Source organism: Girardinichthys multiradiatus, chromosome 15, assembly GCF_021462225.1.
Source record: "Girardinichthys multiradiatus isolate DD_20200921_A chromosome 15, DD_fGirMul_XY1, whole genome shotgun sequence".
In the NCBI taxonomy this organism is placed as follows: Eukaryota; Metazoa; Chordata; class Actinopteri; order Cyprinodontiformes; family Goodeidae; genus Girardinichthys; species Girardinichthys multiradiatus.
In genome coordinates this window covers 12985656-13127274 of record NC_061808.1, presented here as the reverse complement: position 1 = coordinate 13127274, position 141619 = coordinate 12985656, and the positions used below count along the sequence as shown (strand labels likewise).

At 39.3% G+C, this 141619-nt stretch overlaps 10 protein-coding genes across 21 annotated transcripts; 2 read left to right on the top strand and 8 right to left on the bottom strand.

Annotated features, from left to right (window-relative positions):
* Positions 1-25506: 25506 nt before the first annotated feature.
* On the bottom strand, positions 25507-29614 carry kcns3a (potassium voltage-gated channel, delayed-rectifier, subfamily S, member 3a). The gene is made up of 2 exons (XM_047388452.1): positions 29415-29614; positions 25507-27571 (listed from the first exon to the last, which is right to left on the bottom strand). The coding sequence occupies exon 2, from the start codon at positions 27565-27567 to the stop codon at positions 26071-26073; it is 1497 nt and encodes a 498-aa protein (XP_047244408.1). The 5' UTR covers positions 27568-27571; positions 29415-29614; the 3' UTR covers positions 25507-26070.
* Positions 29615-32924: 3310 nt separating this feature from the next.
* On the top strand, positions 32925-38219 carry LOC124881706. Its single transcript, XM_047387442.1, has 21 exons — positions 32925-33078; positions 33160-33218; positions 33303-33389; positions 33464-33585; positions 33666-33809; positions 33884-33967; positions 34057-34230; positions 34563-34665; positions 35086-35306; positions 35438-35594; positions 35666-35877; positions 35944-36058; positions 36141-36340; positions 36409-36523; positions 36594-36763; positions 36831-36925; positions 36997-37127; positions 37418-37607; positions 37683-37824; positions 37903-37999; positions 38118-38219. Exons 1-21 carry the CDS (start codon positions 33053-33055, stop codon positions 38189-38191), a joined length of 2718 nt encoding a protein of 905 aa, XP_047243398.1. The 5' UTR covers positions 32925-33052; the 3' UTR covers positions 38192-38219.
* An 8238-nt stretch (positions 38220-46457) lies between these two features.
* zpax1 (zona pellucida protein AX 1) lies at positions 46458-50820 on the bottom strand. Of its 5 annotated transcripts, none has more exons than XM_047387436.1 (21): positions 50666-50820; positions 50513-50589; positions 50344-50442; positions 50148-50272; positions 49921-50064; positions 49764-49841; positions 49526-49693; positions 49363-49459; positions 49076-49293; positions 48832-48988; positions 48531-48739; positions 48344-48461; positions 48074-48273; positions 47880-47994; positions 47632-47801; positions 47479-47573; positions 47280-47410; positions 47016-47205; positions 46802-46943; positions 46615-46729; positions 46458-46545 (listed from the first exon to the last, which is right to left on the bottom strand). In XM_047387436.1, the coding sequence occupies exons 1-21, from the start codon at positions 50683-50685 to the stop codon at positions 46472-46474; spliced, it is 2742 nt and encodes a 913-aa protein (XP_047243392.1). In that variant the 5' UTR covers positions 50686-50820; the 3' UTR covers positions 46458-46471. The 5 variants fall into 5 exon arrangements, with proteins under 5 accessions (XP_047243392.1, XP_047243396.1, XP_047243394.1 ...); XM_047387440.1 differs by having other exon boundaries at positions 46458-46538; XM_047387438.1 differs by having other exon boundaries at positions 49526-49690.
* Positions 50821-51712: 892 nt separating this feature from the next.
* Positions 51713-57905, bottom strand: ttc32 (tetratricopeptide repeat domain 32). The gene is given in 4 exon segments (XM_047388453.1): positions 51713-52230; positions 57386-57552; positions 57758-57887; positions 57890-57905. Coding segments are annotated over 4 exon segments (441 nt in total). The 3' UTR covers positions 51713-52102.
* Positions 57906-65087: 7182 nt separating this feature from the next.
* On the bottom strand, positions 65088-73907 carry matn3a (matrilin 3a). 3 transcript variants are annotated; one of them, XM_047388357.1, is made up of 7 exons: positions 73645-73907; positions 71527-72000; positions 69461-70036; positions 68537-68662; positions 65879-65977; positions 65664-65733; positions 65088-65573 (listed from the first exon to the last, which is right to left on the bottom strand). In XM_047388357.1, exons 1-6 carry the CDS (start codon positions 73811-73813, stop codon positions 65678-65680), a joined length of 1500 nt encoding a protein of 499 aa, XP_047244313.1. In that variant the 5' UTR covers positions 73814-73907; the 3' UTR covers positions 65088-65573; positions 65664-65677. The 3 variants fall into 3 exon arrangements, with proteins under 3 accessions (XP_047244313.1, XP_047244315.1, XP_047244314.1); XM_047388359.1 differs by lacking the exon at positions 69461-70036; XM_047388358.1 differs by lacking the exon at positions 71527-72000.
* An 883-nt stretch (positions 73908-74790) lies between these two features.
* Positions 74791-83888, bottom strand: laptm4a (lysosomal protein transmembrane 4 alpha). Its single transcript, XM_047388676.1, has 7 exons — positions 83648-83888; positions 80821-80941; positions 79714-79790; positions 78750-78872; positions 76973-77068; positions 76653-76751; positions 74791-75684 (listed from the first exon to the last, which is right to left on the bottom strand). The coding sequence occupies exons 1-7, from the start codon at positions 83816-83818 to the stop codon at positions 75610-75612; spliced, it is 762 nt and encodes a 253-aa protein (XP_047244632.1). The 5' UTR covers positions 83819-83888; the 3' UTR covers positions 74791-75609.
* A 1043-nt stretch (positions 83889-84931) lies between these two features.
* Positions 84932-90604, bottom strand: LOC124881778 (syndecan-2-like). Of its 2 annotated transcripts, none has more exons than XM_047387550.1 (5): positions 90202-90604; positions 87977-88055; positions 87774-87841; positions 87571-87679; positions 84932-87482 (listed from the first exon to the last, which is right to left on the bottom strand). In XM_047387550.1, the coding sequence occupies exons 1-5, from the start codon at positions 90265-90267 to the stop codon at positions 87319-87321; spliced, it is 486 nt and encodes a 161-aa protein (XP_047243506.1). In that variant the 5' UTR covers positions 90268-90604; the 3' UTR covers positions 84932-87318. The 2 variants fall into 2 exon arrangements, with proteins under 2 accessions (XP_047243506.1, XP_047243505.1); XM_047387549.1 differs by having other exon boundaries at positions 87774-87844; positions 90202-90583.
* Positions 90605-95623: 5019 nt separating this feature from the next.
* Positions 95624-118687, bottom strand: pum2 (pumilio RNA-binding family member 2). Of its 5 annotated transcripts, none has more exons than XM_047387543.1 (23): positions 118531-118687; positions 115990-116353; positions 113201-113269; positions 112437-112542; positions 111586-111773; positions 111326-111495; positions 109302-109596; positions 109119-109212; positions 108921-109028; positions 108626-108765; positions 105360-105480; positions 105059-105199; positions 104662-104961; positions 104288-104515; positions 102857-103124; positions 102626-102755; positions 102384-102518; positions 102130-102267; positions 101465-101590; positions 101169-101240; positions 100206-100327; positions 98971-99163; positions 95624-98080 (listed from the first exon to the last, which is right to left on the bottom strand). In XM_047387543.1, the coding sequence occupies exons 2-23, from the start codon at positions 116338-116340 to the stop codon at positions 97949-97951; spliced, it is 3627 nt and encodes a 1208-aa protein (XP_047243499.1). In that variant the 5' UTR covers positions 116341-116353; positions 118531-118687; the 3' UTR covers positions 95624-97948. The 5 variants fall into 5 exon arrangements, with proteins under 5 accessions (XP_047243499.1, XP_047243501.1, XP_047243500.1 ...); XM_047387545.1 differs by having other exon boundaries at positions 102390-102518; XM_047387544.1 differs by having other exon boundaries at positions 104662-104958.
* A 1038-nt stretch (positions 118688-119725) lies between these two features.
* Positions 119726-122669, top strand: LOC124881777 (rho-related GTP-binding protein RhoB-like). The gene has a single exon (XM_047387548.1). It carries the CDS (start codon positions 119742-119744, stop codon positions 120480-120482), a length of 741 nt encoding a protein of 246 aa, XP_047243504.1. The 5' UTR covers positions 119726-119741; the 3' UTR covers positions 120483-122669.
* Positions 122670-124952: 2283 nt separating this feature from the next.
* LOC124881774 (apolipoprotein B-100-like) lies at positions 124953-139714 on the bottom strand. The gene is made up of 26 exons (XM_047387542.1): positions 139610-139714; positions 139279-139323; positions 138236-138348; positions 137991-138136; positions 137701-137848; positions 137179-137331; positions 136911-137035; positions 136698-136783; positions 136161-136611; positions 135964-136078; positions 135733-135879; positions 135429-135640; positions 135116-135335; positions 134873-135046; positions 134591-134788; positions 134319-134486; positions 133821-134026; positions 133482-133652; positions 133261-133391; positions 132970-133171; positions 132700-132872; positions 132440-132615; positions 132221-132336; positions 131274-131647; positions 126468-131167; positions 124953-126348 (listed from the first exon to the last, which is right to left on the bottom strand). Exons 1-26 carry the CDS (start codon positions 139662-139664, stop codon positions 125230-125232), a joined length of 9924 nt encoding a protein of 3307 aa, XP_047243498.1. The 5' UTR covers positions 139665-139714; the 3' UTR covers positions 124953-125229.
* Between the last annotated feature and the right edge of the window lie 1905 nt (positions 139715-141619).

Sequence of the window (141619 nt, the reverse complement as noted above, 5' to 3'; positions counted from 1 at the left end):
CCTATGAAACGAACGATTCATGACACAAGGCAGCTGAATTGTTGGGATATTATCTTTTTAGGTTTGATGCAATGTAACTACAGATGAAACACAAAATATCAAAGCAAACACCTAAAGGTTGTTTTTCACTTAATGTTTCTGCATTTTTGTCCCTTTTCAACCACACACTTCACTCTATTATTAAGTCATAGACCAACAGAAAGTAGTACATAGCTGTAAAGTGGAATGAAAAGAAAAATAGTTATCTGAAAAGTTTTGAGGGAATTTGTTTGGAGCCTCCGCCCATTCTGCTGCCCCTAACAAACTCCAGTGCAATCGTTTACCTTGTTGACGTCAGCAAATGTTTATGTGTAAAAAAAAAATCTCTGTTTCTGTACAGATTTGATGGAATCTGGGAAAGGTTGGCCAAGTTCAGTCGGGTGATAACTGGCTATTTTTTGCTGAGACATATTTGTAAACAAACTGAGCTCAAACACAAAGCATTAAAATTGTAGCATCAGATTATAACTTTATTAACACAACAATCCAACAAGTAGGACTATTCTTGGCACTGCACTTGCCAATTCCTTTAAATCTTAAATTTTAAACTAATTAGAAACCATCAAATCAAACTTAATAGTTGTTTAATTCTCAATAAAAACCCTGTAGAAGAAGATGCTCTGGTCGGTTAAGATAAGCTTTCTGACAAGCCTACAAAATGATATTTGTAGTGAAAAACTAACACTGAACGTCAACCCAAAAAACACAATCCCACAGTGAAACGTGGTGGTGGCAGCATCATGCTGTTGGGATGATTTTGTTCAGAAGTTGCAAAGAAGCAGTTCTGAGTTGATGGAAGGTGGTTCTACAAGTACTGACTCAGGGAGGCTGAATACAAATGGATAACACACGTTTCTTATGTTTAAAACCAAACAGCCTTTTTCTTCTAATTCACAATACTTTGTGTTGGTCCATCTCAAAATAGCCCAGTAAAATACATACAATTTTGTGACAACATATGAAAAAGTACAAGAAATCCTGTACATCAGCAGTATCCTCTGCTAAGGTGTAACTGTGCAGATTTGAGTTGCATGAGTGAAACTCTATCTGTTAATATTGATATACTCAATTTGTTGCTGAAACTCAATCTCTAGCCAGGGATTAAAAACTTAAAAACAGAATTGAATCCTGAATAATTATGTGGCTGAGGTGACACAAATATGAAGCAAACCTATTTCTTCTATTTGGGGAGAGAAGGCTTCATTTTTTTCACCTTAACTATTGGTTTGATCCTAAAAATTTATGTAAATGTTTCTAGTGATTTTAAAGGGAAAGTAGGTTAATCTTAATATCCATGTTCTAAAAGAAGATGGCAATAAAAGGTAAAAGGGCTTCCTTTGTGTAGACTCCAGAGAAAATGCAAGTATTTCGAAAAGTGCCATTGCAACTGTCTCGTAAGTTCAGATATGAGCTGTTAGGATATTTATTATATATTCAAACAAAACCTTTGAGCTGCCACTGCAACAATATCAGAAACATCTACATCCAGCTGCTCTCCCCTGCACCATACATTGACATCTCATAAATTACCCGATTCTTTCCTCTGCTCTGACTCTGCAAAAGTAAAACGGCATGAAAGGTCATGTAGCAGAAATTTGAAATAAACCATGACTGAGAAAGGTTGTGACTGCGGCCCTGCCAAATGAACTTGCTCACTATAAGTGCTCTCAATTTCAGACTCATTTCCTGGCTCATGCCCATCTCTTCATGAAAGAACAAGAGCTTTTGGCCCGCCCTGAGTCTTACCAAAGACACGTTCATATACAAGGGCATATTTATTGCTTACACTGCAATGAATCGGGCTTTCCTCTAGAGAAATTATTACAAGGACTCTACAAAGCATGTTTTCATTGAGTAATAACCTTGCATAAAGTTATTCTAATTCTTTGTTGGGTTCCTCAGGCAGTTAGATAATCACATTAATCAGTGTTGTCATGATTTTTAGATCTGTAAAAAACACCCAGAACGACATTCAAAGTCATTTTAGCTTCGTTACTGTTATAGATTGTTAATAGATTGGCACTTGGAGCACATGAACAGCGAAAGTAAGTTCACCTCCCTAACCTTCAATGTGCATGATATCCGAAAGGAAGCATGGTTGTTATTCACACTCCTGGAGTCCACACTTTGTTGAACCACATTGTCTTTGGGGGTTTATTTCCAGCTTTGAACATCTATAAATTGACATTTTTCCTTTTCTTGACCCAAATTTTCAATTAAAATGAGGTCTGGACTTTGACTAAGCCATTTCAACCCATCCATTTTCTGTATCTAAACTATTCTTTCTTTTGATTTGGCTGTATATTGAAGGTTGTTATCCCACTGGAAGATGAACCTCTGCCCCAGTCTCAAGTCTCTTGCAGCTTCTAAACCCTACCACACATTACACCATTTAAAAAATTGTGCAGGACTTGATGTCACACTATGCGAGCTGGCTAGTATGAACAATGTTTGGACAGCAAGTTTGGGTTTTAACACAAATTATTGGAGTAGGACCATGAAAAGATGGAGAAGAGGATGAGGGAATGCAGACCGTGGTAAAAGTGATCATGGCTGGGCAGAAGAGGACAAAAATCAAACATCTGCTGGAGCAGCAGTCACAATACACAACTTTCTGACACTGTTTAATATTTACATATGTCATCTTTGGTCATGAGAGAGCTAAATCCCTGGTCGATGTAGAAGGTTGTTCTGTCAGAAGATCCTTTCATCTCAGCTGTGGATTTCTGCAGCTCCTCCATGTGCCTCTTTGCTTCTTCTTTTATTAACAATGTTCTGTCCAGCCTTTCATTTTCAAGTGATGGATTGAACTGTACTCCCTGTGAGACGCCCAAAGCTTAAAGTCATTACATGCCTCCACAACATTATCCCTGACCTGTCTGGTGTATTCCTTGGTCTTGATGTTGTTTGTTCTCTACAAACCTGTGAGGCCGTCAGCTGGTTGCCTTGTGATGACTGGCGACTGTCCAGGATGTACCCTGCCTGTTTTCCAATGACCACTGGAGATAGGCTCCAGCCCCACTAGCAGAATTAGCAGGACAACCGGATGTAGACAATAGATGGATAAATGGATTGATTGAAGTTTGTGCTTGGGACATGTCAAACTTTGAAAAACGTAAAGGGGTATGTATGTGCTGAATCTATGTCAAAGCTGGCTTTCAATTAAATAAATAAATGTGTAAATATTTAGGGAAGTATGTTTCCTCCTGTGACAGCACTTCTCACAAAACCCGTAGCTGACAGTTTTGGCTCAGTCAACATCCTCTTAAATCCCGCTGTGATCCATCACCAAATGTGACGGATATTGAATCAGTCATCCATCAAAAAGTCATCAACACACAGCCTTCCCCTCTCAGCCAGCAGGTGATGTATTAGTCAAGATGGTCAGATTTATCTCTTTCATTCACTGTTCACTCAGTGTTTCGGAGCTCTGTTGGTCACACCTCCACCTGCTCCAGCCCTCCGCCACCACCGTGATTAAGCATCTCTCCTGAATCCAGACGGATGACGGAATGCAAGTCTCAGCTAGTGTGTAATCTAGAGGATGGCTCCTGATTTGTTGAAATCAGAACTTCTTGTGCATTATGGCCAGACGATCGATCCGGGCGAGAAGCCAGAGGTCCATTAGTGAACATGCTGCACACTGAGAGCCTTGATGAAAAACCACTGCAGATCCTCAGAGGGGATTTCCCCTGATATCATGTGTTCATTTATGTTATTACCAACAAGAGTTTAGAATGAAGTCATGTATGCATTATTTAAGTAAAGTATGAGACTTTTTAAAGATGAATTGAAAAGGTGAAAGTTCAGAATGGATAGTATAGCTGTTTTATATCATTTGTTTTAGTGTAACGAGTGCAGATAAGGTATAACAAGCACAAAATCAGGTTAAAAATAATTCTCCTGGTGGAATCAAAGGTATGGTAGATTTGAAATCTCTTCAGACTATATATTTTTAATATACTTTTTTATTTATAAACAAGATATTCGTAAGGACTTGTACATGTCATATTCTTCCTATGTTGGGTTTTGGGTTTGAGTTCTGTTTACCTTTTTTTGACTGCCATGTTTTACACTTATTTCAGTTCATTCAGGTTTATTAAATTCATTCTGTTGTTTTGCTTTTGTTACTTCCCTGGATTCCTGTGTTAGATGTGTTTATATTTACTTATAAATCAGGTTTCTCCCAGTTTATGTTTAGTTAGTCTCATTGTTTGTTTACTTTTTGTTGTCCACTCAGATGTTTTCTGTTACCTCCCTGCACTCCATGCTCATCTGTGTTAATTGGTCACTCTCCCTCAGTTCTCCTGCAGTCCCTCTTCCTCAAGCTGCACCCGATTCCCTCCTTGACTAGATTCCTCAGTTCACTGGTTCCTTCTCCACCCTCCCTCTCCATTTACACTTTCTGGTTTTCTGTTGTCATGACTGGTTCCTCGTAGACACTTCCCTGGTTATTACCTGCTCTATGTCTCCATGTGGCTGCTACTCCATGCTAGTTACCTTGTTCGTGTTCCATGTCCTTGTAAGTTCAATTATTATTATTAAAATATTCGAATCATCGTGCAACTCCTCTTGCTTGCACTTTGGTCCTGCAAAACCCTCACCCAATATGACATTTCTCTTTGATTAAATCCTGATTCTGTTTAAACACATCACCTGATGAAATAATAACATCTTTACAGTTATTTTAGCTAAACTTACCAGCACCATAGTCTAGAAAAGGAAGTTGTAAATATCTGACTACAATGAGCTCCATCTTTAGCCCTCTGCTGCTCTATACTGTACCTTCTAACTCAGATAGTCTCACTGCCTGCCTGCAGCAGGCTCCAACATGACAACAACAGAAACCGGAGTGCAGAAACAAGTTAGACTGATCAGTTTGGATGGTTAGGGCATGAACCTAAAGTGAGTATATAGTCATGGGTCAGACAGAGATTTATGCATTCATAAACCATTTTATTAGATAGAATAAAATTACATGTTGACACAAATAATGAATCAGTCATGGCAGCAGCTCAATACATTTAGGCATCTAAACATGGTGAAGATGACTTGCTGAAGGTCAAACCAACCATCAGAATGGAGAAGTAAATGGATTTCAATAACTTTGGATGTGACATTAGTGCCAGATTGGCTTATCTTAGCATTTAAGAAACTGCTTTTCTACTGAGATTTTAATGCAAAACCTTCTCTATGGATTACAGAAAATGGAGAAAAAGAGGAAATATCCAGTAAGCATCAGTTGTATAGGCAAAAATGCCGTAGTCCGAGGTTAAAGGGGAATGGGCAGACTGGTTTGAGATGAGAGAAAGGCAACAGTTTCTCTAATAACTGCACTGCAGTGGCCTCCTCAGTCACCAGATCTCAATCAATAGAGCATCTTTTGTAAAGTGGTGAAACAGGTGGGAGATCTATGTGCAGTTGACAATTCTGGAGCAACTACCTGATTTTATCATGTCAATAAGGACTGAAATCTCTGAGGGGTGTTTCTGACGCCTTATTGAATCTATGCTATCAAGAACTGAGGCAGTTCTGAAGCCAAAATGCGGTCCAAACCCAGTACTAGCAAGGTGTGCCTAATAAAGAGTAAGGTTAGCCTGAATTGCACACGCCCACAGTTGTCACAGTTGTCTTCAAGGTGAATGCCACGACTCTTTTCTGCCTAAAGGGCTTGACGTTTGTTCAAGTTTTCGTTTCCAGTGTCCATTCACTCAGAATTAGAGCGCAGCTTAATGATGCCACGGGGAGCTCTACTCAGTTTGGGTTCGGACGTTTGAAGTTCTCCAAACTAGAAAATCCCTCCTTTGATGTTGTTTGTGCCTTGTGATGGACTGGCGACCTGTTCAGGGCACCATCCCAGACCACCCCCCTGTGACCCTGCCAGGATAAGCAGCTATTGATGATGGATGGATGATCTTGTTTGTGAGCAGGAACCACATCTAAGAAAGACAATGCTGAAATTGTTAAAAAAAAAAAAAACTTTAAGTATGTTCTTTAGCGTGTTAGCATATGTAAAAATTAAACAGCACCAGTTTCTGTTGCTTCTTCCCTTTTATATTGATCATAGTTTCACAGTTTGAACTCCAGCTTTTGTTACTCTATGAAGCTTAGAAAGAATACATGAGCCTCTTTTCTTTACTGCAGTTACATGATGGTTGACTATTTAGAGAAACAATAACTACCCATCAAGGATGCTTAATTCTCTTTAGAACAAGCATGTTTTATGGAAATACATCTACACTGTGTTTACTGACATCTGAAAATTAGCTTATTGATACCGTATATTGATTAACCTATTTTTCCTTGAGCTTTGCCAATATTCCTGCTCCGCAGTGACTGACCTCACACATTACTGAAGTAGTCTTATTACCCGATTCCAGTCTCTACTTTAATGTGACCCAACAATTAAAACTGAATCAAGACTGCTGCTTTTTTCAGCTTTAAAGCATAGTCAAGAGCAGAAAGATAGCTGTCTGGTAAAATTAAACGATCGAGTTATGCAAAAACATATAGTCGACTCTGAAAGGATACAGTCCAGATTTACACACTCTGTTTTTTCTGAAATAAATAGTCTTATTGGCTGTGACACACTTAAGATTTTTGAATAAACCTCAAGGCTTATTTTCTATTCAGAACATAGTTCTTATTAAAAAGACAATTTTATTGTGTTGACACCTTTATATGCAAAGTGAACCTCAAATAAATAGTGTTCGGGCAACACATTATTGTGCAATCGATCTGTTGGAACATCTTCTCTGGCGCCGAGGAACAATCTAAATCAGATCATTACCATGCAGCCTGCTGCCTTTTTAGTCCTTGTTTCGTGGCTTTAAAACTGTTGCTCTCTGTAATCATGCCTTCGGGCAAATGTAGGTCTGCAGGCCATTATATAAGAAGATTCTGCCATGTTAGGCTTTGTAGCCTTCATGCAGAAACACTGAGAAAGCAGATAAAGGTTTCATTTTGTAGTGAAAAAGATAATGGTTTGCAAGAGCTGAGATCTTGAGCGTCCGAGCTGTTGGAGATCTAAGGAGAGAGTTATAAATTAGTGAGGTTATTATCAAGATGAATTATGTTTGGTTAATGATTTCAGTGGCTTACAGGAGGTTTTAGCAATTACTGACTGGAGGAGGCACTGAGCTTGCAGAGAGCTCCGACACTGCTGCTGAGGCTGGCGGGAATCGGATGCTGATGAGGCTCTGGGGCGTCTGAAGGTGGGCAAGTGAGAAGGGAACTGCACCCTAAATGGTGATGCAGGAGAAGAAGCTTTCAAGGAAGGAGATGCTCCAGATGAGTCTTGGGGAGTCAACAATCCTCTCCAGGAAGAGCTGACACTCGAATCACTGGAACACAAGAAAACAAAAGGCTAGTTACTAATAAACAAAAAACACATGGGACAAGAGTGGAGATTTATCACATCTGGTGAACACCTGGCAGCAAGTGAGCATTCTTCCCAGATCCTTTATACTGGTTGCCTGATGAGGTGGTGAGCAACAGGTGTAAAATCAGATCCCATCAGTGGCCATGCCTAACAGCCACCTAAACACCACAAAGCTGAAAATGAAGTGGAATATAAAACAGCAACCAGCCATCCCAGAACCATGACATATTCTTGTTCACTTTACAGAGAAAACAGAAAATGAGAAGCTAAAAACTGAAGAGCTATTTTTTTAAATGTTCTTAGGAAAATAGAATATTTCACAACCATAAAACCTAAAGAATTTGAAAATAGAAAACACATAAATCACAAGGGTTCTTTCTAAATTTTTTTAAATCAGAAAATTAATTTTAAAACACAAATCGGACACAAAATGAGCCTTTGGAGCCTCTATGCCTGCCTTCATTATATGAACATTGATGCACATATGAAACAGTAGAACATGACTGTTTTTTGTAACAGTAAAACGTAAAATGAATGTGGCGAAACAGAAAACCGACAGTGAACATTCATACATTCCCCCAAAACCCTGCTTTTCAGAGAAGAGAACAGATTTTTTTCTCAACCGCAAGTATAGTTGGAAACAATTTTAGCCCAAATAAAACAATTTGAATCTTGTCTTCAAGAGAAGGAACGGCTCAAAGCTGAGAGAATAGGACACTTCATGCCATGGAGACAACACATAACTCTTTCACAATAACCAACCAGACCATCCAAGCAAGTGTTGATAATGAGTGTAAAGATTTTCTGCTAAGAAAATGTGTCTCTGTGGTTCTTATGTGCCCTGTGTACAAGCCATTTATGAGTGGATGGAGTTAATAATTAGATTAATAACTGCTCACTCCAAACACTCCTGCGTGTTTATTCTTGATAATTCATTGCAGCAGCTATTTTTTCACAGGTCTGGGGCAAATAAATGACAGACTGTATGTAAGCATTTTAACACCCTTCCAACAACCACATCTGTAGCTGTATCTTGACATGACAGCTTATTGGCCAATCGACATTTCATAGAAAAATAAACTATGCAAGGCCTTGTAGAGTTTGAGTGATGATGTGACAGACACTGTTCTCAAATAACATTTTGGAAGCCACATTTCTGTTGTGCTTTTAAATCCTCACGAGTAAAACACAGACTGAAATTCTTCCAGTTCCTATATTTGAACAAGACCACTGCACAGCAGGGTAATATTATGTACTCTGGACACATTGTTTTTGGGAGACAGGAACTGTTAATGTTGTTTTACATCAGAGTAATAATGCAAGTAAGAACAAAAGTAATAATTATGTCTAACTGAATGCAGCCAGAGTTTTAACTTCCTAAGGCAATTTTTGTCAAATCAGCTGACCACAGCACACTTTTATCCCTGGTTAGGATGCCAGTTTTTGGGTTTCCAAGTCAGTTCTCTCAAGCAACATTTCTCTTGACCTTCTGGACAAATCACCAGACAAATCTGTCTTGTGAACTCACAATGAAACTGGAGTCTGTTACAATTTTTGTATTGAATAGTGATTGTTTCTGCATTATGCAATGTCATCAATGTTTGGTAACTTCCAGCTGTATTCTTGGCTGCATTGAGCTTTCTTTCTTTCTTTCTTTCTTTCTTTCTTTCTTTTTTCTTTCTTTCTTTCTTTCTTTCACTCTTTTCTACAAAAATTACAAGAAAATGTAACTGTTAGAAGAAAACTGTAAAGAAATATAGGATTGTTTAAGACTGTTGCATATTAGCAGCATGTTTAATAGACCAATCATAACAGCTCAATTATTGTTATTTGTATTTTAGATTATAATTGTATTTATTTATTAAATGTTAAATCATCACCATTCATACAAACCAACACTACAGTTGTAATGTGAACCTGTTGGGTAATATTTATTATTTGTTTATTTATTTCACTCAGGCTTCTCTGAAATCTATGGTAAATGTTTTCAGAAGAACTGAGACAAATCGACTGTATTAATCAAAAAGGTAAGAGTTAGATTTAGGCAAAGGAAATGAAGACAAGGTCATTTTGAATAATCACTGACAAGATCTTCGTAAATAATTTTAGGGATCATCAGAGCAGAAAGTCTGGAGAAAATGACTCGTTTTTATTTTAAGTGGAAATGCTCTTTTCTGCTTTCCTATCCTTAAAGGGGGACGATAAAGTTTATCACAATAAAGTTAGAATTAGATTTTAAAAAGCACCAGTAAGAGCAGAAGTGCATTAAGAGGATGCAAACTGTACAAACATAATGATGCATACTCTGCATTTTTATGACATTAATCATCTTGTAAGAAATACAAATTCTCAATTCAATTACATTAGGTCATCTCGGGCTACACAAAGCAGTCACAGAGATACAATCGTGCTGAGCAATGTAGTTGCCAGATACTCACTGAATAATGTCATTAGAGCATTGTTAAGTGCTTTTGGACTCACACCGGGGCAGAGTCGATTTCCATTTTAATGTCAATCGACATCACTAAGTAACTGATGGTGACACACAGAAACCTGACCTGCCGTGTCACTACAATCGTTACATGAGAGAAAATAATAGTGAGAGATGATGAGGGGGACATGAAAACTACTCCTAAACTCGTTATAAAAGAAACTTTTCAGGAATGATGGAGTATTTCACCTCATTCACCGGCATAACTGTGTTTTATGGGGAGGTGCGACAGATGCATCCATGATTTGTCTTCATTTCTGCTGACATATTCAGTCACTCTCCAGTTGCTTCTGTGACTTGTTTGTTTATACTCGTAAACATTTGTTAAAAAAAACACATAAATCTCCATATTTTCCACTCTCGCCTCTGAGTAAGCAAATTCTGGGACTTTGCATTTGTTAGGTCGATCATTAAAGCACTGCTTTTAGACTTGAGGGCAGTTTTCGCAGTGTCAATCCAATCTATGTTAACTTTATTAGATGGATGTAAAAATCCATCTGTTTTATTGCCTCTGCATGGCTAACACATCAGCCAGAAAGTCTGTGCAGTCACTCAAGGTGGGGGCCGCAGTAATGAATAAATCAAAAAGCTTATTAAAGAAGTTAAATTGTTTTGCATAACTCAACTTTAGCTGAAATAACACTACAAAAGGTATGGATTCTCTTTGATTTTCAGTTTGGTGACTTATATTGAACGATATATTATACCATGAATGGCTGGTTATTATTGCATATCTGCAATTCACAGTGCCAGCTGTTAACTTTAACTGCAGGAAAAATCTGGATGCAGCAGCACAGTCCTGATGGATTTTATGACTTATTTAATGCATTGTATGATTCTGGGTTGAAAGTAATGTATTCACAGGTCTAAGTGGCTACAACCAGAGAGCTTTATGTGTATTTTTTCTTGCTTGTGTAATAGTTTCCGCAGATGGTGTGTTTTATAAACTGGAAAAAATAAGAGTTAAATGTTGGAATTTGGAGTGGAGAAATAATGCTGGAGGAATTTGGTTATTATTATTAATATGATCGTTAGCTACAGCGTCTAAGTGCTATTCCAGCCGTTCACGACACAAGCTTTGGTGGCCCTTTAACACTGGACAGGTAGTTTATTAGTGCTGGAAACAAAGACTAATGTAAGGTGCAAACAAGAAACAAAGCGTGGGGCCATTAAACTCAACCACTTGGCTAAAATGGGGTTGTCACAGTCAGTCAGTTCAAGAGATAATCTCTCTTTTTATGGCAAGATCAAAGGCAGATAATTGCAGTAGAAACCTCATCTAAAATGCATATTTTACACTCAGAACATGCCCTTAAGATTCACTTGGTATTTTGTTTTCTGTGTGCGATTTCAAAGGTTGCATTTTAGCCTAGTAATAGTCTGACTGTCTACAATAGGCATGGTTTCGGTATGAGACACTCATGGTATGGTAAACCTGACTAACAATGCCAGGGAACATTTAAACTGCTGCTAAAATAATCAAACATAAGAGTTTTAATACTGTCATCTATTTACTGATAGACCTACTGCTAGTAACTTGTTAAAACAAAGTTATTTTTGCAAGGCTCTATTAATTTGACTTTGACATTGATGGGTGGCAATATTTTAATTCTTAGATTATAACTGTATGAGTTTTTGGGGCCTTTTTTTTTGCACAACAGGAAGTTTTTCCAAACAGCTTTATTTCTCTGTCTTATAAGCAAGGGAAAGGTGCTAGAACTTACTTTCAGCAGCTGACTGGCAGTGGGCAGCAATACGTTGGGGGAGTACTGCCTTATCGTATGCTGCATTCAGTCTCATTAAAAGACTTTAAATTATAGAAATGCTAAGATAGAATTCTTTGTGTTTTGTTTAAGCTTTCTAAGACCTTGGTATACATTGATACTGGTGACTGGAACATGCCTAATGTACAGTTATCTGAACTGAACCAGAAATGAATATTTACCTTTTTTTATTTATTGCCACGAAGAAAACCCTTTTCTTATGTAGCTTACCAGGTGCTAGAGGTCCAAATAAGGATAGAGGTTGTAAAGAACTAGTTTTAGGAAACTGTGAACACAGATTTCCTAACACACATCATTTAGTTTCGGAGTTTGTTAAGCTGGAACGGACTAACTTTTACTTACAGTTTATTGCAAAACAGCATTACTTCATCTCAGCAGGAGAACCATAGATGGCAAACTACAACCCAGCAGTATTTAAAATAAATTAACAAATCATGGTGAGTTCTTAGGAAGTATCAATAAAGCAACATTAGGGTTAAACTCTAAGTTTATACAAACTGTTAATTTCAAATTAAATCATGAAACAAGTTGGATTTGGAAATCTTGGCTGGCTTTTGGGAATTTTAGAGTTAAAGCAAAGATGTTTAAGACATATTAACATATAAACTCCAGAATCAGTAGTTGCTTGTTTCAAAATAATAATATAGTCTATTGTAGAGTGGCTTGCTCTCTCATTCACACTGAAAGATATTACCTCTATTCGTAATAAATAATTAAAGACCGCACATGGCAGGAAAGCTTAAGAAAATCCTCTGTTTGATGCATTCTTGTATTACATTTCTTAAAGAGAAAGTGGAATCGACTATACAATAAAAGGATGCAGACACAGTAGAGGTCAGCACCTGTATTTAAGATGCTGTGTTTTTTGTTTCCATAGGTAAATCTGAACCCTTTGGATCTAGCAAAAAACAGAAAATCAATCACACCACCTGCTATGCATCGAGTTAACTGGATTTGTGCAAAACGGGTCGTCTAAAGAAAATCATGTCTGGCTTCATAACTTAATTACCCATACACTGATGTGAATCAACTGGATTTTAAGCTTCACTTATTGAACTGATGCAGATCTCGGACAGACCCTACATCTGCCATATTTCCCTTCATCCCAACATGTTCTGACCCGGAAAGTTAATTTAATAAGGGAGAGGCAGATAGTAAAAACCATTTAGACTGCTGTTGTTTACAACGAAATACAATACATTTGTGGAACATAGGCAGAAATTTAATTAGATATGCTCATTTTGTTAACACAAAACCCAATTAGAGCAGTATACTTGATACAATTTTTAGGGTTCATTTTCTTTCATGGTTGTTTGTGATGATCAGCTCAGTGTTGATATGCATTTATTACTACAGCTTAACGAAAGCCTCTGGTGCTTATCTAAATGTAGCTCACAGCTGTGCATATCTGCATAAACGTACACTTATCCTGTCCTCTGATTCATTAGCAGAACTCTGAGTCTGCTTTGCCCTTTACTGTCTCCGTTAAATCCTTGCTCTTTTTATTTCAGCTCTCCACGGATGGTGAGTACGTTAGTTCATCATCCAAGCTTAGAGCCACAGCAATATGGATGACATTTTTTCATACTAGCCCCTCATTTTTTAATCAGGCCCAGATCTGCCTAGCTTGCCTGTCTCTCTCTGAAATACATCAGTGAAATGTAAATTAATTTTATAAAAAAGCTAGTTAGACTGTGATAAACAGTTTGAGAGGGGGAAACTGTTATATCATGTGTGTTTTACTTGTACGTGTTGGAAAATGTATTTCTTCATAAAGATACATTTTTTATTAAAGTAAAGCATTGAAGCAATGCTACAGCTCTGTGTTGTTAGTGATTTAATTTTTAGCAGTTGACTAAGCCATCATGGAAAATCGCTGAAGTCATTGCAATATTAAACCAAGTTATTGTGTTTTGTGTGTTTTCCTAATATTATTCTCCCTTAAGAATACTTAAAAGCTGTTTGAAAAACACTGTTTTGGTATAATTGTATCTTGCATACATAATGGTTGTGAGTAAAATAAAATATGAGGATTTAATATAGGGTTTAATTATGGCCTAGATTTTTGGCATTTCTGAAAGTTTTAAACACAAGACTCATGATTCTTCTCATGTAAACTTTTCTGACTTAAAGGGACAGTTTATCCATAAATAAATAAGATTAGAGAATAAGTAAAATAAAATTAAAGACAGCAAATTTTTGTGCTGCTATATTTCTTACCATGCTGCTAAATAACAAAAGTCTTGAGTATTATATCACTGCAGCACTACAAGTTATCTAAGGTTGGAGAAACAGAAGTTCTGACTGCAGAGTCGAACTAATGGCTAGAAGACAGTGCTGCAAGTTGTCAGAGCTTGGAGAAACCGGATTAAGTTCTAACTAGTCTAAAATGGAGGAACTTGAGTAAATAAGGGATTTTGGCTACACAATTCAACACTGATCCAACATTAAAACATATTTTAAAATTAAACCTAATTTTCAGTAGCCGCCCCAAGTTTATTTACATTAAACACCAAACATTTGACTCACCTTCAATGGACAAGACTTTGGGTCAAAACCTGCCAAATGATAGTGGTTAAACTACCAAGAGGGGGAAAACACTTTACATGTTCTGTTCTCAGTATGTGTTTTAACACAGGAAGATTACTAGTGGCACATCGCTTCCTACCTCTATGTCCCGTATAATTAAGCACCAGCTTCTGTGTACAAAAAAGTCCATTGCAAACAGAATAACAGTTTAAAAGTTCAATGATCCGCCATTATGTTTTGGACGTTGGAGTTGTTTTAAAATTGTCTTGGTCTATCTCAGACAAACTGTTAGTTTCAGCCGCAGGAACCAACTGAACTATATTCATACTAAATAAAGATCCCAATACACTACAGGTAAGTATTCTTGTATTCTTTTAACAGAAGTTTAATCCAAAAGTCCTTTTAATTAGCTGACAGCTGTTTAGATGAAATTAGGGAAATTTGCCATGTGTAGAAGTTCTTCAAAGAGTCTGGTTACCCACTTGACTCTATGAAAATCTTTGACTTCAAATTGGAAAGCTTTTTCACTGAGATAAATTTCTAATTGGTGAAACCTGACATTTTCTTCAAAATTTTTAATCTATTTAGAACGTTTTTCAGAAATATTCTGATACATGCCAAGAACAAGTAGTGAAGTACTAAATCCAGCGCTGATGACTGCTGCCACCTTCCATCCAGCTTTCTCAACGTTTGATCGATGTATGCGATTTGGGCCCCATACATGTTTTGCATAGAATGTTACTAAAGATGAACTGAAACAGCCTCATTGTAAATAATAAATGACTTATATGTTAAAAAAAAGAAAAGGAAAAGAAAACAACGAACACAATATTTTTAATAACTGTTATAAAATGTTCACAATTATTTAACTTAACTATAAACTGGGAAGTCAACAAAGCATATATTGTAATATTCCCAAACAGTGTAAAGAAGAGAGTTTTAACAAGCTTGAAACTATAGGGTAGAATCTGTATGTAAAACATTTACTTATCCCAAAAACAATCAGTCGTTGGATGCTGGAAGCCTGAATCAACCTTGTGTGTTTTACCTTCCTGGCATGCAAACTGTCCAAACATGGCAGAAATGAATTGGTTAGCAAAGGCAAATAGCAGAGGTCACAGTGGAGCTGACGCTGCTTTGTGCCGTAAGCTGGAGCTCAGGCTCCTCTGAGGCAGATGCCAGGCCACACATGGGACCCTGGATTATCTGACTATCTCTCCCTCCATAATAATTCCAGTTTTAAATTGGATAAGTCACACAGCAGTGTCCAAGGTGAGGTAAAGGTGATTTTTGGCCTTATCCATGTTTTATTGTGAGTAATCCTTATGTTTAAATTTAAGATTAAATATCTTCTCTGTTTCCTGTATTTTGAATCCTTTAGAAGTTTCCTTGTGTTTATATGGGCTTTAATTATTTACTTTGAATCTTGGCTCGTCTGTTTTTAAAATATACACTTCACTAATAATATAGCTTTTAAGCTTATACTTTACCAGCATGAACTATAAGGACAAATCTATAGCAGCTAACAAGACATTCTGTGTTTTTAGCAGTCATTTGGTTACAAAGGCAGAGTTTGTCATATTAAACAGTACATGGAGATTCTCCAGGACCTTCTGTGACTGATCATGGGCAGCAAGCACACTGAAAACAGTACGCGTGTACTTATAAAAACTGCCATTCTTTTGTGCTGAAGACACAATGTAAAACAAAATAAAAATGTTTGGTTGGTTATTTCTATTTTTGTAAAATGCATTTTGACAATAAATCACACACTATTGGAAAGTCTGTTTGTTTCCCTTTGAATGTTGCCTTATTGTAAGAAAATGTATTTATGTGCTGGGCATGGCAGCATAGTTGGGCATGTGGGTACTGGATAATTGAAGTTTGCAGAAACAAGTAATATAATTTAACAATTTATCTGTTTGACAAAAGGACCTCAGTAGTACATGGGAGAACCATACACTCCATGGCGCCTCCTCCTCTCCTTGGTGACCAGTTGGTCGCACACATCCCATTCCTTAACCAGTGTATTTCTACCAATGTGGTTGCTTTAGTCACTATAGCACAAAATGCACACCCACGCTGATCCTACAAGAGTTCATTGGGGTAGAGGTCAGGACTGCAGGCAGGCCATCCCGTCCTTTCCAAGTCTAATCCAATACTTCATGAAAATGAATGCCATATTAATCCTTGAGAAAAACTCAGTAAATGCTATATAATGACAAACTACATGGTCTACATTCGTATTCTCATGGTGTCACATTTATCTCAGTGACATCCTGGATGCTCCTTCATCTATTCTATAGATAAAAGCTTTTTATCTGCACTCTTCCAACACCAACAGCTGTCTTGGCACAGTGCACAGAGGAGGTCAGATGACACAGACAGACAGGGAGTTGCAGCAGCCAGTACAGTCTCTCATTCAGAATGAACGCCATTGTGAAAGGTAGAAAACACTTTGACTTTTAGGGAATATTGTGCAGGTTTTAAGCAAGAACTAGACCAAACAAGTCTAGGGTTATAAAAACTGGCTACACAAATTTTGGACATACGACTTTCTTGGGGCACAGCAGATAAAATCACTAACAGTAGCCCAACAGGTTTTAGGAGATTAATTAGAGACTCCGAATCTGATCTTAAAAAAACTTTTCATCAGCAACACATTCTATTGAATCCTAAATATTATTTCAGGACATCTGTTTAAAAGGTAATCTAGCCAGCAGATCACAACAAATCTTAATTTTGCATCAGTCTTACTGAGCAAGCATGAGGCGACTAACCTGAAGTGATTTTACAAATCTTTTAAATGTAAGCTGCCTCACAAGGGAAAACAACACAACCAAAATGTTTTTATTTAAAACTATGTTTACAACAACAGCTGATAAATTATTTGATGAAGGAATAAGCAAGACAAAAACTTTTTGGGGGTTAGGTAATTCTGGGTTTGTCAGTGGAAAATTGATAAAAGCATATCTTTTTGTAAATATTCAGAAAGTCTTTCATACTAATGTATGCAGTCAAGTTAGTAACCTTATTAAAGAACTCACAATTCACAATTACTGGTACCCCTGTTAAAGATGTGTAAAAAGTCTTATAATAAATTCTTCTTTTATTGATGTAGTGTCATCTAAAACAGAACAAAAATACTTCAGTTCTCTAAAACTTAATTTTGGAGATAAGGTATATCTCCTTTGTCATCTTTTTCACTGTGTGTAGATGCCTTGCCCATGTTGACGGGTGGCTAAGAGCAGCAGGCCCCTGGGGTTTTTTTTATTTGAGGGGGCTGTATATGTACAATGAAATTACAAAATAGGGTATTATAATGTTTATCCTCTTAGATCTAGCACTTTCATGTTTTTGACATGAAAAGGGAGGGCCAACTCTAAATAAAATTAAAACGGTAATATAACCCAGTTTATCAAGACTGTGTGGTTTAAAGCTACATGTTTGGAAAAAGAAAACAGATGCAAATGTATTCAAAGTGGTTTTCTTGCTCTATCTGAAACAAACTAAAGCCACAAAGATGCTGGTAAAAGCTGAGTGGACGTGACCTGTCTTCACTCTGTGGGGAGGAACACCATGTACCTGCTCAGAACCAGCACACTGTGTTGTATAAGCAGCAATTAAATTACATGTTTGGACTGTTTCTCATGTTTAAGGTCTGTCTTTAGTTCGTCTGAGCAACAACAATGAAAACATATATCATATAATGTTCTCCATATAGGTCGACACGCTCAATCACAACCTCTTATCCCTGAGAAAACACATTTTTACAATTAGATCAGTGTTGGAAGGTCTGTCAGCAACTCGGTTTAGTAATTTACTAAAGCAGACTCAGCAATAAACTTGCTGTGTTGCATTTTCAGAGTGTCTAAATTAAATGCAGCGTAAGAAGTGGAAATAAACAGTCAGGTTATGTACAGAATTCATGACTAGTTGCTAACACATTAAAGTTCATACTTATTCTCTCCCATTTGCCATTCTTTTGCAAGGCCAACCCTATGAGAGAAGTGAAAAAAATAAAATATCCAAATTTGTAGTATCTGAAAAGGTTGGTGCATTGCTCAGGGAGAGGTTTGTGGTGACTATGCATTTTATTGTCTCTTAGCTTCAGTGGTTGTGCAGCTTGCTCCATTGAACTTGCAGCAATGAAACCAAAATAAAATACACAGAATGCATACATCAATCAAAACGTTAGAACTAAGCCCTACAAGTTCCCATTTGCCTCACATGCACATTCATCATTGTTCACATTGACCTTTTGTTTTGTGTGACATTCAGTGACAAACGCCTTTCCGAAGACCCTGAGGCTTTTTGGACAGCACAAGTTCATAAACCTTACCTGAAAATAGATGTCAGAACCTTCAAAGAAAGTTTAATATTTTCTCCTCAACCAATTGAAAGGAACACATGTGGATAAAGAGCTCTGCTAAAGTGTTCATACCCTTTAAACATTTCCATTTAGTCAGATTGCAGTCACAAATTTCTATGCAATTATGTTATGTTTTTGGGACTGGCCACACAAAGTAAATGAAGCATTATTTGCAACAGCTTCACTATTAAAAATCTGAAAAGTGTGGCATCTACAGGTCCTTCTCAAAATATTAGCATATTGTGATAAAGTTCATTACTTTCCATAATGTCATGATGAAAATTTAACATTCATATATTTTAGATTCATTGCACACTAACTGAAATATTTCAGGTCTTTTATTGTCTTAATACGGATGATTTTGGCATACAGCTCATGAAAACTCAAAATTCCTATCTCACAAAATTAGCATATTTCATCCGACCAATAAAAGAAAAGTGTTTTTAATACAAAAAACGTCAACCTTCAAATAATCATGTACAGTTATGCACTCAATACTTGGTCGGGAATCCTTTGGCAGAAATGACTGCTTCAATGCGGCGTGGCATGGAGGCAATCAGCCTGTGGCACTGCTGAGGTCTTATGGAGGCCCAGGATGCTTCGATAGCGGCCTTTAGCTCATCCAGAGTGTTGGGTCTTGAGTCTCTCAACGTTCTCTTCACAATATCCCACAGATTCTCTATGGGGTTCAGGTCAGGAGAGTTGGCAGGCCAATTGAGCACAGTGATACCATGGTCAGTAAACCATTTACCAGTGGTTTTGGCACTGTGAGCAGGTGCCAGGTCGTGCTGAAAAATGAAATCTTCATCTCCATAAAGCTTTTCAGCAGATGGAAGCATGAAGTGCTCCAAAATCTCCTGATAGCTAGCTGCATTGACCCTGCCCTTGATAAAACACAGTGGACCAACACCAGCAGTTGACACGGCACCCCAGACCATCACTGACTGTGGGTACTTGACACTGGACTTCTGGCATCTTGGCATTTCCTTCTCCCCAGTCTGCCTCCAGACTCTGGCACCTTGATTTCCGAATGACATGCAGAATTTGCTTTCATCCGAAAAAAGTACTTTGGGCCACTGAGCAACAGTCCAGTGCTGCTTCTCTGTAGCCCAGGTCTGGCGCTTCTGCCGCTGTTTCTGGTTCAAAAGTGGCTTGACCTGGGGAATGCGGCACCTGTAGCCCATTTCCTGCACACGCCTGTGCACGGTGGCTCTGGATGTTTCTACTCCAGACTCAGTCCACTGCTTCCGCAGGTCCCCCAAGGTCTGGAATCGGCCCTTCTCCACAATCTTCCTCAGGGTCCGGTCACCTCTTCTCGTTGTGCAGCGTTTTCTGCCACACTTTTTCCTTCCCACAGACTTCCCACTGAGGTGCCTTGATACAGCACTCTGGGAACAGCCTATTCGTTCAGAAAGTTCTTTCTGTGTCTAACCCTCTTGCTTGAGGGTGTCAATAGTGGCCTTCTGGACAGCAGTCAGGTCGGCAGTCTTACCCATGATTGGGGTTTTGAGTGATGAACCAGGCTGGGAGTTTTAAAGGCCTCAGGAATCTTTTGCAGGTGTTTAGAGTTAACTCGTTGATTCAAATGATTAGGTTCATAGCTCGTTTAGAGACCCTTTTAATGATATGCTAATTTTGTGAGATAGGAATTTTGGGTTTTCATGAGCTGTATGCCAAAATCATCCGTATTAAGACAATAAAAGACCTGAAATATTTACGTTAGTGTGCAATGAATCTAAAATATATGAATGTTAAATTTTTATCATTACATTATGGAAAATAATTAACTTTATCACAATATGCTAATATTTTGAGAAGGACCTGTATTTGTACTCTGCCACTCTGAGTCATTGTGTTGTCTCTACAACTGCAAGCTTTGCAGATGTAGAGACTGAATTTATTTTCCCCATTGTTCTTTCCCAAATAGCTCAACCTCAGTCAGATTTGATGTAGAGGGTTTAATAAAATACACTTTCAAGTTTGTCACAAATTATCAAATAGAGTTTATGGCCCAGTCAAATAGACTTTGACTGGGCCATAAACAGCCTTAGTTCTATCATTCAATTGTAGCTGGACATTTTGGGCTGGTCTTCGACTGGAAGATGAAGCCTCAGACAGGTTTCCTTCCAGGACTTCCCTGTATTTAGCTCCATATAGCCACCTTGTCACTGCTGAATTCAATTAAATTAAATTCAATTTAGTTTATTTATATAGCGCTAATTCACAACACATGTCTCAAGGCACTTCACAAAAGTCAGGTACATACATTCCAATTAATCCTAATCATTGAACAGTGCAGTCAGATTCAGTTGTTTATTCAAATTGGATAAAAAGTTTTTCTATCAAAGGAAACCCAGCAGATTGCATCCAGTCAGTGACTTGCAGCATTCACTCCTCCCGGATGAACATGTAGAGACAGTGGACAGTCACTGGCGTTGACTTTGCAGCAATCCCTCATACTGAGCATGCATGTGGCGACAGTGGAGAGGAAAAACTCCCATTTAACAGGAAGAAACCTCCAGCAGAACCAGGCTCAGTGTGAGCGGCCATCTGCCACAACCGACTAGGGGTTTGAGAGAACAGAGTAGAGACACAAAGAGAACAAAGAAGCACTGATCCAGGAGTACTTTCTATGGGAAGGAAAAGTAAATGTTAATGGATGTAGCTCCTTTAGTCATTTCATCTAGAAAGAAAGAACAGATAAACTCTGAGCCAGTTTTCAAGGTTAGAGTCTGAAAGAGAGCACATAGAGTTAGTTACAGTAAAAGCTCAGTCAGTAGCTATGTCTAGGAGAGAGAAAGGGTTAAACACTAAAAGACAGGGCCATGTGGATCATTGGTAGAGGGTGAGCATTAAGTTGTTGCCAGCAGAAACCCGGACGATGCCCCTCTCCAGAAAGGTGTCACAGGTAGACACAGAGCCAGGCCAGGAGTAGCTTCTAGGAAGAGAAAAGAGAGAACAAAGTTAAAAGCTGAAATAACAGCAAATAATGCAAAATTGGAGAGTAGTGTGAGAATGCAGCGAAGAGGGTGAAAGTGGTCATTATGTTCTCCAGCAACCTAAGCCTACAGCAGCATAACTACAGAGATAGCTCAGGATAACCTAAGCCACTCTAGCTAGAAGCTTTATCAAAAAGGAAAGTTTTAAGCCTAGCCTTAAAAGTAGACAGTTTGTCCATCTAGAGCCCACTGATGGTCATTGTTATACTAAAAACCACAACAATTGGGATACCTCTCTGTCAGATTGACCATAGCATAGCATACCCACAGCATGATGCTGCCACTACCACTACCCATAAGGCTGGGGTGTTCATGATGAAATGCATTGTTGGTTTCAAAACACATGTGGCATTATACTCGTGGATCATGTCAAGGATTTGACATGGTTTTCTTTCAACATGGCTTTCTTCTTTCCTCTCGTTCCTAAAGGTCAGATTTACATGATAGTTGTCCTGTTGGCAAATGTTCCAACCTGAGCAGTGGATCTTGGACTTACCAGAGGCTTTTTTTATCTGAATAATGTTCCCCTAGCCAGGCTTGTAAGTTTAGCTGGACGGTCTAAACTGTACTGTAAGCTAAGGTCTTTCTATTTTTGGATGATCGATGGAACAGAGCTCTCTGAGACAGAGCTTATGGTATTGTTTTATAACCTAACCCTGCTTTAAATCTCTCTACAACTTTATTCCTGACTTGTCTGCTGTTTTCCTTGGCCTTCATGAAGCTGTTTGTTCATGTTTTCTAATAAACTTGTGAGGTCTTCAGAGAACAGCTGAATTAAAACTGAGATGAGTATACACCAGTGGATTCCATTTACAAATGACTACAGGTGACTTCTGAAGACAATTGGTTGCACTGGATTGTATTTTTATAACTTACAAACACTACAAACACACACACACACACACATATATAAAAGATTTTTAAAGCTATGCATTCTTTTCATTTTGCTTCATAGTTATGCACTACTTGGTTATAGTTTGTAATTGTAACATGAAGAAATGTGAAAAAGGTATATGTACTGTTGCAAGGGATTATGCGTGTAAAATCACTCTACAATGTTCTCACCATTTCCTGCAGTGGCTTTAGGTTAACGTTATTGTCTTCAGACTCTGTAGTCACGTGCCTTTTTGTGGTATCACTGCAACCCAAGAATAATTACTGTCTCTTGTCTGTGTGCAAACATTTCACGACAAACTCATATGAAATGGATTCAAATGCAATTTGTCATATAGAGCCTAAACAAATGTTATTGAATTGTTTTGGGGGGTTTTTCTCCCTATAAAAGTGATCCTAATATTTCTGGCAGAAATCCAATTGTCCAGCGACACCTTAAATCCCGGTGCTTTAGTTCTCCATCATGTGAGCATTACAACTTTTTTTTTTTTTTACTCAGAAAACTATTGAGGTAAGCAGTTTCACTTCATTTCATGGGTTATGAAAAAAAGGCCTAAAGGGAAAGCATGTGAAACACCAGCATATATGTTCTGCAGCCACGTGTTTGCTGACTTGCTGTGACTTTACAGGTGATTGGCATTTTTGTAATTTACTTTAACAACTCCACGCCCAATGGCCACCAGAACAGAACACGGGGCTTTATAGTAATTAAGTAATGCAAGGTCAAGTATACCTGCTGAAAAGACTGGACCTGAGCTGGATTTGATTTGTTGTCAAGTTTTACCTACAAATGTCCACCTTAAATAATAGCTAATATCTAACTTGATTGCTTTTTATCTTTTGGGAATAGGCATTTCTTCTCAAAGTTGATATATATAGAACTGTGCAAAAACTTGAAATTAACCCCTAGATTTATTCTATGTTTTTAATGAGCAGAACATTCTGGTAATCCTTGTGGTTTTGATCTATATGCCTCCAGGTCTTTTGAAAGTGTATTAAAGTTATTCTTTGGACTTTGGACAACCACAAACTTTCATGTCTTTTCCTGAGATTTTATGTGATAGACCATCACAAAATAGTGCATAATTATGAAGTGGAATGAAAGGGATACACAGTTGTTATTCTTATTATTTTTTACTAATAAACATCTAAAAAGTGAGTGTACATTTGTGTTCAGCCCCCTTTACTCTGATACCCCTAAATGAAATCCATTGCAACAATTTGCCATCTGAAGTCATCAAATCAGTAAATAGAGTCCTCCGGTGTGGAATAAATACAGATGTTCTGCAAAGGCCCCAGAGGTTTGTTAGAGATCATTAGCGACAGGCTGGGCAAGTACAGGTTGGTATCTTTGGAGGAGCTGCAAAGATCAACAGCTCAGCTGGGAGAACAAGTCAACAGGACAGCTATAAGTTGTGCAAGTCATGTAGAAGACAAAAACATGTGGAAGAAGGTGCTCTTGACAGATGAGACCAAAATTAGATTTGTTGGGCTACTTGCTAAATGCTATATTAAACTCATAGTTATTGATAACCCTGGCAGTTTTAGATCTATGGTATCCTTTTGTTTTCAACAACATCTTTCTTCTGAGTGGAAATAATCTTGACAGTTTGGAGGGACCCAGTCATAGACCTTTAATCTGATTGAGAGTCTATGGCTGGAGCTAAAGATTAGGGCGATGGAAAGGAGGCTTTTCAACCTAAAAATCTTGGAGCTCATCACCAAAATGGAAGCATACATGCTTCTATAACTCCCTAGAGTACACACTCCATGCTCTATGCTGCAGCAAAAGACTGGAGCGAGCTTCAAAAAGCACTAAAACTGAGTATCACTGGCAGCTTTAAAAACATTTTGATGAATAGCTTGTCTGAAACCTGCACGTGTTTCAGATCAGATGCTATGTGTATGTCACAGTATTGTTGATGATTCTAATAATATTCTCATCGCTTATAACTGACAGTTGTATATTGTTGTGATGATGTGCTGCCTGTCCTGCCCTTGTGTCTCTCCATCACCACCAGGTCATTATTATTATGCAAATAAGAATTAGCAATAAGGTTAAATAAAAATACTAATGCAAACAGCTGGGCAGCAATTCTAAGAAGATTTTTATTTCTTTTGAGAGAAGCTTGTCTCATTCCCTTTAAAAAACCTTCTTGGTTTATTTAAATTATGTTAAAATCTAAATCTGGCAGGGATATGGCTAACTGTAGAGATGAAGGAATCTGAACACACCATCCACAACATAAACCAAGATGATGGTAGCATGATGCTGTGGGGATACTTTCCCAATCCCAGTAAAATTGAATCTAGAAGATATGAATACATTTGCATGGCTATGCATACGGTACTATGTACTGCATGCTTACGTGTTAATTTACAGATAGTCAATAAGGGAGGGGAAACTTTGTCTGTCTACACAAATAAAGGCAAGTTACAAAAACACTAAACACAAAATGTGAAACAAGCAACATGCTTTTCTACTAAGTGATGCACATCTGACACAGAAATGCCAAGGATCGAAACTCATTTACTAAACCTAATTAACAACCTAAGAGTAATTGGATTTATCAGTTTAGAAAAGTATCAATGTGAAAAACACGCTGTGTTCAAGAAACCAGCTTCCTAACTAACATTTATGATTTTCTTTTTACAGATTTTATGTCCAAACATATCACATTGTACCAATAAAAAGGAAAACCAATTGATATTTAATTTCAGTCAGGAAAAAAAAGGCTTCAGGTAACATCTTGCTGTGCCAGAAGATGCTTCAAGTCAACTGCATGACTGCACTGAGGTCCCCTGCAGATTTTTGTAAATTTCCTTTTGTAGTGCAGTAGATCATCGGAGTGGAAATTACAACAGGGGACAGGAGATCAATATTTTGAAGAACAGAGTAGGGTGAGCAGATACAGAGTATTTCATGTCCATCTTAATTGCATTTTGTCAATTGAATGAAATACCTTTACTTAGATTTGAGAGACTTTTTGTGTGAGGAAAGACAACAAATATCTGAATCCAGATAAAATGGGAATTTTATTTCATGCTCACAGGAGTTCCCCCCAAAAAACTGTGCGTTCACAGTGCTCTGAGAGAGATGTGCATTTTCTCTCAATCAGTCTTATCTTACTTTATATTTCCTACAGGCATTTTAATGTTTTGCTTTCCAAAAACGCATTTCAATTTGGGCCATGCAAGCTGCAAACTGTGCTTCTGTCACTCTAGGCTCTCACATCTGGCGTCTGAACTTTCAGCGAGCAGAGGAAATCAATAAACAACATTACTTTGAAAACATTAACATTATGGCCTCCTACATGCATCATTGCAGTTTTCTCGAGCAGAAAATGGGCTTTCAAACCTCTGAGGAGGGTGCATATAATTCCCTTTAGATTTCCCAGTTTTAGTGACAGTACATTTTACTGACACACAAAAAAGTTCTCGGCCAACATATTTCTCTGTCAAACCACAGGAGGAAGGAGGACGGTGCGGGAAGGCAAGGTAAGTGATAGTACGCGCTGCCCCCGGAGGCACAGAGTGACTTGCTGTCATAAAGAATGATACTTTGTGAAATGGCAGGAATCTCATTTAGCAGGCCCATTTTCACAAGTGCCATTATCATACAATTCAATGTCCTGGAGGCTGGAGGCTTCAGTGTCGTCCTCTCTGCTGCTCACACTGTTCCTGAAGGCTAGACTTCCTATAAAGGGATACACACTACCTGTGAACAGCTGTCTGATATTATAATACGGGAGTTCTGGGTCTTTTCTTTCAGGCTTTGTGATACACCGTATATCCATAGCTTTGTTCCGCTGGTAGTATTTTGAAAATTTATTAAAGATCACAGAGATGGGCAGAGCCACCACTAACAGGCCACAGATGATGCATAAAGTGGCCACTACCTTTCCTGCCGCTGTAACGGGGCAAGTGTCACCATAACCCACTGTGGTCATCGTGATCATGGCCCACCACCAACCTGAAGGTATAGTCCCCAAATCTGTGTGCTTCTCCTCTTTCTCTGCAAAGTAGATGAGGGCGGAAAACACGGAGATTCCCACTGAGAGGAAGAGAATGAGCAGACCGACCTCTTCGTAGCTGTGGCGGACGGTTGCACCCAGAGCTCGTAGTCCAATTGAATGACGGGCCAGCTTGAGGATTCTAAGAACCCTCATGAGTCGCAGAACCTGCACCACCCGCCCAACATTTTCCAGGTCCTCGTTATCCTCTATGTTCTCTTCGTCAGATTTCTCCAGAGCTAAAGTGACGTAAAATGGCAAAATAGATGCAACATCAATGATGTTCAGAGGGTTTCCAAGGAACTTCCTCCTGGATGGAGCTACAATTAACCTGATGACGAACTCTGCAGAGAAGCAGGCAATGCATATCTCCTCCAGGATGGTGAGGACAGGGTCCTCAATGGGTCGGTCATTGTCGTCTACCTGCTGAAATTCAGGCATGCTGTGGACACACATGGCAAAGATAGAGGTCAACACTACACAGAGGGAAGCAATGGCAATAACCTTTGAAGCTCTAGAGTGAGCGGGATCCTCCAGTCTCAACCAGATGTAGCTTCTTACTTCTCCACACCATGCCCCTTTAAACTTGGCCAGGTCCTTATCGAGAGCAGAGAGTTCCTCGAAGGAAGAATCAAAGCTTGGCTCTTGCTCATCGCTCCGGATGTCCCAGTCTTTGTCCTCGATGTATTCCTTTCTCTCATGGTACCAGGTGTTGCAGCAAGGGCTGAGGTGCACCTCATGGATGCCCCAGTACTCAATTTCCTGACTGAAGGAAAAAATGCAGAACTCCTCCATCATGTGGATGTGGCCCGTGTGATAGAAGTTGAGCACGCAGAGGAAAACCCGAGGATTCCTGTCGAAGTAATACTCCCTCTCGGTTGGGCTATAGTCATCGCAAAGCTCCAGGATTGCTACTTCGCTTTGACAGCGCACCAGACGAGCCAGGCGTGTCTGAGGGAAACGGAATAACATGTCCGGGTCCACTTTGTGGTGTACCCCTCCCACGTTGAGGTTGACCTGGTTCTCCTCTTTTCCATGTTGGTGGAGGATTTGGCCATACCCCATGTTCCTAAAACATAATGAGAAAAGTAACTTCAGTAAAGCTTGGAAGTGGTGTATTTGCAGTGTTGAAGAAAACTATTTGCCCTGTTAAACATTTCTTCTGTTTCTTGCTTTTCTGTCACCCATCTCAGATCATCAAACTAACTTTAGTATTAAAAAAGATCCTCTCAGCAGATTTTAAATAATAATGTTAAATATAAAGGGAAAACGCATCCAAACAAACCTGGCCTTATGTGAAAATATCATTGTTCACCTTGTTAACCACATTACTTGATTCAGTTTCATTCGCCACACCCAGGAACAGTTTCTGCCAGGTCTGTAGAAACAAGAAATTACTTTAACAGAACCTGTCAAAGTGTAGTAGGCTAAAAGATCTCAAAAACCAACACATCATGCTTTGATCTGAATAAAGTCAAGAATTCAGGTGAACTAAGGTAACTGTCATTTATCACTCTGATAAGGGTTACCAAGTCATTTTTAAGACGTTGGAACTCCAGTGAACCACATTGAGAACCGTTATTAACGGCTGGATAAAATGTAAAACAGTGCTGAGCCTTCCTAATTTGGCCAGCCTACCAACATTTCTCCAAGGGGGCATCAACGACTCATCCAGGAGATTCCAAAAGAACCCAGAACAACATTTAAAGCATTGCAGGCCTTATTTACTTCAGTTGAGGTCAGTGATCATGATTCACCAATGAGAAAGAGAGTATAAAAACATGACATCCATAGGAGAGAGCGAAGGCAAAACCCTATGCTGACTAAAAAAAACACAACATCCCATTCCACATTCACCAAAAAGCAATCTGATAATCCCCAAGACATTTGGAAAAATACTGTGGAATGACGAGAGAACAGTGGAACGTTTTGGAAGGCGGTCAGCCGGTTACATCAAACACAAAACTAACAGCATTTCAGCAAATTAACATCATAAATACAGTTACATGTTGGCGGTAGTGTAATAATCTAGGGCTAATTTGTTGCTTCAGGACCTGGAAGACTTGCCATAATTGAAGGAGCCATGAGTTCTACCATGAAATCCTGAAAGAGAATGTCTGGCTAGTCTGTGACTATAGCCTTACGACCATCTGGGTTATGCAGCAGAATAATGATCCATAGCACACCAGAAAGTCTGTCTCTAAATGCCTACAGCATGCACACAAAATATTAAAATGAAGGTCTTAGAGTGGTCTAGTTAAAGTTCACACTTAAATCTAATTAAGAAACTGTGGCAGGACCATGCTCAGAAATCGCCTATTGTGGTTTAATTAAAACCATTCTGTAAAGAGGAAATGGCCAAATCCATCCAAAGCGATGTAAAATACTCATTGACAGCTAGCAGAAAGGCTTGAGGGCAGATGTTGCAACAAGTTACCAGGATTAGGGGGGATATACATGTCCTCATAGGGTCAGGTTGGTTTGAATAGCTTTTTCCCCTGATGAATGAAATTATTATTTAAAAACTGTTTTGTATTTACTTGCGTTTTTCTTGACTGATATTAAGATCTATTTGATGATCTGAAACATTTAAGTTTGACCAAATGAAATCAGTAAGGACGTGCTGTACATACACTGAAATGCTAGATTACCATCAGACAAAGGAACAAATTTGGAACTCAGAGAGGCAACAGGTTAAAATGAAACCCACACATAATTTCACAAATTAGAACGTCATCCAGTTACCATTTCTGAATATATGCACTTTTGTACATCTTAACATTAAATACTATCCTCCAACAGTTCATCCTGCCTATATCCATCACATGTTTTAGCAAAACAATATCTAATTTAATTGGTTTTCTAACACTTTTTTACTTGGACTAAATACAAAAAACAAACATGTGACCTACCTGTAATTTGAGCCCTTCTTTCCATGAAAGTAACTTTTATGCAGCTGGTTTTGTTTCCATGCTCCACCGATATGCTGCGATGGAGAAGAGGTGGGGTGAGAGGAGCAAAAAAGCCAAGCAGTGCGGTGCCGCACCCTCACAGACGGGACAAGAGGAGCTGGAGCTGGGACAGCTGAGCGGCAGCAGTTTGTTCCCTTTTACAGGGAGCAGGGAGGGGCAAGAGGAGAAGGGAGGAGAGAGAGAGGGAGTCTGCAAAGATGTAGAGATGCAGAACAGAACGATCTTTGCGGTTGTTTTATTAGCAATATGTCTGTGATGTTCCCGAATATGGACTGTTGCTGTATTTAATTACCTCTTAAACTTTACTGCACATTTTACTCTATCAGACAAGACTGCATTTTCAATCCCTTAATGTTTTATTGTTTAAAACATGTGTTTTGGCTTATACTTGAGTGCTCAAACTGTAGCCAAATGGTGCTGACCTCAGCTTTTGCATGCAGGAGAGAGTAAAATAGTAACATCAGACATTTTAATCCTCCCTGAAAAAGTATTGCTGTCAGACTGGCTGCCAAATGAAACTCTTACTCTATTTGGCAGCAAAGTCAATTACAGCATTCCTCTGGAAAAATAATGGCTTTACATTGACTTTTAAAAGTACTCACACCCATGAATATTTTGCCCACAACCACACTTTATGTGATAAACTAAGGAACAGTACTGCATAATTATAAAACAAAAGGAAAATTATAAATTTTTTTGTTTGTAAAAAAAATCTGAAAAGTGTGGCATGCACATTCAGCCCCCTTTATTTTGATATCCTTGATAAAACTCAACCAGAAGACGCTTGTTTAGTAAATGGAGTCCGCCTGTATGTTAGTATGTTATTTCAACTAAGTATACATGCAGCTGTACTGTGAAGGTCCAAGAGGTGTTTTAGAAAACACCAGTGAGCAAACGGAAACATAAAGCCTAAGGACACAAAAGACTGAATAGGGCTAAATTTGTGAAAAGGTTTAAAACAAGGTTGAGTTAAAAAATAATATCCCAAACTTCTAACATGTCACTGTTAAATCTATCATCTGAAAATAAAAGTATGGCACAACTGCAGACCTACCAAGACATGGCTGTCAACCTAAACCAACAGGCAGGTCATGGAGAAAATTAATCAGAAAAGCAAACATAAGTTTACTGTATTACACAAGTTTACTCTGGAGGAGCTGGAGAGATGTTTATTGGTCACACACTCCACAAATCTTGCCTTTATGAAAAAAAAGAGACAAGAAGAAAGCCATTGCTGAAAGAAAGCCAGAAGAAGTTCCACTTGCAGTTTGCCACAGGCCATGTTGGGGAGACAGCAAACATGTGGAAGAAGGTGATCTAGTCAGATGACACCAAAATTTATTCTTTGGCTTACATGCACAATGTTATTTATAGTTGAAAATTAACACTGCATATCACCCGGAAAATATAACCCCCAGGGTGAAACGTGGTGATGGCAGCATCATGCTGTGGTATGTTTTTCTTTAGCTAAGACAGGAAAGCTGGCCAGAGTTTATGGGAAGATGTTCTGATACAAGGCTATGGTAGAAAAATATGTTAGAGGCTGAGAAAGATTTGAGATAGGGGTGAGGTTCACATTCAGGCAGGACATCATTAAACAGGCCAATGGATCAGTTTAGGTCAAAATATGCTCATTAGAAATTATGTGTTTTAAACTGAGAATTTGTTCACTTCCATGCTAAAAACTTTAAATTGTTTTATAGATAGAAATAAAGTGAAAATATTTTACATTTGTTCATGTTGAACTAATTAAAAGTCTTCACTAAAACTAAGAAAGTAGAGCATATCACCCCTAGTTTTAAAGTCCTCCCACTGGCTCCCTGTATCTCAGAGAATGGTCTTTAAAGTGCTTGTCTTAGTTTCTAAATCACTGAATGGCTTAGCAACAACATACATTAAAGATGTACTGCTGTTGTATCAACCTTCAAAATCACTCAGGTCTTCTGGTTCAAGTATGCTCTCCAGAACCAAAACCAGAACCAAACACGGGGGGAAGCAGCATTCAGTTTCTATACTTCACTAATCTAGAACAAACTTCCAGGAAACTGCAAAAATACTGAATCCCTGAGTTCCTTTAAATCACGATTAAAAACCCATTTGTTCAGTTACCTTTGACTGTTCCATATAAAAAGTAACTGAAACATCATTAACCTTAGTCTGTAGTTCAACTTTTATTCACTTTAATTTCTTATGCCACTGCTATGTGTTTACAAATAAACTTGTCCTGGCTTAAATTTGTGTTTGGTGTAAAATTCAAAATGAGAAGCTCTGAAGTGTGAATCTTTACTCTATTTTCAATTAGATATGGAACTTAAATTTTAAACAAAATTACTTTTTGTAACTATTTTACTTAATAAAAAGGTCAGTCAGTCATTTTCTACCGCTTATTCCATAGTGGGTCGCAGGGAAGCTGGTGCCTATCTCCAGCAGTCTATGGGCAAGAGGCCCATAGACCCTGGACAGGTCACCAGTCCATCACAGGGCAACACACATACAACCATACACAAACTCATTCATACACCTAAGGGCAATTTAGAGAGACCAATTAACCTAACTGGCATGTCTTTGGACAGTGGGAGGAAGCCAGAGTACCTGGTGAGAACCCACACATGCATGGGGAGAACATGCAAACTCCATGCAGAAAGACCCCTGGCTGGGAATTGAAACTGGGACCTTCTTGCTGCAAGGCAACAGTGCTACCAACTGCACCACTGTGCAGCCCTTAATAAAAAGGTGTGATAACTATTTTAAATCTCTATTTCCAATTGCAGTTTTTTTTTTTTCAAACTGTTGCCATTTTCTTTGTATAATCTTTTTTATTGCATATAGAAACTAATACAGCATTTAGCCCATCTAATAGGTCAAGAGAAAATGTAGACAGATCAGCTGGCATGAAATCAGCATCAGGTCTTCTTCATCCTCTTCTGGACTTTATTAGCAGTTGGCCAAAAAAAACTGAAGGTGTGGATTATACTATACAATAAAATTCTATTAACCTATTAGGGTTTTTTTTAATCCAATAATAATTTGTTAATGTTTGCTCCCGTAGTTCCTTTGCAGTGTGTCTATTATGTTAAACTTTTCTTTAATCTTTCTAAATTCTCCTCATAAATCTTCTTCCTGCTCATATTTTTGACATTCCAATATAGCATTTTATATTGTTTCCTCACCACTGTGGTCACATTTCCCTCTATTATGCTTCTGTATTTTAAAAAGTATATAATTATGTCCTGTACGTCCAAATCTTAGTCTTGTTATTAATGTTTCCTTCACGTCTGCTCCTTCTTGCAGTTCTTATTTCTCCTACTGCCTTTTTGATAAAACTTTATTTTCGTTCCCCATGCCTCCTTTTCTTCCATTCTTTCCTCAGTTTTTGTTTGATGATACTATCAGCATCAGCTCAGGCTCAATTATCTCCATCAGGTTGTAATTGGATGCACCTGTGTGTGGCTGTATTTGTTGGCCAGGTTGCTCTCTTTGGGCAGCCAAAGGGCTGACCTGCAGGGTTCCTTACCTCTACAAGAATTATAAGAAGTGACAAACAGGAACTCTGAGGTTACCAGGCTCCCACAGGCTGTATGATGGGTCATCTTTTTGGATTGGGGTGTGTAGGTTTTTCCTCAAGTTGTTTTACTTGATTCCTGTTCTTGGTTTGGTGTCTGTGATGTTTTATTTTTGTTTTCAGGTGGATTTTTCTCTTGATAGCAGCTGCAAACATAGAGGCTCAAAAGAAGTCTTCTAGAAGTAAAGTTATTTCTCTTAGTGGCACATTTTCAACAAAGCTGTTGTTTTGGTTAGCTTTTCATGCATGTATAACTTAAATTTCAGATGTCAGCACAAAATGCTTGGGGAATATCATGCGTGTGGATGTTGGCCCACTAGGAGGAAGTCTTCTAGATGTTGCTGTTATCATAAGTAGGTTATTATATATTTTTTTCTCTATTTATACTGAATTTCTATTTATAGCAAATATTTTTTCCCTTTTTTAGATAACACAGCCACCGTTCTTACACAAAGTATTGCAACCCAGTGCGGCTTCAGCATGAAGAGTGACTCATTTGGGAATGCCCTAATTTATGTCTCCCTCCAAAACTGTTTTGCTCAAAATGTGGTAACAAAACTAAATATTTTTAGACCTATGCAAAGTGTCTTTCCTTAAGTCTATTTAGCTGAAGAGATCTTTGTCTGCAGGAAGATCGAATGTTCACGACAGCTTTACAACTTCGGCTGCATGGGAACCAGTTTGCTGAAGACGAGCTGTACCAGGTGGCTGAAACTTGCCGGTATGACATTTGGGCCTCCAGAGAAGTAATCTGTGACTACAACTACATTGAAGTGAGTGACCTGAGTAGATGCTGATCTGAATAGAAATGGCATACTTCATATCTAATGCCTTCATCTTTTACTAGGTGTCTGTACATCGTGCTGCTCCAAATGAATTTCCTCTGCATGGACACCCCTTCTCCAGCTCAAATTCTCGACGAGCTGCAGAGGTTAAACCTCAATATCATTCTTGCCATGATTCTAGAGGATAACTTCTGGATGAATATGTATCAGTTGCACTCTTGTATCTGTCTTGTAGAAAATGCCTATGGATGCAGGATTCAGAGCCACAACAGTTGTCTTTTTTGCACGAGAGGGAGAGAAGCCTATGAGTTTAGCTGATGCACAGAAACGTGGATATGGCATTGGAAATACTCCTACAAGGCTGGTTTTGAGAAGTCCTGTGATGGCACCGGAAACTTTCTTGCAGATTGTGAGTAAAATATGATCTTTGCTGAAGACTGGCTCCATCTGACTTGTTGCTTGAAGGATTTTGTCATTTGTTTTATTTTAATTGCCCTTTGGGATTAATGGTGTATTTGAATTAAATTGGTTTAAAATGCCTATTTAAGTTGCCTAAACTGTGTTAAGACTATTCACTAACAGAAAATAAACAGAACATTTCAATCTGAAGATAAAAAAAACCAACTTTAATCTACTCTGGTTATTGCAAATGTTGCCCCACTACTTGATGGAAATGTACAGTTGTCCTGGGGCATAATTCATACCTGTCTTGTCAAGCATGACATTTTCTTTGGTGTTCAGGTTGCAGGGGTTCCCATGAGGGTCCTCAAAACTTCAACAATCTTTGAAAAGAAGTGGTTGGCAACTCAAGTTGATGCAGCAGCTGCTTGTCCAGTCCAGGAGGGTAAGAACACTCATGAGAGCCTTGCATCTAGGAGGCTAGCTTTAAAAGTTGAAGTATCAAATATTGGGAAATGACCTGTGTCTTCAGGTATCAAAGCCATAAAACAGAGTAACATTCCTTGCAAATGATACTTTGAAAGACTTGAACAATTAAATCCTCTTATTCTTCCCAAGCACTAATGACCCAATTTTCCTTGTATGTTCCACACATTGACAAACTCTTCATCAAGCTCTATACAGAGATTTACTAGTCAATTTCTTAAATCTGGCTCAACTGTAGTTGAAACTCTGCCCCTGTTTCTAAGGCAACTCAAACCTGAATCAATAGTTTTAGGTTAGACTGGTGTTCTTTTGCTCTTCTGAGGACTTATACAATTGACTAGTGGCTTTTTGTTGATTGCAGTATGCACTTGACTTGCAGGTAGTGTCTTCTTCACACAAAACACAATCACCTGGTACCTGCCCAGGCAAATAGACCCAATGATCTCTTCTGGCCAGTTTAATCTGTTGGAGGTGCACTTTGGCATAAACGGCCAACGGCTGGGTGCTGTGGAGATGCAGGCCCGAGAATACTCTGTGGCTCTCAATGATTTCTACATTGTCACTGAACTTCCCATCGGGGGTGTTGGTGGCTACTACAAGGTGACCTGTCAAATTAATTGTATACTTTTTATTTTTTATTTGTGCAGTAGGACAGTTTTCTATGATCTTTAGGCTTTCTGTTGCCCTTCTAGGCCCTGCACTGAAACATGTGAAACCCTCCCTTTCTTCAGAGTCACATTCAAGATGACCTTTACTACGTCTCATACATGATTGAGCCAATGCTTGAGCTGCTCTGGACAGAAGATGCCACTTATGAACAAACAAGATACAAAGTCTTTTTTCACATCGCAACACATCTGCTGCCCCAACCCCTAGAACTTATCGACAGTGAGTAACTAGATTTTGGGGGGGTCAACACTTGACTGTTTGCATGCTGGTCTTACTACCTCCTTCCACAGATACAGTTCCAGAGGACAAGATGTTTAAGATGACGCTTGGACATTTTGCTGTTGATGTGGTTCTAATAAACATAACCTTCCCTGCGGAGGTTCTATCAACATCAGACTGCAGTGTTCGAGGCTTTAACATCTTGGAGCATATGTCTCCTAACAGCAGCATGAAGTTCTTCACCCTCCAAGTGCCCTTCACAGACACTGCAGTTCTCCAGCAGGTAAAGAGTTGCTATTGACATTAAATGTCAAGCCTGGCACTACTTCTAATGTTGTCTCTTGCTCAGACCAGAGAAGGAGTTACAGTCTACTCCCTTCATCTGACCTTTGGTCTGATGCTGCTGGATGACCATGTAACATTCTCTCACAAAGCTTATTTGGAGGCTGCTGTCAAGGATATTGGTCTGTATTTCCAAAGGTGAGTTTTATTGTGTTCTTGCAATTTTTGAACACAACAAAATAAACCTTTGTTCTTTCTTGGCAGTCCCGCCCTCAGTCTCTGGTGGCTGTGATAACAACAACTTCTATATCCTTGTAAAATATGGGACCCAAGTCTACAACTTTCAGACCATGGTGGGGAAGCGACTCATGACCCCCAGTTTGGCCCAGCATTATGAGTACATGGAGAATGGGACACACTTCAGTTTTGTTGTGCCATTTTCAGCCCCTGATGTTGCAATAGAGGTATGAAACAAAACATCATTTTTAAATTTAAAGGGACATTATCTCTAAAGTAACAGTCTTTCTCTCAGGCCATTGAATCCTCATCCATTAGGGGCAGACTTGATGTGGTTTTGAGTAATGCAGAGATGAATTCCCAGATTCAAGAATTTTCTGTAGCTTGCCATTTTCCCTCAACACTAACTGGTAGGTGGTGGTACCCACTCTTTTTATCCTTGGTATCCATATGAAAGCTGAGTCAAATGTTCTCTTCCAGAATGCTTTCCAAATGGCACAATGACTGTTTTGGCTTTAAAAATGGAGTCGGTCCCCTCTCTGAACCCTAGAAAGCTCACCCTTGAAGACTCATCCTGTGGCCCTGTTCACAGCGATGACCGCTATGCTTTCTTTGTCTTCACAGTGAATTCTTGCGGCACCACAAGAAAGGTATTGTGATACAAATGACGACAATTTATCTTGCTACCGCCACTGAACTTGTAACTTGTGTTCTCAGTTCATGTCCAATGCCATGCTGTATGAAAACAAGATCTCCCTACCAGATGTGCTTCTAATGGAAAAGGGCCTAAAATCAGAAGAACCAGAGTATCGGTAAGGCTTCCTTTACACTCTCAAAATGATTGATTGGGTCTTCATTTATAAAACTCTGGTTTGACTTTTAGTTTAAAGGTTTCCTGTGTCTATGACATCAACACAAGCCATGCTGTGGCCTTTAACACAAGACCTCGCAGGAGTGAGCCTTATGCTGAGAACTCAAAAGGCCAGCTGCAAGTTGTAATGAGGCTTGCTTTGGGTAAGGACAAGCATTACTGTTAATGTATGTTAATGGCTTCACTAAGTCAAAAGGAGCAACTTGTCTAAACAAGGATGCAGTATTAAACTATCAAAGCTAATTAAGTTATATGGGTTTAAAGGTACTTAAGACAAATGGACCACATTTTTGAATGTCTAAATTTACTTGATGCAAGTTGCAGTAAAATTGGCTGTCAATTGGGGAGGCATTTTTTTTAAACTTGATCCTTATTGCAAATTTAAAAACTTGTAAAATGCAGCATGAATGACAACATTTCACATGTCACCTAGACGACTCCTACAGTGAGTTTCAGAACTTTGAGGACTATCCCATAGCAAAATATCTACAACAGCCCCTGTATTTTGAGGTGGAGCTGCTCAAATCTACAAACCCTCTGGTGTCGCTGGAGCTGGAAAACTGCTGGGCAACACGGGAGGAGGATAGGACATCCCAGCCCAGATGGAATCTGATCATTAATGGGTATTTTTACAGCTGAAGCACTCTGACCTTAATTTTTAGTCTTGAGACTATGGTGTTAATGAAACAACTCTGCAGCTGTCCAAACCCAGTCGACCCGTACCAGGTTGTCTACCATCCTGTTTGGCCTGATGTCAGGGTTGGGTATCCCTCCCACTTCAAACGGTTTGAGGTCCAGATGTTTGCCTTTGCTGAAGACAAAGAGAACCTGAGTACCAAGGTAGCTTGTAAGCGGTTGGTGGGGGTGAATTTTCTGTGAAACTCCTAGCCTAATGGTGTACATCTTTCAATCTTGCAGCTCTTTGTGCATTGTGATGTTGTGATCTGCAACACCAAAAATCCCCTTGGTGGAGTCTGTGGTGGGCAATGTTCAAACCCAAAGAACAGAATAAAAGGTAAGGTTGCAGTCTTTAAATGTACAACTTTACTAGGACATTGTATACTACGTTTCTCTGAAGATCATTTATACATATTTGAGTAACGGGTCTCTTAGCATGCCTGTTCTACTTGCAGGGCGAAAACGTGATGCTTTACAGGCTGGTGGCCTTAAATATGTGTCTGTCGGACCACTAAGTTTGAGTCTTTAAAGAGAAATAAACACTTTTAAAATTCAAACTTGCCTACGACTTTTTATTTTTTAATTTTTTAAACCCATATCAGGATTTTTGGATGTTCCATTGCATTTAACATTGTTTTCAACCTCCTGAACTGGTATAAAGGAGATGCACTGTCAGAAATTTATCTGCCAATTTCCATTTAGCACAAAGCAGAGTTTAATAATTGGGCAGGCTTGCACTCATTTAAAACGGTACTATTTGATTATATATCACTGTCATAAACATGCTGTTGAGTCATTTCAGCATCAGAACTGGAAGCATTCGGCTAAGCAAAACCTAATCTGTATACACATTTTGTCTCCAATTATTTAACCTGCAAGTTGGTAAACCTGTTCTTTACAGTGCCCATACTGTACTTGTTCATTGCCTATTCACCTGTTTCTCTTCAAAGTGGTGTAATAAGTGCAACATATAAGCATTCACTGCTCGTTCTAAGTGGTTAGTGCAACTTTTTCTTAATCAAAAAGGATTAGCATGTAGGCCTATCGATGTTTGGGTGGCTTTCAACAGCCTCTGAGCAGCTCCCTAGTCTGGTTCAGCACTTGTACAGCAATTTCAGGGGTTCCATTCACAAAATAAAATTTCAAGTTGTTAGGAGGCTAAAATTGTTAGTTTTATGTAGTTAAACTAACAAAACATAACGTTAAAGGGCTCCCAGCATTGAGAGCCAACACGACAGTGAACATCTACGTAGACATTCACCAAAGTCTGCTAATGGACTTAACTAAACTTAAGAGGGTAATCTTCTGGCAATATCCCAAATCCACAATATTAATCATAACCTATTACCTCTTGAACAGGACCATACTTTCCTTATTTGAGCATAATTAATTTGAGACATTAAGCTGGGAATGAGTCCTTCCTCACAGTTTTATCCATTGTAGGCACTGCTCCAGTTTTCTTGTTTTTTTGTTTTTTTCCCTCCCCAAAGCCAAAAAACAACTCTCCCAGGCAAACCTTTGGGATACCTAGTGTCTTACATAAACCATAGGCGCATTGATTCACCATCTTGGGGAATGTCAGACCTAGCTTACAGAGTTAGAAATGCTAATGATGTGATTGGACAATCACTGTTTGGGGGTAGCGTTTTGCAAAAGGTCAATTGGGTTCCAGTCTGAAGACTGGCTAGGCCACTCCAGGACCTTGAGATGCTTCCTACAGAGCCACTCCTTAGTTGCCCCTGGCTGTGCTTTGGGTCATTGTTATGACCCATCTTCAGTGCCCTTAGTAAGGTAAGGGCAGGAGGTTGGCCAAAATCTCAGAATACATGGCCCCATCCATCTTCCCCTCAGTATGGTGTAGTCATCCTGTCCCATTTGCAGAACAGCATCCTGAAAGTTTACAACTCCATGCTTCACGGTGCGGATGATGATCTTGGGGTTGTACTCAGGGCTGTTTAGTGTATTCTTTATGGGATTGGGGTAAACTGTCGTGCTGTGCAGTTTGCCCCCAGTTGAGCTGCTTTTAAACATGCTGAGCTGGAAGAAAATGGCTTAGGGTGGACTTAAACTTTAGGCTGCTTTCAGCCTAGGGTTTTAAGAAATTATTCATGGGAAAATTCTATCAAAATAGTTCATTGTGTAGCAGAAAAGTAAAAACCTACAACTAAAAATCACATGTCAATAAAATGTTCTGCTATGCATTGTAATCAAGAAACAATCATGTGAGAACTGTATACATTATGTGACTGTTTTCTGACAGTTGAAACATTACACTAATAAATCATTACCAATATTGATATAACTCACCACACTTGTGTAACTCAACTTAAGACCTACCTTTCATTTCAAATCACAAACCTACTTTAGGTGGTTAATGTTAACATTGGGTCTATTATGCTAATAAAATTCAGATTGTAAAGTACCATTTTTCCATGTATTCATAATTTTTTGTTTGCTGCTCTATATCATACAGCATTATATTTAGCCTTCAACATATTATGTAATGTCAACTACCTAGAAAAATTATTCAACTATTGGAGTAGAAACGCTGTCATGAAAAGAGCTTGAGAAAAACTTACCTACACAAAACAGTTTTAGCCAGCATGCTAGCCACCTCTCTGGCCCTTTTTTTTTTTTTTTTTAAAGGGAAACATCAGGCCAGAAGCGCTATAAGCATATGTGGTTATTGTGTGACACTGCATATGCGGGTGTAACAATTGAACTTTGCACAGACGTCCTTGCAGAGACAAGTACACACGACTGTGTTTTGCCCTTACGTGTACAGGGGTTGGACAATGAAACTGAAACACCTGGTTTTAGACCACAATAACTTATTAGTATGGTGTAGGGCCTCCTTTTGCAGCCAATACAGCGTCAATTAGTCTTGGGAATGACATATACAAGTCCTGCACAGTGGTCAGAGGGATTTTAAGCCATTCTTCTTGCAGGATAGTGGCCAGGTCACTACGTGAAACTGGTGGAGGAAACAGTTTCCTGACTCGCTCCTCCAAAACACTCCAAAGTGGCTCAATATTTAGATCTGGTGACTGTACAGGCCATGGGAGATGTTCAACTTCACTTTCATCAAACCAATCTTTCACCAGTCTTGCTGTGTGTACTGGTGCATTGTCATCCTGATACACGACACCGCCTTCAGGATACAATGTTTGAACCATTGGATGCACATGGTCCTCAAGAATGGTTCGGTAGTCCTTGGCAGTGACGCGCCCATCTAGCACAAGTATTGGGCCAAGGGAATGCCATGATATGGCAGCCCAAACCATCACTGATCCACCCCCATGCTTCACTCTGGGCATGCAACAGTCTGGGTGGTACACTTCTTTGGGGCTTCTCCACACCATAACTCTCCTGGATGTGGGGAAAACAGTAAAGGTGGACTCATCAGAGAACAATACATGTTTCACATTGTCCACAGCCCAAGATTTGTGCTCCTTGCATCATTGAAACTGACATTTGGCATTGGCATGAGTGACCAAAGGTTTGGCTATAGCAACCCGGCCGTGTATATTGACCCTGTGGAGCTCCCAACGGACAGTTCTGGTGGAAGCAGGAGAGTTGAGGTGCACATTTAATTCTGCCGTGATTTAGGCAGCCGTAGTTTTTTGGATACAATCCGGGTTAGCACCCGAACATCCCTTTCAGACAGCTTCCTCTTGCGTCCACAGTTAATCCTGTTGGATGTGGTTCATCCTTCTTGGTGGTATGCTGACATTACCCTGGATACCGTGGCTCTTGATACATCACAAAGACTTGCTGTCTTGGTCACAGATGCACCAGCAAGACCTGCACCAACAATTTGTCCTCTTTTGAACTCTGGTATGTCACCATAATGTTGTGTGCATTTCAATATTTTGAGCAAAACTGTGCTCTTACCCTGCTAATTGAACCTTCACACTCTGCTCTTACTGGTGCAATGTGCAATCAATGAAGACTGGCTACCAGGCTGGTCCAATTTAGCCATGAAACCTCCCACACTAAAATGACAGGTGTTTCAGTTTCATTGTCCAACCCTTGTAGGAGGATAAGGGAGAGGCAAGGCAGGGACTTGTACTTGTGTGATTGAGAATTGATTTGAGGGGGCATTGCCACCTCTTGCCCCTGCGTAAAGCCGGCCTTGGTCATACTCATCCTTCTTCCTCCAAATACGGCAAGTGGAGGTTAGACCAAAAAGACAGTCATTGGCAAACGTCAGACAGGCCTGGACATGCGCTGGCTTGAGCAGAGGGGCCTTGCATGCACTGCAGGATTTTAATTCATGGCAGCATAATATGTTCCTAATAGTCTTCTTTGAGACTGTGGTCCCAGCTCTCCTCAGGTCATTGACTAGGTCCTCCTGTGTAGTTCTAATTGAAGCCAGTATTGGTATTAAGATGCAGCTGTAAAACACTGAATTTAAAAGCAATCTAAATTTAAGCTGCTGTTGGGTCAAATTGTACCAAATCAATAGTGGTCTTGCATGGACTGGTTGAAGTGCTGAGTTGAAAATTGAGTGCAAGGGTCAACTCCCTGGTCCTGGAGTACTTTTAAAGAGGCTGAGAATATTTGCCAAAGCTGGGACACACCATATGTCTTTGGTTTGGCTAGACTTTACCCACCATTCCCAAATAGGCAAAGTCTCCATTGGTTGTAAACAGTCAGCATGGCCTGTTGATGCAAAAATCTTAGTGTGAGGGGTAAGGATGGTGGTCTGCAAATATTTTGGGGGACAGACCCAACCTCACATCAGTCCCATTAATTGAAAATTTATTAGAATAACCATGATCTTGGTTGGTTCCCAACCCAACTATTATAAAATCCCAAGGATGTCAGTTTGAGTCAGTGTTTGTCCCTATGTAGCTGTCAAGTTTAACCTCCAGGGGCTCATATTTTGGTGGCATACAAAATAAGCAATGCCTTTATTGATTGAATAATAGGTCATTATAATTGAAATAAATGGATATCACTAATTTGACATTACCCATCAACTTCTGAAAAACCATTTCACTCCAATGATTTGTCGTTAGCTACATGGATCTTAACAGTTTGCAGAAGGCTGTAAGCTGAAGGCTACTGCTTATTATTTCTGATTATAGAGATTTAGAATGTTTTGGATAAAGTCAGATGAGAATGAGGTCAGTGGTCAATATAAAAATAAGACAAAGTTGTATGATGAATGGGGTACCAGGTGGCTTAGTGGTAGAGTAGGTGCACCATATGGTGAGGCAATAATCAACAGTTGCCCTGGGTTCAGCCCCTGGCAGTTGACTGCAAGACTCACCAATTCTTTGAGTAAAAAGGTACTTCAGGACATTTTCAGGTGAAATGGTAAATTGCCTGCACTTCACACTACAATCAGTCCTCCACCCATTCAAAACACACTGACAGAGGTAGGCTACATTGTTGCCACAGCTGCCCTGCCAGAAGCAAGGCTGCCATACAATCAGCACCACCGAGCTCTCTGACCCCCATTAGCAGCCAAGGCAGCCCAAGGACACAAAAACTGAGACGGACGGAGCGGGGGGTTGAACCAGCAACTCACCAGTTACAGGATGAACCCCTACCACTGTTGCCCTGAACATTAGCTGAATATTTTACCTGCTGTAGCATTTTAACCAGGGTTTTTCTTATTTCTACAGTTTTGGTTCCCCAGAAAAGTGAGAAATAAATTTGAGGTTTCAATTTTGGTCTAGGAACTACTTGTATTTGATGCTGAAAACACTAAACATTTTGCTGTTTTACAACCTAATGGGTTGTGTAGCATTATTTGTTAAAAACTTGAAAATGTTAAACATGTTTTAGATCAAACAAAATAAAACCTGAGTAAATTCAGACTATTTCACAAATTATGAATTTCTTATTAGGGGAAACATGTGATCCAAACAAAGCTGGCATTATGTGAAAGACTAGTCATTTTAAGATCATTGTCCTGCTGCATAACTCAAGTTCTTTGGGATTTGTTTGCTAGCAAACATAACTTCATTCCATAAATTATGGCACTCTTGCAGTAATTTTCAGTTTGCTGCTCTATTTTTTTTCCATTTGTGGATAACTGCTCTAAATGTAGTTTGCTTAGGGATAATAAATGAACACTAACTTCCATAAAAAATTATTTTTATATCTATATATTAACACTTAAATAACATACAATATATAGATAAATTGTATCATCCCCAAAGGGGGAATAGTTGCAACATCAAAACAGATTAAAGGTGCACCTCTAGTAAGGTAATATCAGGAAGGATAAATAACATGAATACAAAATTTACAAAATTACAAACATCAAAAGATTTAAATGTTTACAGACTGCAAAATGCCATTTAAAAAAAAAAAATTTAAATTTTCAAGGACTTAGGAAAAACATTCTAAGAAATGTCCAAACTCTGGACAAGATACAGTAAAATAATCTAAGCACTATATACATAAATGTAAATAAAGTATTTGCTGTACATGATGTCAGTAGTCCAAGCCTAAAAGGTCATCTACAATGCTCATTGCAGCACACCAGAGAACTTCTCCAATCTCCTCTAGCTTCTGAATGCAGCAGGAACCAGAGCTGCTCACATTCCAGGCTGGTGCTGAAAGCAGAGGGAACAATGCATTGATCTGCTTGGGAATGCCTGTTTGCACTGTGATCCCAGACCAAATCTACCTTTCAACACCAGCAGGCTCTGCTCAGTTTGGTTTTCTCCATGTTTAAGTCAGTTGTTTTACCAATCTTATAAGGAGATCACAGTAAAATGCTGAATTTTAATATGAAAATATAAAGAGGATGCAATATGAAAATGACCAGCATGGTGTGTAAACAAGCAAATCAAGATAATGACTAGCATGTAAATAGGCTATGTTCATGTGATGCTGTGTGACAAATTTTGCCAAGTTTTGATTTACACATTTCTTAATCCAGTCTAAATTCTGTCATTGGTTGATTTCTCTTGATTACTAGAGAGGCATTTGTTTTGTTTCCTTTACCCAATCACAGCCCTTAGAAAATAGCATCAGGTTCAACCACACCTCAGTCAGTTCTCAGCAGTGAACTGCACCACTCTCAAGCTAGGAGTAATTGCCGAGATTTCTTCTAAGCCAAGAGGAGTGCTGGAAATCTTTGAATTTGGGCCCTGATTCATTTTGCCTTAGGATGTCCTAAAATATACACAGTAGGTTGGATTTGGATAGATTTCCTTAATCAGAATCTGCTTTAATCAATTTCTTATATTAAAGTTTGTGACAAGAATAACCTTGTCAAGTCAAAAGGAATTTAGACACCATTTGGAAATTGAGAGCTTATGTTCAGAATATCTTGTACACAAATCCCAAAACAAGCACTGATCTGCACACTGACCAATGTCAGTGGAAAGGCAGTCATTTCTGTCAAACCATTCATGAATGGTCACACTAATCTGGAAAATACAAGCACCCCCCCTAGTTACATTTTCTAAATGTTACTCCCAGAAGCCTAAAGGGTTCTGGGAGTCAAGTCATTTACATATCAAAGAGGATGATAAGTGTTGCACAGAAGTATTTTAGGTGAGTTGTTTCAGCAATACAGGGAGCAATACTGCTTAAAGTTTGAGTCCTTAGGTTAAGGTTTGGTAATCTATATACAGGTCCTTCTCAAAATATTAGCATATTGTGATAAAGTTCATTATTTTCCATAATGAACTGATGAAAATTTAACATTCATATATTTTAGATTCATTGCACACTAACTGAAATATTTCAGGTCTTTTATTGTCTTAATACGGATGATTTTGGCATACAGCTCATGAAAACCCAAAATTCCTATCTCACAAAATTAGCATATCATTAAAAGGGTCTCTAAACGAGCTATGAACCTAATCATCTGAATCAACAAGTTAACTCTAAACACCTGCAAAAGATTCCTGAGGCCTTTAAAACTCTCAGCCTGGTTCATCACTCAAAACCCCAATCATGGGTAAGACTGCCGACCTGACTGCTGTCCAGAAGGCCACTATTGACACCCTCAAGCAAGAGGGTAAGACACAGAAAGAAATTTCTGAACAAATAGGCTGTTCCCAGAGTGCTGTATCAAGGCACCTCAGTGGGAAGTCTGTGGGAAGGAAAAAGTGTGACAGAAAATGCTGCACAACGAGAAGAGGTGACCGGACCCTGAGGAAGATTGTGGAGAAGGGCCGATTCCAGACCTTGGGGGACCTGCGGAAGCAGTGGACTGAGTCTGGAGTAGAAACATCCAGAGCCACCGTGCACAGGCGTGTGCAGGAAATGGGCTACAAAATCATCTGTATTAAGACAATAAAAGACCTGAAATATCTCAGTTAGTGTGCAATGAATCTAAAATATATGAATGTTAAATTTTCATCATGACATTATGGAAAATAATGAACTTTATCACAATATGCTAATATTTTGAGAAGGACCTGTATTTTCAAACTTGATGGGTCCGTTTTGAAACGCCATGTATGCATGTCATTGTTAGGGGGTTTAATGCATTTCTTCTTAAGCCAAGAAACCATGGTCACTTTACACAGTTAACTCACATTTTAGACCATTTGCATGCAAGGCCTCCCATTTGCTGTGCATCCCCCCCCCCCAATATAAACTGAAGTTCAGGGTCAAAATCTTTTTTAGTCAGCAGATTTTATAATTCAGAATCTTTGTGAGATGATTCAGTTCAGTAACTGTTGAGATCTTGTTTAAAGTAGAATGTCTAGTAACAAGCCATTAGAAGTAGAAGGCTGCATACTTCCAAGACCAACTGTATAATGCATGGTTATTTCCATGCCCCCCCTCTCTAAAAATTTAAGCAGAGACAGAAATATTTTAGAAGCCTTTATTGAAAACCGTTCAACAAAATGGGTCTAGAGGAAGTCTGCTTTCGGTTTGTTGAGCTTGTACTTCTTCGTCCTCCAAGAAAAGAGGATAAGTTAGATAAAGCTTCCAGTTTAAGAGCCTGTCTTAAATTTTGACACTTACCCCTTTGTGTTTGTTTTGGAGTGCCCTTCAAAACCCTATTAGCACATTGGCCTTGGCATATGCCCTCTGCAGGGCTGGTAGTGTCACAGATCACCAAGTCACAATGGACATAGACCTTTGGATTTGTCAGAGTTAGTTGAAGAGCACAGATTATGTTGCCACAGTCAAGTTAGATACAGACACCTACCTCATGTTTCAAAACCTGCTCCTCCTGAATGAAGGCAAACATCTTCATGGAGAAACGCTTATAGTGGAATGGGACTGAAACGCTGTCATCCACCAAGACAGTATGGAAGACAGTTGTGTAGCTGTCGCCAGGGGATGCACAACTAGGGCAGAAAAATATTTTAGTTCACCTGAACAGGGTGAACTGTGTTTTTAGAGTGCTCCAACTACATTACCTGTCAACAATAATGTCCCAGCTGGGGAGGGAGGTCCTTTCTTCCTGAAGAGTAGCCCAGCAGTTCTCCAAGATCAGCTCCAAATGGGGATCTGTTGACTTCACCAACTCCACTTCAAAGTACAGAGGCTCCCTCAGGTATTTCTCCACTGGATAGTCTTCAGCATCATAGAAGTCTTGATAAGAAGAATCTAAAGGAGTAGTTTGATTTTTAGCTGTAGTTGTGACTGCATGCAACCATGGCATTTAAAGCCATTAACCCTACCTATTGCTAGCCTCATTTGGACAATCATGTGTCCAGAGCCAATTGCTGCCTTTGGCTCATACCGTCTTGACTTTGCATTGAAGGCAACCATTTGTGTGTCATTGACCACATAGTAGCAAGAGACTGTTTGCCTACAGAAAGACAAGGGTCAGTAAATCCCAGATCAGGCCAAGTGTGTTCTGTTGACATTTGTCCTTACCTGTATGCAGGGTCAACAGGTGACGTGCGGGCAGCTCCCTTTTCGCTGTAGTACAGGCTGATCTCATTTTCGTACAGCACGTAGTGGTCAAAGAACTAAAGAGACAAAGATTAGGCCAAGACTTTAAGAGCTAAATAGCAATTGCAAACTTACAGTTCTTGTTGTTCCACAGGAGTCAGCACTGAAGGTAAACTGAGCAAATTGATCATTGCTAAAAATTGGTGTGCAGGAGCGGTCCTTCAGCGTCAGCCAGCTTGGGTGAAGGTTGGGCACTGATTCCACTTTGACAGCCAGAGCACTGATTGTGCCATTGGGGTAGCACCCTTAAGGGGAGGAAAAGGCAATTTTAGTAATATATAGGCACCAACAAGAGAGTGCTATAGTTGTCAGTGCTTACTTACTGGTTGTCAGCAAGGGGAAGAAGCAGGCCAGGAACAAGTCAGAAAGAATCCAGTTGGTAATGGGGTCCCACAACAGTACATCTAGTCGGGCTCTCACTGAATTTGTGGTAATCAGCTGCCCACAAAAAAATAATAAGTTATTCAGTGGCAGCAGCACCCCAGCCCCCACACCAAGCTGGGATTTGCAATTTTACCTCAAACAAGGTGCCTGTGGCTGCATAGGGCACTGCAATGCTGAAGTGGGTGGCATTGCTGTAAAATTTGTAGGCTTCGGCCAACTCTGAGGTCAAGTCCAGTCCACCAACCATAGTGTTGAAATTCTTTCCCTGGTTGCCATATTTTACAGTGATGTAGAACTGATCTTGGTCACAAGTGCCAGTGAGTGTAGGCAGTACTGGAAGCAGTGATGAGGTTTTAGTTTATTTAAATGAGAAAGTTCACCTGTTACTTTAATAAAGTCTTACCAACATCATGAAGAGATGCCTGGAACTCCACTGGGTGGGCAAATGGAATTTCTTCAGGCAGAATGACAAAACCAAAGGCTACATTGAGGCTGTATGTAGTTACCAAGAGCTCTGGATTCTGCAAACAATAAATTACATGTCACTGGAAAGGGAAACAAGTAGAGAATCCCTGCGATAAGCAACATACATGCTTATAGACAACATCAGCATCAAAGGGAACTTGTAGAGAAAAGACAAATGTGCCATTGGCAAGGACATGTTGCTGGACAGTGAATCCTCTGGCATTGCTCTCCTCTACAGTAAGGACTCCAGTTGCAAATGTGATGTTCCTCAGCACCACATCACCAAGAAATGTCCCAACATAAAGGCTGAATTCCCTCATTTCTGGAATTGTACCTGAAAAATCAAAGTCACTTGATTAGAGTTGCTGTAGAACAGCCCCCCCCCCCAAAAAAAAAGAAAAAAATTTAAAAATTAAAGAGACTCACGATCTTCAGTGTGTGGAGGCTGAAGCATTGGTGGCGTTGTAATAGGGAACAAGATTTTGTATCTTGTGTCCTCTCGAGTTTGGTCTGCCCTCCAGAGCACTTCAAGCATAGGCTCAACAGTGTACGTGGTGTGATACTGGTAGTCTGGAGCATGGCTCTGCAATTACATGCCGTTTTAGGCAAACTCAAAATTGATGCACAAGTTTAGCTTTATTAAAAAAAACAAAAAAAAAAACTTTTCTACCTTGTAGTAACCATCAGGTGATCCAATTGGGATCTCCACAACAATGTGGAAGTCTGTAGTAGACAGAGAGTACCCCCTTGCAGCCATCTGAGCTTTATCCACCCTCTGTCCATTGATACCCATGTTCATCTCTACAAGTCTGATTCTGCCATCCAACAGAGGAATCACACGGCGAGGAACGTGCCAAGAGATTAGTTTCCCAGTAAACAGGACACCGCCTATTCGAAGATTAATATTTAGTGTGCAAAAATACAAGTGCTAAGGAATGCCAGGTTGTTCAGACTTACCTGTGGGACAAGCAGCTGCCAAGTTAAATACATTTAGGCCATCTTGAGCTTTGTGGTAGATGCTGACCTTCAACACTTCCATGGGGACACCAGCAACCTAAGAGGAGATTTAGAGCCACTCACAAGTTATGTGATCAACAAGTGATAGTAGAAGGGTACTTACATCCTCCGAATAAGTCTCAGCTGTGTTGTAAGGACTTCGCATAACCAGGCGGGTAGATGTGGTCATGGCACTGTGACCAGCTTGTTGGGCTTCTTTCAGGACCATTGACATGGGCTCTGGAGTGAAAAATGTTATCTTCCAGATCCCAGTCACTTTTTCAGAGGCCTGCTGAAAAAGCAAACATGTTCATTACCATCTTAGCTGGAAGTTTAAGCATTGCCAAACCACTTATACATACATCAGGGATGGTGTTCAGTTGGGAGGCTACTTTCTTTTGACCCTTTGCTTCAGCTTGGGGAGCCATGTATGTTGACACCTAAGTGAAGTACAGTATAATGTCAAGCTAGTCTGCAGATTAGACATTACATTTTTATATAGTGACTAAAATAACCCACTTCCATGTAGTTCCTGTCACAGAGAATTTCTCGGGGGGCCCAGCGGGTGTAGCTGCAGGTCTGTGCCACATCATGGCTAGCCACGTCTGAGGGACTGTGGTGGTAGATTTTGAGTTTCAAACCAACAGTGAACATCACGTCATCCTAAGAGCCCAGGGAGGTACATTTAGGTTAGCATTAGAGATCCAATATCCTCCATTTAACCTGGAAATTAAAAGGAAACCCACCTTATTGCTAACATAGCAGCCCAGTAGAGAGGTATAAATTCTGGCGTTACCCCAGGGATCTGACTCCATGCTGTATCCACACTGAGCAGCTAGACTGGGTGTCAACAAGATGTACTGGGTGCCATCTGGATGATAAATTTTATCACTTCTACCATTTCTGGAAGTCATTTCAGCTGCTAGAAACTTAAAAACTTACTGATTGCTTCCACTTCAAGCTGGTTCCCCACTGCTAGCGCTGAATCCAGGGTCAGCCTCATCAGATTAGCAACACAGCCTGTCTTTAAACCACTGCCTGCTGAGAGACAAACTAGTTAAAGCAGTGGTTCAAACAACTATTGATACAAAATGATAAGAGTTAAGCTCACTTGGCTGAGAACTGAGCATCATATTTGGCCATGCTTGACCCAAGGCAAAAACTGCAGCCATCAAGTTCCAGAGCAAACTAGAATAAAAGATAGGAGTTTAGAAAAAGCACTAAAATCTAAGAAATGCAAAGAAAAAAAATAAAATCCACTTACATTCTCTCAGGTTTCTGCATGATGCAGAGCAAGGGCAGGCAAACAAAAAGACAAGTGCTCAACCACCAGAGCCTGTTTGAAAGATGCACAACAAACCCAAAAGAGCAAGCAGCTCTGAGGGAGAGGAGCTGATTGTGTTATGAATGGCCTCGGCACCTGCTTTATATGCCTGCTAATCACAGCCACACAGGTGACCTAATCAGTTCCTCACACCTTTAGATTTTTCCCACAAAGAGATCTAGCAAGTATGCATATGCTTCGACCAATCACCAATTAATGACACTTCAGCCAATGAATTGACTGCTTTCCACAAAACCACAAATGAGCATGTTGAATTGAAACTCAGCAGCTGTTTGGGCCACAGAGTATTTCTTAATACTAAATGTTCAAAATCATGCAATACATTTTATTAAGTTGCTTGTATCCCTTTTGCAAGTGAGCTGATAAACCAGCTATGTTCACTAACAGAAATCAGCCTTCATTTTCCATTTGAACCCATGTGATTTCCTGTTACTTCTGTCATGCCTGTAAAGCATAGTGGCTAAAAGATCTGTTTTGACTCATTCTGGTTTTCTTAAATTACAACATATTAAATACCTAAATATTATTGTCTTTAGAGGATGATGAGCTGGGCTTTTCTTTCAGAATATTTTGGTTTTATTCAAAATTTTATCGACCAATTTTGCTAAAGAATTTATGAAATACTGCAAATGGCGCTAACATTTTTATTGGTGTAATGGCTTGTGCAGTGGACAGCAGCAGTCATCCTGTATGCATTTGAGGCATGGTACAGTAAGTTCTGATTTTTCACTTGACCAAGATGATGACCCAGTGTCGCAAACCCAAACTTCCCTTTTTGATCTCATCTCCAGACTCATTTATTTATAGTTAATTTGTTCAGGACAGAGAACATCACATAGATTGAGTCATCCCAAGAAGGACCCTGGTATCTTTCAATGGAATATGACTAGATAGAAGTGAAAGATTGCATTATTAGTGTTTATAAGAAGATCTGAAAGACTCGCTGTTTTAACAGTCAGAAACATATAGGTTTTCAATTCAGTTTATTAATACAGTGCGAAGTCACAACATATGACATCCCAACACACTTTACAAGACAAACCAATCCAAATTGTATCTACTTCTATAAAAATACATGAATTCAGTTTATACTAATCCAGTGTAATCATATATAGCTTCAGATCCAGTTACATACAATCCAGAATCAAATTAGGACACAATGCCCAAATCTGCACAATCAGATTAATAATACTTCTACCATTCACTGCTTATAAAAATAATGATCTATAAAATTTATAATGTTCAGTGTGACAATTCAGACCAAGAATCTGTCCAAATGTTCTCAAACATCTGGAAGAGCATTCACTAAGCATCCTGGTTATCAAAAGCTTACACACGGATGTTTGTGTAAGCCCATCAGTATCCTCTGTGTATCTTTTCCTGTTGATCCAGAAGTGTCTGCTGCAGGCTCACTTTAGCATCTTCAAAATCTGCATCAAGCTTGAGAGCTTGCTGGAAGTCACTTTTGGCATCTTCAAAAAAGCCTGGAGGAAAACATAAAGACAGTACTAATGCATGATGAGCTTGTTGGGACCCACAGCCATGGATACAACGTGAAAGGCCAGCACAGACTTTCCTGGAACTTTCAAAATAAATTGCATTAACCTACTTCCGGCACAGCCAGGAAACGGGGTAACTACGGACTTCCTGTGACATAACTGTCCAAATAAAAGCACCGTTCTTGCTACATCCTGCCTCTTCCACACGGCCTCCAGAGGGACCGGATAGGGGGGACAGCGCGTTAGCAAAAAGACATAAACTCTTCAAACTAGATCTAAGGGTGTCATAAGATCACGCGATCATATGTACAAGTTAAATACTGATGAATTACTGTTGAAAGAATCCGGTATTCATTAATAAAAAGGGGTAATTAAGGTTTAAACATGGCTTGACTTTCTCTCTGAGGCCTGCAGAAGCAAACTGTGTTCCAGAGATGTCCCCTGTAGAGACGCTGTCTCTACGAAGAGTGGAGCGGTTTTCCCCGGTCTGATAGGATGACAACAGGAGCCGCATCCCGTGGTAACGTGCAGTGTGGTCAGCGGACAGAACGGGCAGCCCAGCCACTGCTCCGGAGGTTAGCTGGAAGCTAACCCTTTGTTCACATAACTTTCTTCAAACTTGGGACACCTTTTCCTCAGCATGGTTCAGAGGTTAGGTTTGGGCAGAGTAATAGTGTTATTTAGGATGAAATGATCTAAACGTTTTTCATTCTATGAAGTTTGGTTTTGTTTGTGTTGAACTCTGCTATCTTGGTGCTAGCAGGCTATCTGCAGCACAAGTGCTCTGCTTTGTGTTCTGTGTTTGTGTTTTTTAAGGTTAAGACAAACATTACTTGAAGGGTGATTTTAAACACAGAAGATTGATCATAACGCGCCATCTGCGCTTATGCATTTTAACCCTTTTTATTAACGGTATTTTTAAAGGTGTGTGTTTGATTCTGGTGCTAAGCTATCAGCTTCTTTTGTTAGCTTTAACTGCTAACAGCTAAGGACACGTGCTTGCTGCCAAAAAATATTTAGCCAGAAAGGTTTAGTTTTCAATCCAGTAAATGTAATGTGTCCCTAACATCATTTTACTAAATTTGATAACAAAGTAAACACCATTAAGCCCCATTTCTCCAGAAAGATTTGACTCTTTTCCAAAATATGTCCTTAAATATTTTACCATCCCTTTAATATTTCTTTGAATATTATTTTAATAAATAAAGGCAGCTAATGAGACCCTGTTGAGAATTAGTCATCCAGAAGGTTGGTTTTATTCAGCAAATCATTCTTTAAAACATTATTTTATTAAAATATTTGATCTGATCTTGCATTGTGAATGGTTGTCTAAACATTGCTGATTATTGCCTAAATTGGTTCCAAGACTAACTTAACTTAATTTCCAGATTCAAGATAATCCTTGGTTCTCAAACATAAACATTGCATGGTAATGTTGCATCACTCCTTGGGTCATGATTTTCAACCATCTTTAATCAACTTGTTTATATTGTACATAGCCCATTAGTCTTCCCTATTCTTTAATTCTGCTTGGTAGTTTAGTTGGATTGTTTTAGCATAGTAAAGAGTTTGTTGATTGAAATATGTTTGACTTTAAGTTGACTTATTTTTGTTAATAAATTCTTGTATTTTAAGACATTGTGTGCAGAGTTTTGTTCAATAATGTCAGAGCTCGTCTCACACCTTTCTATTTTGTCCTAATACCATCGCCTTACTGGGCCGGTATTCACAGGACAACCCTAAACAGACCGAAATATTATTTGATTAAATATTTAAATAAAATTAAATCTCAAATTCATAATTACAACAAGCTTAAGGCTTTGATTTGTGATGTATTTGCTAAATTTCTAGGCACTAACATTTTGACTTAACAGCTCAATCTAGTGCCCATTTAAAGTATTCAGCAAAGTAATCACACTTCTAAAAAGTCTTCATAACAGGTTTTAGCAATTTTACTCATGTAAAGCATTTAATGTGTATATTATGCCTGTATAAATTATAGATTTATAGATTTTTTTAAGTTTATTTTTTATCAGTATTTTAATTTCTGTTTTATTTGTGTCCTAGAGGAAGTAATTATTTTAGGAAAGTAGAATTTTATATTTAGTTTTCCTATGGATCCGCTTTACATGGTTCCTTAATTCTTTAGCTCGTTTCATATAAATGATTGATCAATCCAAAATGATTTTTATTTGCACTGTTTTAGTATTTGCAGAACTTTGTATGGCACTTTATCCTAGTACTAGCTGCAGGAACGGAGCTGTATAAATAAGGGTGCATCTCAATAAATTAGAATATCACAATGTTAATTGTTTTCAGAAATTCAAAAAAAGGGAAACTCATTTATAGATTCATTGCACACAGAGCAACATATTTCAAGTGCTTATTTTTATTGACGTCTGGCGTACAGTAAAGGAAAACACACGATTCAGTTTGTTGGAAAATTAGATTGCATAAAAAATTACAAACAGAAATGCTATGGCCTACACAATAATTAAAACTGCTGCTTTGATTCATTAATACCCTACTGTATATGAGAAGGAGAAGCCACATTAGGAGAGCATTGAAGACAGTAGTGGTTCACAGCATGCTCTGTCCAGGCATATTCATGCTGGGTGGAAGAAAAAGTGGCAGAGGTGCACAAGCAACAGGGAGAGCTGCAGCTTTAGAGGATTGTGGCTGGAGTCAGTAGATCCAGAGGAGTCAGTAGATCCAGAGGAGTCAGGATGAGGGCTACAAATGTAGCATTTGTTGTGTTAACTCACTCCTGAACCAGAGACAGTGTCACCCTGACGGGTGGAGAGAAAGAACATGACTGTTCCTCAGTGGTGCAACAATCTCTTTTCAGATGAAAGAAAATGTTGCATCTCATTTGACAGTCAAGGAACACATGGATAAAGAACTCCAAAGTCAGTGCAGTTGTCTACAAGGCCATTTATTAGCACTTCATGCTTCCCTACACTGACAGGCATTACAGAAATTAAGATTTTATTTAAAAGCAGGACTTGTCCCCGCCTACACAGCCAGAAGTACCAGCTTTAATCACCATGGTATCAATGTGCTTAAACTGACCACCAAATGTGCCTGACCTAAACCCCATAGAGGAAGTATGAGGGATTGTCAAGCGGAAGATGAGACAACACAGACAAGCTGAAGACCACCATTAAAGCAACCTGGGCTTCCTTATCACCTCATCAGGGCCACATAATTACAGGTCCTTCTCAAAATATTAGCATATTGTGATAAAGTTCATTATTTTCCATAATGTCATGATGAAAATTTAACATTCATATATTTTAGATTCATTGCACACTAACTGAAATATTTCAGGTCTTTTATTGTCTTAATACGGATTATTTTGGCATACAGCTCATGAAAACCCAAAATTCCTATCTCACAAAATTACCATATTTCATCTGACCAAAAAAAGAAAAGTGTTTTTAATACAAAAAACGTCAACCTTCAAATAATCATGTACAGTTATGCACTCAATACTTGGTCAGGAATCCTTTGGCAGAAATGACTGCTTCAATGCGGCGTGGCATGGAGGCAATCAGCCTGTGGCACTGCTGAGGTCTTATGGAGGCCCAGGATGCTTCGATAGCGGCCTTTAGCTCATCCAGAGTGTTGGGTCTTGAGTCTCTCAACGTTCTCTTCACAATATCCCACAGATTCTCTATGGGGTTCAGGTCAGGAGAGTTGGCAGGCCAATTGAGCACAGTGATACCATGGTCAGTAAACCATTTACCAGTGGTTTTGGCACTGTGAGCAGGTGCCACGTCGTGCTGAAAAATGAAATCTTCATCTCCATAAAGCTTTTCAGCAGATGGAAGCATGAAGTGCTCCAAAATCTCCTGATAGCTAGCTGCATTGACCCTGCCCTTGATAAAACACAGTGGACCAACACCAGCAGCTGACACGGCACCCCAGACCATCACTGACTGTGGGTACTTGACACTGGACTTCTGGCATTTTGGCATTTCCTTCTCCCCAGTCTTCCTCCAGACTCTGGCACCTTGATCCTTGATTTCCGAATGACATGCAGAATTTGCTTTCATCCGAAAAAAGTACTTTGGACCACTGAGCAACACTCCAGTGCTGCTTCTCTGTAGCCCAGGTCAGGCGCTTCTGCTGCTGTTTCTGGTTCAAAAGTGGCTTGACCTGGGGAATGCGGCACCTGTAGCCCATTTCCTGCACACGCCTGTGCACGGTGGCTCTGGATGTTTCTACTCCAGACTCAGTCCACTGCTTCCGCAGGTCCCCCAAGGTCTGGAATCGGCCCTTCTCCACAATCTTCCTCAGGGTCCGGTCACCTCTTCTCGTTGTGCAGCGTTTTCTGCCACACTTTTTCCTTCCCACAGACTTCCCACTGAGGTGCCTTGATACAGCACTCTGGGAACAGCCTATTCGTTCAGAAATTTCTTTCTGTGTCTTACCCTCTTGCTTGAGGGTGTCAATAGTGGCCTTCTGGACAGCAGTCAGGTCGGCAGTCTTACCCATGATTGGGGTTTTGAGTGATGAACCAGGCTGGGAGTTTTAAAGGCCTCAGGAATCTTTTGCAGGTGTTTAGAGTTAACTCGTTGATTCAGATGATTAGGTTCATAGCTCGTTTAGAGACCCTTTTAATGATATGCTAATTTTGTGAGATAGGAATTTTGGGTTTACATGAGCTGTATGCCAAAATCATCCGTATTAAGACAATAAAAGACCTGAAATATTTCAGTTAGTGTGCAATGAATCTAAAATATATGAATGTTAAATTTTCATCATGACATTATGGAAAATAATTAACTTTATCACAATATGCTAATATTTTGAGAAGGACCTGTATTATCGTTCTTATGTAATATTCTAATTTTCTGAGAAACTGCATTTGGGGTTTTCATTCACTGTAAGCTGTAAACACCTAAATTGATAGAAATAAACACTTGAAATAGACGTTTCCCCTTTTGAATTACTGAAATAAATACACTTTTCAGTAGTGTTTTTTTTGGAGACAAAACCGAGCAATTCTTTTTTTTACCAAATCAGACTTTTAATTTGAAGGGTCAGGGTGGATGAAGGTGAATCTCTTTTGTACTTTGAAGTTTATATTCTATAATTTCACTGTTTACTAATTGCCAGGGGAGGTCTTTGTTACCTAATCTATAGCGGATGAGTCCTCTGTTGTAGAAAGGGACTGAAAACTGGCAGTCAGTCTTAATGGCGGAGGTGTAGTCCTCCATTGCTTCATAAAAATCCACCCGGAAGTACTTTATCTGTCCTCGATTGTTATAAGCGGTGGCTAATTTGTAGGCTTCACAGTCCCTGTAAAGACAATACAGAGTAAAACTTGTTATAAAAATAAATACTAAACATGTGAACAAGGCGGATAGAAATTAAATGGCTTCCGGTAGATGGAACTCATGTTGCTAAATTTGACAGGTAGCAAAATGTTACAAAACACCAGTCATATTTCATGCTAGTCTCAACCGTTAGCTTGTTTAAGATCTCTCGAAAAACAAAACATTACCTGTACTGTAAACAGGAAGAGATAAACTTTGTATATAAATCCTCCGCCTGGTCAAAGTTGCGTTTGTTAAATTCAGAATGCGCATTTTCCAGTAACTGAGAATTTTCGCTCTCCATAAGAGTAAAGGGGGTTGCGGATATGACGTCATGAAACGGATAGGGCAATCAAATTTTTGTTTCGGAAGAAGATATGACTTTAAGTGTGAAAAGGGAGCAAATATTAATATTGATGGAACAAATGCCACGTGTTATTGCTTTTGATGCTATCAAAAGCAATAAAATGTGACGTTTTCTTATTAATTATAATAATTATTATTATTATTGTGTTTGATTTGTGTCTCTACCAGCTTTAGTCATCTAGAGACAAATTATTTTTTTATCATAATTTCCAAAATAGAACAATATCAATTAGATAATAAGGTGCCTACAAACTTTTTTTGGATCATTTTACCACAGATTCTTGTGTGGATTTATGGCAGGAACCTTGTGTAAGTATTGCCCTGTTTTTTGTTCCATCTATTTTCTTATCAGTTCTGATCAGTTTTCCTGTCCCTGCTGAAGAAAAGCATCCCCACAGCATGATGCTACCACCACCATGTGTCACCCTGGAGATGGTGTCTTCAGGGATGTGAGTACTGTTAGTTTCCTACTACATATTGTGTTTTGTATGTAGGCCAAAAATGACAGTTTTGGTTTCATTTGCTTTCACTACCTTTAATTCCTCTTAGACTGAAATGTTTTTCACAAACCTTTTTTGACTAAAGAAACATTGCCATGGTATTGTATGAACTAAGTCTACATTATGATGTTTGGAATCTAAAATGAATTTGTTGTAACAGCAGAGGGCAGACTTGATTCTGATTTCAACAAAACAGTGTAAACAGTGAGAGTGACAAAAACGTCAACAATGACAGTCTTTGCAAGAATGGTGCCCTGGAGGAGCCAGACCCCTTTAATTCAGTCATCCTGGGTTCAAGTCCCGCCCTTGGAGATCTCTGCTGCATGACGAAAATAAAGGCCACAAGTGCTGCAATAAAAAAAATTAAACAATCTGTGAGAAATACTTTAGTCCATATTTGACCTATTAACTCTTTGCAATTTGTTTATATTTATTTCAATTTGTGGATTTTTTTATTCTAAAAAAAAGAAAACACTGACAAAAATATTTTTATCTATTTTGTACATTTTGATTAAAAGATGATGACATGTAATCCATATTCCTTAAAATGAATGATATAACCCTTTAATTTAGCACAGAAGCGGGATCTTTGACTCTGGCACCAACTTTAGCGTCTGAAGCCTCTTCTTTGCATTTTTTCTTACAGTACTTACACTCTAACAACACAGGGGGGATGCTTTCCTTTGCATTAACTGGACACGCAGGTAGACAGCTCGGGTGCAATGAAGATGTTTCTGGAGTTTTTTCCAAGTGCTCTGATGAATTGGCTCCCTGGGAGGTGAGACATGTCAAAAATGTCTTTATGTGAGAAAATTGTGCAATCAAAGAATATACAGTATGTTCAAATAATAACCAGTGTAAGTTAATACCATGAGACTGATTTAATATTTATAACATACAAATGATAATGTTTCAAAATGATTAAAATATACTGTAACAAAATAATCAAAAACATCTGTCAAATCCCTCAAATCAAGTCATCTGAGCAACAACAAGGAAACACATAAACAAACTAGGGGGAAATTCTCAGACAGTTTCTCAGGCGAAGAAGTCGCCTATTCTCGGGAAAAATGACACCTGATGGAGCAAGGGTCACTCAGCAGCTGTGTGCTTCCCTTAACAGCTCATTTATCTCCAGACTGTGTAGACAAGTAGGCGCAGATCAAACAGAGCATGTAGACTAAGAGCAAGAGGTTACAAACCGGCTGCTGTTGGGAAAATTGGAACAACGTACAACTTTTGCTGCTAAGGTTTGTGAAAGCTTAATGGGGTGACCTCAAACCATCCTAAGACATATAAAAGTTTAAAATGCAATTGGTATGATTGAAATGGCAAGAAAAAGAGAATTTAGGTTGCAAAATGTGCTACATTACCTCCCTCAGTTATTGTTTTTCATCTTTAAAATTGACCACTCCGTGTTGGACAATAAGTTTGAAGTTTCTTTCTAATTATCCCAGACCAGTTCAAATCAATCAAACTTATCAGTGTGGTTTGAAGCAAATATTATGTTCAGCACTTGCCAAACCTAAATGTTGCTGTTTGCTGAGAGAGTTAACACAAAAGTGTCCAGATCCACCTTGGACTGGCATCTATCTTTCCTTCATTCATTTTCATACCAGGCAGGTCTGCCTCACTAACAGACCAACAGTGCTGGATCCATACCACAGTTGAGCTTTCACTGACGCCACTGATGTCTCGGTGGATCACATCGTTTTTTTCCCTTTGGCAAATTGGGGAATGCAGCATCTTACATTTATGAACATTATTATTACCGTATATATAGTTAAATTTGAAAATATAGTTTTTGTTTTGCAACCCCACTAAAAGCATTACTTTAAGACTATATTAAACTGCAGTTGTAAAACGAGTTTCCCTTCCTCCATAGTCGTAGAAATTCCTCAGCTGAAAAGGTTGACATTACTTTATTAACTTTATCTTAAAGCACTTGTGTCTTTTGCTGAGGATGTGCCATGTGCGCCTGGGAATGTTTTTATTGTATAGTAACCCCAAAAGGCAAGCAAACACACAAATTCTGATAAAAACATGAGTTTATCTGGATCTTAAGAGTAATCTTTTTCTTTTTTAACAAATTGATTGATTTTTATTGTTATCAACTGTTCAATTCAATTCAGATTTATTTATGTAGCGCCAATTCACAACACATGTCGTCTCAAGGCACTTTACAAAGTCAATTCAATCGAATCATACACATTTCAAGTCAGTTACATACATTCCAATTAATCCTAACCATTGAACAGTGCAGTCAGATTCAGTTATTTATTCAAATTGGATAAAAAGTTTTTCTATCTAAAGAAACCCAGCAGATTGCATCCAGTCAGTGACTTGCAGCATTCACTCCTCCTGGATGAGCATGTAGAGACAGTGGACAGTCACTGGCGTTGACTTTGCAGCAATCCCTCATACTGAGCATGCATGTAGCGACAGGTGGAGAGGAAAAACTCCCTTTTAACAGGAAGAAGCCTCCAGCAGAACCAGGCTCAGTTTGAGCGGCCATCTGCCACGGCCGACTGGGGGTTTGAGAGAACAGAGCAGAGACACAAAGAGAACAAAGAAGCACTGATCCAGGAGTACTTTCTATGGGAAAGAAAGCAAATGTTAATGGATGTAGCTCCTTTAGTGGTTTCATCTAGGAAGAAAAAACAGATAAACTCTGAGCCAGTTTTCAAGGTTAGAGTCTGAAAGAGAGCACATAGAGTTAAGCTCAGTCAATTGCCATGTCTAGGAGAGAGAAAGGGTTAAACACTAAAAGACAGGGCTATGTGGATCATCGGTAGAGGGTGAGCATTAAGTTGTTGCCAGCAGAAGCTTGGATGATTCTCCTCTCCAGAAAGGTGTCACAGGTAGACACAGAGCCAGGCCAGGTGTAGCTTCTAGGAAGAGAATAGAGAGAACAATGTTAAAAGCTGAAATAACAGCAAATAATGCAAAATTGGAGAGTAGTGTGAGAATGTAGCGAAGAGGATGAAAGTGGTCGTTATGTCCTCCAGCAGCCTAAGCCTATAGCAGCATAACTACACAGATAGTTTCAGTTCAGATTATTTAGTTAAACGGCGCTTATTTACAACAATGTCGTCTCAAGGAACCCCACAAAGGGTCCCACTGATGGTCATTGTTATACTAAAAACCACAATGATTGGGATACCTCTCTCTGTCAGACTGATTATAACCATTGGAAAAGAGAAGGAGTCATACAGGTAGCAGAAATGGAGGGTGTGTTTGCACCTCAACCATAACTGAGCCGGTTTAGGCTAAACCTGACTCCCCCTTACTCCAACCAACAGGGAGGGAGGGAGCCTTCCTCCCTCCCTGATAACCTAAGCCACTCTAACTATAAGCTTTATCAAAAAGGAAAGTTTTAAGCCTAGCCTTAAAAGTAGACAGGGTGTCTGCCTCACGGACTAAAACTGGGAGCTGGTTCCACAGGAGAGGAGCCTGATAACTAAAAGATCTGCCTCCCATTCTACTTCTAGAAACTCTAGGAACCACCAGTAAACCTGCAGTCTGAGATGAAGTGCTCTGTTAGGAATATATGGAACAATCAGATCTCCGATGTATGATGGCGCTAGATCATTAAGGGCTTTATATGTGAGGAGGAGAATTTTAAATTCTATTGTATATACTGTATTGTTTGATGATTGTACTGAGAACTGCTGTCTCTGGCTTAAAAAATTAGTAGGTGTCACTGCAGAAATTAATGTATAAAAGGCAAAGATGTTAAAATTAGAAGTGGCTGTATATTTAGGGTTGTCGTCCTGCTAGAAGGAGAAACTCTGCACCCCGTATGATGTTATTTGCAGCCTCTAACAGGTTTTCTTCCAGGTATGTTCTGGATGTAGTTCAATTAGTTTTGACAAGCGTCAGTGTTCATGCCAAAGATAGGTATCCCCACACCACAATGCTTCCACCACCATGTTTTACCATTGGTTTAGGCAGTGTGCTTGGGGTGATGTGCATTGTCAACATTCCTCCATCTTCACGTAGCTTATATTAAACTATAAACTTTTTATTAATTTGTTAATTTCTGTAGGCAGTGTCTTATACTGCACTTGATTTAGGGGTACCAGTGTTAAAGTGAATGAATATAAATGCTTTTTGGATTTTTATTTGTAAAAATAAAATTACCATGACTAATTTTTTCTTCCTCTTGCAATTATATACTCCTCGGTGTTGACCTAGCTCATAATATCCAGATCGGTACAGTGATGTTGGTGGCTTTCATAAAAAAGCTGAAGCATTTAAGGGGCTGTGTTCACTTCTGCAAAGACATAACAAAAAGTTGACAAAAGATACTATACAATATATTTTGAAGATGACATTTAAATGGTATTTGGTCACCATTACTAGTTGAGAAGTCCAGTGATTTTAACATACAGGAATGATCAGAGATTAGAGCCTTGAGTGTTTGGGTTATCTATTGTAAAACACCTGGAGGGAAAAATATACCAAATTACCAATGCAGATGTGTCAATAAAGGCCAACACCTGCTGAAGATTCAGATCAGAGCCTCAGCTTCTCTTAAACCTCCTAAACAGTGAAGCTTTGTGTGTCTTTTCCACTTCTCAGACAGCTGTGAGTCCCATTCATCTTTTCCCCTGAAACAGTTGCTTTTCTAACTTTGTGTATGTGTGTGTGTGTGTGTGTGTGTGTGTGTGTGTGTGTGGTAACCTTGAAGCGAAACAGCAAACAAACATAAAACAGCTGTCTAGTCAAAGGAGGGAAGAGGACCCAAACCAGACCCGAGCATAAACGTTTCACTGTTGACTCTCCCTCGTACAGACGCCGCAGACAAGAGACGCTCTGTCCACTGGACCGTTCCGGGAACATTCCAGCAATGACCTGTAGCATTTGTTTTTCTGGCAACAGACAGTCTCAAAAAGAGGATTTTAGTAACAAGACATAGATCACATTAGTCTATTTGTATTGTTTTTTTTTTTTTAAGTGTGTTTCTGAGTCAATGCATGAGCATTTTAGAAGAAATCTCCTGACCTCAGATATCAGAGTGAACTATGGCACATTGGTAACAGAAATGTCAGACCCTTTCTATCTTATTTTTCCATACTGACATAGATATACACATATACATTTACTGGTATGTGAGAGCGATATAATGCTTCCTTGCATCTGTAGACATAGAGTTTTTTCCAGCCCCTTGGTTCCTGGAATTTCCTTTGATGTATTTGGTCTTTCAGTTTATACCAGTGGAGTATAAACTACATATAATAAAATCAACAATGAGATTCTTGAAACTTGGACACAGTTGGGTGTTCTAACTGAATAAAGATCCAAAACACATTAAACATTATTTTAGAATGAATAAATAGTTTCTAAGAAACCTACATAATGAGCTACAACAACATTTAATTTCCCTTTGGGATTAATAAAGTATTTTTGAATTTGAATTTTTGAATTGAATAAAGCTGGCTTCTGGAATAGCCATCCAGTGTCAAACCTATTGAAAATTTGTGGGCATTGTTTAAAATCCTGATCCGTGCCAGGACAGCAACAAATTTAGAACAACTATGGGTTCTGGCAAGAGTGGTCAAGTGTCCAGCCAGAAGTAGCTCAAAACATTTTCTATGGCTACAAAACATATGTTGATGCGCAGCTTGCTAAGGGACATTTATCCAAATATTATATATCAAAGCCAGTATAGTTTATAGTATAGTTTTTAACAGGTGTGGATTAGAGATAATAAATTCAAGCCTGTGCTCCTAGTGCTTGTTTTTAAAAATCACTGATGTTTTTGTATTGTTTTTTTTTTTGTATTATCATTCCACTCTAAAATAAAATTTCAGGTTCAAAATCTACAGGATAGTTATGCCCATGATGAGTGTGTGTAAAGTATTAATTGGAACTACAGCATATATCCCGAGCAATACAAGTACACATAATAGAAATTCACACCAAGCTGATCTGATTGTTATGTAAAATGCTTTGATTGTGAGACCAGTCGACCAGGCTATATGCGGCCAGACAATCTGATATGTATACCTTTATTAGAAAATAATGGGAAACTAATGGCAAAATCAGACATCTGCAGAGAAGCGTAAACTTAGTCAAAAAAACAAAAATGATCCAATGTTTCTGTGAAATGCAGATGAACCGATGCACATCTCTTCTTCAACTGTGTAAATCAAGCTGTATTGCTGGATTTCACTACACATAGGAAACCATCAATGGTAAGTTAATAATCTTACTGTGTTATGTTGACCTTCTGGTATTGGGGAACTGGGATTTTCTTTGTTTTTCAGTGCGGATGTGCATTTTGGATGTTCTTCCTGTTGAAAAATCGAGTCATATACAGTTCTCAACAATCCGACCCAAACTGGCACTCTCAGGTAAAATTGGTTAGTATGGTCAAAAACAATCCAGGAACAACCAAGGCTCAAGTCCACAGGGATGCAAGTTTAACATCAGCATATACTGAACTGATGTTGACCATGAAAGGGTCAGTTGTTCTAAAATTATTTAAAAAAGACAAGAAACATGTTTGGAGGAATCAAGGCGAGGCCTTCAAGCTGAAGAACACTGTACCAACTGTCAAGCACGGTGGTGGTAGCTGTTTAGTTGCCTTAACCATACTTTAGAAAGTAAACCCAAGAATTAAAAGGACAAAGCTCAATCGTAAAAATATTTTTTATCATGTTTATTTTCTGTCTGTTACATTTACATATATATTTTGGCAATCATGTCCCCTCATAACATTAAAATATATGAAACCTACATGTTTGGTTATTTTTTACATATAAATCTAAATTAATGCAATTTTAACATCGATAATCGCTAACTTTTCTTCAGTTACCAAAGAAATTTAATTAAAAATATTTAATTATTTACTGAGTAAGCATAAAGTGCACTGTATACATACAGTATGTTTGAACAAAAACAGTGAAAATCATAAGCTCTTTAGTTGGACTAAACAATGACTATAAAGCTTAATATTAGTTCCATAAACAACAGATTTTAACATCAGATGTGATGCATTAAGTGTAAACTGCAAATCGCTGAATTGTAAATCACAGCCTTAGTCACTCTGGATGAAATCTGTACTGAAGAGGTTGCAGATGACAGGAAGATCATGCCCATGAACGCAGTAACCCACAGAAGTTGTCTGCTTCTGCAGAAAGCAAAGACGTACAAGTTGAAAAAGAATACAGAGTGGGTGACTTTAACTGATGTTTAGACGAAAGAAGGTAGTCATTCTTACCAGCATGTGAAGGTTCATGCACGGCCCAACATGCTCTCCAGATGCCCTATTCTCCCAGATATGTCAGCTAGTTTGACCAGTCAAGGAAAAAGACAATACTGTGAAAATGGTTGTGCACACCACTAAAATATGTCTCTGCTAAAGGATCAGCAGGTTAGCTCAAGTCACACGTGCAGTGGACTGTTTAGAGCACTGTCTGCCAACAGGAAGGATATGCGTGGCTGTGAGCTGTTGGATGGCCGCCTGTGTCTGCTTCTGGAAAGCCAGCCTGGCCTCGCATTTGCAGGGATCCTCCACCACCTCCGCCCTCACCTCTTCAGCAGGAGAGAGCAGATTTCACATCAGTGTAGCAGCACATGTCCAGCAACAAAAAGCACAGAAAGTACCATCCACACTGCTTTTTACCAGTTGGCAAGAATATACCAGAGCAAAGAGAATTTAGAACAAATTTCCACAGCAGGTTAAGAAGTACGAACTGTACAAAAAGTTTATTCTACTATATTACCTGATTACTGGTCAACAAATGCTGCTGTGAATTAGAGTCTGCCTCACAAAACTATCCATACCTCTGGTGCTACATCACATTTTTCAATGCTTCAACCACAAACTTTAATATATTTCATTATTGATGTAGTACATATTTGCAAAGTGGAAGAAAGCTATTCTTTTTTAAAGGTATTCTTTTTTTGTTAATAAAGATCTAAAAAAAAGGGAATGCATTTGTATTAAGCTCCCAATACTCTGATATCTATGAATAAAATCCAGTACAAACAACAGACAAGCAAACATGGGAAAAGGGGCTCTCATTACAAAAAACTAAAACTGAACCCAGTGGCCTACATGCATGAGATCCTAATACTGCACACAACAATCCCCACAGTAAAACATGGTATTGAGAGCATCATGCTGTGGGGATGCTTTGCCAAAGCAGCGACAACTTGTTAGAGGCTGCAAAAGACCTGAGACTGGGGAAGAAGTTCACGACAACAGAATAGTTTATATCAGTTTATATCAAAGTGTACTCATGTGATTGAATGGCCTAGTCAAAGTCGAGACCTAAATCCAACTGATAATCTGTGGCGAGGCTTGACATTCGGTGTTCACAAATGCTTTTCTTTTATATAACAGTGAGCTTGGCCTATTTTCACAAATAAAAATGTTCAAAATGTATAGTCTAGATGTGCAAAGCTGACAGAGAGGTACCCCAAAAGACTTGAAGCTGTGATTGGGAAGAAGATGGCACTACAAAGTATTGACTCTGGAGGGCTGAGAACAAATGGACACTTCAAATTTTAAAATGGCATTTGTAAATATAGTTGAAACCCATGTTTTTTATAATGCTTCACAATTTGCACTATTTTGTGTTGGTCTGTCAGATAAAATCCAAATGCAGGGGTTGGACAATGAAAGCGAAACACCTGTCATTTTAGTGTGGGAGGTTTCATGGCTAAATTGGACCAGCCTGGTAGCCAGTCTTCATTGATTGCACATTGCACCAGTAAGAGCAGAGTGTGAAGGTTCAATTAGCAGGGTAAGAGCACAATTTTGCTCAAAATATTGAAATGCACACAACATTATGGGTGACATACCAGAGTTCAAAAGAGGACAAATTGTTGGTGCACGTCTTGCTGGCGCATCTGTGACCAAGACAGCAAGTCTTTGTGATGTATCAAGAACCACGGTATCCAGGGTAATGTCAGCATACCACCAAGAAGGACGAACCACATCCAACAGGATTAACTGTGGACGCAAGAAGAAGCTGTCTGAAAGGGATGTTCGGGTGCTAACCCAGATTGTGTCCAAAAAAAATAAAACCACGGCTGCCCAAATCACGGCAGAATTAAATGTGCACCTCAACTCTCCTGTTTCCACCAGAACTGTCCGTTGGGAGCTCCACAGGGTCAATATACACGGCTGGGCTGCTATAGCCAAACCTTTGGTCACTCATGCCAATGCCAAACGTCGGTTTCAATGGTGCAAAGAGCACAAATCTTGGGCTGTGGACAATGTGAAACATGTATTGTTCTCTGATGAGTCCACCTTTACTGTTTTCCCCAAATCCGGGAGAGTTACGGTGTGGAGAAACCCCAAAGAAGCGTACCACCCAGACTGCTGCATGCCCAGAGTGAAGCATGGGGGTGGATCAGTGATGGTTTGGGCTGCCATATCATGGCATTCCCTTGGCCCAATACTTGTGCTAGATGGGCGCGTCACTGCCAAGGACTACCGAACCATTCTTGAGGACCATGTGCATCCAATGGTTCAAACATTGTATCCTGAAGGCGGTGCCGTGTATCAGGATGACAATGCACCAATACACACAGCAAGACTGGTGAAAGATTGGTTTGATGAACATGAAAGTGAAGTTGAACATCTCCCATGGCCTGCACAGTCACCAGATCTAAATATTATTGAGCCACTTTGGGGTGTTTTGGAGGAGCGAGTCAGGAAACGTTTTCCTCCACCAGTATCACGTAGTGACCTGGCCATTATCCTGCAAGAAGAATGGCTTAAAATCCCTCTCACCACTGTGCAGGACTTGTATATGTCATTCCCAAGACAAATTTACGCTGTATTGGCCGCAAAAGGAGGCCCTACACCATACTAATAAATTATTGTGGTCTAAAACCAGGTGTTTCAGTTTCATTGTCCAACCCCTGTAGAAACATTAAGATTTGTGGTTATAATGTAACAAAATGTGAAAAACCTCAAGAGTTATAAATATTTTTGCAAGAAGGTGTAAATAGCAGTTGGTTGGGATGTTGTGAAGCCTTGCACCGATTTGCATGGGTTCCCTAACCTTTGGAGAAGCAATAGTATCACAACAAAAACAAATGATTAAGAGAAGCTGCAGGAATTAACGTGGTTCTTACCTTTCAGAGAACATGTTTTCTTGTCTGCATTCAAGACATAACTGTTCCGGCACTTGCAGTAATATGAGGCATTGCTGTTGATGCAAATGTGCTCGCAGTCATGTCCCATGGCACAAGGGTCCAGACCTGGAATAAACCGGGATTAAGGGATGCCGCTGTCAGGATGGCTGTATTAGTACAGTTTCATGAGCTGGTAGTGTTTTAAGTGCCTTGTGCTAAGATTGGTTAGGTTTTGCTTTTATTTGTACAGAAACTGTAAGGTGAATCTTTATAGTTAAAGAATTAAAATGCATTGATAGATGTTTCCTTTCAGCATTCCAATTTGTACTTGACCCCACCGAGAAATACCATCCATTCAAGCGCCTTCACCACATCTCAGCCAAGGCTACTTGCTACACAGGTAAATCACAGAAACACTGACAGCACACAGACATGTTACCTGAAAGAGGGACATGAGACGAACAGTAACACTGAGACGAAACTTATCCTCTTCACAGTAGAATCTCAACTGTTCAAACAACTGGTGCTCTTAAAGCGGACGCAGACATTTTAAACTCTAGACTAAGCTTTCCTAACTTTGAAAAGCATAAAGACACTTTGATTGAAAACATCTGACGGATTCTGACTTTTCTTTGGATTTTTTGTAAAGGTGATGCCGAAAGTTTAGGACTGAACCCAGCCCCAAAACTTTGCATTGATATAAAGCCTCAACAAGCACATTTTACCGCTGACATCTGCATTCCATATGGGGGTTGACAGCATCTGCAGCTTGACTTTTCCCTCATGATTTCAGAGGTCACTAATAATATTGCAAATAATTCACATTCTCCAGCAACCACCCCTGTAGACTGTAGGTGCCCTGATTGAGGAACTAGAACTGGGGTTAATGATGGGGAAGGTCCTGCAGGCCCTTCTTTGTCCTACCGCACAGGGTTTTCCTGAACTTGGAGGTGAGCTTCTCGATAACCCCATAGGTCTCCACGTAGAAGACATGGTCCTCCAAAGGGAGACTGGCCATCAGTTGTAGGGAGCGCATGTCTGCACGGTCCACACCTACAGCATAGATCTCTATGCCCAAGGCCCGGGCCTCAGCGGACACTTCTTCTACCTGGTCTTGAGGTCTCCCATCAGTCACAATGATGGCCACCTTGGAAATGTTCCTGGAGCGAGGCCGAGCTCCAGACTGCTCATTGAAGGCTTCTTTCATTGCTGTCTTGATGGCGAGGCCAGTCATGGTGCCTGTCGCTAAGGGATGAATTCGGGCGATGGCTTTCTTCAAGTCAAGTTTGTTGAAATGGTTCTTGAGCAAGAACTCTATCTTGACCGTACTGGCATAGTTGACCACAGCCACCCTGGTTGCATCCGAGCCCACATCGAGGGTGTCCACCATGTTGGCCAGGAAGATTCTGACCTTCTCGAACTCAGCAGGACGAACACTGCGAGAGCTGTCAATGATGAAGACCAGGTCCAGGGGGCGGCTTCTGCACTGAGAGTGTGTCTCTGGTGATCAACCAAACCATGGCAAGAATAAGTCCATTTAATAATCAATGAAAAACATTAAAGCTTGGTTTTAGAAACAGATCACTTGGAGATGTACAACATGTTCCCAGAGGAAATTAAACGGTAGTGCATCTTTTGTTTGGTTGTACAAAGATGATAATGTATGCTAGATAACATACAATGCATCCTTTCAGAGTTAAAACAACCCATCCCATTTTCCTTTAGGGAAAACATGGTTGATGTTCACAACATTAAAGGAGACATCACAGTTGTACATATAGACGTAAGTGGTAGAAGCCCTGCCTGACCAATCTCATGCACATTATTCAACAAACTGTATCTGCATTTCAGTCAGATACTCCCTGCTTCTCATTTTAATTAACCTGGAAACCCAGGGGTAGGATTCTTTTTTTAAGTATTTGCCCCACTTTCATGTTTTTTTTCTTCTTTTTTGTTGTACTTAAATGTTTCAGATCACCAAGCAAATTTTAATATGAGCCAAAGAGAGCCTGATTAAATAGACGATGTTATTTTGAGAATTGTATTTTATTAATTGGAAAAAAACTTATGTAAAAACTTTATTCCCACCTATGGCTTATAATTACTGCGCTTAGCGGCAACGACTGCCATCAAGCATTTGTGATAACTGGCAATAAATAATTTACGTCACTGTGGACTCTTCTTTGCAGAATTATTTTAATCCAACTATATTGGGTGGTTTTCTAGCATGAAGGGGCTGTTTAAGGTCACGCCACAGTATATCAATCGGATTTAAGACTGGACTTTGACTAGGCCACTCCAAAACATTCATTTTGTCTGTATTTTTAGCCATTTAGTAAAAAGAGCTCTCGCTGCATAACTCAAGTGTACGCTTTATCCCAATTTCTTATGCCTATGTAAACTAAATTAACATTTGTGAATGTATATGTGTATGTGTATGTGCATTACGTGTGTGTGTGTGTCTATGAACATATTGTTTAGATGTTTGAAATAAATAAATAACTAAATAGCTAAATAAATAAATAAATAATGTGCTTGAGCTTTAGGTCATGAACTGATGACCCAACATATTCCCTTAATAGTTTTTGTAGAGAGCAAAAAGTAGCCCAGACCATCATACTACCACCACCAAGTTTGTGTGACAAGTTTGTGGGATAAAGATCTTTTTCTAAAATGTTGTTAGTTTTACACCATAAATAACAGCAGAAACACCTTCTAAAAAGTTCCAACCTCGCTCTTGTAAGCCAGAGTAAAAAAAAAAAAATGTAAGGGGCAAATACTTTTTTACAGACAATATTAGTTGTAGTCTCAGTATGTAAGCATACTTGAGAGCGGCACCAGTGTTGTTGGTGTCTAACTCTTAGCTAAAAGGACAAGAGTGGTACTTTCTAAGTCTATCACTGACCAATGTTCAAGAAATACATCTGATCTTGAAAGTATGGAGAAGAACTGATTGGTTTGGAAAGCAATCCTGACTGGTAATATTCTACCTGTCTCCACAGGACTGATGGTGGAGATGAGGCCGCTTTGGGTACTGACCGGTTGCGTCCCAAGAGCAGGGGTCTCCACCGGTGACTCAGTGGTTACGATGAATGCCACTGGTGCCACTGTTGCTGCTGGGAACGTTGACTGCATTGTAGGTTCTGGTAGAGTTGGGAGGACTACAATAGGAGCCGGTGGTGCTGACTTTGTAGGGCATGGACCTTTCAGTTTGTACAGCCATGGGCCTTTGACTCTGTGTTGGGGATGTGACTGAGGTGGAGATAAACCTTTGTATATGTGACGCACATGTGGTGCGGCTGGCCCACTGAACCTGTGGTGATAGGGCAGCATGGGGACCAGGGGTCTGTGGTAAGTCACTGGTGGAGATAGAGGAAAAGGTCGATACACTACCGGTGGAGGGATCCTGGGTGGCTGGTAGTGGTAGTGATACCTTCCTCTATACGTGTAATCACTTCTGTGATCTACAGGCCCACCAGAAAGGAGAGGTGATAGAGAATATTAGAACGTTGAAGAAAGGCAAACATGAAGGTTTTGTAAGTTGACATTTTAGTAAACACTAATTAAATGAACAACAATCAGACTTTTTTTCCACAGAAATACAGACACATGATTAGTGGAAGCAAAGATTAAGCATTCAGTCACTGGAGTTGTTTCAAACAAGCAGAGGTTTTATGATAAATTGCTTGTGAAACTCCCGAGTCAAGACTTTAATCACCATGTACAAAGGGTTCAAAAACAGTATGAAATACAGTTGTTAAAACACGTAATTGCAGGTGAAATATTCATCCACAGTTCTATTTTACAGTGCTTTGCAAAAGTATTCACACCACTTATACTTTTTTTTACATTTTGTCAAGTCACATCCAAAAACCTATTTATGTTTATTAGCATTTTATGTGAAAGTGCAACAAAAAGCAGTGCGTAATAGTGAAGTTAAAGGAAAACAAAATGACATGGTTTTAAGTTTTTTACAAATAAAAATCTGAGAAGTGTGGCATGCCTTTCCGTTCACACCCTCTTAAATCAGTACTTTGTAGAAAGATTCTATTCAATGTCTATATGTATGTTTAGAATTGTATTCCTGCTGGAAGATGAACTTATCACTAGGCTCTATCAGGTTTTCTTCTCGTTTTTAGCACCATCCATCTTCCGATGAACGACCAGCTACCCTGTCACTGCTTAAGAATTGCACCCCCAAATCCTGATGCTGCCACTACCATGTTTCACAGTGTGAATTAACCATTCAGGGACATAAGGCACTATTGTGTGTGGGCCAAAAAGTGTAATATTGGTTTCAAATGGTCTGAGAACAATGCAAAATTGACCTCTTATGGCTTTCCTACTGCCATAAATTCCAGATTTGTAGATTGCACGACAAATCTATTTTTCATGTCAACAGACATGTCAACAGACAGAGTTACGATGGGGCTCTTGGCTGCTTCTCTGATTGAAATTCTCTTTGTTTGACCCGTTGGTATTAGAGTAAAGGGGGCTGAAAGGAGGCTGAATATATAGTCATGCCGGAATAATTTAAATTTTTATCATAAATAATAAAAAAAGTTAACTTTTAATTCCACTTCACAATTATGCTGTTTTTGTGTTTTTTGTGCTTTTCAGATAAATTCCCAATAGGATAAATGTAGGTTTGTAGTTGTAACATAGCGAAATAGTAAAATTTCTAGGGGTAGTAATACCTTTGTAAAAAACTGTAAATAACACGAATGATAACTTACATTATGTTGAAATAAAACAAATCTACACTGTTACAAAATGCTTATACTTCTCTACATTTGCTTTCTATAATCCTATTTATAATTATAATGGCTGCCGAACTGAATAATAAATTAAGGTAACAAACAGCTTCTTGAGAAACAAAATCCAATCGACCAACATTGAAATGGTGCCTACATTTACCTCTAAAGAAATAACAAGCTTTTTTTATTATTACGTTTTTCAGGTTTTCTAAAACTGTATATTTTAAACACTAGAGGTAAAAAAAAAAAAGACAATCGCATGCAACTTTTCTGACTGAGAACAAAAACAAACTCCCTAAAACCCCATAAACATATATATTTTTTAAAAACAGGATTTTTGAATGAACTTACTTGTTGGATTCAGCGTCCTGAGTTTTGGCTGACCATTGTGTCTGGTCTGAGCATAACTTTGTGCGGTTATCAGCTCAGAATCCCCTGCTCTGAGGTGGTACGTGGCATGTGCAACATCAGAAAACAGTTGCAAAACACAACACAGGAGGCTCCAGAGGAAGGGCTTCATCTTTAGATCATTTAGCAGAGCCAGGTCTCAGTGTATCCTCACAGGGTCAGGGGTATCAAGAAGATCCTGCTCCGCTTTGCAGGGGATTGCTCACCTCCACATATGAGAAGATCTCAAAAGAGACACGTCAGAACTGTCCACCCAATCCAAAGGTGGGACATGGCTTGCAGGATAGGTTGAGCAAATACTTGCAGAGGAGGCACTAAAAAGGCAGTTTTTCCTCAAGTGTGCATCCTTCATGCTGTTTAATGCATTTGCTTATCCTCCTGTTCTTTTTCCTATTTTTGTTATGCATGTTTGCCGTTTAGACTTTGCTTTAAAACAAAGCAATTCCTTTTTGCCTCTTCAATCTTCAATCAAAATCTTTCTAGTTTCAAAATAAACATTAAATTCATACGTTCACATTTCATTTTATTCTCATATAAGTTTTAAACATTATATAAAAACCTTCCTAAAAGACAAACATTTGCATTAACTAAATGATCTGACCTTGATTCCTTGAATACAAATCCTTCCCCAAGTCTGAGGAAAAATGACTGAAGTAATTTTTGCGTCTTAAAACGCAGATTTTTAAGTTGCATTCTTCAGCTTGATAAAGAATAAGTATTTAACCACAAAACTCAACATCAATGAGAAAAATGCTATTCATTCATAGAAAACGTTACCATTTCAGAACATCAATGCATTGTGCTGGGATTTTATATGATCCACCAACACAGAGTAATGTCATTAGTCATTTTTCTTTGTAAAATAGTTCAAGGTCTGTTGTTAAACTGGACTTCTTACCAGTTTTGGATAATGACCAGATTTGTGGTATGCATGTGCACATTAAGAGTAAATTCAAGATTGGTTCATATTTCAATTTAAGAGAAGAATTTAAGGGAATGGCAGATTTTCTTTTTTTTTTTTAGAAAAATCTGAGGTAAGAAAGCTGAAGGATGTGGGGGGGGGAGAAATAAAGTCAAAAGATCTTCACATTGTTCTGACACATTGTTTATTTAAGTCAACTGTTTTTTTCCACAGGGAGAAAATCATTACTAATAAAGTAACGGGAGGATTGCGTTGATAAGCATGCAACAACTAATGTTCACAAGACTAGCCGTTATTCTGCATGTCAGGCGAGAAAGAGGCAGAGAAAAAAAACGATCCATGTTCTGCTCTCCTTCAGTTCCAGCTGGAAAACAAACAAACTCAGAAGCTCAAACACCACTGCAGCAAAGCGGTGATGATGCTGTGAACCGTACTACTGCAAAGCTAAATAAATACAGACAAAAAAGTGCTAAAGACTCGGATCAAGGCAGAGGCGGAATACTTCAGGTTTTAACAAGCAACAGAAAACTCCAACACAACTCAACAATAGGAGCTCTAAGAAGTGGATTGTCATAGTTGAACAATTCTTTAGTACTTCATATATTGATCTATTAATAAAATGGTGCTGGATTGATGAGCAAATATTTTCACATTTCCCTTTTACTATGACTTAAAAAAGGGCTGAGGGTCTAGGATAGAAAGGGTGGGGGGGTCTTTCCAATGCTTTTTCACATTCATCCATTCATTATCACACACGTTTTAATTCTCACACCTTTTTTCCCCATCACATCTCCAGGATGCTCTATAAACACCAAAGAAATACAGCGGAGAGGTTAAACAAAACATCTTCAAAAGCCTCACACACAGATACAGGTTTCAGAGGGGGACAGGAGCTTCATGGGGTTCGTAATGGGTTAGACGGGGCATGAAGGAATGCATATGATGGCTGGGTGTGCTTGTCCGTGTCCCGGTGACACGGCAGGTGCTTAGGCTGGCATGTAAGGGGGAGGAGGGTCCTTCTCTGGCATCTTCATTGCCATCTCATAGGTGGGCAGAATGTACTATACAAGAAAGGCAAACGAAGTAGTTAGATCAAATAAGTTGGCAGGCAACTAAACAGAAATATGGTTGTTTTCTAGAAAAACTGATTAGCTTTCCAAATGTACTAGGTGCTTTTTTTAATAGGTAAATATGTAAAACCCCAAAAATGTGGGTTTAAGAAAATACAATAAAATTATTCAACTTTCAACACTGAAATAAAAAAAGAAAAAGAAATATCTGGAAGTAATTTTTGTTCAGGTAGAATGTGCAACTGCCTTATGAAGAATTATCAATGAACACCAACTTTCTAGATGTCATCAGCTTTTTTTTTGTCTATAGATCTGGAAAACTGAATATATTTTAGTGTAAAATATCAAAAAAACATTTTTAAACAACGTGAAACCTGCATAAAATAATTTTAACATGAAATTAAAAAAACATCTGGTGGTCATATTATACTGATTAAGTATTAATATTTGTAAGGAGAATATGTGACTGCTTTTGTAAAACATTATTAGCTTTCCAAATGTAGCTATTGCCTTTTTTTTTACCTTCAAATGTGAAAAATCTCACAGACTTGAGGAAAATAATTACATAAAACATGTTTTTCATCATGATTGAATCTTTGTAAATACAAATGTTCCAAACTGGTGCTTTTCTTAGTCTTTAAGTGTAGAAAACAGTTTAAAAAAAAAAAAAAACATTTCCCCAAAGATTGAAGAACTATATACCTGCCATTACTAAAAATAGCAAGAACATTTACATTATTTTAAAAGTCTGAACCTCAATACTTTACAGTCAGAACAGAAAACAACCTTTAAAGCATTATTATGACAATGCAGACTGTTTTAAGCATGACAGTCTTCCTGTATGCGTTTAGTGGGCCACCTGCTGCCTCGACTTAGACATTACACCCATGAAATCTTGTACCAGGATGTCATCATATCAGCAACTTTCTGCCCAGAAATATTGACTGACTCACACATACCTGGGGGGGGGTCTCAAAAGCAGGGTACACAGCAATCTCTGGCATGTTTCTGTTGTTGATGTACTTGTAGCAGTTCCACACGCAGTTGATCAAGTAAGCCTGGAAGCCATACAGATGTACATTTACACATAGCCACAAAGCAACATGAGTCATTTTCTCTGCTTGTAAATCTAACAAGCTAAACGCAAGAAAGCATATTTTAACAGCCAGATAATTGGTTACATGTTTATTGGGTGTATGACATATGGAAGAGCATACACTGAATTGTAACTTGGACATTGGTGTAAACAGGTTTTTGACTGCTTAACTGATAGAATCACCTTAAGAATGATCAGGAAGGCAAAGAAGACCAGCACAAAGAGGAGGAGGCAGCTTGAGTTCAGAGACAGGAGATAATCCTTATAAGGGAAATCCGGCTGAAAGGAAAAAAGAACAGTGTTGGGTAATTTGTGAAGTCTGAGAATATAAATTCAGTTTACACAATCATCACACAAATAATTCAAAGAACTGAACCCTTGTGAGCACCACTGTGACTTGTGTTGTGACAGACAGATACTACTTATTTCCAGAAAAAGTATATTTTACGTTTCTGGTGTAAAATTGTAAAATCATAAATGGTAATTTGTTACAGTGTCCTCCATTAGGAGTGCAGTTTGTGTGTATGAGCGATAGATTTCAAAAAGTCATTTGAATAATTCTCTATTAATGACCCCAAGGCCTGATTACGTAAACTGCTTTCTATTAAAAATGTTGCTAAGTGCAGCTAAATCTGGGCCAGCTTTTATAATTACTTCCAATGGACTGGAAATGGTAGGCGGTATTTACTGCCACTCATTTATTTGTCCACAACAATAATGTGTACTTGACTTATTTATTAAACCATTCTCTACTGTGACCTGTAAAAATATTCAGACCTTTGAAGTTTTTTTTTTTAAACATTTTGTGACATTACACCCACAAACTTAAAAGTGTGGCATGCATTAGTTTTTAACCCCATTTACCTTGAAACCCCTAAATAAAATTCAGTGTAATCACTTGCCTTCACTTACTAGCTCAGTATTTAATCTCAGTATCACTGCAGCTGTTCTGTGAAGGCCTAGGAGATTTGTACATTAATGAACACAGTAGATGACCGAACACCCTCACCCATCCCTACTTTAAAACACGGCGATGGCAGCATCATGCTATGGGATTGCTTTTCTTTAAGAAGAACAAGGAATGTGGTCAGAGTTGATCAGAAGATAGCCAACAGCTCCTATGGAAAGGTTTCCCCGAGACCCACTATCCTGCAGCTACCAGATGCACTCATTCTCCAACAAACCTGAATCAAATGAATGGCTCCTAATCAGGCCTCTGTACTTGCTCTCAAGGGCTGAACACAAGCACCCCAAGTTTAGATCCCATCTTATTCATGTCTTAAAATGGCCTAGTCAAAGTCTCGACGTAAACCTAATTGAGAATCCGTGGCAACACTTGAACACTAATGCTCATAAATCCTCTCCATCTAATCTGACTGAGCTGTAGATCTTCTACAAAGAGGAATGGACAAATAAATTCTGTCTCTAGTAGAGACATAAGCAAAAAGACTTGTAATTGTTATTCCAACTGTAACACTTAACATGGGATTCAACAACGTGTTGGCTTAGAGGGTCTGAAAATAAATGTATGTAACCCTATTTAACTTTTTGTGTGTAAAAAAATATTCCACACTTAAATATGCACTACTTTGTGCTGCTCCATCTCATAAAAACCTAATGAAAGACACTGGAGACTGGCTGTAATATCAACATTTGAAGAAGTTCAAAGGGTATGAATACAACTGGAGGTTGCTGTAATTAAAATAACTACAGCATCATATGTAAAAATGGATCATCTCACATAAATAAAATCATGCATTTATTCATGGAAATCCAAGTGAACAACTGTCAGTGATGCACAATAAATACGACTTCCCATTTATTAATGAGTAAAATATGCTGTGTGGCTCATATAGGGAACACTGAATGAGTCAACAAACAAGCCAAGGGCAATGTCCAAAAAATCCTGCAAGTTAAAGTAAAAATAGGTAGAAGCTGACAGCAAACTGTTGGGACTGACCAGCTGCTCCAGGTAGTCCCGGATCCTGGGAAGGTAGGTGAGAGAACTGATGGCCACCAGGCAACTCAGAGCAAAGTCAAACAGCTGGTAGCAGAAAAATGGGATGAGCCATCCATCACGGTGCTGAGGAAGGTGGGAACAGTTCAAATATGCAAGATAAAACAGTAACTTGGAAAGATCTTTATTGAATTTGGAAGGACCACAATGCTCAATTTCATCCAACCGCTAAACATATCAAATAACATCATTCTTACAATTAATACCAAAATAAGCAAATGTTCTCTTCCTATGTCTGTTGGTTATGGAATTAAAATATTTTTTCAAAGTGTGTTAGATACAGATTTGGTTTATATGAGGCTAGAAGAGATCAAATTAAAATTAAGCAGGGTGGTTCTTCCTTTAATAACTACACATTTTTGATTTTACTTCAAGCTAAAACACAAAACCATTGGACTGGGACAGAAGCTCACGTCACTCAAACTAAAATTATATTCCTAATATTTTTCAAATCTGGAGATAGCTGCCATACTATACTGGAAGGGTTTCTAATAGACTTAATTGGAAAGTTGTCGTAGCACAGCTGAAGTATGACTTTCAGGCAGATAATCTGCATGCCTCATGTTCCTCATGTAGCAGATATGAGTCATACTTTAACTGTGCAGTCAAAGCTAGCAGTTTAATGGAGGTTCAGGTGAGAAATCTATCAAACCTGTTGTTCCTGTTGCCATCAGGCAGGCCTGTGAGGTAAACATGACACGCAGTGAAAACACAGCATGGTGTGGTACAAACCTCCTACATCACAACTCGTTCAAGCCTTTATTATGTGATACTTCTCAACCATGGTGCTGATTTTCAAACAACCATGAAGCTGAACTCCTTCCACTGGTGCATTGTAGGATTATATATTTGCACAGGAAAACCTGAGAATCCCTTTAATATGTTGTAAAATCTGCAGCTGACTTACAGTGATGGCTCCGTATACCATCATGGCACTGATAGTGAGCATCAGCAGAGAGATGGCAAATCCAACACAGGCATTTTCTGCAAAAGAGAAAGGGATACTGGTGAATCCTGGTTGGAGTATAGCTGTAGTGCATGGTAGAGGCCATTAGGCTAGATAAAATGGATATTTGCCCATGCTCAAAAGAGGCAGCTGGGATATGCTGCCAAGAAGGCCATCACACTCAGGTTTAAAAGGGCAGCCCTTGGGGAGCATTAATGTCGATCTCTTTCAGCCAGTAAATATGAAAGACACCGTCTGAGATAGTTAAATGGCCTACCTTTCATTTCCTCTTTTCTCTCATCAACTATCGTCTCACTTTGTTAACTGTTATACGGGTCGCCTGTACCAGAGCTGAGGTCTGTATGAGCTCTTTGTTATTCTGTAGCTCAGAGAAAAACAATCTGTGCATCAGTGTGAGCCCGTGTGACACTGCCTGCAGCTTGGAAAACACTACTGGAGCTCATAACCTAGACCTACTGTATGAATAAGCTCAGCATTCCAAAAATTTTTACCAGCATTACCATGTTGTCAGAAAAAGATTGACTAAATCTGTTTTTTAGCAAAGTTTACAGGACATATTAGAGAACATCATCCTGTATTTTTGGACATTTACCCAATTCCAAACAGTGACCTTAATGGTGCTTCAGTGAAGAGTTCCAAATCGGGGTTTCCACCCCTTTTTTTATTTCAAAATTCCCTAATTTTCTAGATTTTTCCAGTCCAAAGTACTCAGTTCACTTTTAAACAGCAAATGCAAATGTTTACTATGAGTTTCAGAGAGATATTTCTGCATTTCATTTTATTTTATTTGAAATTAATTTAGTTTATTTCCATTGTGCCATTTCAAAACAAATGTCTAAGGGCACTTTATAAGAAAAAAAAATCTGAAGTTATATACTGACATATAGAGTCAATCCAACCTAAGTTAAATCCAAAGGTTTACAACAGATGTCATAAACTTACAGATACACAGTTGAGTTTATTGCTCTTCGGATTTTTGATCATTTAAATTCAACCTGAGTATTTTCTCTGTAGAAAATTATTCTTAGGCAGATCCTTTGGGCTTACCAGACATCCTGTCGGAAGCAAAGTAATGGTCAATGACCTCATACTGCAGGTCGATGGTTGGTACATTCTCTGGGTGCGTCACAGCCACAGTCAGGAGGATTCCCATTAACAGGTTAACCACCTGTATACAGGTAAGCATGGGATAACACTTGAGTTACATTGAGCTTGACGTTCAAGCTGCAGATAATGAATGAAATAAAACAAACACCTAAAGAGGCACGGACTGCATTTTTAAGATGAAACCAGACCATTTTTAAGTTAAAAGCAAAGAACAGTCAAATTAAAAATCAAAAGACTAGATGAAAGTTAAAAAAACAACATCATGTTTGGTGTGTGTGCGTTAAATAAATGATATGAATCAGTACTCATCCAACTCCTGAGGAAAAAAAATTAAAGCTACACTAACGAAAATCTGGTTCGGCAACCTAAATTAAAAAGTTTACAGGCAAGACTGGAAATTTCTGACCCCTTTTCAAAATTGATTGAAAAAGGGTTGGAATAATTTAAAGCCGTTTTGACAAATATTAGATTTTTACTTACACGCATATCAATTTTAAAAGGCTTTGCAAACTGAGCTTTTTTGGGGGATTATCTTCCACAAGTGTTATCACAATCAAATATTTCTCAAAGCAGCTCCTGGGAAAAAAAAATGTTTATCTCCATTTGGTAAGTAGGTATTACAATTTGAAAACGTAGACATCCGTTTCATCCACTGAGACTCTACATATTCATACCACAGTCTAGGCACAGAAAAAGATGTGTTGTGATGGCGGCTAAAGTTTTGGTATGAGCACAATCTCTCTGAAATCTGCCACTTTGTATTTAGGTCTGAGCTTGGCTCCTCCACTGCCATCAGCAGAGACCAGGATGAGTCCACTGAGCTCAGCTGTAATCTGCAGGTACTGTCTGGCGCAGACTACTTTTGACCAAGGAAACATGGAAGCCGGGATAAAGCAGGTCCTAAGAATTTAGGAGAACTGACAAAAACAAAATCAAAGGCAAAAACATGTTTGCTCTGTTACTTACTACATAGTCCTGCAGATATAATAGCTTGGCCAAGGTGGACACCCAAAAGCTTCACAAGACAAGCAGATCAAACATTTCGCAAGACTTTCATAAACCACCATTTAGAAGTAAACATCAAAACAAATCTTGGAGTTCATCCTAAACACGGTCCAAAGCAATGAACTGGTAAATATACAGACAGTTCCACAACAACAAGGTGCAAGATGCAGGTAGAAACCGCACACATGGCACTTCATAGGTAGATAGCTGGAATAGTGCACAGTAACATTGTTGCTGGTAATGGCCCCAATGCCATAATGGACAAACCTAAACGTCCAAATCTGGACCAATCAACTGATGGTGGCAAACCACAAATGTTAGGCACATTAACCAAACAATCATGTCTCCTTCCATTAAGTCAGATGCTCTTTTTCAGGCTGGTGTTCATAGTTTCATGACCCACTCACACCAGACTTTGTTTAATATGAAGGAAAACTTGAGAGTAACAAAGTAAAAAGTATTGTTATTCAGTGGAAACTATAAAAAACACGGCCTAGTGTGTATCAACTTCAATCTTGTCAAGCTAAAAACAATCAGAGGGTTCACAAACACAGACAAAACATAACACATTGCTATGTGCTATGAGGAGAAAAAATGAATTCACTTAAAACAAGTTTTTTTTTCCATGTCAAAATTCCATACTGTCCCAGTTTTAAATCCACAGGAGTCTCAGTCATTTTAGCCCAAGTTTGAAAGTAAAATAACAAAAGTTCAACACTTCTACTGTGATCAGCATTTAAATATTGAACCTTCAAAAACCAGATACCGGACATTTGAACAGATGAATGAATAGATGGTTGGATAAACAGTCAGATGAATGTAAAACAGGAAAATGAAGGACAAAAATGGACAGACCACTTAACAAAAGAATAGATAAATGTATAACTGAAAAACAGAGATGGACGGGATGGATGGATGACAGATGATGGGCAAAGATGGATCAGCGGACAAACGGTGGATGGATACAACATTTAAGCACTGGGACAGGGAATAAATTCTGCAATTAAAAATATGTTTCCTATCTTCCGTTTCCTTTTGTCGTACTTATCCGGACCCTGGAAACCCTTAAACCAAATGTCATACCTTTCCAGACTGTATAGGAACAATTAAGAGGTATAAAATAAGCAAACGGTGTCCTGTAGAGGACAATAACAAAACGTTAACAGCTAGTCAAAGACCAAAATAAACAAAGAATAATTACAATTAATTAAAAGAGCAAATATTAAATTGTAGTTTAGTATATAAACGTATTCGGCATTTAAAGACCAAACTGCATCAATATTTGTATTATATGTGCCTTTGCGGATTCTTATCTTAATATCTGACAACCGTTGTGCAGAAGTTAGCCACAAATCGGCTAATTAGGTCCAATGTCCCAGGTTTGACACTTTTAGATCTCACACAAAGACCCCCAACCACCATACGATGACAACATTTGTTGTAAAAGATTGTTGAATTTTACTTCTAACATTAAACTTGAGTGGACTTATCCAGAAGAAACAGCTGATAAGTTAGCTAGCTTTGGCTAACCTTAGCATCCCGTTAGCATCGCTTCGATATAAAACAGGTTTTTGACGGTCGAAGGCTGAACTTAGAAATCATTTAAGTATACAGAAACATCCAAAAACAAATCACAGCCGAGCATTACCCGTGTCTAAACGGCAAGGTTTATGTAACTCCTCAATAACGCAAACTTAATAACAGGCGAACGACGCAGGCTAACGTTGGCGTATTGACCGTTGTCGAGAACCGTCTTACGCACCATGTACCATGTTCCCAGGATGATGGTCCCGGTTCGAACATGGCAACATCCGCAGCACCGGGTGGTGTACAGTCTATCTCGGCTTGGCTTAAAGTGGTGCATGTCCTCTACGAGCGTAGGGAGAAACATCTGGAGAACTGGCAGGAAACGTCGGAAAAATCTTCTCAGCATCAACAGTCAGCGAACGAACGCGAAGAAACGCCCACCACTTCCCTCGACGATCTGCGCACACGGTAGATGAAAACAAACGCTCTGCCGTACCGGAATGGGCGGAGAAAAGGGATTTGATTGGTATGAGTTGTAACCAATGGGATCGAAGAAGATCTCAAACCCGGAAAAGACCAACAACTTTGGCCTATTTAGCTTGCTGGACAGCAAAATTCCAAATAATAAAGAATTAAAGATTTAAATAAAAACTTATGAAAAAAAAAACAGAAAGGAGTATATTAGAATGCCAGTAAATTATTTATTTGTTGTCTGTATTCTAATTGGCATGCAGTAGCTCTAATGCATGTTTTACATGTTAATTCACTAAACTATTTCCTGATAACCTCTTAAGGCAGTTGGTTGCATTTGATTTTATTTAGGCGTATCAGAATAAAGGGGGCTGATCACTTTACATATTTTTATGTTTAGAATACATAAACATGGATTATTTTGTCTTGGTCTATCACACAAAATACATTATTGTGGTGATAATGTGAAAAAAAGCTTAAACTGCATTGAGCATTTTGTGTACTTTCACAGGAAGAATGCTTTCAAACCTAAACACTGTACCAGCTGCCAAGCATGGTGCTCGCAGCATCATGTTGAGAGGTTGTTTTACTGCCAGCAGCAGTGATGCATTGCATTAAGTGTTCAGAATAATGAAGATGGAGGCCTACCTCCATATTCTTCAAGTTCAGTTAAATTAACAGCTGGATGGTTGAAACTTGGACACAACTGAATGGTTCAGTAAGAAAATGAATTTAAATCCACTTCAAAACTGGTTAACATTACACTTCTGAAATGGATCCAACCTCAACTCTTTTTTTGATGAATAGTTTATGCCAAAAAAAGATTCTGCGCCAGGATTCATACAAAATTAAAATTATTTTCACCATTTCTGATATTTGACCACTGAAAAGTGGTCATATATCCAGATATAATAACCACAATAGGAACCTATTCACATTAATGGTGCTTCCATAAAACATACTCCTGTCTGAGTTTAAACAAGTCTAAACAGGGTATATAATGAAAAATCTGTATCATAGAAACACAAGACAAAGTACTATAAACAAATTAAAGTTATTGAACAACTCTTTTATTAAGAACTTTAAAATACAAAAATATATGCAGATGTAGTCATTTAATAAATTAGAATATGTCAGATTAAAAGGACCTTCTGAAAATAACCTTTAAGCAGGTATTAAACATAACTTTCAATAACCCCACATTTCTGTATTAAAAAGTTTTTTATCAGTCTGATGTAATATTCTAATCTAAAATGTGGTATTTTCATCAACTGTTAGTAGAAAGCCATCGTAATTCACAGAAATAAAAGCTTGAAAACAGTCTCTGTGTAGTTAATGTACATAATATCAGTGAATCGAGTGACTAAAATAAATTAACTTTTCAATAATATTCTAATTAATAAATAGTATATTAAATTATATCACATGATCTTCTTGCTTCTAAGGAGCCAGACATTCTTACAAGTGCTCCTGAGAAACAGTTCTTCAACATTTTTGAAGGTCTTCTAACAGTTTTCTCAGGAGAGATTGACTACTCTTTTTTTTTTAGTTCAGTCCAAGCTTCGGTTTCCATAAGACTGCATTTCTGTGTGCCAGGGCCCACAACACACATTCAATCTTTAAAGGTTCACAACTCAAGTGATGAAGCAGCATTAAAGCATGTTAAGGCATGACCTGTTCCCATTCCATCAGGTGGACGTACAAATATGGGAAAAAAATAAAATATTTATGACAGGTATACAGTTCTATTATTGCAGAAATTTTGTGATTTCTGATTACTTTTTCCCCAAATCTTAAATTACTGTTGAATCAAAGCATGCATACAAGTAAGGAGAATCATCGGACATGAAGTAACGCATTATAAAACACTACCCTAAACAAATTGTAAAAAAAAAAAAATCCAGTTAAATGCCAGGTTTATTAACTTATTTTGCATTATGTAGCTAACTAAGACAGAATATTTCTCACTGCCGCTATAGAACTAAATCACCCCATACACAAATAAAAACATGAAATAGTATGAAAAACAGAGCCATCAGTTCTGACTTTAATGACACCAAGATCTAGAAACTGTAGTAGGGTAATAGCATTTACATTTAATTATAATGACAACACAGACTAAGCTGCCACAGAAATTTGTATTTTGTTCATGCTTTTATATTAAATGCTACAGAAAAAAAACAGTGGAAAACGCTACTGACTGAAGAGATAAAAAGTGCATTGCATCTCGTTTCAAACCAATGATTAAATATAGAATAAACTGAATCCATTATGGTAAATAAATGTTTTAAAATAAAATGTCAACAATAAATGATTAACAATATTTACAGTGCCACCAGGAAGTATCCACACCCCTTCTCTTTCACTTATGTCACAATACAGCCTGATTTTAAAATTGATTTGATTTTGTTTAATTTTTAAACAAATATAGACAAAATAACCCATAACAACAAAGTGAAAACATGTTTTCAGGCATTTGTGTAAAGAAAATAGAAAGATTTTAACATAATAGGTACATAGGTAAACACAGCCTTTGCTAGGACAATTAAAACTGATCTCATCTGATTTCCACAACCTGATTGGAGGCAACCTTTGCGATATTTAGTTGATTGGACATCATTTTAAATAAGGAACACATAGCCCATGAGGCTTCACAGTTGACAGCACATACAAGAGCAGAAACCAATCAACAAAGTCAAAGGAATGGTCCGTAGACCTCTAAGACAGTGTCGAGACACAAATCTGGGGAAGCGTACAAAAATCTTGGCAGCATTGGAGATCCTTAAAAGGACTTTGGCCTCCATTATTCAGAAATGGAGGATGTTTGGAACCACCAGGACCCTTCCTATATTTGTCTGCTCAGTCAAAATGGGTAATGAGGGTGGAAGAATCTTGGTCAGAGAGGTGAACAAAAACCCAATGGTCACTAAGGCCAAGCCCAAGCATTCTGTTGTGCATTTAGGGGAACCAACCAGAAGAGCTAGTGCGCTTGAACAATGAGGCCTACATGGTAGAGTGGACTTGCAGCAAGAAAGACCTGTTTTTGAATGCCAGCCTGTGCTCTCTCTGCATTGAATTTAAATGTTCTACTTTAAAATTGCCCTACGTGTGTGCGTGCATGGTTGTTTGTCCTGTGTGTCTCTGTTTTGCCCTCTTCTGGACTGGTGACCTGCCCAGGATGTACCCTACCTCTCTGCCAATCACTGCTTGAGACAGAACCAACTCCCCCTCCCCTTATAGACAATGGACGGATGTGATAGAACCTGGCAAAATACTGAAAAAGTGAATAGGGAGTGAATACTTTCTGGTGGCACTGTGCAAAAAACCGTGATCCTTTACTCCTTTGAAAAAATTAATTTATAGCAGCTCTCCACAATCAGGAAGAAAGGAAGCAAAAGACACCCTGTGGTGTTTTCTAGATTTAAAACCAACCTGTTAAATAAAAACCACTTCCCTGCTGGATTTGTGATAGTCTTCATCCGAAGCCCCTTTCTGGCTAAAAATGCATTCTTCTTTGTGTTTCTTCCTCCATTTGTAGATCAGGATCGCTGATAGCAAAATCCCAATCGTTGCTCCTGTTATTCCCCCCGCAGTGGCAGCTGTGGATGTAAATGCAAACAACTGAGCTCAATTCAAACTCACAGGCACACTGATGGTGGTGAAGCTATAAACTGTGTCCCACAGTACCTGCAGCAACTTCTTTGTTTTCAAGTAAACTCTTGCTGTTTGAGATAAAAACCATTTCCGATACAGTGACATGCCTGTCTGAGCCGCCTACGTTCAGATTCGAAGACTTCTAAAGCAAAACAAAAAGCAACCGCATTATTTCCTGCATCATGAACCACATTAAAGGCAATGAAACAGGTTAAGTCTTTTAAAATGGACCATACTTTGGCAGTATTTGTGTTTTCCTTTCCTGGGTCTGACACAGTAGCTGGGCCAGGTTTGTTGTTGGTCCCTTCTTGAAGTTTTTCATTTTCACCAGACAAAAAAACCAAATAAGAAAAAAGGACAAAAATATGTTTTGAGAATATTTAGAAAGAAAAGGGATAATTTTATAATAGATGGAAAACAAAGACGTGTCCAGATTTACCCTGATCTGGATCAAATCCTGAACCAGAACCATCCAGGTCGTATGCTGATCCCTCCAAGTCCTCTGGAAGTCCAGAAAGCTTATTTCATGAAGAAAAATTAAATAATTTTAGCATGTAGATGACAGTCACGGAAACATACAATTTCCTAAAAAGGATAAAGTAACGCGGAAATAAATATTGCCAAGGAGACAAAGTTCCCCTGACAATCCCATAATGTTCCAGGTAATCATCACCAGTAAAGCAGTGTGCAGATAACAGTAGATGACTTCATCACTCCACCCGTATGTTATGTCAGCACCTAATTCCTTGGCTTCGTCAATGAATTTAAAAACTTTGAGTAAACAAATGAAAATGTCTAATCCTTGTTCATTATAAGCCCGTAAACATCTGATAACTACAGAAATACAAACTGTAAAACTGAAGCAACAGCAAATTCTTATCAGGAAATAATTATAGGGCTTCATGATCTGTGTCATACTATCCGCACCCACTAAAGAGGCCTACAATAAACCCAGAGGAGCTACGGTAAGTGCTTATAAACACAGTGCACTGCAAAAGTATCCACACCCCCTTTAACTTTTCTAAACCTAAATGCATTTTATTGGAAATCTATGTGACGGACCAACACAAAGTAGGGCACAGCTGTGAAGTGGAAGGAAGAGGAATCATTGCATTTGTATTCAGCCCCTTTACTCTGATACCCAGATGTTCTGATGCAGAGGTTCACCTTTCAGCAAGAGAATGACCATTCACATACAACCAGAGCTTCAATAGGACGGTTTACATGAAAGCATATTCGTGTGAAAGAATGGCCCAGTCAAAGTCAACACCTAATTACAATTAAGAATCTGAGACAATACTTAAAAATTCAATATCCAGGTGCAGCGGTGGTGGTGTAGGGGGTTAAGCGCCCAACCCATATACAGCTCTCGATGCGGCTGTCCCAGGTTCAAGCCCTGGCGACATTTGCCGCATGTCTCTCCGCCCCCATTTCCTATGTAACTACTGTCAAAAATTACTGGAAAAATAAAGGCCATTGGTGCTGCAAAACAGATATTTAAAAAAAATCAATATCCATTACTTTGTGTTGGTCTATGACATAAAATCCCCATAAAATAGACTGAAGTTTGAGTTTGGAACATGACAATTCCTACATAAGGCACTGTAAGCACAATTTGAATTTGTTGATCAAGTATGTTGCAATTAAAAGCATAACAAAAAATTTGTTTGTCTGTTTTGTGGCTATGATTTAAGAAAGACACCTGTGTCTTGTGGGTAGTCAGTTATTTCAAACTGCTGCATTCTGGCTGCAAAAAAAAAACCAAAAAAACTTAAATGTCTTCAATCCAAAGTTTCTTTAAAATTGTTTGAGTTAACTATCTAAGTTTTAATATTTTAAAAACACTGAATAAATCATATATTTTACAGCTCATGTTTCACTTTCAGCATGCTATTCTGTAATCAGCATTAAAATATCACTACGTGATCAAATCCAGGGTCTGCAACAATATTGGATCAGGACAGCACTCTTTGGGGTCTTAAAAAAAACATAATTACATACCTTAAATTTGTAAGCATAGCTCAACCTTATCAGGAAATCCCTATAGAACTTTATGATTGAGGTCAATTGCTCCACACCCATTAAACAGGCCTACAGTAAACCAACAACAGCAAGGGGAAGGTGCTTGTAAATACAGAAAGGACTGTTTTCTCCCACTTTTTTATTTAGGTGCACTTCATTTAATATTGTATATAAATAAATGTGATCAAACACGATCCATGTTGGTCCCTAAACCTTCAATGAATTTAATATATGTATTTTTTTTTTTTTTTTTTTTTAGAATTTAAAACAAATTATAATGATACAATCTGGGCTGTGTAACGATTTATTAATTAATTAATTATTATTAATTTTTTTTTTTTTTTTTTTGTCCGACGAGTAAACGAGTCATTTATGAGTCGCGCTTTTCAGTATTAAAACCCAACAACAACCAACATAAGTTGTAGCTGGATATAAATAACCCAATGAGTAAGATCAGTCTCTGAAATGGAGTTTTAGTTGGAAGTTTGAAAACTCCAAGCTGCTTGATTTCACATAACCTCGGTGACATTTTTGGCTCGACGTTCTTGGTCAGCAACAGGAAGTGAGAAAGGTAAGCGTGAGACGAAGGTAACCATCATGTCTCCTCTGTTTAATAAGCTTTAAAGGCACAAGGTGACTCACCGACACTCTTTCAGGAAGATTTAATCCCAACGCTAAAAACACGGAGACTGACAGGAATAACCGCATCTCTCAGCTCAGGTAGAGTCCCCTCGGTTAACGCGTCTCCCTCCTCCTTCCTTGGAAGAGCTTTGATTATAAAAAATAAAAAAAATAAGAAATAGAAACCTGCCTGGAGCTCCAGCTGGGTTTGAGCTGCTAAACCACACCCACCGTGGAAATTGTCACTCACTCCACTAGATGGGAGGATTACGACCTGCACAAGTCACGGACACCCAGTTAGGCTTAAAAGCACCTAAATTTAAGCATATGTTTTGGAGACTCCACAACGACCCGTCTCCAGTAGCTGTAGTTCTTTAGAGATTTTTTTCCATCCTCCTTGCTGTGTGTGATGGTTTCAGTTATTTTAAACTAAAATTCAGGCTCCATCTATAAATGTGTGCAGGATAATTCTCACGAGAACAACAACACACATACAGGTCCTTCTCAAAATATTAGCATATTGTGATAAAGTTCATTATTTTCCATAATGTCATGATGAAAATTTAACATTCATATATTTTAGATTCATTGCACACTAACTGAAATATTTCAGGTCTTTTATTGTCTTAATACAGATGATTTTGGCATACAGCTCATGAAAACCCAAAATTCCTATCTCACAAAATTAGCATATAATTAAAAGGGTCTCTAAACGAGCTATGAAACTAATCATCTGAATCAACGAGTTAACTCTAAACACCTGCAAAAGATTCCTGAGGCCTTTAAAACTCCCAGCCTGGTTTATCACTCAAAACCCCAATCATGGGTAAGACTGCCGACCTGACTGCTGTCCAGAAGGCCACTATTGACACCCTCAAGCAAGAGGGTAAGACACAGAAAGAAATTTCTGAACGAATAGGCTGTTCCCAGAGTGCTGTATCAAGGCACCTCAGTGGGAAGTCTGTGGGAAGGAAAAAGTGTGACAGAAAACACTGCACAACGAGAAGAGGTGACCGGACTCTGAGGAAGATTGTGGAGAAGGGCCGATTCCAGACCTTGGGGGACCTGCGGAAGCAGTGGACTGAGTTTGGAGTAGAAACATCCAGAGCCACCGTGCACAGGCGTGTGCAGGAAATGGGCTACAGGGGCCGCATTCCCCAGGTCAAGCCACTTTTGCACCAGAAACAGCAGCAGAAGCGCCTGACCTGGGCTACAAAGAAGCAGCACTGGACTGTTGCTCAGTGGTCCAAAGTACTTTTTTCGGATGAAAGCAAATTCTGCGTGTCATTCGGAAATCAAGGTGCCAGAGTCTGGAGGAAGACTGGGGAGAAGGAAATGCCAAAATGCCAGAAGTCCAGTGTCAAGTACCCACAGTCAGTGATGGTCTGGGGTGCCGTGTCAGCTGCTGGTGTTGGTCTACTGTGTTTTATCAAGGGCAGGGTCAATGCAGCTAGCTATCAGGAGATTTTGGAGCACTTCATGCTTCCATCTGCTGAAAAGCTTTATGGAGATGAAGATTTCATTTTTCAGCACGACCTGGCACCTGCTCACAGTGCCAAAACCACTGGTAAATGGTTTACTGACCATGGTATCACTGTGCTCAATTGGCCTGCCAACTCTCCTGACCTGAACCCCATAGAGAATCTGTGGGATATTGTGAAGAGAACATTGAGAGACTCAAGACCCAACACTCTGGATGAGCTAAAGGCCGCTATCGAAGCATCCTGGGCCTCCATAAGACCTCAGCAGTGCCACAGGCTGATTGCCTCCATGCCACGCCGCATTGAAGCAGTCATTTCTGTAAAAGGATTCCCGACCAAGTATTGAGTGCATAACTGTACATGATTATTTGAAGGTTGACGTTGTTTGTATTAAAAACACTTTTCTTTTATTGGTTGGATGAAATATGCTAATTTTGTGAGATAGGAATTTTGGGTTTTCATGAGCTGTATGCCAAAATCATCCGTATTAAGACAATAAAAGACCTGAAATATTTCAGTTAGTGTGCAATGAATCTAAAATATATGAATGTTAAATTTTCATGATTACATTATAGAAAATAATGAACTTTATCACAATATGCTAATATTTTGAGAAGGACCTGTATATCTTAGTTGAATTGCAGGTCCTTATGTCTTTACAATTTTGAAGAGTGGCCAGGACAGGGTTCTGCAACTTTTGAAACCCAAAGAGCCCCTTTTAGGCTGAGTCCAACTAAATAAAACTTGATTAGAGCTGCAAAGTTACATTACTTGTGTTTAGGCTTCAAAATAAAGAAACTGGAATGGATACATTTTCTTCTATGGGATATTATTTGTGGAAAATTATGTAAGAAACAAAAGCAAATAATGACAAGAAAAATAGATCTAAAAAATATTCCTGGTACTTTGTGTCATTCTGTTGTGGATATTCAATGCAATTATTCTATTACAAAACATAAAAATGTGGGTTCTTTATCATTTTTAGCCAGCCCTTAAGAGCCATTGCTGGAGAATTGGCCTCTGTGTCACATTATATTTAGACCCCAGGGAAACAGAAGGTCACAGATTATTCGTTAGACTTTTAAAAACAGAAGTATAACTATAGAAAAGTTCATCATTATCAGTCAATCAGGCTTTATTTATAGTGTTTTACAAACCCAAAGTGACCAAAGTGCTGTACTGGTCCATAAAATAAAAAATTAAAACATGTAATAAGCAATAAAATGCAATATCTACAGTAAAACAGTTATGACGTGTCAATATTGTTCCTCTGGTATTTTTTTTAATCAAATTGATTTCAAGGCTTTTTAACACATCTTCATTAGAGTTGTGCTTTGAGAAGGGATATCATTTCTTTGTACGTTTTTTTTAAACAGACTTTCAGGTGATGAATAAGACAGTTCCATTAATATTTCTAAGCTCAAGCACTTTAGAGTATTCAAACTGCTCAGTAATACTACCAATAATATTCATCTTCCTTCAGCTCTGACCAAATCATGTTTTAGTTCGTTCAAATTAGTATTCAAAATCACACAATCTACCTAATAAGCAAAGTAAAGTCATAAAAGAGCTGGAGAGATGCTTGAAATCTTTCTCTTTTGAGTCAGCAATATTTGCCTCCAAAGAAAAACGTGCAGCCTTCATGGCTTTGCATCAAAATGGATGAACATGTCGGGACAACGATGTTAAGAAATTTGCACCTGAGGGAATGGGTTTTTAGCTCATCAAGAACTTCCAAATGAGAGGTTCAATTACAGGGGAATGCTTCAGGACTTTCAACAGTGTCCAGCAGATAGTATCCCACCAAGGAGTGAGCTACACGTCCATGGTACCACCAGTGCAGAGCTTGCTTAACATCACAAGCAGGTTGGTATGAGTACATCTGCCTATACGGTTAGGCTAAGACTTCTGGACAATGGTCCAGAAGAAACAATCCCCTTCTTTCCAAGGAAAACATGAAGGATGGACTGAAATTTTGCAGGGATTTTAAGGATGGAGGGCACAAGACTGCCCATCCTTGCAGATAATTAGGACATGTGGAAAATAATTTGTTCTGACCGGAAAAGGTGAATGCCACCAGAATTTGTGTGTTGCTAAACCACTGAGGCATCCCAACACAATCCTTGTGTGGGGCCTGAATGTCCTTCCACAGCAACGTCTTCCAACAATCCTGTAACAATCGATAATGATCTGCTACTTGTCACAATGGAGAGCTGTGTCACAAGGAAAAAGACACAGCGGATCAGGAAAATCTCCAGAACTGCAATAGAACCTGTGGTTAATCTTCAAAAAGGCGGTTTATAAAAATAGGGCAACAAACTGTGATCTACACCAAGCACTAACAGGTCACCATGTGTCAGGATTTGGCCCAGAAGCTCATATCCATTTATCCAGTTTGTACTCGTGAACAACACGGGTCAACACTAGAAATGCTGATTCATATTAACTTATGAAAGATGCATTAGCATTTCTTAGAGACATAAAAGAAACACTGTAAAGCCACAAAACAATATTTGTGTCACAAATATTTTTCCCAAGGCTGTAAATGCAGCATGATCATTTCAAATAAGAGGTTTGGTTTTAGAAAACAGGACCACAACTTTTTACAAAATCCAAACATCTACAGGTTAGCAAATGTAGGTATAGATGCTTCCGACACCATGAAAAAAAAAAAAAAAAATTGAACACAACAGATCTATAGCTGCAAACCACTTAGGATGTAAAAAAAGAAAATCTGCATCTGCATATTAATAGTTCAAAGGCTCTTTCAGTGTAGGTTTTTTAATGTACTCCAATTTAGTATATCACAGAGAAGGCTACATGATTTAGGGCTGTTTACATCAACGCAACATGTCAAAGCTGTACAAGCGCGCATTAAGGTTTCTGTATGTTTCAGTATAATCAGCACTTTTATTATGTAATTTTAAGAACATAAAATACCTTAAGTTCACTACACATTTGTCAAATTAAGATAGTATTTTTCTGACTCAGGTATTTGACTCCAGTTTTTACACTAACCAAGCTTAAGCTCCTTATGGTATCCAGTAAGCCTAATAATGGTTACTGACACCTTCTATTAACTGTTGAAATAGCAGTTCGAGCTAAATCCTGCCAAATGCATGCTTCGATTTGAACTTTTTAAAGAAACAGCAAGCAAGTTTTAGGAGCAAAGTTTTTTTTGGAGCTTACTAGAGGAGGCTGAAGATCTGAAAAAGCGTTGACGAAAAAAAAATTAACGCACATGGCTGAACGTCAAAGGCTTTATGGTCCAAAGGAATTGAGATGAAATGTGGCTTTTTAAACACCCTGCAGAAAGCCTGTAGAGTTTGATTTGGGGGTCAAAGAGGAAACTGTTACTGGCCAAGAAGAGCACGAACGGCGTATGTCTACTTCTAAATCCAGTGGTGTCCAACTGGCAAGAATGTTAGGTCAACAGTAAACAATATTTTAATGAAAAAGTTATTTTTCTAGACTATGCATTTTACACTCAAAACATAAGGGTCTTGCAGGGTCACCATTTAAAACAAAAACAAAACAAGGTCATAAAGAGTTATATTTTAGGGCTCTATTGTTTTCCCTGTTCTTGACAAAGAAATATTAATAAATTCTATACAGTTCATCCTAAAACCCTGGCTTTATTGATCCACATTTACTGAATGGATGTGCCCATGTCTGGTCGACTCAAAGTTACTGGATGTTTCTGGTCCTGTTGGCAATGACTTAAAATGAGAGCAAAAAACAGGCCTAAGAAAACACGAATACTTTGTGTTATACGTAACATTTTCTATTTTAAGTGAAAAAGTGTCCGTCTATCACACCTGTCTCTGCTGACACGCCAGATTTGTACCAATTTCTTTATTGTAGCCACGGGACACAAACATCATTCTTAAGGCCACAAATTCCCATCAGGCAGCACTCTGACCCCCTCTGCTCCAATTCAAAAACTGGAAGACACTAGCAGGTGAAATGTTAGAAGAACAATTTAATCATACATAGTCACAATTCTGCTTCCCAAAAAAAAAAAAAGTTTGTTTTCTTCATCTAACATCTGGAAATGTACATAAGGCCACCTGAAAATGTACATGACTGACAGTGTGACAAAAACTCATATGTTCATATTTATATAATTGACAATATTTTACATTGCTTTTGCTTACAAGTTCGTGGCTGCTCCAAAACACAGCACTCATCTGTACAAAAATAATTTTTGTCATATCTTGTGAAGTTTCCATGGTAGCAGAGAGAACTAAATGCAACCTCGATTTTAGTAAGCTTTCTCTTTTTTCCCCCCATTTTAAAACGGTCACACATTAGAGACTATCAACAGTTGATGTTACAGCTTCAGTACAAATAGAGGCTGGCCTTTCCATAACAGATTAAAAAACAAAAAAAGAAATTCATGCCAGATTGTGAAGCCATATTTTTTTCCTTTAAAATAACACTTGATCAAATAAAACTGTATACATTATATTCAAGGGGAAAGGAGTGATGAATATACACACACATATCTAAACGCACAATTTTTGCTTTTTTTTTTTCTCCTCCCCCTCAAAAAAAAAAAAAAAGTGTAAAAGACATCCCATTTACAGCATCAACGTTTACAAATGTACAACTGTACAGACGAAATAAAAGCATCACTACAAATTTAGAGCAAGGCCTGTCAAAAAACACCACAGCTAAACATATTTTTGATTCAACTAATAATCTTACACTTATTAACTGCACATATACTACATGTAATCTACAGTTTAGAAGCAAAGAAGCCATCACTACGAGCGTTACATATGAATTGTATAAGTTTTGATGGCCTTCCACCGGTGCACTTGCAAACCCAACCAAATGGAAAATAAAAACTATTTATATATAAATTTATATATTAAAAAAAGAAAAAAAGAACAGATACAAAAGGTTCCTTAAACCTCCCTTTCTTTAAATCATCTCACTATTAGTTCATTCCACCTCACCGTTTGTCCTCTCTTTTGGACTCTGCTCTGACCTTCAGGCGGTGGGAGTTTCATCATCACAGCAAGCCGCCCCATCCCACCTAATAAGCAACAATTTTACTCATACATAAAGATGCTATACATCACTGAACTACTTCTACGCAAGAGATGATTATTCAGTACTTAAATATACTGTTTTCTAGGGCAGTGATCATCTCCAACTACAAGACAGATGTTACACAAAACATGATAAAGAAAAAAATCAATTCAAAAGGATAAAAGCTGGTCACGGCATGCGAACACATTCCCTGCCCCCAACCCTACAATACCCTACGTAAAAGCCCCCAATAATATGGTCAAGTTAAGATTAAACCTCCTGTACAACCAAACCTCATGCTCCTCTGCTTCTTTTTCACTCCAGCCTTTTTGAATTAATCCCAGGACGATAGCTTGGATGAGGGAAAGGAGAACGACTCAAAAACAGGGGCTCCATGAAAGCAGCAGCTCAGATTTGCCCGTTGGTGGCAGGTAGTACCGGAACGCGAGGCGGACTCGGAGCTGCTGGAGTAAACACACGGCTCCCCCGACAAAGTCTGGAGGCGAGAAAAAGCCACAAGTGGAACATGAACCCGAGACTAAAGCACCAATCCCCAACGGCAAGCTGAAGGAAAAAGGTCTTGAGGACCTCTGGGTGACTGTGGCACACACAGCTCACCCCCGCAATCCATAATCTTTAGTGCTATTTGAAAACTAACTCATTTAGCTGCTTTGGCATGTGACAACACTTGTACTGTGCATGGGATATTATACAAATATAAAATTCAATCACCTAGAGCTCATCAGGACAGCTGACATATTAAGTCTGGCTAGAAAAACAATAGGAATTGCGTTTTAAAAGAATCACTTTGTTTTGCTTTATAAAGTCACTTGCTGGTGTTAATTGTAAGAACTGTAATTTTCAGCAAATCTGTAATAATTTCCTTTTTTCTACAGAGAATTTACAAGGTAAAAAATTAAATGTACAATATGAAAACCAGTCAGATGCCTCGATTACATCATTAACAGGCTTGTGCTTTACCCAGGAAAAACAGAACAATCAGAAAGGAGCCTGCTGACTGTGCCGCCCCCTGGGGCCCATGCTGGGGACTTGCAGGGGTCAGTTGTCAAAGCATTCTTAGGTGAAATTTACTTCTCTTTTTGGGTTTTTTTTGGTAAATAGCCCCCCTACTGAAAAAAGGGGGATGACCAATCACATCAAAGGCCTATGGCTAAAGGAGCAATCTCTCAGAACAGGGGGTTTGGGCTTCAAACTCCTCCACTTCTTCAGGGGACCCAGGGTGTCGTTTACATGAGTCCGTTTGTGGGGCCGCCGATCGGGCCAAGTTCAGACCCACTCTTCATGTAGTACTTTTCTAGTTTAGCCAGAATGTGCTTCCCATATGTGTACTTGCGCAAAGTGGCAATATGAGGCCGGATCTGAGGAAGAAGAGGAGACAGATGGAATCAACTTACTTCTCTAATACAAATCTAAATTAGAATATTTAAACCCTACAGAAAAAAAAAAAAAACATTTGGCATTTTAGCTTTGTAAATCACAAGTGAATAGCATTTTTTTGTCATTTTTCAGTGATTCCATATACTGCGCAGCTTTAGCTCAACTCCAGTGCAAATCAGGCATGCTCCATAACTACTAGTTTTTAAATATCATTTAAAAACTAACTTTAGCTAACAGAGCAGGCTGTTTTATTTGATCTAGCTTTTGTATTTTACGTTTGTAATCCTGTTTGTTCTGAAGCCAAATCTTTGATCTTTATTTTCTGTATCCGTTATTTAGCTTACTGTACAGCACTTGTCGACTTTGTTGCTTTTAAAGTGCTTTACAAATAAACTGGTATTGGGATTGAATGCGGAAGTCAGCTCTTAATGTTTGTGACACTTCTGAGAGCATATCGGTGCAATTTCAGATTTCACACATTGAACTGTGTGAGAGCAGAACTGATATGAGTTGCACACTTGAATGTAGTAAGTTTTTCCTTCACTGGCTCCGCCAAAAGGTGAAATGTGCAAACATCCTATAGGTTTTTGTTGGACAATTTATTATTATGCACTGCTTTGCTGAGTGTTGGCAACTTGATAAAATATAACGTACAACTGAACGGGACTGAGTGCCACAGAACAGCTGTGTTTTACATTTTCAACGATTAAAGAAGTCTTCTGAAAAAGACAGCTAGGATCTCTTAAGTCTAAACTTTAGACTTTAAGGATTTGGAAATTAGGCTCCGGATGAGTCCAACACCACATGTTGTCATGACATCGTACACTAATAATATAAACAATTAAAACTAATTGGGCTTTGAGGTACTTGCCTTGTGCATGATGATTTTCCGCTGAGCAGGTTCTGCCATGTCAATCATTCTCTGGACAACATAGTTGGCGTACTGGTCCTTCATCATCGTGTACAAGGCGCTGTGGGGCCCGTCCTTCTGGCAGCACACTTCATCTATCAGGAGAGCCCTCTCTGCACGCGAGGAGTGGATCACACACTTCTCCACGACATTACTGAGGACACATGAGGTACTCTTACACACACAAATCCACATACAAATCCATGCGTGTGCCAGTGTGCAGTTTAAATATTGAGGCATTGGTGAAATCAGTACAGCTCAGGTCTTGAAGGGAAGGGTTCCTTCCCTAACCTGTGTGGTACATTTGTCAATGACCGTTAAACAGAGCGAAGGTGCGTCAACTTAAAAGTTATATAGCAGTATGTTTCAACTCTGTCTTTTCCATATTATAGCCAATGACTAGTGCTTGTTCATATAACTTTTGGGTGTGGTTCCACACTATTCTCAGCATTCAAACCCCCCCCTCAAAAAAAAAATCACAATAAAAGCACAAATGATCTACAACAGCTAAACAATGAGCTACTGAAACTTGATTTTGCCAATGCCAGGCATCTCTAGCCTAACCTTTCAAGAGAAGCAAATACTCAAGTACTTGTCAACTTCCACTTATCCGGGACCGGGTCACGGGGGCAGCAGACTCAGCAGAGACACCCAGACGTCCCTCTCTCCAGACACCTCCTCCAGCTCCTCCAGGTGGAGCCCAAGGCGTTCCCAGGCCAGCCGAGAGACATAGTCCCTCCAGCGTGTCCTGGGTCGTCCCCTGGGCCTCCTCCCGGTGGGACGTGCCTGGAACACCTCCCGAGGAAGGCGTCCAGGAGGCATCCGGTATAGATGCCCGAACCACCTCAACTGGCTCCTCTCGATGTGGAGGAGCAGCAGCTCTACTCCGAGCCTCTCTCGGATGGCCGAGCTCCTCACCCTATCTCTAAGGGAGCGCCCGGCCACCCTACGGGGGAAGCTCAGCTCTCAAATGCAATACCAAGTCTGTGACAAGTTAAAAAATACACACAACCAAACACTAACTATCCAAGTTAATCACAGATGTAACATTTGACACTAAAATGCTACATTACAACAGTTTAACTGGTTTCCATAAAATCCATTAAATATTGCTGTAGATTTAACGAAAGACAGTTTAAACAAGAAAAGTGAAAAACCCCTGCATACATCTGCCTAAAAGCTGCTCTCCGACTCACCTTGCAAATTTATGTTGGCTCAGGACCAAAACCTTCCCGCGAACTTCTGCCACTATCTTGCTCTTGTCCTCTGGTCGGCCGTGCTCCAAAACATGCTGAATGACGTAGTTACCATACTGATCCTGCAGGAGGCACCAGAGATGTAAGAGCAAGTGGAGTAGCTTTAACAGCCTTATTCAAATCAAATAAGTGAGACATCGTTTTGATTGATATTCATGCAAAAAAAAAAAAAAAAAAAAAATCACCACTGTCTCAACTGGTGAGAAATAATCATGCATTTCTACAACAACAGGCTGGCGAATGAGTGACACCCCCATTTGTAGTATATCAAATACCCTAACGTCATCACTGCGGAAGGTCAGACAAAATAGATGCTGCTGGTTTAAAGTGTTGCTGAGCAGACATTGCAACCAATAGCATCTTTGCCCCTTCAGAAGTAGGTGATAGACAGTTATGGGTGTGATTATAGTGGCAAGATGGAGACAAAAACTCACCCTCACCAAGCAATAAGCGAAGAGTCAATTACCAGCATTATTAAAGAAGTAATTTACTGGGAAGCCACTGTAGTCTCCACCTTGATTTTCAAGTGTTTGCCCTCACATTCATTTCCAGATCAATCTGTTTAAACAAACATTGTGCTTCTTTTTGGGAATTTAGAGGCTTTCTCTGGAGTGATTCAAGTTTTCAGGATGCTCCAACAATACATTTTCAGCTAATCGAAATGAAGAGAAGCAAACAGATTGATCAGAATGTGCTGTAGAAAAAAGCAGGAGATAGGCATGTGAGCAAGAAGGAAGAGAGCAAAAGAAAAAAACAAAAACAAATGCTGTTCAGTGGGTTAAAAGAGGTTTGTAAAAGTTGAGAATTTGATAACTAAATGTTAACATCTTTGTAGGATATATAAAGAGGAGGAAACGGGAGAGGAGAATGGGGACATCCGCAAGAGAGGCAAATTGCTCTGACCTTGAACAGTGCATCACGGGACACTGTATAATATGTTTTGGGTGTCATCTCCAATGAAACGCCTTGATATTTCTAGATGGAATAAGTGAGGGGGCAGGGTGGATGTTTAAATAATCACAGTCAGATGTCATGACAGCTAACAGTTCAATTACATTCAGCTTTAGACTTTTTACACGTATCAAACCACAATGACAGTGAAATGCTCCAACATGAAGGACACATGCAAAGACCACAAAACACATCTGATGTTGCACCTTCCAAGTACGAGTCTGAAACAAGGAACTGAAGGTGCTCACCTGACCCAGCTGTTCAGAGTGCTGATGCAGCTCTTCCAAGATAGGCAGAGTTTGCTCCTGAGTGCAGTGCTCCAAAATCCTTTGGATCACTCGGCAGCCGTAAGGGTGTGTGGAAAGCACAAAAACCTGCAAAACAATTTAAAAAAAGGTAAGAAAAGATCCTTACAAAAAAAAAAAAAAAAAAAAAACGATTTCTGAAATTGCTAAAAATAAAGATAAGATCCATTGTTTTGCACTAGTTTGATTAGGCCACATACAATCTAAACTAAATGCATATATGTTTTGAATACATCATATATCTTAATCTTCAGGCTAACATTTTCCCCAATACAAGTATTAGTGTGCCATGACCCAGGCTGTTGTTTTCAGTGATTAGTATCCTAGTCACTCTGTAAATGACCTTGCCCTCCATTTACCCTCTGCTACCTAAACATCCACTATTGGACGTTCAGGTTTTTGGTCCTACTTCAGATAACTCCTCGAAGAGATTCCTCCGCCAGATACTTAGCTTATTTAGCTTTATTTAGATCTAAAATACTTTATTCATCCAAAGGGAAATGAAATGTTAAGATTTGCATTGATTTACTGTACTAAAGGGGGGGTGGAGTCTCTCTTTCACCAGATAAACTTATAAGATTATCATAAAATAATAGTAATAATCCTACCTGTCCCTGGAAGGCATCAATAATGAACTGCAGAGCCTGAGGCTGGACACATTCAATACATTTCTGTACCACATGGTTCCCATTCTGGTCCTTCACACACTTCAACACGTGTCCGTCCAATTCCCGTACAATGTCACTCTGGTGGGCAAAGAAACAACAAGGGCAGAGAAGGCATCAAGTTTAAATTGAAATAAAAAAAAAAAAAACATTGACTGATAAAGATAGAAAAGTTAGAAGAGTAAAAGCTCACTTACAATTACCTGCTGGTCTGAGGAAATCGACTCCAAGGCCTTCTGAATGACCCTGCAACCATACATCTGCAGAGCCAGGGGAAGGACATGTCCACGAATGCGTGTTGCCAATGCCAGCTTTTGGTCTGCACTTCCAAACTGTATTTATTGAAAAACCATAACAATAGATATATTTACAGAAAATAAAAAAAAATAAAAAATGTGGCTAACATTAATTCGTCATAAAAAAAAAAAAACCCTCAAACCTCAAAAAACTTCTGGATGACATAATTCCCAAACACATCCGTCATTAGTTGATATGCTGCTTGAAGAATTTCTCCAAACACCATCTGCCTCTCAGCAGGAGTGGCCCTCTCCAGCTTCTGCTGGATAAATCTAGAAACAACAAAATAAATTTGATATTAAGGTAGCATTGTTTAACAAAAAGGTGCTTATTTTTTGTTAATTAAGCCTAATTTTAAGTTTTAGTCAGTCACCTGGACCCGTGCTGGTCTTGAGAGAATTCCACCATGTGTCCCGGTAGGTCCCGGAGCTGAAGGTTCGGGAAACGGTTGTTCCTAAAATCCTCAAGCAGGCGGCTGCGTCCAGATGGCATGACATCGGAGCGGCTGTAGCGGGGTCGAGAGGGCGGGAACAGCTGGCTGCTGGAATTGAACAGACTGGAAGTGCCACCAGCACTGCGATATTTGGCCTCAGCTCCTGGAGCAGCAGAAAAAAAGCGCCCGCTCCCATTTGTCAGGCCACCTGAGGATAAACACAGAGTCAGGAGAAGGCACTTTGATTATTACAATTCATTGCTTAATTCCCAAATACTGCATGGCTACTTTTGTTTTTGGGGACTGCTTTGTAAATACCAACATAATGCAACACTGCTGCGTACATGAAGACTGTAACTGGATTCACCCTGTATAAATTAGACCAATAAAACAGATGCTTCACGAGGAGAAATAAAAGATGACAAAATTAGATTAAAACCTTAAACCTTACCAAGGTCTAACCAGTTTTTTTTTTTATAAAAAAGAAAGTGACACAGGAAAGTATCACATGTCTTTTTCTGAAAACATATTCAAATGCTTAACAAATAAGTACTGTTTTGTCTGATTTCTTCCCTCTCCAGATAATACTACCACACACAGTACCTTACTTGAGCTATAGATTTAGTTTTGTTGGCTAGTGCGCCAAACGTTAACTCCAGAAACCATGAGCCTACTGCAGGCAGGACAAACAAATGACTAAGAGTAATCATCGTGCCTTATGCTGGTCTCTTCTTACTCAGACAGCATATCTTATAGTACAAATATTTTTGACTGAGGTGTGACTCCTCACTCATAAAGGCTGACCCAGTTTGAACAGAATGTAGATCAGAGATGCAGTTAGAAATTAGCTGGAAAAAATCCCAATTCGCTCCAGTTAATGAAGACATGACAAGCGATCCCACCAACCACAACATTCTGATGTGAAAGTTGGTACAAGACGCAGAAGACTCAAACCCAACTATTTTCAGTATGGTGTTTAAAATGAGGTCGGGGACAGAAGAGGCTTTCTCCTATGATCCCTCTGCTTTTTAGGCTAGAAAAGAAATGTTAATGCCCTTCTTATATCTTCTGTTATTTAAGAACAAAAAGAGAAACTGGAATTGGCAGGACAAAGTATTATAAAAACTGCTGACCTGAAAATCGGCCACAAAATTCTGGTTTGTGTATCTAGTTAAAAACTTAATTTGCAAAATGGTCTGCTGCAAAAAGCTAACTTTTTAAATAACCAGAAATAAAAATACGGTATTAGTGAGACATCCTGACAAAAGCAAACCAAACTTGGGTTTAAGATGTTTCCCTCCAAACTAAACAACAGTTACCTCAAAGAAAATCCCAGACATAAAAACATCTGCAGACCATCTCTAAGCTTACCTAGGTGAAGGCTGGAGGACGACCCATGGGAAGAAGGCAAAGAAGGTGGAGGAGTGAGTGGAGAGTGACCTGGTGTTAGGCCAATAGGACTGGGTGAAGAGGAGTAACCCAGGCTGTTGTAAAATGGTTGACCAATAGGGGTTAAACTGCTGCCGCCGCGCTTGTATAAATCGGAACTCGCCAACAGTGAGTCCCTGCGAGATACGCTGCTACTGGTTGAACTGGACACTGGAAGAAAAACAAGAGTAAAGTTAGGAAGGAGAGCTCATCGATCTAAAAGAGTGATGGTAACGCAATTATTAAGATGGTGATCTTGAATAAAAAATTTTTTAAAAGTCTCTTGTTGAGCAGCTTGTTGTTGTTGATCCACTGACCTGAAGAGCCAAAACCTCCAAGAGCAGAGCCAAGCCCCACACCAAGAGAGCCGCCTGTGCTGCTGAAGCCCAGAGAGGAACTCTGAGGTGGAGGTGCAGCAGAGTTATGAGAGAAAAGAGAGCTGCTCTGGGAGGTGTTGGGGAGTGATCCAGAGCCATAGAAAGAGCTTGAGGGCAGGCCGCTGCTGGGTGGGGGGGCTTGCTGCTGCTGTGGCTGAGGTTGAGCCATGGAACGGTACAGTCCGTTGGCTGGGGGTCCAGACATGTTGTTACCAGAGCCGGACGCAGACACAGCTGCTGCTAATCATCAGTATTAGTTAGATTTATTTCATTAAAATGTACCACCAAAACTCTAAATGCACACTAACATGTGCAACAGATGTGGATAAGCTCTTACCGGCTTGTGCTGCTGCTGGGTTAATGAGGAGAGGGGTTTGTACAAGACGAACGGGTCCACCCAGACCGGTACGAGCACCAGGGCCCATAACCAAGGCTCCAGTTTGGTCATAATAGGCAGCAGGGGCCAGCACCTGATAACCTGAGCAGAGTACACAAAAAAAAATCTTACTAAATCTTACTAAAAATTCATATTGGAATTAGAACAATTTCAAATCTTAACCACACTCTGTTCACATCTAATCAAAAGAGAAAACATGAAATAGTTAAGCTACAGCGCCTCTATAAAGTCCTCTACTAACCAGACATTCCTGTATAAGCAAGCGCAGGGTTCGCAGCAGCTGCTGCAGCTAAAGACTCCTGCTGACTTTGTTGTCCTTGCCCTGGTGTTAGAGGTCGCTGGTTGGTTCCTGTGCGCATCACCTAAAGGAAAAACACCAACAGAACCATGTAGTTCATAGAACACATACAGGTCCTTCTCAAAAAAATTTGCATATTGCGATAAAGTTAATTATTTTCCATAATGTCATGATGAAAATTTAACATTCATATATTTTAGATTCATTGCACACTAACTGAAATATTTCAGGTCTTTTATTGTCTTAATACGGATGATTGTGGCATACAGCTCATGAAAACCCAAAATTCCTATCTCACAAAATTAGCATATCATTAAAAGGGTCTCTAAACGAGCTATGAACTTAATCATCTGAATCAACGAGTTAACTCTAAAAACCTGCAAAAAATTCCTGAGGCCTTTAAAACTCCCAGCCTGGTTCATCACTCAAAACCCCAATCATGGGTAAGACTGCCGACCTGACTGCTGTCCAGAAGGCCACTATTGACACCCTCAAGCAAGAGGGTAAGACACAGAAAGAAATTTCTGAATGAATAGGCTGTTCCCAGAATGCTGTATCAAGGCACCTCAGTGGGAAGTCTGTGGGAAGGAAAAAGTGTGGCAGAAAACGCTGCACAACGAGAAGAGGTGACCGGACCCTGAGGAAGATTGTGGAGAAGGGCCGATTCCAGACCTTGGGGGACCTGCGGAAGCAGTGGACTGAGTCTGGAGTAGAAACATCCAGAGCCACCGTGCACAGGCGTGTGCAGGAAATGGGCTACAGGTGCCGCATTCCCCAGGTCAAGCCACTTTTGAACCAGAAACAGCTGCAGAAGCGCCTGACCTGGGCTACAGAGAAGCAGCACTGAACTGTTGCTCAGTGGTCCAAAGTACTTTTTTTCGGATGAAAGCAAATTCTGCATGTCATTCGGAAATCAAGGTGCCAGAGTCTGGAGGAAGACTGGGGAGAAGGAAATGCCAAAATGCCAGAAGTCCAGTGTCAAGTACCCACAGTCAGTGATGGTCTGGGGTGCCGTGTCAGCTGCTGGTGTTGGTCCACTGTGTTTTATCAAGGGCAGGGTCAATGCAGCTAGCTATCAGGAGATTTTGGAGCACTTCATGCTTCCATCTGCTGAAAAGCTTTATGGAGATGAAGATTTCATTTTTCAGCACGACCTGGCACCTGCTCACAGTGCCAAAACCACTGGTAAATGGTTTACTGACCATGGTATCACTGTGCTCAATTGGCCTGCCAACTCTCCTGACCTGAACCCCATAGAGAATCTGTGGGATATTGTGAAGAGAACGTTGAGAGACTCAAGACCCAACACTCTGGATGAGCTAAAGGCCGCTATCGAAGCATCCTGGGCCTCCATAAGACCTCAGCAGTGCCACAGGCTGATTGCCTCCATGCCACGCTGCATTGAAGCAGTCATTTCTGCAAAAGGATTCCCGACCAAGTATTGAGTGCATAACTGTACATGATTATTTGAAGGTTGACGTTTTTTGTATTAAAAACACTTTTCTTTTATTGGTCGGATGAAATATGCTAATTTTGTGAGATAGGAATTTTGGGTTTTCATGAGCTGTATGCCAAAATCATCCGTATTAAGACAATAAAAGACCTGAAATATTTCTGTTAGTGTGCAATGAATCTAAAATATATGAATGTTAAATTTTCATCATGACATTATGGAAAATAATGAACTTTATCACAATATGCTAATTTTTTTAGAAGGACCTGTAGATACTTTACCACCGTTTAACCTACTTTCAAAATTTTTTTTATGAAATCAGCTGAAAGATAAGAATTGAAGTCCGTGTGCTTTACCCGGAATATCAGGTTTTACAAAACAGCCGACAGTTTCCAGGGAACGTACACAGTTGTTTGGTATTTGAGTGAAATGTAACACACTAATGATGGTAAGAGGAAAAAAAAATCTATTTTTAACTGAGCCACACCTACTTTTAAGCATGATATTATTTTATTTTAACTCAAAGACATTGTGTTTTTGTTTCAACCACAAACCTTAGTGTGTTATTAGGATTTTATGTGATAGAAAACACAATGTAGGGCATAATTATTATGTGGAAGAAAACTTGTTTGAGGAAACATTTTGTAGAAGCACCTTTTGCTGCAATTACAGCTGCAAGTCTTTTGGGTTATATCCCCACCAGCCTTGCACAACTAAGACTACAATTTTTGTTCATTCTTCTTTGCTCATTGTTATTGGAATTGGTCATCTCAAATCCTTCCACAGTCAACCAGATTTAGGGCTGGACTTTGACTAGGCAAATCTAACATAGATGTGCTTTAAAGTACACCAATTTATTGAGGCCTTGGGTGTATGTTTGGGATTGATGTCCTCCAAGAAGGTGAGTATCTGCTCCCAGCCAACAGGTTTTCCTTCCAACACTGTCCTTTATTTAGCTCTGTCCATTTACCTGGTCGATGCTGAAAAAAAAAATCTGCACAGCTCTCTGCTGTGTTCCCTCAGTCTTCATGATACCACTTGACTTCTGTTCTCTTAACAAACCTCTGAAGCCTTCACAACTGCTGCATGTATCCTTAGTTTAAATCGCATACAGACTATGGTTTGTCACATAAAATCCCAACAGAACTTATCAATTTCACACAGGCATAGAAGAAAACCAAGCAGGGGTCTGGACCTCCCCAACGTTGGAAAAACCTATATTTTTAAACAATATGAGAATGCAAAAAAAGCTATCTGCCATTCATTTATGCAAAATGATGCCTTTACACCTTGCCCCCCCATCATCATTGGTACAATGGTTTGGTCCATTGTACCAACAGCTGACACTCGCAATCAGTGGCACAAGAGGGGCAGAGGAGCTGTGTCTATAAAGCACAAATAACAGATCTCCAGTAAATAGCTGCTTGAAACAAAAAGACACGTTTTTGTTGGTGGTAACAAACATTTCTATAATAACTAAACCTCTAAACGATAAGTCTTGAAAAACTCTTCGTTTTTGAGTGTTTGAAATAGAAGGGAAGGGCCGAGAAGCGCGTGGTGTTTGATAGTGCTGAGACAGAAAGGAGAGAGCAGAGTAAGTGACAGCAGATAGAGGAACATGAAAGACAAAGAAAAACCGCAAAAGTACACATTTTAAAACCGTACATTTCTCTGTACCTTGTTAGAGAAATTTGTTCACAAAGCTGGGTGATTAAACTTGATTATCCCAGGGTGTGAAATACAACTTCTTTCTTACTTGCGGCTGTCCTGGTCCCTGGTTGGATGCTTGCTGATTAGCAGAGTGATTGGCAGTTGATGCAGCCTGTTGCTGGAAAAGATTGGCTGGATAAACACCCCAAGGTACACCGTAGTATTGTGGTGGAACAACTGTGGGGCCTAAGGATGAAAAACAAACGTTTCATAGAGCAAATGAGGCAAAACCTTTTTCAAACAAGCTTGAGTTTACCTTCGAGTGCCATGCATAGAAAATATCTTCCATATTTTAAGAAAAGCTGTAGCAAATGCAGGATCAATGTTTTCTGAATGATCACCTGCAAGCGTGGCTGCTGCTGCAAGGCCAGCAGCGGTGTACGGGTCAGTTCCAGGCGGCGCAGCATTAATGATGTAAGGGTTTGGCACAAATGCAGGAGCAAGCCCAGCTGGGAGATAGGGGAGAGTGATGCTGATGTTTCCACATAAAATCTCATTCAAAGGTCTATTTAACTGAAGAGCTGAACAGCCTGTCCTACCGAGATGTTGTTGTTGAGCTGCAGCTAGGGCATATTGTTGCTGCTGAGCTGCTGTAAGCTGTTGAACTGTTAGGGTATTAGATCTCTGGAACAACTGGAAAAAAAAAAAAAAAAAAACATTTAAAGATCGGTATTTGCTGAGCACATAACCTTCTCATAAATACCCTCTGTTCTCTGACAGACCTGCTGCTGAGAATTGTAGTCAAACAATCCTACTGGAGTTCCTGATGAGTCTACCTGGATCTGATTCCCAGCGTAATCGAACTGTAAAGACTCTACACCAGCCCCCTGATCCATACCACCCATGTTCTGGGCTTCCTGGCTCTGGAAGTCCTCAGCAGGGATCTTGTTCTGGACTGGGTTTTGTTGTTGGAGGACATGCGGATGGTGCTGTCCCATCATTTCCAAACCTGTCTGAGTGGGACCCATTCTCTCTACAGCCTCAGTGGGGGATGCTTGACGGCTTCCAGGGGTTGGACTGCGAAGCATAGAGCACTCATGTTATTAAATTACTTATTTTTTTAACAAGGACAAAAATATAGAATATCCCCCCCCCACACACACACACACACACACACACACACGCACAAGCTTACAATTACTTTGACTCTATTTCTTTAACAACATTGTCTGGTTGGTTATCTGGGTGTGACATGTTTGTTTTAGAAGACACAGGAGAAGAGGAGTGGAGAGACACTGCCACAGCCAACACAAGACAATAGAGACAATCAGATTACTCAAACAGGCTTTAAAATGTCTAGATGGGTCTAAGTTTTAGAACAAGTTATCTAGATTTTGTGCTCCATGTTCCGTGTCTTAGGAGTGGCAACCTAGACACCATTATGATGTTGTTGTATCCGTATTTGTAACTGAATTTAGCCCAAACCGAAAAAAAGGTTGAAATGTGTTAAAAACAACAGATAACAGCAGTTATCACTAGATGGAAACTAGAACCATCATGTTTATTTTGATAGAAATCGATGCATCATTAGTAGAGCATACACATTCCACAGTAAACATACAATTTGTAACAATTTACATTATGTCACATTTGCAGGAAGGTTGGCTGTATTCTGGCAATGACTAGGTTCTGATTTCCATACTTTTTATTTGATAAGAGGACCAAAGACAGAATTTCAAATGACAATTTGAGCAAAGAACATGTTAAAAAATGTAAACATTCGTTTTAGAGACGCAGTGAGGACTGAGCTAGTTATTAGAATATGATGATTTTTGGGTTGAGAGGCACTGAGCTGTGACTGGGCTGTCCTAAGGGTGCGTTCACAAGGGATGGGTACCTTTCACATTTGAACCGATGCGGTACCAATGCCCGGTCCCTGGGAATCGGTATTGAAACTCAACGGTACCAATTTTGGGTACTTTGTTGCGTTTATGTGGTAATAAATGTTAATTGCACATTCTTCAGCCCTGAGAAAAACCTTGTACTTAACCAGGTGCTTCCTCAGATTAGAAGTATTCCCGCGGCTGGCCTTGCACTTCACGTAACAAATATTGCAGCGAGCGTAATCTGCGCCGCATTGCGAAAAGTGGAGCCGTACGTTCGAGCGCTTTCTATCAGCCATGCTTGGTTGTTGACTGTACCAGCGGCTACTGACGTCATTACGGTCTTGAGCGTGCAATGTTGTGTTCATGTCCGGCGTGGAAAATCACCCACTCTCGTCAACTCTATCAGTGTCACAATGATGCGTTTAGGTACCGAAACATGGTACCGTTTGATTTTACGTGAATAGGTACTCTGTAGTACTCACGGAATTCAGTCGGCATCTATATAAGTACCGAATTCGGTACCCATCCCTAGCGTTCACGCTGTTGGTCCAGTCCAGGGATCAATAATAATGAGCAAACCGGGCCAACAGAAGGTGTGAATTTTCTTTCACACAGAGATTTGGTAAACCGGACCAAACATCATGCAGTGGCAATAAAATGTTTTGGGCACAGTGTTGTGCCAATCAAGAAAAAAAAAAAAGGACAAGGCAAGAAGTCTCTACTTCTACTACTCGAAAGCGCTGCTCTTACGACGTCTCTCTAATATCTTCCTGCATTATAGTTCCTAAAGAGAAACTGTAACCTGCTAGAATGTGTTCTGGCTAAACAAAAGCCTCCCGGATCAAAAATCTGATCGGTGCATTTCTGAATATAGTAACAAGTTCTACAAACCCCTTTACCATTAAAGCAAGAAGACCTACTTGAAGTCTTTGCATTCTCTGTCCATGCCGTTTAGCAGACCTCTTCCATTGGTTTTAGCCGGATCGTCCTCTCCAACCATCATCTCAGGGTTTTTGTCTTCCTCAAAAGGCGACACATTCTCTTGTACATCACTCTTATCTCTCCCATCTTGGTCAGTGTCTCCTCCACCCTGTGTTAAGAACAATTCAAGTTAGAAATATTACACTTCACAGCCAAAATTAAATAATTATTTTAAGGGATGACGTAAATGATGACTTGCATAGCCTCCGTTCCTGTAGCGACCGTCCATTTTGTCACCAGGGGAGGAGCTCAGGACATACTCCACCATGCTCACACCCAGGCCCCCACCTTCTGAGCGAGGTGAAAGCACAGAATTTGTATCCCCGTTCCCATGGAAACCTTGGCCAGGCCGCCGCTGTACCATGATTGGCTGGGACACCGAATGATCTGGATCAAAGGTCCAAAATCAGAAAAATGGTGGAGAAAAAGTGATTTCCAAAAAAAAAAAAAAGAAAATGCATCAAGACAAACGACCAACTATAAACCATTCTTGTAGACCCGCTTCAGCTCCTCCAAGTTGTCATCTTGGTTTAACAGCTTATATATTTGTCCCTTTCCCAACTGTTGATGTACACTGCCAGTCAGCATGCTAAAATGTTTCTACCCTTTCTTACAACAAAGACACATTTGGCTGTTTAGAAATATTTCTGGTTCTAAAAAAAAAAAAAAAACACACAAAAAAAAAAAAAAATTTTGAACAGACACTAGACACTCTAGACTGGCAAGGTAAGTTGATCCAGGTGAAATCAAAATCAAGAGGTTCCTTTCACCACACATGTATCCTTGACACAGCAGGGTTCTTATTCTTAGAAACAATTCACTTTTGTTTAAGGGTTTCCTTGCACTATGTTCTCCCTCATAGGGTATCAGACCATGGCTGGTTATTGGCATCAAGGTATGGAAGGTTATAGTTTCAACATAAAGTTTTCCATCAGACCACTGCTACAGCAGACTAATTTCCCCAGAAACAGCCCGATTTTGCATATCCTACTTGATAAGTTGTATAATAATAAGAACAACAATAACATTAAACATATAAAAGCCACTTACGAGACGGCCCCCATGCATTCTCCCTCCATTCTTCACCAAGAAGAATCCCTTTCCTTCCATCCTTGGCCAACTCATCAGAATCCCAGATCTTTTTTGTTGGCAAAAGCTTAAAGAAAAAGACAGATTAAAACAAAACAAAAATGTCACACTATTGAGAGTTGCGTGGACATGACTGCCAAAACGGGCTAGAGAGCTTCCTCATTTGGAACATCCTTTAATCCAATCATCGAATAACCTGTTGATAGTTTGTGTACCAACGTGTGCGGGGCAGATCATCTCAAACGCATATTCCACCACCAATGTTTCAACAGCAACGCAAATTTCTGCATCAGGTTTAGCAGACAAAACGTTGCCCGGTAAAGCTAGGGCGAATATGTGGACGCTGTTTTTAACTGTGTGGGATATGACAGTTTACAATTCATGGTAATATAGCTTTTAATATTAGCCAAAACTTCTCCTTTCGAACAAAGAAAACTATTAAGCTCTCAACTTGTTTTCCCAGATAAAGTTGATAACATTATGAATGTCTTCTTGATTAGAAGATTATAAGTTAGTATATAGTCTCTTATTCTTGTTTTACGTTCATGTGAATCCGCATGCTTCCATTTGCCTTCCACTTTACTGCTAGTACAACTGAACTTCCCCACTGTGGGACAGCTATTTTTCTATTCCATTATTTCTCTTTGGGGACTAAGAATTAGAGATCCTTGAGTGGAGGGAGGGGAAAATAAAAAAGGTTTGATTTAAGCTTTAAAACGCCTTACCTCTCCCATTCCTCTCGACTCCAGAGCAAGAGCTTGAAAGTCGTAATTCATTTCATCCACGGTCCGAACCTAACATTTAAAAAGAGAACAAATAGTCATGAGAAAACATTTAGTTTCCTGTAACATCACTATAAAAATAAACATTTCAACTTGTACAGTTCATTTATTCCTACTAAAACAAGACCCTCTCAGTCTTATAAGTTAGCTGATAGTTATTTAAAACGGCAACATTGAAAAACTATCCAAGAGTAAAACAAACTCCTAAGTGATTAATTATGTCCAATCATGACACAGAAAATCCAAATCTCTCATGTTTACATCCCCTTAAAAAAGTACTCTAAAGGATGAATTCAATTACTCTATTAAAGAAAAGAAATAAACCACTGAGGTGCACTCAAGAAAAAAAAGTGACCAAATGTCATGTCAGATATTGCCAGCGAATTAAAAAGGTGATTTATCTTGAGCCAACTTCTTAAATTTGAGAACCAATAATGATTAATGGTTTCTTTAAGTATCTCAGGGTCCTACTACTGAACCTCACTGACAAAATGTTCAAACTACGTGTGCCAGTGTTCCATGGAAATGTGTCCCATTTGTTTCATACATACTTAGACCAATATTATATTCATTGAAACTGTAAACAGGAACTAGGAAAAACGCATGTGAGTGGGAGACAAAGCAACAATGACACCCAGGCTATAAAACATTTCCTGTATTCCCATCACTTGAACCATAGCTTGTTTTTGTTTTTTAAAGACACCCCACCCCCTTAGGAGATGAAGGTTTCAATTGTCAAAATTACGCAATGTATTTCAAGTCATGCCACTAGTGTGAATCATTTTGTTAAATGGAGAACAAACATGAAGCATGTGCAAAACGTTGTAAATGGCAAGCTATTATTACGTCGAAGAAACTGCACTTCATCCAGCACCTGTATATTTTTAAGAATGAATGTATTATTTGTTCACCTAAATAAGATTAAAAAAAAAAAAAGGGCAGCATGGGTGATTTGATTATGACACAATGTGAAGGAGAGTTACAGGGGTTGGACAGTGAAACTGAAACACCTGTCATTTTAGTGTGGGAGGTTTCATGGCTAAATTGGACCAGCCTGGTAGCCAGTCTTCATTGATTGCACATTGCACCAGTAAGAGCAGAGTGTGAAGGTTCAATTAGCAGGGTAAGAGCACAGTTTTGCTCAAAATATTGAAATGCACACAACATTATGGGTGACATACCAGAGTTCAAAAGAGGACAAATTGTTGGTGCACGTCTTGCTGGTGCATCTATGACCAAGACAGCAAGTCTTTGTGATGTATCAAGAGCCACGGTATCAAGGGTAATGTCAGCATACCACCAAGAAGGATGAACCACATCCAACAGGATTAACTGTGGACGCAAGAGGAAGCTGTCTGAAAGGGATGTTCGGGTTCTAACCCGGATTGTATCCAAAAAACATAAAACCACGGCTGCCCAAATCACGGCAGAATTAAATGTGCACCTCAACTCTCCTGTTTCCACCAGAACTGTCCGTCGGGAGCTCCACAGGGTCAATATACACGGCCGGGCTGCTATAGCCAAACCTTTGGTCACTCATGCCAACGCCAAACGTCAATTTCAATGGTGCAAGGAGCGCAAATCTTGGGCTGTGGACAATGTGAAACATGTATTGTTCTCTGATGAGTCCACCTTTACTGTTTTCCCCACATCTGGGAGAGTTACGGTGTGGCGAAGCCCCAAAGAAGCGTACCACCCAGACTGTTGCATGCCCAGAGTGAAGCATGGGGGTGGATCAGTGATGGTTTGGGCTTCCATATCATGGCATTCCCTTGGCCCAATACTTGTGCTAGATGGGCGCGTCACTGCCAAGGACTACCGAACCATTCTTGAGGACCATGTGCATCCAATGGTTCAAACATTGTATCCTGAAGGCGGTGCCGTGTATCAGGATGACAATGCACCAATACACACAGCAAGACTGGTGAAAGATTGGTTTGATGAACATGAAAGTGAAGTTGAACATCTCCCATGGCCTGCACAGTCACCAGATCTAAATATTATTGAGCCACTTTGGGGTGTTTTGGAGGAGCGAGTCAGGAAACGTTTTCCTCCACCAGTATCACGTAGTGACCTGGCCACTATCCTGCAAGAAGAATGGCTTAAAATCCCTCTGACCACTGTGCAGGACTTGTATATGTCATTCCCAAGACGAATTGACGCTGTATTGGCCACAAAAGGAGGCCCTACACCATACTAATAAATTATTGTGGTCTAAAACCAGGTGTTTCACTGTCATTGTCCAACCCCTGTAGCATTTCCTAACTTCATGAGTCACATTTACTCCTATTTGTTTACTTTCTAACTGCTGGTTTTTATCTATTAAGTATAAATTAATTTTATTTTTAAATAATCCTAGAGAAATTCCTCAGATTCAAAAAAAAGAAACATTGCTTTGAAGCCAAATTAACTGGTCTCATTAAATCTTTGTGCTGATGCTTACAGTTCGTTGCATCGACCAACCAGTGGAAAAAGTTAACCTGGAGGCTAGCATAAGGCAGTCAAAACTCCCACACAAAACTCTAGGGTTCTACAAGATCCATTTTTAACACTTTTTTCCAGATTTATTTTCTAACACCTAAAAAACGTTTAAGAAAAATGTTTTTTGCAGGGATTGTAGTTAAAAAAAAAAGCTAAATGTTTACCGAGTTGTTAAAAACAAAATTATAATAAAAAATAAAAAAAACCTAATTTTGTCCATGTAGCCTGTAAAACACAGCATTGGTAGTTACCTGATCAATATGATTAGCATCTCCAGTTGGCCAGCGGTGCTTGTTAGGAGTGCAACCCACAAGCTGCTCTCCAGGTTGTCTCTGAAAGAAGTATCCAACCGTGGCATCATCTTGAGATCGTCCGCTGAGTGGAGGCTGCGGCGTACCTGGGGTAAGGTTAGAACCTCTGTCCATACCCTGTAAATGTGGTCCTCCAGGAGCCTGTCCACCACCCCCGACCACGGTCAGGGGCCCGCCGCCATGAACCCGGACACCCCCTGATTCAGGAGCACCATTAGCATGCAGCATCCCAACCCTCGTCTCCTGCCAGCCCACGTCATTCATGCCTAGGATGCTGCATGGAATGCTCATTCCACGGTAAAGCCTAAACCACAATGTGACATGTAAAAAGTCAGACTGTTGCACCCTCATATTCTCCAGAAGTCCAATGGCACCAATTTCTTATCTCAAAGTACTTAACTGTTTATATTTCACAGGAAAATGCATGGGCAACTCACTTCTTAAAACCTGTTTATACCAAAGTTTTAAGAAGTTATAGTTTTAAAAACTTTTTTTTTTTTTTGCTACAATTCCTGTGATGTAAGATTTGTTTAAAGAAGAGGAGAAGGTGAAGTGACCAGCTTTTTCCAGCTGTATGGAGCACAAATAAGGCAGCGTTTCTATCTTTCATTTGTTGTAGCAGCCTGCTCGTAAACTGGCTTAAAGACTGCCACCTTACAAAACAGGAGAATTTCAACTGTTCAAAATTCAAAATATTTCCAACTAAGAAAAACACAGTCATGGTGTGGAAACTAAAGGAGTACCACCAATAACTCTTAATAAAAGGAAGCCGTTTTAAAACTACAGTTGGCAAGCTACGAGCAGCAAGTCCATTAAGCAACTGAATGCAATCTGGCAGTTTTGTTAAACTATTGCCATAAATTTCATGACATACAACATGCCCAACTAGGAGATTCAGCTATTTAGGTTAACTTCACTTACGTTTTGAAGTCACCGGCCACAGCATTGCTGTGTGTAAATTTTGATCTTACTTGACACGGAGAAAGTGATAAAGGGTCACAGCAAGTACATTGAGTCCAAGGTTGCAATAAAGTTAAGTAACTGGTGGTAACTTAAATGAAAAATATAAAGTTATCTATGATTAGGAATGGAAGAAAACTTACAATTTCCAGGTAATATCAGCTTTATATGAAGCTTACACAAACCTATATTTAGTCAATACTAATAACAATTATTTTAAAATACAATTCTGTTATACCTTTGGTGACAGTTCATTGTATTTCTATATCTGACGTGATATTTGGAGTTCGTACCATTAACCTACCAAAGCCATTGCAAGAACAAGACTATGGTTATATTGACTTACAACTTCTTTCACAAATCAAAGATTATTGACAATTATTTAAAAAGGGCCCTCATTAACCGTTTAGACAACCCAATGTTTGAAGAGTGTCCCATCAAAGGATACACTCTAAAGAACACTAAATATAGAGCGTAATTTGATTGTATTCGCTGGGTTCTGACCAATTCCTGATCTGCTAACTCTAAGCTATGAGTGTTCAAAGCTTTTATGTCATTTATATTGCTAAAAACAGATCAGAAAATTGGTTTTACTTTGGCAGTCCGGTATGGCCATTTCTAGACAATAGGAATGAACAATGTAAGAAAGAAATGTTAAGGATGTTGAAAATGTATACGTACGAAAACACAATTTAATTTTAGCCAACTAACTCTTAGTTCTTGCTAAGCTAACACTGCGCTACCACTATATTGCGGTAGTGCCTAAATATTCTAACAGTTGCAGACATTAGATATGACAAATGTTACCCGAAATTTAACTTTAACGTAATAAAACGAGTACTAACACACAACATTAAGTTATAATTGATACGAAACATAAAACGAGAAACCTACAGTAGGCTAAATAGCAAGCCCGTTGCTAATATTCAAGCGAACCAAGCAGCTTTGACTAGATTCATTGTTGATATCCGTTGAAATGTACAATGTCCAGCTGGTAAGAACTTTATTACATATAATAATTTAATCCATGACTGTTTATTACTTGAAACAGAACATAATTGGCGTCAAACGGTGTTACTAAGGAGTTAGCATTGGCAACATAAACGGCTAACGAACCAATGCTAACTGTCGCGGGCCTGCTTGTGTTTATTATTGGTTTGTAGCGCTAGATTAATGTTTAAAATCGGGAATTCACTATTGTTAAATAGTCAGTGTTCAGACTGACATAACTGACGAGAACAAACGTCATTCATGTTATTATATAATCACGCTTAGCGATTCCAACAAGCAATTTAAAAACCACCGATAGCTACCATGAGAGCTTATTGCCAACTTGCTGTTGTCTGAGCTTAAACATCAGCCAAACACTCAACAACATGGCCCCCCTTCAAGTCCCAAACAGTGGGGCCTTACCGCTAAACAAAAGAGAAATACCCACACCGCGGCTTGGATTGGCCATCGATTAGCTTAATTCACGGGTCTTTGCTTGACTTATACTCAAATAGGGTAAGAAATACTCACGCCTCGTCGTGTCGATGGAGCCTCTGTACTTGTAGCACGCCGTCAACCGTATTCTATATTGTTTTGTTGCCGTGGAGAGAGCGGTGATTTTTAGCGAGGCTTGCTCAGAGCTAAGAGTTTGCCTACGCTGGTGCCCCCTCCCTGTAAACAGCGTGAACTACGTAGACTTTACGTCCAGTGTGTTCTTTCTCAAACGGACCACAAGGCCAAAAAGCTACAATCCAATAACACATTAACGTTCTAGATTAAAAAAAAAAAAAAAAAAAAAAAAAAATGATACAAATATATTTTCACAAAGTGCAATTATATCAATGTGATGAAAATTAAACGAAATAGAAAATTAAATAATTAGGTTTTAAAATCATTAATTATCGTGTGTGAACTGTTTTCAGTATTTATTCAAATTTATTTTATATTTCATGTGCTTCAATTCAATATAAAATCGTTTAAACGGCCTGTATTGCTCTTCAAATACCGCCTACCATCTGATTGGTTAAACTAATTATATGCTTTTAACATTCAGTGACAACAAATTATGTTGGGCTCTAAAGATTTAATTCAGTATTTCATAAATTATTGAGAGATACAAATATATATATTATATGCATGTTTTTTATTTGTTGTCTACTTTCAATTCGGTTAAAATACTCAAATATAGAAATATCTATTTAACAACTTATTCATAAATAATAATAATAATTTTATTTAAAGGCGCCTTTGAGGCCGCAATAAAGGTAAAAAGAAAAATAGTTTTAGTCTTAATAATTAATAATATTATGAGTTTTGTGGGTGATAGAAAACTGTGGCTATCAATTAAATCAATGTTTTTTGAAGAAAGCAGCAGGAAAGGCGGTGAGGTTCGGAAAATCACGGTCAGTGGGCATTTTTTAAATTGACTCCTTCAAAAAAGTTATTTTAACACTTTTGTCACATTTTTCATAACAGCGGGTATTACACATACTTTACACTAATCACAATTTTCTGAATTAAAAATGTATTTTTCTTGTTCTGATGTAATAATTTAATTTCGACTAAATACAGTATTTAGTTTAGTCACTTGGGTGGGCCCTAGTGGCTTCTGATCCCACTCTCCCCAATGGAAACCAATGAGATCCAATCACCTTTTCTTCTACAAACTATGATCTCACTTCCTTGTTTCCGATTGGATTGTTATATTTAGGAAACCAGCCCCTCTTTATAAAGAGATTGCCATGGCTTTCCCAAACATTGTGGAGTTTGGGGAGGGAACCTCCTGGCCGAACAAGTCTGAACAGTCTCCTGACAGAGTTTTAAAAACAACACAAGCGAAAAACGGGTCTGTGTTTTTGATGCCGCGTTTAAAGAAAGCCCAGGAAGCGACCCAGATGGCTGCCCTTCGCAAGAAGCTTGTGGTGGTCGGGGACGGCGCCTGCGGAAAAACGTGTCTACTGATCGTTTTCAGCAAAGACGAGTTTCCTGAGGTCTACGTCCCGACTGTGTTTGAGACCTACGTGGCCGACATAGAAGTCGACAACCACCAAATCCAGCTGGCTCTGTGGGACACGGCCGGACAGGAGGACTACGACCGACTGCGCCCACTCTCATACCCGGACACTGATGTCATCCTCATGTGCTTCTCCGTGGACAGCCCGGACTCGCTAGGGAATATCTTCGAAAAGTGGGTCCCCGAGGTCAAGCACTTTTGTCCGAATGTGCCGATCATCTTGGTGGCCAACAAGAAAGATCTGCGCAACGACGAGAACACGAAGAATGAGCTCTCTCGGAGGAAACTAGAGCCCGTGAAGGCGGAGGACGGCCGGGCTATGGCCATGCGCATCGGCGCGTACGACTACCTGGAGTGCTCCGCCCGGACCAAAGAGGGCATATGGGAGGTGTTCGAAACCGCAACACGGGCCACCCTCCAGAAACGGTCCACATCAATGGGTTGTTTCAAATGCTGTGTGATGCTGTGATTGAACCCCGGATTACGGGGCCTGAATTCGCTTTGAAGAAGACAGGACGTTCCCTTGCCGGGGTCTGTGTTTGGACATGCCCTCAGCTGAACCAAAACCAGTGACTGCAAACGCATAGTTCAGAGCGAACCTGCATGTGGGTGTTTGTGTGCAATGCACTGGTTAGAGCATCTTGTTTCTGGGTCACATTATCCCAGTCTGTTTGGAAAAACAGTGAAGCTACACATTTTTCCGTTATATGTTGAAGTTTCTTCTCTGCTTATGTGAATGTGGCCTTATCTGAGGCTTACTTGCAAGCCAAGACCTTAACTGATCCTTTTTTGTTTGTTTCAAAGTATTTTTGAATGGATCACTGTTTCACCTAAACTTTATACTTTGTAATAAGAACCAAAGCTGGAAATTTGCACTGTAATTTATGTCTAAATTGTGTTATACCATACCCGTGTCATGTTTGTGAAATTGCACATCATCATAATCATCCAGTAATTCAAAGAAATCCATATGGTATTCCATATAATGTTTTTGATTGAGTTTTTATGCTGGTTAAGAATACGAGTAGATCTTGCAGTTTGAACACTACCCAGTAATTTGTTTTTCAACTGAAATCAAGGGTGGTTTTTTTTTTTCATATGGGCAGTTGCCCAGGGTGACAGTTGAAAGGGGGACACACAAGCACCAGATAAAAAAATATTTATCTAACGTATCTGTTAGTTGAGCCTTGAACATGTTTTCAATTTCTTTTAGGCATGTACAGTTGTTGGAAGGTTGGCACGCTGCGATTGCTGCTAAAAATCGGTAGACTGCTTCACATGATTTGTGCAGGATTGATGCATTTTATTTTGCCCCAGAATTTAGAAAATGTCTTGCATTTTGAAGCAGCCTTCATATCAACCATTATACCTTCATACCTCTGTTTAATAAAGGGAAAATCATATTGTTGAGTATTAATTGAAATACCTTTTAAATTTTTTGAAAGGGACAAAATACCACAGAGCGACCCCTTGCGGGTTGAGGTCATTTTGTTTACAATGAAAAACCACGTTACCTTAACAATTAACTGTAATGGATTGTAAAGAAAATAGTTTTTAATTAGAGCATGACAATATATTGAATTGCAGTCAAAGTCGCAATAATAATGTGTGTGATGTTGCTTAGATGCAACATTTCGTAGGCTACAATGTTTCAGGTGCCAAGCATTCACGTTATGCTTGCTTATGATAATAATGGCTGCTTGGATGACTTGCATTGCCCTTTTATGCTGACACCTCACAAAGACCTTAGTGACCGATACTGGAACTTAAGGAGGTTGGACGTGATGATGGAAAACAAACTGAGAAGGAAGGAAAATGTGTTTTTTTTTTTCTCAATTGATATTGCCATTTTAGATATTACTAATACCATGAAGAGCTGCTTTAAATTGTCAATTGTCAAAGCAGGTACGAAAGAGCCCCCTGGCAGCTTTGAATTTTCCCATAGTTGTTATGCAACACCTTATGGCAAACCATCTTGTTTCTGAAAAAAATCAAAGTGCGAAGGGACGAAATGACCTGATAATTTCCCAGTTCTGTAAAGGGCTGATCATATTGTCATGTGTTTACAACAGAACCTTCAGATTTTGGTCATATTGACTAGTCGGTATACTAATCTGTTGCCTTACAGCACAATTAAACCAAATCATTTAAAGCACATATGGTATGTAAAGCCAAGCATTTCAGTACGTGACTCACCTCTGTTGTTTTTCTATTTAGGTACAGCTTCCTCCACAGTTATGCAGTCAGTATTTCTGGGAGAAACTTGTGTGATGGTTTGAAGTCTTGTAAGGGCACTTTTTCTTTAAAAGTCATAGAAAATCCAGGGTTGTTTTTTTTTGCCGCAAACAGTATTTTGCGTCAGTTTGTGTTTTTCCAGACGGACATATTAACAGTTCTCTTGTAACACCAGCCTGTACAAAAGTGTCAAAATTAAATGTGAAAACTGCATCAGGATTGTGAAGTCACTACATAGAAATCTCTTCTGTTATGACAATGAATGTACTTTAAATTTACTTGGGGAAAGAATTCAGTGTATGTGAGTTGACCTTCAGTAGTTGTGAAAGAAGTTCAGCTCATCAGTTGCTTCACGTGTTGTGTAATTGTCCTCTTGTATGGTTTTTGGAGTGCTTGTTCAAATAAAAGCTATCTACATCGATTACTGACATAGTTACTGCTCTGGTGATTGAGGAATCTTCTGTTCATGATTTTTTATTGTCCATTTAGGGGGGAAAAGTTTAATAAACAAGTGTTTTTCTGCTGTTGAGAAATAACCAGCATGCTCCAGGGTTTAAACCGTGAATGATTTATGAATCTACCCAGAGTTACCATGGTGTAAAAGTCACATTCCCTGTTGTCTTCTGTTGCTGGGCTTTCTGCTGACCTACACAACAGGAATGCATTGTGCCAGACTGCCTAATTTCCCACACTGGCCCCCCTGATGTCCCTCTGACTTACAGCAATGTTACACAGATCAGATGCTGCAGTTTTGTATCTCCTTTATTTTGCTAAAATGTGGGGAATCGCAGCAATGAACCTTTTATTTTAATGCGTTTTTCAAGTAGCAGAATGGTATATTGGAATTATTGAGCAAAGAAATGCTGAAGACAGGGAAAGAGTAGGGATCCTGGAAACCTCAATAAAATAAATGGTTGTTGTTCTTTGGGTAGTTAAGTTTTAAATACTGTAAATCCCACCCAGGAAATTTAAGAACCCTTTCGGGTTGTGTCAGTAAAAAAAAAAATTTTCAATTTAATTGATTGACTCTTAACATCTATACCACAAGCAGGTAGGTATTAAAAGTGAACAATAGATATATGTATGATATTTCTTATTACCTTACTACCAATATTAAATACAACATTTATATTTGGAAAAATATTTTGATTACCTTTAAAATACAACTTTATCATTGTGCTTGTTTTTTACTATACTTAGCAGCCTCCAAACAGACTCTATGTATGTCCTTTTCCCTCCTTGTTTCACAAGAAGAAAGTATGAATGTCATTGGTACTATTTTAGTCTTGACTAAATTTAGACCTGAGCATAGGGGAGACTGAAGGACAGATGGCTGGAGTGCGGACTCTGTTTTTCTGAGATTCTTATGGAGTTTTATAGTGGCAACACATTAGAATTTCACAACAAAGTCTTACAAAACTCTTCATACCTGTTTAAGCTTTGCATATTTTGCCATGTTACAACCACAAACTTAAATGTGATAATAATGAGATTTTATGTCATAGGCCAACACATAGTAGCACACATTCTGTGAAGTGGAAGGAAAATGATACATGGTTTTCTCAATCTACACATTTCACTGTAATGACACTGCCAGTCTTGCATATCTAGAGACAGAAGGTTATATCCATTCTTTGCTAAATTGGTTCAGTCAGATCAGTTTGATTGCCTGTGGAAACCAGCTTTCAATTTTTACCAAAGATTCTCAGTTGGATTTAGGTCTGGGCTTTGGCTGGACATTTGTAACACATGAATATGATTTGATCTAAACTTTTTCATTGTAGTTCTGGCTTCATATTTAGGGCCATTATCCTGCTGAAAGGTGGATTTCTACCCTACTCTTAAGTCTTTTTCAGCCTCTTACAGATTCTCTTCGAGGATTGCCCTGTATTGAACTTCCGCCATCTTCTTCAACTCTTCCCTGTCTCCTGCCAAAGAAAAGCATCCTCATAGCATGATGCTGCTACCACCTACTGTGCGGATGGTATGTTCAAGGTGTTAATTGAACTGCACAGCACATGGTCACTTTAAGTGATCTATAAATAAAGTTTGATGGATTGACTGAGTCAAGGTGATGTGCTGTGTTAATTTTCAGCTAAACATGGGATTTTTTCATGCAGGCTAAAATGTTACGTTTTGATGTTATCTGACCAAAGCTCCTTTTCCTACATGTTTGTACTGTCCCCTCCATCGCTTCTAAAAGACTGTAATTAGGACGTCTTTATGTCTTTCTTTCAGTAATGTTTTTTTCATGGCCATGTATGTGAACTGCACGACTAACAGCTGCTCTTTCAACAGATTCTCCCATCTGAGTTGTGGATCTCTACAGCTTCTCCAGAGGTACAAGGGGCCTCTGGCTGCTGCTCTAAATAATGCCATTCCTATAACCTAAGGCTGCATTTAACCGTTACCCTGCTTTGAACTTATCTACAGCTTTATTCCTGACCTATCTGGTCGTTTGGTCATACAATTTTACAAACAGCTGCAATGTATTTTTTATGATTTTTACCTTAATGTAAAGCACTGTGAATTCCCTTGTTGCCTAAATGTGCTATACAAATAAGCTTGCCTTGCCACTATATGGTGAGATTTTATTGAAAGAAACTGGATGGACACAACTTGGTGTTAAAGTAATAAATAATAGATTCTTAAATAAATAATAGATTATTTGCAGTGTATGTTGTACGAAATGCTCAGACATAAATGCAGTACAAACAGTTTATTGATGACCATGTAGGTTTTAAATAGTACAAGACACAAAGGATGCACAGTTGGATCAGAACAATTGTTAATCTACCATGAAAAAAAACAACTAAATTATGTGGAAAACAGCACAAAGACTAGCATAGTTAGAACAGACATCCATATAAATGTAAAGTTTAGTTTTTGTTATTACCATAAATTAACTATTGCATTGGCTGGTTATAACAGAAAGGTAGTTAATTCAAATATGTCTCTCTGAGTTTGGTTACTATGGCGAGTTAGTTGAGTCTGACAATAAACGGTAAAGGAATGTCAACATCAATCTTTCTGTCACTTACTCTCACATATGGTTCAACATCCTTGCTTGTTTCTTTGAGGGTGCTAATGACACTGTTGTGGAAAGCATTGATGCGTTTCACTGACAAGTCAATCCAAGACTGGATGCTTGTTCTAAGCTGTTCAGTTGACATGTCAGCCATGATGCTGTGGATTTTATTGATCACAGATTCAAGATATTCCTTTATGATTATGTGCACCTCATCAATCTGCTCGGCAACACCGGCCAGGAAATGGGAATTCATGGCATCATTGTATGCATCCACCAGAAAGCTGCTGATCTTCTCAAAATTATGAGTTTTTAGAGTTTGGATAAAGTTTTCACTTTGTTGAACAATAAATTGCATGAACCCTGATAATTTCTTAATCATATCCTCCAGCTTGATGTCTCCAAGTTTCCTCATGCTAACAGTCAGCTGTTCTTGCATTTTCCTCAGAGCAACCACCAAGTCATCGCATAGTTCTTTCCCAGTGATGACGCGATTAGAGCCAGGGATGGTGAATTCTACAGTTTGGACATGATCAAAGACTGATGCAAAGGTGGAGGCAAAGTATTCAGGAAGCTTTTCAACAGCCTCCTCAGATACATCAGCGACAAAAGTGCTGAATTCCTGGTAGACCTCAAGTCCAGAGAGCTTTCGTTCATAGCCAGGGATCTGGAACTTGGTCTGTCTCAGGAATTTAATCACAACATCAAGAACAAGCTCAACCTTCTTCTGGGACTCTTTGAGAAGTTTTATGGTCTTATCTGTGACAGTTGTCATAAAATCAGAAGAACTAACTGCAGCTAAGTTTTCAACAGCCGTCATGAACATTGCTTTACCCTTCTTCCTGAACTTTTCAAACGAGCCTTTAAAACTCCTAACATGCCTGCTGATCTTGTTGTATGTCTTGATTGCAGGATCAGAAACCATCTCCATGGCTCCTGGCACTTGTTTCTTCAGTCCCAGCATCATCTCATACGGCATCTCCATATTCCAGGTTGTCTGAAGGTTTAGCTGCTCAGAGTCCTTTACAGACATCTTGAGACCCACAATGTTGACGTATCTTGTTGGTTCAGTCTGTTGAAAACACAAACATGAATAAAAAGTAAAATTAGAAAAGCGAAAAGTAAACATACATCTTAGATTAACAGAAAATAAATTTTTACTGATGAGGAAATGGATATGTATTCTATTACCGGGTAGCAACCATAGAGTCTGGCTTTCATTTGTGCTGGCCGCTTGGTCTGCATCTGTACACCCAGGAGTCCTGCAGAAGTGGTGGACATGGAGACAACAAGACCATCTCCTGGATTTCCCTTAATTTCCTGGTTGATTTCCATAGTGAGTGAAGGCAAATTGACCTTTGCTGAGTTGCTCACAGAGGTATCTACATTTTCATAACTCAAGGTGACAGTGCTCTTATGATTTCCTTCTAGCATCGAGTGCTTTACAGAGAAGAGGGAGGCCATTTTAAATTCACCCACTGTGTTAACACTGGTGTTGCCCTCAATCTTTCCCGTCAGAATTTCAAACCCAGAAGAGGAGGAGGCATCAAATTTGACCTTGAGGCCATCCTGGTTGAGGATGCTGGCATCAGTTTTAAGTGTGATCATTGCTGTTTCCATAGAGAACTCATAAGTCAGGTCACCCATCATTGGGATCTTGATGCTCTGAACCTTGGGTAGGGTGATTTTTGGAACTGTCAGCTTGCGGAGTGCAGATGGGATGTGCAGCGAGGGCACAGTGACAAGTGTGACATCAGGCAGGGGAATTGTGAAAGAAGACATCTCAATATTCATGACTGGAACTTTGTAGGCAGGGACCACAATGGTTTTAGGCAACTCAATGCTGTATGTTTCATACCCTGACATTGCTTTGTTATAAGATGAAGCAAGAATGGTCGCGGCCTTATCCTTGCCAATGAGCATTTTCTTGTGCAGGGCCCTCGTGTTAATATTAATGGCACGGATGACTGGATCCAGATTTATGTCAATTGTGATCATCTCAGGGTTCTTAATGTATTTCAGTTTGGAGTTGATGTCCAGTGTCTGCTGAGTTGTCTTTAGGATGTAGTTCAGGCCAGTGTCTTCCCACAGAGAAAAGCACTCCACTCTTTCTGTCTTCATTCCAATAACTGGTAGAGTTATTTCAGGAATAGTAATAGGTGTCTTCAGCACTTCAAGATTTGCCTCGGCATTGATTCGTGATTGGATGTTAATTTCACTTTCGCCATTGTCCATGGAGAACAAATGTGAGTATTTGTATTGGTTGAGCTTGGCCAGACCTGTCCAGCTTCCTTGGTGCATTTCTGAGTTCAGAGTAAAATCAGCGTCATTCTGCAGGTCAATGTTTACAGACTGCTTGAATGGAAGAAAAAACATAGCCTTTCCTTTGTTCTTACTATTAAATGTAAGCTCTGTGGCTGAGATCAGAGTGAGGACAGAGCTTGAAAGGGTTCCTGTAATCCTACCAATCAGTTTTGCATTGTGAGATGCTGTGAGATCAATTTTCATGTCTTCAGCCTTAGCCTGAAGCTTAACCTCTGCCACACTGCCCTCCATGAAAGGTGTGTCGGTCTCAATTTTGGCATCAATTATGACATGTCGGAAAGTACTAATATCAGCAACAAAACTTTCCTTAACCGTTAAAAGGCTGCTACTTGTGTCACCAGTGAAGGTCACTTTGGTGTTCTGGAGATCCATTTCTACATTGATGTCACTCTTGTGGTTTGCTTCATCTGAGTAATGCCAAATTCTAAATTTTTTATTGGCCAGATTATTAAAAGTGAGATGGAAGCTGGCATCTTCGAGCCCAAAGAGAGTCTTTTGATCAATCACCATTTCACTGAAGATGCTGAGGGGTGGAAACTTGAGGTCATGTTTGTAGACAGTGTCCATCTTGGCAGAAACTCCGTTTTCCAGAGCAAAGAATGCACTGTTGACAAGCTCTGCCATATAGGGCTCAGTGGTTGCTTTTGCAGAGGTTTCGGCAGAGACTTGTGCTGATAGGCCATAAAGATTCATTGTGCCCTTGTGGTCAAGTGTGAAGGATGACTGCTGAACATTAATGGCTTCAGAGATGGTCAGACGGCTCATTTTAGGAGCAGCAAAATGTGCAGAGGCATCCACAGTGAAGTTTAGCTCTTTTAGAGTAGAATCAGCCTGTGAGTTCAGGCTAACTTTAAACTCTGGTGTGGCTGGTGTGGTTGTGGTGTTCTCCAGCTTAGCTGTGGTCGTGAGGCTGTAATGTGGTGAAGTAACTTTAAACTCACCATAGAGTTTGCCAAAGCTAGGAATCTTGCTCATCTCTGTAACTTTGTCTTTCAGCTCCGCAGTGAAAGTTTCATAATCAAATGACTTAATTTTCTGCATCATTCTTGTGAAAAAGCCACTCATGTCATCAATAAGCTGTTTGAAGTCAATTGAATAAAGCTCATTCACAAACTCTGTCACCGGCCCCTTAAATTTGTTAAATAGAGGCTGGATATCAATAGATCTGAGAGCCTCAAATGTTTGTTGCAACTTCTCCCTGATCTGATACTGCTTCATTATTTTTACAACTTCATCCATGATGCCCCCAATCATTTTTTCAATCTCATAGTTGGAGAGAAACTCTTCTATTTTGAAATAAATTGCATTGTACCTTGTTGGAATGTTATATTTTTTCATTTCAACCACAACAGTGTCCTTGATAGATTTCAGCAGATTAATAACTTTGTCAGTAGGGAGCTGGGCTGTCAGTTTGATGATGAAATTCTCCACAGATGTGATAAACCCTTTCAGGTCTTGGACAAAGAGGCCAAGGTCGAAACTGTTAATCGCTTCTTTTAGTTCTTCAAGTTTGGCCTGAAACTTAGCATTGATTTCATACCTGGTGTTGATGTCTTTGAGCATCTTAATGCTGTGGTCCATTAGACTAATCATTGTGCTTTTCACATTTTCAATGACTGTGGGAAGGTGCTCAATGAAAGGGATTTGGATGAACTGGGTGTCACTGTTCTTGTCATACTTCACAAATCCAGAGATGGCATAATCTTGCCTGGCCTCACTGAAGAGGGGAGTGGAAACTTCTCCCTCCAGCTCAAAAGCAATTCTCTCTGCGTTGTTTTTGGCACTCAACATCTGTTTGAAAGTGTGTTCATTTACAGTGGATGTCATCTCCAGTGTGACCATTTGTTCTCCCAGGCTTAGCAAGCTGTTGAGCTTGTTGTTCACGTTGGTCTTCACAGTAGGTCTGTCTATCACCTTGTGGCTGCTTGAAGCTCTGTACTCAAATGATTGTTCAAATTCTGTCGGTTCTGCTTTCAAGAGGAATTTGCTGTACAGTTCTCCACTATGCTTTCCAAATAGATACACCTCTCCATTTGAGTTGAAAATGGCATCGACGTTGAGTGTAAAGGGTGCAGCAGTGGTTTTAATGATACTGTCCATAAGAAGAGATGGTGAGTTGAAGTTAGCCACATTGCTAAACTTGATAGTCAGACCATTAACTTCCATGTCAGTGATATGTGTCATGCGTGATCCCAGGAGTTTTCCATTGGTATTGCACTTTGCAGACAGGACTAAATCAGCAAACTTGATTTCATAGATGTGCTTGAGCTCTTCCTCTAAGAAGCTTCCCTTCAGTGTCCCAGCCAGCTCCATGCTGTAGGGTTCTGCCTTGAATTGGGCATCATTCTCAAATGTGACTGCCATCACTTTCAGTACATTTTTCACCATGGCTGAGGCTGTAAAATGTCCCATGTTGACCGTGATATCATGCATGTAAGAGTTGCTCTTGTCAAGGAAGTTGTCAGTTTTGGTTTGTAGGGTAAAAGATTTTAAAGTAAGAGACAGGGAATGGGTGTTTTCGGTCCTCATCTCCCTAAAAGATCCAACCATGTTGTTAGAGAAGACCAGTCCATCTTCATTCAGCCTGAGATTCACTCTGTTCCGCCCGCTGATGTCAAAAAGGCTACCTTCATACATGCTGTTGAAATATACTTCTGTGGTTGAAAGCTTCCCCTCAACATTGAGCTCTGCCTTGTTGTCTTGAACGGCTCCCTTTGTTTTAAGAGACAGGGTGGCACCGGAGGAGCCAATTCCACCATGGAAAATATTCTCAAATGTTAATGGACTGTGCTGGGCAGTTGTTGTGCAGCTGGTGGTCAAGCCCTTTGAGTTCAGTGACAAGGTTGCTTTGTGAGAAGCGAGGCTAGAGAAGATCTTCACGGAGGCATCAGCATTGATTTCCAAACCAGAGGGGTTCATTGTTCCAGTAAGCAAGGAGTACACACGGTTCTGTGTATCATCAGCTTGGTTCTCGATCCTGAGGGAAGCCTGTCCTTCAGACATGGAGAACGCCATCTGGTTAAGAATCATCCTCTCAAGAGCCCTGGTCACAGAGTCAGACTGAATGGTGAGTTTGACATCCTTGTAGTTTAGATTAATTTTTGTGGTGTGCTTGACCGGGTCAGAATCCATGCTGGTGGTTGATTCAAACAGAAACTCAGCATTTTCAAAAGATGCTTTATTCTTGTGGGAGAGCTTCATCAAGTCGCACTTTACCATCAGCGCACTGTTCATTTTTGCTGTTTTCTTGGCTGGCTCAACAGAGATGGTGTAGAGATAAGTTGTGGTGGCAACCTTAGACCCAATGGCGATACTGCCATCTGTGTTAACATCTCCAAAGAAAGTGTCTGAGTCCAGCTTGAACTGGGTGGTAATGGTCATAGATGTGTCAAGACCCACTGGAGCAGCAGTAGCGTAGATGCTGTAACGACCTGTTGTCAGTACATTGTCTGTGACAGCAATGCTTTCCAGCACGCTGAAACCTGTGTTGATGAGCATGTGTTTCAGGACTCCATTGAGTGTGACTTCAATAGTTTCCCTGTCTGTGTCTGTGATTTTGGTGGATCCTAAAAAGCAGAAAATTGGTTAAATAATAGTTAGGAGTCAGCTTTTATGGTGGTTCTATAAAATCAGCCAACGTATTTAATTAATTCAAGAAAACATTTTAATTACCCTCAGTTGAGAAGGAGAGCAGTTTGATTGGACTTTCAGCCATGACACTGAACTTCGCCACGTATTCAGGAGACTTGGCAGTATTATTGCCAGCTGTAATCAGTCCCTCCCAGTCATAATAGTTACTGTTGACCTTGGCAGACACTTCCAACAGCCCCATCAGAGGCAGAGTGAGATCATGTTCAGATGGGATGGTGAAACTTGGAATTTGGATCTCCCGTGGGGTAAACTCCAGGCCCAGCTGAGGCACAGAAATGTGTGGGAATGTGACAACAGGTGGAATCCTGAGTTCCTCAGAGGATTTTCCACCAAGAGGCAGAGGGATGGTCATCATGAAACGGTTCTGGTTGAACTGGTATCTGAGTTTGCTCTCACTGGTGAAACATTCAAAACAGGACACATGTTAAACCCCAAAAATACAAACGCAGGCTACTTGTACTTTATCCAGACAATGCAGATGTTGTTTTTTTTTTCACACTTAAATGTTTCAGATCATCCAAAAATATTTAAAATCAGAAAAAGACAACCTGAGTAAGTACAAAAAGCATGTTTTACAACTCCACAATATTGGCATTTGCTTTTAAATTTCTTTAGAAAGGACCATGAGCCTACTTCAAGTTGTCAGACAGATTCTATATAAATTACTTCTTGATACTACAGCTCTGGCAGATATCAGGCCAGAAACAAAAAAATGTGGGTTATCACAGTTAATTCATGTTTTAACAAGGGGAACAATGCCATGATGGCTGCATCAAGGACTGTAGAATCACACACTTTACCCTTGTGCCACCGCTGCTCGTGTGCATTTTGTATTTAATCAGGCTATCTCTGTCTGGTTTGATTATCTGAAACAATTAAGTGTGACAAAAGAGCAAAACCAGAAAAAAACAGACAAATACTTTTTCATGTTACTGTTATTGTGAACATGCACATGTAAAGTTACTTACAAATTCATGAATAAGATTTGAGGCACTGATGGCATTTCCACCATCCCAATGTTGTTCATCAGATTCTTCATGTGAGGACAATCCGCAGAGATTTTGTTGATCCAGATGTTGCTAGCCTATTTAAAACAAACAGAAAATGCATTTGCCATCACTTAGACTTTAAAGAAATCCTTGAAGCAAAAGCAAAATGTTTAGGAGCTATTATTTTATTCTTTTCACCTCAATTCCTTTATTGACAATGTGACGCAGTTTCATGTCGGTCTTCACAACCTTCTTTTCCATGAGGTCCTCGGCCAGCCGACTGAGCCAAGTCTGGAGGGCTTCAGTGTAATGCACTGGGATCTTTGTGTCAGCTTTCACATTGGACGTCAGATAGGCCTCAGCCTCCTCCTTACCTGAGATACAAAATGGTTTTGCATTTAAATTTTGGTTTACAATCTGAGAGTACCTCTGTCTAACTATGACTGGTGCTTTTGTACCATATTTGAAGGTGACTGCCTGAACGGAGGAAATCTCTGGGAGCTTGATATCACTCTTGATCTGCATGGTGAGCCCACTGTCTTTGGTCACAGTAGCACCAAGGGTGGCATCAATCTTCAGCGATGGAACCAGCAGTTGAACCTGAAGTAATCCATCATTCATGGCCTGAAGTCTGCAACAAAACAAAATAACAACAAAAATATTAGTCAAAGTGTAAATGTGAAAATAAATCTCAATGTTGTGAAGGTATAAAGGTCGGGTTTGCTCACTTGGCGCGACCAGTCAGGGATAGCTGTGGCACATTTTTGTTGGAAAACTCAATGGTGAGGGATTTGCCTTTTACACTGCTGTCTGTCATGCCAATCTTAATCCCAGCCTCAACATCAATGTCAGGAATCTGGATTTGAGTAGTGAGGACATTCCTGTTCTGGTTGTATTTTATGGTGGCTGTAGCCTCTGTGGGCTTAGCACCTGAAGTTACAGAAAATAATATACTTTTCATTTCTGACTTATGTAAACCGGCAGAATCACACGGGAAGTACCCAACACAATACTCGTACCCTCAGCTCTCAGGGTCATCTGCAAGGAATCCACCTTCTGGCGGCCATCCTTTCCTTCACTGAGACGTTTGTAGGCAACGCTGGCTGTGTACTCAGAGATCTCTTCAGTAGGTTCGATATCAATGGCAAACCTAAAACAGAAACAATCATAAATGTATATGTAATATATTCTGCTATGTGGATGCTAACAATAAACAAGGAATGTCCAAACTGCATCTTACATCGTCTCTCCGTTCAGGGGGAAGTAAGGAGCAGCATTCTTGTCAAGGGCGTCCGCGTAAAGCATCTTGGTGCAGGATTTGATTCCAGGGAAGAGAGGGCTGCACTTTGATTTGCTCTGCCTATAAGGGATCCTTGTGGCCTTCTCAGCACCAACAATCCAAATTTTATTGCTGTAAAATTGGCAAATTAACAGGAAAGGTTTAAAAAGCTGAACTTTATTGTCTCACTTTGATACACATTTAACACAACACTTACTTAAACTGTTTGAGTTTAAAATGCTCCATCCGCCAAACATAAATTATGTTTCAAACATCAGTGTTACCAGTTATATTAATCACCTGATTCTGAAGAGCTTTGTGGTGTCCTTTGGAGCTGGTATGGAGAGCTTAAGCTCGTTCTGCTCCATGGTGATCTTGGCGTTGAGGGAACTCTCATGGAAGATGTTGGTGTGCATCTCAACAGCAGAGGCTACAAATTCAGGGAAGTGCACTCCTATCTGGGTCATGAACTCAATTCCAACAGATGGACTGAAGACCAGCTCCTTCTGTGAAGGAAAATTGATTTCATGAGATTTCCTAGCCTGCATTTGTTTGTTAGACTCTAAGCACATTCTACTCTAGGAAATTACCTTCTCTTATGAGATTTGACCATATTTATGGACATTTATATGTATAATTCTTGACAATTTTTGGCAACAACAAAAAAATTAACTCCTTATGCAATCGTTAAAGTACCAGGGCACAAAATGAAAGTAGGAAGAGGTGAAATGGAAATACATGGGTACAAATTGGCAAACAGGCAAGTCCATTTCTGAGAACAAGGATTAAAAACATTACCATGTTTGGGGAAATGTGAAGGCCTCCTTTTGCACCAGGAGCAAATGTGCCTGACAGAGCGAATGTCATGGGCAAACCAGATGCTGTTGGCAAGATGAATTTGTTGTCCATGAAGATGTAGTGTGCAAACATCTCTGTGTCAAAGTTTGGCAATCTATTAAGCTGAAACTGAAGAGCAGAACAGACAATTTTAGAGCTCCCATATTGTGGTATTTGGGAACAAACTTATAGCTATGATAGAAAATATTCATAACTGTTATTTAAAACAATACCTTAGCATGTTGTGCGAAAGCTCTTGCAGTGTTGATTGCATTTTCAGCAATAAATTTCAAATCATTGGCCTTGATGTAACCCAGTTCAGCTCCCATGATCTTCAGATAGGCCATAGCCTCTGGGGACCCCTGACTCTGGAGATTGTTCAGCAGCTTGTTGAAGTTGTGAGCAATTTCTCCCAAAAGGTTTTCAGAAACCTTAAAAGAAAGAGCAACTCTGTGACATACTGTGCTTACAGCCCAAATGACGAAGCAGCAAATGCTTAATAAATAAGTACATACACTTGGTTTTCCTGATTTTAAGGGGGCAATCCATTTTTCCAGAACTTCTTGAACCTCCGGTGGCATCTTGCCCTCCGCCCAGTACAGAGCCTTAGAAACGGTGTCAGGAAAAAAGCCGTTCTTTCCAAACAGAGCCTCGATGGTCGGCTCAAAGCCTTTTCCCTCCATGCCAAGCTACAGGAAAAATATATGTATTTTAATGGTTTGCTCTAAGTCCAACACAGGCCATGGAGCGACACATACCTCCCAAATGTCCAAGCTGTAACCAAAGGCTTTCAGGGTTGTTTCCAATAGGACTTCCCTTGGTAACTGGTTGCTGGGATCAAAAATGACATTGCCCTGAATGCTGGCCTCCATGTTCTCATGTGCAACGCCCAGTTTATAGTTGCGAGACTTTGAGATGTAGTCACTGTGAGTGGAAATATCAGTGTCCTTCAAGGCATTGAGTATTCTGTCACCAAGCCTAAGGAAAAAATAAATGTATTACAGCTAGCTTATTTAACAAAACACTTCATTGTACTTCAGTGAAATGAAACTCAGAATGAGAAAATCTTACTTTTTTGTCTCTAATTCAGTTGAGGTAATGATGTTGTAAATGTGGCTGGACACAAAAGCTTTGATTTGCGTGTTCTGCTCCTGGGTTAGTAGCTTCTTCACCATGTCAAAGTCACTGCCCTGGGGATCCCTCATCAGAATGAGGTAAGCTGCCAGGCGTTTCTGCACGACGCCCTTGGAGTACTGGCTGACTCTCTGGAGGTCTGAGCGGACCTGGACAAACAGCAGCAGACGATTGGTTTTCAAGGTAACTGCATCTTTTAGTCATCGGAAAATGGAAAAATACTGAGAAATCTTGATGTTACCTCATCGGTCACAGACATGCGCCTGAAGGCCTGGATGGCTGCCAGTTGCACGGACAAAGTGGTAGCAGGCTGTCTCATGCACTTCAGCAGGGTGTTCTTAATTTTAGGGTCAGCTGCCTCCATTGCATCTCCCATGTTGCCGACAACCTGGATGGAATCGCATACATAAAGGTTAGTTTTTATTTATATTATTTTTACTTTAGAGGCATGGGCTCACAGGCAGTTACCTACCCTCAGGATCAGAAAAGTCAGCTCTTTTTCGCCTGCACAGTCTGCACGCAGGAGGGATGCCATGTACTCATTAACATCAGTGATCTCTGGGGTGACTCCCTCAGCTTTGTAAAGTCTACAGAAAAATGTAGGAGTTAATGATTAGCTACTAATTTCCAGTAAGAATTACAACTGAGCATCCAAGTACTCCCACATACCTCCGGGCTGCATTGCTCAGTGCATACATGATGGGTTTGCTCTGTTTGTACTGAGCCATTGCCAGCAAGTCTTGGACCATCAGGCGTGAGGGGTTTGACAGCATTCCCAGGGTATAGACGAAAGCATCAACATCATATGCAGCATGGTCAAAGTTTCTGAGTATCTTCAGCATACCGCTGGTGCATTCTGGGGTGCCACACTGAACCAGAGCTTGCCAGGTAAGAATAGCGGAGACAGACATCATCTCATCCACACTGGAGCTGAGGACGTCGGTGTTCAAGCCACGCAGTTCAGACACCAGCTTGTGGAAAAAGGTTGCACGTTCCTCGTCCTCATTGTTCTCAGACAGAGTGTTCAGCTTCTGCATTGTGTCAATAACCGCGTCCTTCGTCTGTACCGGGGACTTGTTGTTTGCAACATCCATAGACAGGGGCTTGAAACTTGCTTCATCTGTGTAGATTTACAACCGAATTGATCAAAATACTAACCAAAGATGAACATGTTTAAAATCATGCTCTGAACAATGAAGAACTTACTGTGGTCAAAGATTCGGTCATTGATATTGGAAGTTCCTCTGAGCGTTACAGTCTGGCTCACAACTGCAGAAAGTCCATTTTCGTTCCTTTTTCCAGAGATAGTGAAAAATTGAAAGAAATTAAGTAATAAATCAAGTACAGGAATAATTTCTGATTATGATTTTTCTAAGCTACGTATATTCAAATCTTTACTCTATTACAGTAGAAACCTACTTGTGGGAGAAAGGTAGGAAGATGTGCTTCTCCATGCAGGATCCGCTGGTCATGTGCTTCTTCTGCCTGTCAAACTTGTAGTTACAGGTCTGAGTACTGCTTATCATTTTGGACAGAGGGTAGTTCTGACAGCAAAAGACCAGAAATAGATCACAAAATCACAGTAGCTCCTTTGACACAGCATATGTAGGTGGTTATTTTACTTTATTAAAGTAGATTCATTGACTGTGTGATAGTGACAGTAACTAGTGGCTGCAGGAGCTCTCACCATGCCAGAGATGAGGGCCAGAGGGCTGGTGTTCTGTCTACGGGCTACAAAGCCATCACATTTGGACAGATCCCTACTGATGGTCATTTCAGTTGCACCGTCCAGTCCGAGGTTGTTGGTGAAGTCGGAGGAGCACACTCCATGCACGGTGGGCTGAAAACAATGAGAGGCTTTATTAGGACTCAAAAACAAAGTTCCCAGAGTTTGATTTGCAACTGTTCCCTCTGTCCCTAAATCAGATAATCAATGAACCTGAATTATTATGGAAGCAGGTGATGCCAAAAAGGTGATAACTTATCTAGGACTTTGACCTGCGTTTGGAGATTATCACTGTAAGAACAAGATATTATAGGACAGGACCTATCACCTCTGGCTGGGGCAAGTTATCAACCTATTGTGCAACTTGTTTATCTTTCCGTGACTCCACATCACAAGCTTCATCAAACTCTACTTGGCATGAACTAATTGAAAGTTAAAAACACCGAAATGTTATATAAGAAAAAAAAAAAGAAGTCCATCTACCATTTCTTTGGTCTCCTCCTTGTCCGTTTCAGGCACCATGAGAGCGGAGATGATTCCCCTCTTGATGTTCAGGATGTTGACAGGCTCATCATCTTCAGGGAACAGCTTAACATCGGTGTTTCCTTCCACTGCAGCCTTCAAGGTGTTCCTGGCAACAGGTACAGGTTTTAACTTCCAACCTAGCATTTAGGTCATCAGCTTTTTTTAATCTCAGTGACTGCACCAAGTTATTGAACCCAAGAACACAGACAATAAAATAAAATCTTTCCTGGACAGATAACTCTACTTACTTGGCCATTGCGGCTCTGAAATCCTCGGTCCCCGCAGCGGGACGGTACACTGGTTTTCCGTCATGGTCCACGCCAGAGATCTCCCTCAGAGAACAATCTGGTGTTCTGAGGATGAAGCGACACGTCTGGGGCACTTCGATTTCAACCTGTGCAGCAAATTAAATATTTTGTTGTTACTTCTGTTGTATGTGAAAGGTGATAGAAGTTTTCTCTTGCTCAGTTATTACTGTAGGTTGAAGACTTACTGTACAGGAGACTCCGGGTCCGCTCTTGTCATTTGAGGCTCCATTTACACTGTTAAGGGCCTCAGCTTCATAGCTGTACACAAATCGTCTGAAGTTCCTGTATCTTTTGGCCACTGAAAACAGTTTAAATGACCTAATTAGAGCATTTTAGCAACACTTGTTTAGTCTTGAAACATTAGACCGCATCAGTCAAAATAATTTGAGAACACATTTTGAGTAGTGAGGACATTCCTATTCCGGTTGTATTTCTAACAGCAGGATTTAATAAAAATGGTAAAGTTTCTAATTAGTTATTATAAAACAAACTTACAACATTACAAGTTTTGGAAAAAACCTTTTCAGTTATATAATTTTTATACATTCAGCTAAAGATAGCCCCTTCTTATTTGTATCTTAGTACATTATAGTATTATTATGATATCAACACTGAACTTGCAAAGTAAAAATTAATTGTTTACTCCTAATCATTTTCTACATGGAGGTAGACTTCCTCATGGTAATACTAAAACTTAAATTTCATATATTATATTATATTATATTAAAGACAGTCAGAGTTTTGGAGAAAGTTTAAAAACAGTTAAAAAAATGTTTGCCCAAATAATTTTCTAAATGGTTAATGAATCTCCAAATTAAGCTTAATAATAATAAAAAAACAATGTTTTACAATTTCACAATTACAAATTGGAGATAGTGTCGATTTATGTTATTGAAATTGACCTGACTCTTATTACACAGAACAAAATGCGTAGTTTGTTACATATCTAAATGATTTATTGAATTTAATAAATAAGGAAAGCAAAGGAATAACTGCCGCTGAATAATCCAGTTAAAATCATTTGGTTCTGGGTGCAAGGTCAGCATCCTGTTTTAATTTTTAGTCTTCCCCTTTTTTTTTAAATAAAGTGATCGACTGATTGATTAAAATACCTAAAAGATACAGCAGGTTACATCCATCAAAGCTTTCACCCTTTTTGTTGCTTTGTTAAGTCAGTTACATCACATTACAACATTAACTACGCAAAAAAATGGAAAAGAAAACTCACAAAAGCAAACGGGAGATTGTTCCTCCAAACCTCCTACATCTTGCTCTGAAAACGAAGACAAGAGTTTAGCTAAGCAAACATAAAGTCAACATGCTCATGTTTAAGTAGCAAAGGTTTTTACTTAATTATATGTTTGTTAGAAAAATAGATGGTTGTTTTATTGTTAATTTGACCCCAATAATTTAGCACCAAACATTGCTGTCATTAAATTTTCAGAGACACAATCATAAAAACAATTTATTCAGAATTTTTAGATTTAAATGTATCCTTTATTTACTAATAACAGATGCATTTTAAGTGTTACAAATTACCATAAAAGCAGAGTACTTACGGGCTAGAGTGTAGGTGCCCAGAAGAAGCAAAAGGCAGAGCTTGTTACCCCACATGATGGGCTCAGCTCCTGCAGGATATGGAGAGTCTCCCTCTTTCTCTGAAGACTAATCCTTGTGTCTGTGTCTTTGGGCTTTTATAGTCCTCCAGTCTAATGGTATATGACTTCTTGGGACCTGCAGATATGCTGCCCTGGTTCCAAAGTCTAAACCGTCCTTGTGGCAGGTCAAAGGTAAAACAGACTTGTCTGTCAGCATTAGGTGGGGGTGTTCAGTATCACTGCGTGAATCACTTCTTTTCTATTTGTTTTGGTGTTAGATTATTCAGGTGTTGTTAATGGAGAGCACTGGAGATATAATTTTCTTAGAAATTTGTTAACACATTAATTTTATTTGCCTCAAAATAAAAGAAAGGAATCAGAACATCATGTAATCATATCAGTGTCATATCAGTGCTAATTTATTATCAATTCCTAACTTTTATTGCTTGTTTTGCTTAATGTGCAGCACACAAATTAATTTATAGGAGATTTATTTTATAATTTAGTTTTTCATTTTAATTTTCAAAGAGTTTGTCTTCAGGTAGAGTAGATCTAAACTTTTTAAGGTAGATGTTCAAGAAAGACCTTAACCAAACACTGGAAGTAATTGCACTTTACAGTTCTTTCGTGAAGGTTTTTAGGTCAAATATTACGCAATATTATTAGTTTATGTGTCCAAAAATATCAAATAAGGTTTTCTCCCAGAAAGTGATGATAACCTTTGCCCTATAGCTGCCAGACTGTCTGAAACACACTGATGCAAAATCGAAACCTGAGTCATAAGATGATGCTTGAGGAGGATTTATCAGCACATATTAAAGCACATTTCATGGGATCATCCTGACTGATTTTTACACTGTCAGTAAAAGTGTAGCTGAATCAATACAGTTCTTTTGCTGAAGTCTTGATCTTCTTTACAATATTTGATTTTTATACAACAGACCAACAAAAAGTAAAGCACAATTTTGAAGTGAAAGGTAAATGATACATTTTAACTTATCTGAAAAGTGTTACGTGACTTTATATTCAGATCCCTTTACAATGATACCTTTATATAAAATAGAAGGCAATCAATTGCTTTCAGAAGTTTCATAAAAAGTAAATAGAGCCCAAATGTGTGGAGGAAGACACCATCCCCACAGTGACACATGGTGGTGATCATGCTTTGGGAATTTTTTTCTACACCAGGGAACCTGGTCAGAATTGATGGGAAAATGGATGGAGCTAAATCTAGGGCAATCCTGGAAGAAAAACTAGTTAGAAGCTGCAAAAGACTTGAGACTGATGTGGAAATTCAGATCAAAGCGAATGGCCTAATCAAAGTCCAAATGTAAATCCAAATTGGAGCTTTTGTTATTTAATCTGATGTTCAAATACACTCTCCATTATAAATCAGACTTAAGCAATTTGGCAAAAGAAAAGGTAAACATTTTAGTCTCTAGATGCTAAAAGCGAGTAGAGACATTCCCCTAAAAGACAGCTGGAGCTGCAGTGAAAGGTGGTTCTACAAAGTATCGTGTCAGGGGAACTGAATGCTTACGCAGGCCACATTTTTCTGTTTTTATTTGTAAATATTTGTTAATGAATGTATCCTTTTCTTTCCACTTCTCAGTTATGCATTACTTTGGGTTAATCTATCATGTGAAATCTGATAAATCTTAAATGAAATAACAAATCCCATTGACAAACTGGGAAAAAGTTAAAGGGATGTGAGTAATTTTGCAGTGCACTGTATTTATGACTGAATTCAATGCAAGTTTTCTGCTCTTGTAAAGAAAAAGTGCATTCTTTCTTTATATACTTAAAGAAAGGAACATTTGATCTGTTTTAAGAACCTATCAATAAAGAGCTCCAGTTAAAAAAAAGAATAGTTGCTTTCACCTTTAAGTGTAATTTTTTAAACAGAATCAAATTTATCCTACATTATAGTTCAGCAAATATCTATTACATTATATGGATCAGGCATACTGT

What these genes read in the sequence shown, in the direction of transcription:
- pum2 (XM_047387543.1), bottom strand. Translation starts at nt 116,340, where the DNA reads ATGAGCATTCCATGCAGCATCCTAGGCATGAATGACGTGGGCTGGCAG. An exon ending in AGAGAATGCAAAGACTTCAA is followed by an intron (nt 109,597 to 111,325) that starts GTAGGTCTTCTT and finishes TATGCTTCGCAG; the next exon opens with TCCAACCCCTGGAAGCCGTC. An exon ending in ACTCTGAACAGCTGGGTCAG is followed by an intron (nt 101,241 to 101,464) that starts GTGAGCACCTTC and finishes TATTCCATCTAG; the next exon opens with AAATATCAAGGCGTTTCATT.
- laptm4a (XM_047388676.1), bottom strand. Translation starts at nt 83,818, where the DNA reads ATGCTGAGAAGATTTTTCCGACGTTTCCTGCCAGTTCTCCAGATGTTT. An exon ending in TCCTGGGAACATGGTACATG is followed by an intron (nt 80,942 to 83,647) that starts GTGCGTAAGACG and finishes ACCTGTATACAG; the next exon opens with GTGGTTAACCTGTTAATGGG. An exon ending in TGCTTCCGACAGGATGTCTG is followed by an intron (nt 79,791 to 80,820) that starts GTAAGCCCAAAG and finishes TCTCTTTTGCAG; the next exon opens with AAAATGCCTGTGTTGGATTT.
- LOC124881774 (XM_047387542.1), bottom strand. Translation starts at nt 139,664, where the DNA reads ATGTGGGGTAACAAGCTCTGCCTTTTGCTTCTTCTGGGCACCTACACT. An exon ending in ACAATCTCCCGTTTGCTTTT is followed by an intron (nt 138,349 to 139,278) that starts GTGAGTTTTCTT and finishes AACTGTTTTCAG; the next exon opens with TGGCCAAAAGATACAGGAAC. An exon ending in TTGTCAATAAAGGAATTGAG is followed by an intron (nt 132,337 to 132,439) that starts GTGAAAAGAATA and finishes TGTTTTAAATAG; the next exon opens with GCTAGCAACATCTGGATCAA.
- kcns3a (XM_047388452.1), bottom strand. Translation starts at nt 27,567, where the DNA reads ATGGGGTATGGCCAAATCCTCCACCAACATGGAAAAGAGGAGAACCAG.
- LOC124881706 (XM_047387442.1), top strand. Translation starts at nt 33,053, where the DNA reads ATGATGGGTCATCTTTTTGGATTGGG. An exon ending in CGGAAACTTTCTTGCAGATT is followed by an intron (nt 34,231 to 34,562) that starts GTGAGTAAAATA and finishes TTTGGTGTTCAG; the next exon opens with GTTGCAGGGGTTCCCATGAG. An exon ending in TCAGAAGAACCAGAGTATCG is followed by an intron (nt 36,926 to 36,996) that starts GTAAGGCTTCCT and finishes TTTGACTTTTAG; the next exon opens with TTTAAAGGTTTCCTGTGTCT.
- matn3a (XM_047388357.1), bottom strand. Translation starts at nt 73,813, where the DNA reads ATGAAGCCCTTCCTCTGGAGCCTCCTGTGTTGTGTTTTGCAACTGTTT. An exon ending in CAGGACGCTGAATCCAACAA is followed by an intron (nt 72,001 to 73,644) that starts GTAAGTTCATTC and finishes GTGGGCCTGTAG; the next exon opens with ATCACAGAAGTGATTACACG. An exon ending in GTTCAGGAAAACCCTGTGCG is followed by an intron (nt 68,663 to 69,460) that starts GTAGGACAAAGA and finishes GGTTTATTCCAG; the next exon opens with GTCTGGACCCTTGTGCCATG.
- zpax1 (XM_047387436.1), bottom strand. Translation starts at nt 50,685, where the DNA reads ATGCAGAAACCTGAGAGAAT. An exon ending in GGCAGCTGCTTGTCCCACAG is followed by an intron (nt 49,294 to 49,362) that starts GTAAGTCTGAAC and finishes ATCTTCGAATAG; the next exon opens with GCGGTGTCCTGTTTACTGGG. An exon ending in CCAAATGAGGCTAGCAATAG is followed by an intron (nt 47,206 to 47,279) that starts GTAGGGTTAATG and finishes CTACTCCTTTAG; the next exon opens with ATTCTTCTTATCAAGACTTC.
- LOC124881778 (XM_047387549.1), bottom strand. Translation starts at nt 90,267, where the DNA reads ATGCGGTTATTCCTGTCAGTCTCCGTGTTTTTAGCGTTGGGATTAAAT. An exon ending in ATCTTCCTGAAAGAGTGTCG is followed by an intron (nt 88,056 to 90,201) that starts GTGAGTCACCTT and finishes TCATGAAATAAG; the next exon opens with CTTTCTGGACTTCCAGAGGA. An exon ending in AAACAAAGAAGTTGCTGCAG is followed by an intron (nt 87,483 to 87,570) that starts GTACTGTGGGAC and finishes TTACATCCACAG; the next exon opens with CTGCCACTGCGGGGGGAATA.
- LOC124881777 (XM_047387548.1), top strand. Translation starts at nt 119,742, where the DNA reads ATGGCTTTCCCAAACATTGTGGAGTTTGGGGAGGGAACCTCCTGGCCG.